The sequence below is a fragment of the Bos taurus genome, chromosome 7, assembly GCF_002263795.3.
Source record: "Bos taurus isolate L1 Dominette 01449 registration number 42190680 breed Hereford chromosome 7, ARS-UCD2.0, whole genome shotgun sequence".
NCBI lineage: Eukaryota > Metazoa > Chordata > Mammalia > Artiodactyla > Bovidae > Bos > Bos taurus.
The window spans coordinates 45,836,627-45,958,522 of record NC_037334.1 but is presented as its reverse complement, the minus strand read 5'-3'; the positions used below and the strand labels follow the sequence as shown (position 1 = coordinate 45,958,522).

Sequence of the window (121,896 nt, the reverse complement as noted above, 5' to 3'; positions counted from 1 at the left end):
GCTTTTATACAATTTAGGAGATTAAAAAAAAAAATCTCCACAAGAGAAAGCAACTCAACAGGCCCTGGTATTAAAACATTTTTCCAGAACAAACAGATAGGCAATTGCATTAAAAGGCAGTTTTCAAATATTTAAATTACACTAAGATTCCTTCCAAATATCTGCCTTGTTCAAACCAATGCAACAAATTCTTATATTGTTAATTGTAGGGCATGGATTTTTGTTTAATGTTGATCGTTTTACTTTCTTCATTATCAAAAATCTTGTAAAGTATTATCAAGCAGCAAAGTAAGTTGCATAAGCTCTCTGCTCAAGGTAGAGGTGCCAATACCCCATGGTAGAGGTGCAAATTGTGAAATCAAAGGGTGCAGTTTAACAGTAAGTAGTGCATGAAGAAACAGTAATAAGTGGCCTAAATACAGAGTTGGACAGAATCAAACCAGTTATAATTGCTCAACTAAAACTAATAAAGGTACATTCAAAATAAAGTTTGAGATTGTAATTGGTATCTAGAATCAAATCTGAATTTCTTGATAAAATATAAATCTGTTCTTTTGAAATTGGAAATGAAACTATCAATTGATAGAGAGCTAGAGACTTATTAACCCCTCCTACTTAGATAAGGAAACAAGTGACAAAGTCTCTTGCACTGAAGTATGTATTTTAACAGCTTTACATGTAATATTCATATATAAAAAACTTTAAGTGCTTTTCTCCAATTTAAAAATCTAAAGAATTCAAAAATAAGGCATTCAATATTTGAAAAAAGTACAGATTTACAAAATGTGTATATTCTGTCATGAAAACTCCACACCAACATTATACACTTGGAAAAAAATACAAACAGGATATATTACAAATTTATGTAAGCAATAACTTAGTTCACACCATGCAATAAAAAGTACATTAATCAAGATACACAAGCTTTTGTAGGTTCTAAACTGAAGGACTTTTTTTCTGCAGAATCCTTAAAACCTGTGGCACTTAAAATTTGTTAGCCTTTCTACTGAGAGGTAAATTATACACAACAATGATGAAAAAGATTAACAGACCAGTTGTCTATTATGAATCATTCCAGCTTTGTTCAACAATGGCCGAAACTCTTTTCTCATATTCTCGTTTGTTTTCCTGATAAAGCTGTGCTGCCTGACTATTGGCTGGACTATTTGGATTCGGTTCATCCAGCAGAGACTAGAAGGAAAGACAAAAGAAAAAACACATATGTAGAGTTATTTTTTATATTAACATGGTCAGATATGGAGCACAAAAGTGATAGAAAACAAATTACTTAAAGAAGAAAGAAATTAGTATGTCTCATGTATTTTCAGATCTAAACACAGTAAGAAGTTTCCTATTGCTACAAACTTCAGTTTTCAAAACAGATAGCTCTCAATTGCCTTAAGACCTCTAATTTCAAAGAAACTGGAAAAGAACAAATATTCTTCAGCATATTTGATTTGGTTAATATACAATGTCTACAAAATAGCTCAGCAACTAACATTTTCCAAAGTTAAACTCTATTATTGTGATAGGTTTGCAAATTCCTGGCAGTAAGTTGGGTAGTATACCTTATTTCCTTTAATCAACAAAACATATACACCTAGCAGCAAGGGAATATATTAATAACAGGAAGGCTGAAAATACTGTTTATGACTCAAATTAAAGCAGAAGTGTGACAGAAAAAACTTGAAGGCCACAAACCAAAATATCACATCTGTTCCTCTCAAATCCATGTAACTAAAATTTGACTCCACCCCAAACCTTCCTCCTGAACTGTCATTCAAGGTCAACTCTGAAATATTCTGCCAGAGTGCTTTGGTTGGAAGTTACATTACTTTCCTTTGAAATAGCCTTTCTTGGATGGGGCAAAATGATGCTTTTCTGCACTGCAGTTTCTTAAGGTCCCTATGTTTTTACTAAACAATTATCTTTCTCTCTCCCAAGATTTTTTCATCTTTCTCCATAACCTCTGGCTATGCTTTCTGCTGCTGCTGCTGCTAAGTCGCTTCAGTCGTGTCCAACTCTGTGCGACCCCATGACAGCAGCCCATCAGGCTCCACCGTCCCTGGGATTTTCCAGGCAAGAACACTGGAGCGAGTTGCCATTTCCTTCTCCAATGCGTGAAAGTGAAAAGTGAAAGTGAAGTCGCTCAGTCGTGTCCAACCCTCAGCGACCCCATGGACTGCAGCCTACCAGGCTCCTCCATCCATGGGATTTTCCAGGCAAGAGTACTGGAGTGGGGTGCCATTGCCTTCTCCGGGCTATACTTTCTAGGCATGAATAATATTTGACTGGTGAGGGAATTTCCTGGTGGTCCAGTGGTTATGACTCTGCACTTGCACCACAGGGGGCACGAGTTCTGTCTTTGGTTGGGGAACTAAGACCCCAAGGCTGCAAGATGCAGCGAAAAATTAAAAAAAAAAAAAAGAACCCCCAAACCAAAGAAACAAAACAAAATCACTTGATCTGTGAGAACAATTTATACTTTAATTTTATCAGGAAAATGATCGTGGATTTGATCCAACATGATCACTAATGAGAAAGCAGATCAGTTGTATGAAAATCCTGAGGAATCTGTATGAGGTCTGCCACTGGTAACCTTAGCGTTGGGAAGGTCAGTTTGCTCACCTGGCCTTTAAACTAATCCTAAAAGAGTCAATTATATGCCACAGAATCTTGAAAAATTAAGATGCATTCTAACATGCTTACCTGAATTGATGTTAAGATAGAAGATACATCGTATGTTGGACTCCATCTATTCTGAAGGATATCTAAACATATGCTACCATCAGCATACACTGCAAAGACAACACTAAAATTGGTTACATGTTAACTTGGTCATATCTAATAATTAAACAGTAATTTTTTTTTTTTTTACCACAAACAGAATGCTTGGTCAGTCAGAAGCCTTGAACATTGGTTAATAACTAAAACTTTCTGTCTCACAGGAAAATCAGTCTCAAACTAAGGACTGTTTACAACATATCTTTTGATGAGGAGGCTGAGTGACAGTTCAATTTTTTCAGCACATAACATATAACAAATCTGTTTAAATTCCACACTTCTAAATATTCCTAAATAAAGCTCTTGGCTGGGGGGCTAATTTTTTGAAATAGCAATTCTACTTTAAAAGTGCACATGCAAAGTTTTATTTACAGCATGTTCTCTATAATACTCTTTACAGAAGTGAAAACCTGGAAATGATTTGTGGTCCACAGTGAGGGGACTGGCTAAGTAACAGTACATTATTAATGGCACATACCAATACTGCTGCCAGAAATGATACACGTCTACCATATGTTAATTAACATAGAATGACATCCCTAATATATTACATTAATAAGTTTCCAATTACTATTATAATTCCATTTCTTATAAAGAATCATTTACAAATACTTTAATTTGAAGTACAGGCAGTCACAGAAACATTTGTAAGACTCAATGCCAAAATGTAGATATCTGTAAATAGTAGGATTATGAAGGATCTTATTTACCTTCACTTGTACTTTGATTTGTTTTTCCAATAAGTATGCATTCCTCTCATAATAAAAATAAGAATCAAGTGATTACTATTTTAAAAGTTTAATATTTGAGAGTGGATTTTTCCCCTTCTTGAATTGGTTATGTGAGAATACAAACAATGAACATAAATTTTTATCCACTTGCCAGATTATGTATATGTACAATAAATTTACAAAAATAGAATCACTGTGTTGACAAAGAATACGTGCATTTGAATGTTACTGATACTATCAAATTGTGGAAAGCTTCACAGAACAAGTCTGATCACTCTACATCGAAACAGGAGGAAGTGAGGCCTTTTTGGGGAGAGGAGGTAAATTACACTTAATACTGTCATTCTTCAGGACTCTATCCTTGGTCTTCTTCCATCTTATACCCTTTACACAACCTCTGGGGGCAACTTTATTCATGGCCTCAATTACTGTCTATGTGCTAGGTATTTCCAATTGTTAGCGTCAGACCAGATTTAACTCTCAGCTTTAAAAGCAGCATAGCCAACTGCATACTGTGTACTCCACAGAACATCAAACATAGCAAGTTCAAAGCAAAAATCATCACCTCTGTAAAACCCATAAAAATGCAAAATGATTTTAAAGTTTTGAAGTAGTAACTATTTTTGAGAAGTAATACAAAAGTAAATTAGAAACCGAACATCCATCAACTGATAAACCAAATGTAGTCTATTCATACAATGGATTATAACTCAGCAATAAAATGAAGTACAGTTACGTGTTACGAGATGAACCTGAAAACTAGGCAGCTGAAAGAAATCAATTACAAAGGATCACATACATTATATGACACATATATGACTCCATTTATATGTAATGTCCAGAATAAGCAAACCTACATAGAGAAAATAAACCAGTGGTTGCCTATGGCTGGGAGGCAAGGGGATAGGGATGGGGAGGGACTGCTAACAGGAATGGGATTTTTTGGGGAGAGTGATAAAAATGTTCTAAAATTGATTATGGTGATGACTGTACAACTCAGTCAAGGTACTAAAAACCACTGAATTGTACAACTTAAATGGGTAAATAGCAAGTATATGAATCTTTTAATAATAAAGATTAAAAAAAAAAAAAGTAAACCAGGAAGTTAACTAAATGAAGTTTTCCACTCATAGTGGGAAAAAAGGGAAACCATGCTATCAATATGGAGGGTTAACAAAAATAAACAAAGGACCTCCCTGGTGATCCAGTGGTTGAGACTCCACCCTCCCTATGCAGGGGGCACAGGTTCCATCCCTGGTTAGGGAACTAAGATCTGACACGCCACACGATCAGCCAAAAAAAAAAGAAAAAGGATATTTCCTTAATTTTACATATAACATGATCTCAATTTTGAACATTTGTTTGTAGTTTTACAGCTAAACTTTAAGCTACAAATTCTTTTTAGTATCTTTCACATTCTGACAAATAAATAGATATTACTTTTAAAGATCAGAAGTTAATAAAACTTCCCTCAAATCAGGAACCTTGGTAAGATTCCAGACTAAAAAGTATGGTTAATACTGACATGGAAGCAACATTGAGAGGTGGGCCCTAATAATGAAAAGCATAGGCAACAGCTAAAAGGATGAAACAACTCTTTCTTCCTCCTATCATTTGCAAAAGCTAATAAAATGCTACTTACCATTTGGATGAAACATTTTGGATAAAAACCTAACAGTTGGCGGCTTATTTGGATATTCTTCAGAAAATTCTATTACTAGTTTAAAAGTACCTAGATAGAAAACAAACCAAAATAATTACAGTAATGACAAGCATAACTTTTCTATCTTGTCACCAATTAATTCCCAACCCCATGCTGGCTTTTGCACAACCACACAAAAATTAATGTTAATTTTGGTTTAGCATATAAAACATACTAAATATATTTCTATTTATGTATTGATAATATACAACACTGGCAAGCATTTGGGGGTACAAGCACTTAACATATACTACTGGTAAGAACATTAACTGTCATATTTTTGGCAGGCAATTTTGCCCTAGTTACCAAACTTTTAAATGCACATTAGAGTAACTACAGTTAATTTACCATAACTTAGAAGGAGGTGCCAAATGATTTTGAGAGGAGCTATATGACAAAGGACTCAGACTGGAGGGTATGACCACTAATGTGAAAAAGTCTTTTTCTGTTCCCAACATTTAAGTCAAGAATCAGTTAAGCATTAGTGTAACTGTCTACTGTTGGTTATAAACCAATATGGTACATTTTGGTCAGCCTAAATCATTATTTGCTGGTCAAGAGACAGGCATTAGAAAAAAAATTATGTATTTGTAACAAAGTCAATCTGTTCAGTGTACAAAGAACTCTCAACTCAAATTACAAATCTATTTAAGCAGACACAGCCACCATTAATATATAGTTTTATGTTTGTCATTCTGGACTCCTTTTGTGTTTATACACTATCCAGAGACGTTTCACTTTGAGGAAATATACCTGAAGGCTCCATAGGCGCTCCAATTACCCACTGTGGGCTTACTCAGTAAGTTGAAGCCTATTCCTAATGAAGTCAATAAAAGTTTAAACCATTCAAGATGTCTCCACAAGCTTCTCTCCTTATTTATCAATTCAATTAAAAAAAAACAAAAACAAAAAAACACACTTTCTCAACCTAAATTCTAAACTCATGACTTCAGTCTACCAAGATCAAAGACATGTATTTAGTAAAATATTTAACACTATTTTCATTGCTCATATATTCAATATATAACCTCTACCTCTTTAAATTTTTTGTTGTTTGGAAATTTGGGATTAGGGAGGCCAAAGATACAAACAAAATCAAAGGTGATATTTAACTCACGTTCTGATATATTAAGAGGTTCTATGAAATTTATAGTTCATTAGCAAAGAGAGCCTTATAACCTAATATATTTTTAATACCTAATGTTATATATATTTTACACTTACTTTTAATTTTCCTTCATTACAAAATGTACAATGTAAACATTTCATGTAAACACAAATAAAAAACAGCTTTAAGCTTGCTTTCTTCATATTTATGGGATCTCTGGACCCCTTTATACTCTTACTCCCAATCACACCAAGCTTCGAATGTGAAGTCACTGAACATGAAGATGGGAAGAGATGCATGCAACAGCACACCATTTTATGGCATTTCCACCAAAAATTAATTTAAAAAAAAATTCCCCTAATTTTTAAACAATCCATTCTCATAATTGGTATAAACTGTCTCCAGCACACCATGTGCTATCACTATTGATATCTGTTGTATTAGAAATGATTACTCAAAGAAATCTTAAAATACTTAACAACTATAAATTCATTACACATTAACCTAAGTAACATTTAATGAAAATAACTATATTTCCTCCACCAAGTTAGTGAGAAGTGTAGCACTGTTCATCTGCAAATCTCTTTAATGATTAGCTTAATAGAAAACAGCTGCATTCTCTCAGCTGCCTCTGCATTCAATCTGTTGCAACATGCTGTTCTGGTTGAGATACATGAAGAAAATCAGGCCTCTTCCATATATGTAAAGGAAAAAGGAAGGAGTATTTTCGTAGCCTTTTCAGATAAAGGTAGATATTCTTTTTTGATATTACATAGAAGAAATGGTAAAGTTTTTAAAGATTAGCTACAACATAAAATTTGAAGCCATATAAACTTTTTGCATCATTTATATTAATGACTAATGCACATTGCATGTATCTTTTATCCATCCATAATTTCCTAACACAATGGCCATTTGGAAAATACCAGTTCACTGAGTTATCTAAATCATCTAAATGTTGCCATATTTCATTTGATATGTATCTATATACACCAGGGCTTCCCTCATAGCTCAGTCAGTCAAGAATCTGCCTGCAATGCAGGAGACCTAGGTTTAATTCCTGGGTCGGGAAGATCCCTTGGAGAAGGAAATGGCAACCCACTCCAGTATTCTTGCTTGGAGAACACCAAGGACAGAGGAGCCTGGCAGGCTACAGTACATGGGGTCACAAGAGTCGGACATGACTTAGTGACTAGAGAGAAAGATATACACCATCAAAAACAAAGTCACAACCGTAATACCATCTACTAATCTCATCAGAGAAAAAAGTATTGGGAAACCATAATTTTATCAGCAGCAACAAATCCTGTCAGTCACTTTCCTCAACTTAATTTAAAATCTTCCCTGGTGGCTCCGATAGTAAAGAATCTGCCTGCAATGTGGGATACCCAGGTTTGATCCCTGGAAAAGGGAATGGCTATCCATTCCAGTTTTCTTGCCTAGAGAATTCCATGGACAGAGGAGCCTGGCGAGCCATAGTCCATGGAGTCACCAAGAGTCAGACATGACTGAGCAACTAACACTTTCACTAAGAATATGGCAACCAAATACATACTCAAATCTAAATAACCAAAGTTTGCCAGTCATTCTTTCAAGTAAAAATGTTCCATGAAAAAAGCAGTAATTCAAGTTGTAACTCAAACAACCGCAGAAACTGCTTTCCCTCCAACCATCAAACTGGTATGCAAGAGAAGTGCTGTATGCATACTTCCAACTTCATCAAGCAGAATATCAGAAAGCAGCATACTCAATGGTCAGAATTTAGCAATATTAGTAATTCCCACTTTTTCATCAAAACATTTTAAAGTGAAACTGACATCTTGTATTAAAAAAATGCAAAAAATACGACTCCAAGCACAGTTTGGTGCCACTGTCTTGGTATGTGCCAAGGCACTAAATTGCTTAGGGCCAGTTTTAGTCACTAATGCTTTTGTACCATCAGTGCTATGCTAATACAACATAAAAGGTAGGAAAAGAAAAGCCTTACTATTGCTATGAAGACAGTTTTGATCACAGGAAACCCCTGAAAAGGTCTCAGGAAACTTAAAGAGCTTGTGGACCACCCTTGAGAATCCTTGGTACAGAGTAAAAAGCAGAACCCCTTGAGTACCTTTCTTCAACTCCTTACCCCTCCCCCACCATCTAGAGGTAACCACTGATAGCAGTATGGTATACAAGCCTTTAAACACACACACACACAGGCATGTATGCTAGTCAGTAAAACTGCGGTATTGTAACATACATTCTACAACTTTTTTGTCTCCTCAGACATACAATCAGATCTACCTTATTCTTTAATAGGTACATAATACTCTACAGTCTAGATATTTAATAATTTGCTTAACCATTTCTCCTACTGAACATTCAGGTTTTCTCCTTAAAAATACTTCTGCAATCATTATTTGTGTAAATAACCTTGATGGGTTAATTCTGGAGCCACTGTGATAAACTAAGACAAATCTATTTAACACATTTTAAAAATTCATGCTGTATTAGGGAAAACTTTAAGTATCTGGTTAAAATCAATTTAATAAGTTCAACTCTAAGTACACATTAGAACAAGTTTTCCATTTTTCTGGCTCTTGGTTAAATACTGAATTTAAGATGCAAAAGATTCTGTAGAATGCTAACTATTTACAGGTGTCAAAAGATAGCTGTTAAGTCAATCTACTGGCAGTTACACACAATTAAGAGCACTGATCAACATATATAAAGTTAAAAATGCATGATAAATACTCCTCTGATGTTTACCTCAGGGACACCTTTAGCATGCTATGAGGTCATTTAAATTTAAAACTATTCTCAATGTAGACCCCACCACGTAGGCCTAGAGTTCAAGAGCCAATACAAAAGTAACAGAAGAACTAGCAATGAAGGTGATCAAGCTGACATGGGAAGAAAGTTCTTTGTAAACTATAAATTCTCAGTAGCATTATTTAGTTTTAATCCGATCTATTAATAGAAAATAGCCTTAACTAGATAGATTGGTGTTATAATTTTCTACTAAAAAGAAGCTTCTTAACACTATAGAAAACATATTGAGAATGACTTACCATCTTCAAAGGGTGTCCCTTCTGGTCTGAAAACAAGAAGATTTATGATTAAAAAAAGTTTTTCTTTCTGCTTTTTCCTGATTTTCAAAGAGTGGAGAGGATAAACTCAAACAAGAGAAAGAGGAGCTCATTCCGATAATTGGTGGATTATTTATTGTTAATATCACCTTAGCCCTGGATTTTTATTTATATACACATAAAAGGGGTTTCCTTGGTGGCTCAGACAGTAAAGAATCTGCCTGCAATGCGGGAGACCCAGGTTGGATACCTGGGTTGGGAAGAGTCCCTGGAGAAGGGAATGGCTAACCACTCCAGTATCCTTGCCTGGAGAATTCCATGGACAGTGGAGCCTGGCGGGCTATAGACCATGGGGTCACAAAGAGTCAGACACAACTGAGCAACTAACAACAACAAACGCAAGACATAAATGGTAACTTTCATTTTCCAAGTTTTCCTTTTAGAATGGTTTCACAAAAAACAAAAGAAACTTGTCATAAATTTAGCACAGAAAAAATTCAGTTCATAAATATCAATCCTTTTGTAAATATATTAACAGAAAAATTCCTATTTTCAATATGTATCAATGAAATGGAAGTCAATACCCTTTAGTTTAAGATAATTATGATACCAAAGTATCCTGCTTTTCAAAAGAGAAATAGCTCTTTGTTCAACCCAACTAAATTTATCTGATGTCACCAAGAATGCCAGTTTCTTTTGTCCACGTCTTTTCATTGTACCATATCCCTATCTCATCTTTCCTAAGCAGCAACCTGAAGTTTACTTTTAAAATTTTTTTTTTAAGTTTGTTTTTTTAATTGCTTTACAAAGCTGGGTTGGTAAGGTTTAATTATTATTTGCAAGGTACATTCAAGATCTCAAAGAAGCATGCTAACGGCCTGATTTAATACGACTTTACTTTCGAAGGGTGAACTACACTCATTTTCCCCACTAATTTTTAATGTAGACTCTTAAAATGGAGTCAATGGCAATTCAGAATTCTGTTTACAGAAGTGTTCCTTTTAAGTTTTAGTGCAAAACCCTAGTATAAAAAGAGCAACAAGAGATTTCCCTGGAGGTCCAGAAGTCAAGAATCCACTTGTCAACGCAGGAGACACAGGTTCGATCCCTGGTCTGGGACGGTCCCACAAGTAGAGGAGCAACTAAGCCCACGGACCACAGCTACTGAACCCGTGCCCTCTAGGGCCCTCATGCCACAACTACTGAGCCCGTGTGCTGCGACTACCGAGCTTGAAGGCCTCGCTCTGCAACAAGAGAAGCCACTGCAATGAGAAGTCAGGGCACTGTAACTAGAGATAGTCCACACACAGCAAAAAATAATAAAGAAAATTAAATTTTTTTAAAGAGTGAAAGAAAATAAAATCCAGCTCAGGAAAACCAAAGAAAGAGCATGAAGAAATAATGCTCTTATGCAAATAAGCCTACATGCAATATATACTATATGTAAAATATAAGACTGCACCTTGAAAGGCTCCATTCAGTTATTTCACATTAAGCTGTGAAACACTTTTTATTTAAATTCTTACTATGGTGGAAGTTATCAATATTTTTGGTTCCTACTCTTTTTACAGTTCTAGTAGAATGCATACTAAGCATTTGCTTGGCACATTTTGTACAAACTAACTTATCATTCTCCTGTAGTCTCAAATGATATTTTTATCAAATAAAACCCATTGATTATAAAATCAAATTTTATATGACTGCCAAAAGTCTTTATCAGAATTTTTTTTAATCTTACAGTTTCTGTAAGATTCCTCATCCCTCAGTTTCCTTTCCTAGCTGTTATACATTCAATTTTCTTAAAAGAATCACCTTACCTACCATTTGTTATTTCTTTCAACTCACCCAAATATAACTGCATTCCACTGCATGATGTTGTTTTCAGATGGTGCGCCACTGACACCCACAGGTGGGTCCTCTTGCAATCTAGAAATCCAGAATAGAAATTTTAAAACTTGAACATTAAGGCCACTAAGAAGGCCAATCAAACATCTTTGAACCATCTACTTTGAGAAACAAACTAAATCCATTTTCTTGCTGTGCTGAGCTGGAATAAACCATACCACTTTAAATGGCTTGGGAGTCATCCCTCTTCAAATATCACCAAGGTTAAGATATCTGTTCAAGAACTACTTTAAACAATAACAACAAAGGAAAAACCTCAAGTGCAAAAAAACACTATTTACTCAACCATCAACTTTGCTACTGTAAACTCTCAAAGGCTGTGTGAGTCCTAACCAAAGCTACTTGGGCAACACGGCCAACAAAAAAACTCTCCCCCAAACAAAATATAAAGACCCCAGCTCAGTGTAAACATTAAATGACTGAAAAACACTTGCATCCAGTTTAATCAGCAAACTAGTTTGGGGGAGTAGAACTACTTTATTCCATTTGCTTTAGTTAGCAGTAGCTTTTAGAGTAAGCAAAGCTCTGGCTAGGTTTTCCCTCAGTCCCTATTTTAAAAGCTCTGCACCAATACTGCATTTTCTCTCTCAGATCATGCGCCCATATACAGAGCTATCTTCCAACACCTGTCACAAATTCTTGCAAACGAAGACCCTTGGAAAACTACCGAAGGTGCCAAGCACACAACTCAGAATTAAGCAGAGAACTGCAATGAAAAACCAGGGTACCAAAGGCCAGGAATCTTGAAATTTTATTATTGGAATTTCACTCATGGTTTCAAGCTGTAGAAACCGAGTTTTGCACCAAAAGGAGTATCTCCTTTTAAAACTGTCATCTCGGGGAAAAAAAAAGTAAACGCGACACTAAATATATATATATATATACACACACATATATACACACATAAATACACCGTCATGTGGTATGATTCTTGGAATTAGCCCCCCCAAAATGGCTTTTAGTCAACCTCAAGCAATACAAGCCATGACGAAGAGAACCCTTGGAAGATACGCTGCGTGTGACATCGCCCACCAAAGATAAAGGCTAAGTTACCAATACACTCAAGGCCAAACTGGGCAAAGCCCGAAACAATGGCCTCCAAGTGCTTCATTTAAAGGTTTACAATGAAGTTGAGAGGTTACTTCCTGATAAGCCAATCCAAGTTTTTACACTGCATTTTTTCTCTTAAGCAGGGCAGGTCTCCCTAGACCACCACCTAAAAATGAGCATGGGAGCGTAACGCTAAGTTTTCTTGGTTATTTTCTTCTTCGTACCTGTAAGCATTCAAAGTAAAACAACTGGGGGGAAAAAAGTCACTTCCTCATCATCAACCCTAACATCTAACAAAACCCTATTTTACAAAGGAGGCTCAGGGAGTATCAGGTTAGCGCCAGCCTCCAGGAAGGCATTTTTCCAGACTTTGGAGGCTATAGATAGGTCTTTATACACTAGGCTACAGAGCTGAGTTCCAGAAAGCATTGGCAGCCGGGTTTGCCAGCCCGAGTCCCAGCCCTCTAAGCCAGTTCTCAAGGTCCTTTCAGGCGGGCGGGGGGGGAGGGGGGGGGGAAGAGTCGGGTTTCGGAGGATGGGTTAACAACCTCCGGCCCTCGCGCATCAGACCCCACCCTCACTGCAGAAAGAATGGGGAGGGAGGCGGGGGTTGGCCCCAACCCTGGCAGTCGGAGAAGACTGCAAGGCCATCGAACAAAGCTGATTGGTGTAGCTAGCGGTGGAAAGGCTTCTGCAAGGGCTCGCTCTTAGGGCAGAGAGAAGAGGCACCGCAGGGTGCAGAGGCGAAGGATGAGATTTGAAAGCTAGGGCGAGGTATCAGGCAACTGGCCGCAGTGGGCAGCAAGGAATCGTAGGACAGACCATAGCCATCTTTTTACTTTTTTGTGGGGGTAGGGTGGTGGTGAGGAAGTATCAAAATTTCTTACGTAGGACAAGTGAACAACCAAGGAGAAGAGAGTGCTAAAACGGGGCTAGAACTGGGCTACCGTCTGTCCCCCTGGGCCCACAGCAGCCCTCTTAGGGTCAAGAGGGGAAGGTGTCCCGGATCCCCACCCTAGCCCCGTAGCTTTGGGGAGGAGTCGTCATTCAGGCGAAAATGAAGGCGCTTACCGCTTGAAATCCCGCATAAGCCTCCTCCGGGCCGGGGTCGACATGCTCCCCAGCAGCCCCGCGGTCAGTCTGAAAGAAAAGAGTCCCGCGCAGCCCCCCCACCCCCCGGCGCGGCGGCCGAATCACTGTGGGTCACCGCCGCCGCCGAGGTTGCACAAACAACCCTGCAATGACGTCTCCCTCCGCCGCCTCCAGATCCCTCCGCCCTCCGCCGGTACCATGCAGTGAGGGGTGGGGGAGAAGGGAACGGGACGTAGGAGAGCTAGTTATGGGAGCCCTTCAGCAGGGACCTTATCCCTTTTGTCTCCTTGAACGAATCGACCAATTATTGTTCCCTATGCTCAGACTGGAGGTTGTGATTAAGAAGGACCGAAACTGAAACACCAACCCGTCTCCCCCTCTTTCACTAGTTTAGGCTCAGCCGGGTGGGGAGAGAGGGACACATCCGGGGCCAGAGATTTCAGGGAAAGGAGGTAGGATGACGTAAGATCACGTGACCGCCGGCGGCGTTGTCAACAATCCACCTCCGAGGGGGAGGGGACGAAGTATCTAGAACCACGTGTCCCTATGACGCCATTAGGACCGATCACGTGAGAGCGTCGCCTGGATTTAACTTTCGGCCAAGTCTTTCAGCCCGGTAGTTAAATTTACAGGCTGAGGGCTGGTATGCACTTTTATGTTTTTTCTCCATTTTGTTCTACGAACAGCTATTGATGAGATTGTGTCGGAAGCAGTAGTTTGTTTTGCTTCTTAAATCTCTAAAGCCCCAAATAATTTGGATTTAAAACTCCCCTCTGGTTGGCTCAATGGCTTATCAAATCTGGCACCTGAGGAAAAGTGAAGGGATGTCCGTTTTCCTCAGCTGAATGCTGAGGCCCATACAAAGCGAAATCCCCTGAAATGCTTCCTTAGGGCCACCAGATATTACAGTATGAACATTGCGGGGTTTCCAGGGTTGGCAATGCTGGGCAGAGATGAAAGAACGATGTGCAGATTGTTTAATGTTTGTTTACAATCCCCACAGGATTGTAAACGGAATTTTGTTTTTCCTTTATGAGTCTGCTCTTATTTGAGGCTTTGTGTCAGAGTCCTTGGATTTGTCTACAGTGGGGTACCGTTGTATTTGTCAAGAAATGCGCGGGTTTGATCATAGTGTGTATAAAGAGAGTGTAGATGACTGGTTGTCAAACCTAAAAGTTTGACTCACATGTGGGGGAGAGATCATGCAGACGTGAATAGGGGTTGTGTATCTAGCCTGAGTAACTTATTTCAGATTTTCAACACTAGTAAGTTAATGGCCTGAAATGTCCCCCACCGGGGCTCGGAGATATTGGCCGTTGGAGTTCTGACATTATTTCTAGTCATTGAGTTCCCTTCCTCTATCACCTCCAATTCTGTTCTTAAAGACGTTTTCGGGCTGAATCCTGAGCTCTTTAAGTCCATTTGGGTGATTCCTCAACCCAAGTTGTTACAGGAAGACAGAATGAGGAATATGGCGTTGGGCATACTTTCATTGAACTAGAAAAGGTTAATTTCCCCTACTTTTCTGGTACCTCTCTTTCTTCAATCTCTGAATTCTTTCTCTTGCTTTTATTAACTGCCTTGGTGATCAAGTTAGCCAGATCTAATACTTGATAGATACCCACTGACAAATGTAATTCTGTAAGTCAAAAAGTGATTTTCTTATTTTCATTTTTTTGCCTTCCTGCCATAGCAATTCTTAGCCTCCCTATAGCTAAGGATGGAGACATACTGTTAGGGTTACCTATAGTGAAATGCTAAATTAAAAAAAAAAAATCTGTCATGTCATTTGTTTAGCAATTATAATTGTTTTGGAAATCTACAGGTCATGGTTTTCCAGAATGAAGTAATGCTTTCGATCAAACCAAGTAAGTTTCATTAAAGTCTGAGAGCTTTATTGTATAAGCAAGAATCATACGTTGTCCTGGTTACCAACCCTGTCATAACCTAGTTGTAGAAAGGATAGTTTTAAGGCTATAATTTTATAGTATAGACTCAGTTGCTCTAGATTGTGAGCTCACTGAGAGCAGGGACTGATTCATGCTTTGATCTTTGACAACATAATAAGTCAACAACAAATATTTAATAAGTGTGCTTTACAAGTCTGAGTTCAGTATAAGATTTACTATAATATTCATAGAAAATATAACATAGTTGAATAACTTTTCAAAAGGAAAGACAATTTTGAATATTTTTATCGTGATAAGCAAAAACCATGACCACCTTTCTTTCCCCTCCGTGTCTCAATATAAGCTGTCGCAACATAGAAACACTTAGGAATGTTTTAAAATACCAATTTCTTTATCCTAACTCATTTAAATCAGGATCTCTGGGGGTGGGGCCTTTTAACTAGCTCTCTAGGTGTGATTTTAATGTGCATGTTGGGGTAAGACCAACTGGACTAGAATTTATTGGATAATAATGACACTTTCTCTTATTCATAAGCAAAGTGAGATCTGGCCTCTTACGCTTTTCTTCTTCTTTTTTTTTTAACAGGAAAATGAAAGCCATAACGAAAACAGCACTGCCTGGGCACTTCCAGTGATATTCCTTTTATTCATTGGAGGCTGTCACTCGATCCGAACCCCATGTCTAGTTCTTAGGCAATTAAGATTTCGGGAGGTGGGGTGCCTTATATGTCACTCTATTTTGTGGTGGAGCCCTTTGAATTATTTGTTTTTCCAAAGAGGGCTTTTACGAGTTTTGACGTGTAGAAAGGGAATTTTTATAAAAGAGGATTACTATGAGTTCAAGAAAAAAATTTTAAGCATATAAGAGGTGTTCAAGAAATGTTCTTATGAATCGTCTTATCCCTGTTTTAAGGATGAATGTCGACAGCTGAGCTCAAACACAGATTATGTAACATTAAGATAACTAGGTAACTTAGAAAACTATAATTTTACAAGACTTCCTTGGAAGTCTCGTTTTACAAGAAGTCTCAACCTGTGACACCAAGCATCCTTTTAGGATCCAGCACAAGCAGCAAGTGTTCTCGGGCTTACGGGCGTCTAAGATGCAGGTCGGATAAACTTCCACCCCGGTTCCCCTTCCCTAGAGGATTTGCAGTCTCTCGAGCTTTTGCCAAAATATGATCCTCCCCTGTCGCGGCTCAGAACCAACCTTATGTAGTGGCCCCAGTTTGATCGACAGCTGCTCGTATTACCGACCTCCACCCGCAGGGAAGTTTCCAGTTAGCCCCCACAGGAACTCGTGTCCGCGCGTTCCCATTTTCCCTTCCAGGTCGGGCCTGGCCGGTTTTCCGGTCTTGCGCAGTAGACCCCAAGCTAGTGACCTGCTGCACCGTTGCTATGGTAGTAGGCAATGGGGAGCTAGCAAGCCAGGTAGGGTGGAAGTCGCTGCGACTGCACTGAGCCAGGCTGGCAGGATCACAGAATGGGCTGAGGCAGCGATGGCTGCCCGGACGAGGTCGACGGTGGGGAAAGGGGCGCGGCACTGGTCTGGGACCCTAAGACTCCTGGTTTGAGGAGCGGGTGGGACCAAGGTTTTCTTGGGTCCCGGGGCCTGATCTGTTGGTGACTGCAGCTTTGCGGAAAACTTAGATTTGATGGGGCTTGACGAGACGTGTGGGGACCCTACCCATGATGAATAGGTGACATGTAGTGAGAGCATCTTAAATCTTGGTGGGAATGATGGAGACAGTAGGAAGTTCCCCTAAGTTCTGGTGGTGGCCGAAGCCACATAAGGACACCTTGCTGCCGAACTGGCAGAATTCCCAGAGACAAACAGGACTCGTGGAAAAGATTCCTAGTTTACCCTTTTCTGTAATTTAAAGTATTAGTTTATTGTGATATTGCATTATCCACCTTGAATAAATAAAGGTATGAATGTTTAATCTTCTCCCCCCCCACCCCATCCTTTCTTTCCATAAAGAAAAAACCGGGCTTCAAAATGGAGATGTATGAAACCCTTGGAAAAGTGGGAGAGGGAAGTTATGGAACAGTCATGAAGTGTAAACATAAGGATACTGGGCAGATAGTGGCCATTAAGATATTTTATGAAAAACCAGAAAAGTCTGTCAACAAAATTGCAATGAGGGAAATAAAGTTTCTAAAGGTTTGCTTCTTTTACCTTAATTGCTCTCTGTAAGTCAAAAAAGAGATTGTTATGAAATAAAAACTTATATAACAAATACTTGAGTTAACATAGGTATTTGGAATAGAAAAACAAGGGTGATAGCTTACCTTATTGTGTACAGTGATACTAGATAAAAGTGCTTGTGTATAATGTAACAGAGACTGCCAAATGTGAAAGAATTATTCGATTATTTAGTTTGATAACACTTAATAAAAATTTCTGTGTTTGTGCCAGATGTTTTGACTATAATGAGGTAAGAGACAGTACCTGCTCTTCAGAACTTTTATTATTTAATCAGAAAGACAAGAGGGCATATAAAAATAACAGTGAATTTTAAGTGATTCACAATAAAAGCCAGTGATTAACACAAAGTCCTACTAGATAGGGAAGATTTCTTGGAGAAGATGGAACTTGAATTGGGCTTTAAAGGGTACATAGGATTTAAGAAAGAGGAAGAGACTACTGTTTCCCAGGTTAGGGGAACAGCTTAAGCTCAGAGAGCCTAAAGCAAGACAAAGGACAAAGAGCAGAGCAGAGTGAACAAAGAGCATTTGCCTGTAGAGTTTCTTATACAGAAGTGGAAAGCAGTGAGATTAGAGAAGTAAATTGGAGGTAGGTTTTAAAGTCTTTTAGGCTGAGAAATCAAAACTTGATTTTTCTGAGAGATTTTGAATTCAGAGTAAAGAAATGGTTAATATTAATCTAGCATTATTTTTTAGAATAGATTGGAGGACTGAGAAATTAAAAATAGGGAGATGTGTTGTGGCCTTAATTCAAGAATCCTGTTAAATGTGAGGGACCATGCTAGAATGCAACAATTGAATGGAAAGTAGTAATATATTACTAAAGAAGACATGAAAGTGTAGAAGGCAACAAAGAGGAGGAATCAAAGGTATCTTTGAGGTTCCGTGATTGCTACTATTGATGGAAATATCAGAGACTCAAAAGAGACATGGTTTGGGAACTAGTTCAGTTTTAGAAATGTTGAATTCAAGGTGACAGGAAATCAGTAAAGATGACCAGTAGGCTTTTAGACATGGGGAACAATATGAGGAGAGATCAGGGGACAAGGTAGAATTTCACGTAGGTATGATAGGTCCACCCAAGGGAAAGACTTAAAGAAGTGTAAAGAAAGGAGCATTAACATTCCTAGGGGATTGGGTACAAAACTAGTGATTTAAAAAAAAAATATATATATATATACATACACATATTTTGTTTATTGGGATTTAGATGCTTTAAGGTTCATAGTCTAGATATTTTATACGTGATGAAAAAAACAGCTTCTCGTTCATTTTTATCTGATACAAAAGTAATATTCTCTTCTTGCTTTGTAAGTCTGTATTAGATATGATGGATCAATTTGCTTTCTAAATAGAAGAAATATATTAGGCATCTGTGGATTGTTGGAACTGCTCTATATCTAGACAATGAAAAGGGAAGTTAAAGTCAGTAGAGATGTTATGATTTTGTCAGAGATACATGTCCTTATCCAGATGACCTAAAACATAATAATAATACTGGAAGGCAACTTTGTGCACCATAAGTGAAATCTGATTAGGAGACCTTTTCCCAGGCAATATCTTTTGCTCTTTTTTTTTTAGCTTTGTTGCATTTAAGCAGATTTTTTTTTCCTTCTTGATTGTTTTGTAAAAATAACTGATATGTGGCAAGAACACAGAGATGAATTTGACAATTTACTATTATAACTATTCAAGCTATTTTGAGATACCCTAACTTTTTTTCCCATTGGTTTATTTCTTGTAGAATTTTTAGTTTAATCAAATCTAATTCCACAAGAGACATTTCTTGGATTAGTTAACATTCTTAGTCTAAAAACAACTGCCATAATGACTTAATTAGAACTAAATTTTTATCTGCTAGAATTTCATTAAATAAGTTAGAGTAATTAGTGGGAATATCTGTAGAAAAGTTTTCCATTTACAAAAGAAAGCAAAAATAACCTGAAAAAGGACAGTGGAGTATTTCTGGGGGTTTCAAGGTTTATCTGAGGAAGTCACTGATCCCTTATCCCTAGATGCTGCTGCTGCTGCTAAGTCGCTTCAGTCATGTCCGACTCTGTGCGACCCCATAGACAGCAGCCCACCAGGCTCCTCTGTCCACGGGATTCTCTAGGCAAGAATAGTGGAATGGGTTGCCATTTCCTTCTCCAGTACCCCTGGATGGATGTTCCTTAATGCTTATTAACTTGCACTCACTCTTCTCTGCTTTAGCCTTTAAAATTACAACTGGACAAGAAAACATTAATTTTCCATAGTTGAAGGATTATATTGTAGTATCCAAAGGCAGTCTTTTTTTTTTCGCTACTGCCAGCATGTTGCTATAGCACTCTGGTACCCCACCAACCAAGGAAATTGGAGCAAAAATAGGAAAGGAATCTGGCATTATATTTTGGCATGTTTTTCTGTTAGTCATGTTTTGAGGACTTTAGTTTGTATATTAATACAGATAACTAGAAAAATTGATATTGTGCCATTGGAATAAAGGCAAACGTTTTTCATACAAGTTAACTTTTTGATGAATCCAACATTGAAAATATACCCCTTAATTTTTAACCAAATGAATAAATATTTTTGGTAATTGAAATTACAATCAATTTGAAAATTGATTGTAATTAAGTCAGTGTGTTAAAAAATAGAATAAGCAGCATAAAATGTTAAACCTCTTTTAGTTTTCTAAGCTGATATATTCCATTATTGACATTTTGAAATTATCTTCAGTGAGTGCTTACCAATGTAAAAACATGTTTCATTGCTTAATAGAATCTTACAATGAGCTAAAATGTACCCACAGATAATTGTATATTTATATAAATTTCCTATGGATATACATTGGTATTTCACATATCTGAAAAGTTTCTAGATATTTTTATATCTTTTTGTTACAGTGTGATGAATTTATAACCTCCACCTGGAACTTACATTTTACTCTTTAGCATTCAGGACCAAACAGCAATTAATTTCTATAAATTCGGATTACATGCTCAGTGGCACTGGAATTCATGCTCATTTGAAATCATAAGGACCTTTTAATCACAGCCAATTTAAAGGATAGGACAATATCTCTTAGCAGAATACAAAGTTACATTTCAGCATGTTAACTCTGAATTATTTTAGTAAGCAACCAAATGTCAACTTAAAGTAAAGCAATATATCTCCCTTTGTTCTATATATATTAACTATGAAATAAATAAACATTAAAAAAAATAGGAATGTAAGTAAATCAACAAATTTTTATTGAAATGCATGGTGGAAAAGAAACAGAATTTTCCTCTTTTTAAAATTATATGAGTCTTATATGTACAAATTATGGTGCATGAGATACTTATTAAAAATCCATTTCTTTTGTTGATAGCAATTTCGTCATGAAAACCTGGTCAATCTGATTGAAGTTTTTAGACAGAAAAAGAAAATTCATTTGGTGTTTGAATTTATTGACCACACAGTTTTAGATGAGTTACAACATTATTGTCACGGATTAGAGAGTAAACGACTTAGAAAATACCTCTTCCAGATTCTTCGAGCAATTGAATATCTTCACAATAATAATGTAAGTGCTTCAAAGTAACCCAAACTATAGGAAAACCATGAATTGTAAGTGCCTTTTAAACATTGTTCTGTTTTTATGAAAGTTGTTAAAATTATTTTTCTGTACAATATCAACATTGTGAAAATGGAAAGAAGGTTGGGGGAATTACTACCTTATAATTCAGTCACAGAACCAAAAAACATATTGAACACACAATAATTGTAAGTATAAAGCAGACCAACTCTGAGATGCTAAGGAGGTATAGAAAAATCAGCAGTCAACTCTGGTGTCTTTTATTAGTGAAAATATATTAAGACATCGAAAGTCAAGCCAGCCCAGATGATGGGAGGTCTGGAAGTAGGAATTGGAAACTAAGCCAGGGGAATGGCAAGAGAATGTGGATGCCTTTAGGGAAAAAAAGGAGAGAAAGTGGCTGAGGAGTAAAGAGCCTTGTCTTTTAAATCAAGAAAGGAAAGAAGATCAACTGTTTTGATTTTTAGTGTTGCCTTTTAACATTGTTTAGTTACTGTTTATTTCAGCAGGTTTTTATGGACATACTTTGTTCCCAACATGAACTCTACTTTCTGTAAAGTTAGACATAGTAAGTGATATTAGGCATAACATCTATATAGCCTAAGCTTTTTCAGATACCTTAATTTCTAATAGTCTGTCTCAGTGCATCTCCTGTTGCAACTTTGTTGTAATGGCATCTAGGACTCAGATTGTAATTTCCTTGCCCAAATGGATTCCTTGCCCAAAGGGGAGGCAGTATAATGTAATATTTAACAGCACACAGTCTTTGGAATCAGACTATGCTAGGTTTTTACCTAGTGGCTTATCTGGAGATAACCACACAACTTGTGTAGCTCACAGTTACATAATGAAAGGTCCCATTACTCTGTGGCCCCAGGAAAATTATCTAACCTTTCTGAGCCTCAGTTTCCTCATCTGTAAAATAATGCTACAGTACCTCACAGATTTTTTTGTAAAGATCAAATTAGGTAATAGCTATGTAGTGTTTAGCACTGTGTCAGGTATATTTTAAGTGCTCAATAAACAGCGCTGATAGGGAGTCAGATATAGTTATCTCTATCCTTATAGTGTCTTGCCTGTAGTAGACTCAAAACATTTCTTGAATAATGGGAGACACCAGTAAAATTAAAGTAAGAATTTTGAACTTAGGTGTTTAAATTCAGGCACATAGGGAAACAACCCAAGGGCTTAACAGACAATTAAGATGTCATTGATACACATATGAATATTACTAAGCCACGGAAAAGAGTGAAACATCACCATTTGCAGCAGCACGGATGGACCTAGTGAATATCAGACTAAGTTAAATCAGACAGAGAAAGATAAATATATCACTTAAATGTGGAATCTAAAAAATAATAGTAATGAATCTATATACAAAACAGAAGCAGATTCACAGACATAGGAAACAGACTTACAGTTACCAAAGGGGAAATGGGAGGGCTAAACTGGGAGTATAGGATTAACAGATACAAACTACTACATGTTGGATACATAAGCAGCAAGGATTTACTTTATAGCACAGGGAAGTATAGTTAATATCTTATAATACCTGTAATGGAAAATAATCTGAAAAATAATGTGTATATAACTGAATCACTTTGCTGTACATCTGAAATTGACACAATATTTTGATTCACCTATAGTTCACTAAAACAAAAATGGCTTAATAGAATCAAAATGGAGTAAAAATGTAAATGATCTTGAAACTAATAAAATGAATCAAAAAATTTCAAGCACATAGAGCTAATAGAACAGAATTATTATCATTGTAATAGGAGTTCTATGCATTGTGGGAGATTTCACTACAAAATAAAGGAGAATCAAACTCACTGTTTGAATCCAAAATGTGATAATTCATATCATATACAAAAAATAACTCTAAATGGATTAATGACCTAAATGTAAGCACCAGAACTATAAAACTCAGAAGAAAACATAGGTGGTAATCTTTGTGGCCATGTGTTAGGCAATAGTTCTTTAGATATGACCTCAAAAGCAAAAGTATTCAAAATAGACAAATTGGACTCCATCAAAATTAAAAACTTTTGTGCATTGAAGGACACCATCAAGAAAGTAAAAAGACAGTTCACAGATGGGAGAAAATATTTGAAAATCAAATATGATAAGCAACTAGTTTCTAGATTATATAAAACACAATTCAACATAAAAAGACAACCCAGTTTAAAAATAGGCAAAGGACTTAGTAGACATTTCTCCAAAGAAGATAAACAAATGGCTAATAGCACATGAAATGATGCTCAATATCTCAAGTCATTATGGTAATGCATATCAAAAATCGCAGTGAGGTACCATTTCACACTCACTAGGCTGGCTGTAATTTAAAAAACAGACAAGAGCGAATGTTGGCAAGGAATTTGAGAAACTGGAACCTTTATACACTGCTGGTGGTAATGTAAAATGGTGCAGCTGCTATGGAAAACAGCTTGGCAGTTCCTCAAAAAGTTAAACAGAATTAGCATATGACCCAGCAATTTTACTCCTAGCTATCTATCCAAGAGAATTGATAGCATATGTTCACATAAAAACCTGCCCAGGAATGTCATATAAGCATTATTCAAAATAGCTGAAAAGTAGAAACAAATATATATTAGCTGATGAATGGATAAACAAAATGAAGTATACCCAATAATGGGATTTATTCAGCCTCAAAAAGGAATAGATTGCTGATGCATCCTACAGAATGAGTGAAACTTGAAAACATGTTGAAAAAAATCAAATGCAAAAAACACGTAAGTATAAATTCCACTTAAATGAAAAATTCAGAAAAGGCATTTTTGTCTCCAGATACGATGGAGTCCAATTTGTCTGGGCTTCCCAGATGGCACTAGTGGTAAAGAATTCGTCTGCCAATGCAGAAGACACAAGAGACCTGGGCTCAGTCCCTGGGTTGTCGGAAAGGTCTCCTGGAGAAGGAAATGGCAACCCACTCCAGTATGCTTGCCTGGGAAATCCCATGGACAGAGGAGCCCGGTGGGCTACAGTCCACAGAGTTGCAGAGTTGCACATGACTGAACATCTTTCTTTGATTGCTTTTGCTTTTGATGTCATATCTAAAGCAAAATAAGTTTATATTTGTTTATTTTTGAAGAAATGTCTATTCAAGTTCTCTGCTCATTTTTAAATTGGGTTATTTGTCTTTCTATTGTCAAGTTGTATTTTCTATATTTTGGATAGTAGATCCTTATCAGATACATGGTTTGCTATTATTTTCTCTTTGGGGTTGCCTTTCTGCTTTCTTAATACTGTTTTTTTCCCACTCTGCTTAGTTTTTTTAAATCATTTCTTTCTCTTTATTGATATCCTTTATTTGGTGAGACATTCTGTTGATACTTTTCTTTAGTTCTTTAGATATGGTTTCCTTTTATCTTGAACATATTTAAGCAATGCAAGAGAAGACTCTACACATGGACATCACCAGATGGCCAACACCGAAATCAGATTGAATATATTCTTTGCAGCCAAAGATGGAGAAGCTGTATACAGTCAGCAAAAACAAGACCTGGGGCTGACTGTGGCTCAGATCATGAGATCTTTAGTGCCAGATTAAGACTTATATTGAAGAAAGTCGGGAAAACCACTAAACCATTCAGGTATGACCTAAATCAAAACCCTTATGATTATACAGTGGAAGTGAGAAATAGATTTAAGGGACTAAATCTGATAGAGTATCTGATGAACTATGGACATGAACAGAGGTTCATGACATTGTACAGGAGACAGGGATCAAGACCATGTCCAAGAAAAATAAATGCAAAAAAGTAAAATGGCTGTCTGAGGAGGCCTTACAAATAGCTGTGAAAAGGAGAGAAGTGAAAAGCAAAGGAGACAAGGAAAGATATACGCATTTGAATGCAGAGTTCCAAACAATAGCAAGGAGAGATAAGAAAGCCTTCCTTAGCGATCAGTGCAAAGAAATGGAGGAAAACAATAAAATGGGAAAGACTAGAGATCTCTTCAAGAAAATTAGAGATATCAAGGGAGCATTTCATGCAAAGATGGGCTCAATAAAGGACAGAAATGGTATGGACCTAACAGAAGCAGAAGATATTAAGAAGAGGTGCCAAGAATATACAGAAGAACTGTACAAAAAAGATCTTCATGACCCAGATAATCATGATGGTGTGATCACTGACCTAGAGCCAGACATCCTGGAATGTGAAGTCAAGTAGGCCTTAGGAAGCATTACTACGAATAAAGCTAGTGGAGGTGATGGAATCCCAGTTGAGCTATTCCAAATCCTAAAAGATGATGCTGTGAAAGTGCTGCACTCAATATGTCAACAAATTTGGAAAACTCAGCAGTGGCCAAAGGACTGGAAAAGGTCAGTTGTCATTCCAATCCCAAAGAAACGCAATGCCAAAGAATGCTCAAACTACCACACAATTGTACTCATCTCACACACTAGTAAAGTAACACTCAAAATTCTCCAAGCCAGGCTTCAGCAACATGAACCATGAACTTCCAGATGTTCAAGCTGGTTTTAGAAAAGGCAGAGGAACCAGAGAACAAATTGCCAGCATCCATTGGATCGTTGAAAAAGCAAGAGAGTTCCAGAAAAACATCTATTTCTGCTTTATTGACTACGCCAAAGCCTTTGACTGTGTGGATCACAATAAACTGTGGAAAATTCTGAAGGAAATGGGAATACCAGACCACCTAACCTGCCTCTTGAGAAACCTGTATGCAGGTCAGAAAGCAACAGTTAGAACTGGACATGGAACAACAGACTAGTTCCAAATAGGAAAAGGAGTACGTCAAGGCTGTATATTGTTACCCTGCTTATTTATCTTATATGCAGAGTATATCATGAGAAATGCTGGACTGGAAGAAGCACAAGCTGGAATCAAGATTGCTGGGAGAAATATCAATAACCTCAGATATGCTGATGAAACCACCCTTATGGCAGAAAGTGAAGAAGAACTAAAGAGCTTCTTGATAAAAGTGAAAGAGGAGAGTGAAAAAGTTGGCTTAAAGCTCAACATTCAGAAAACTAAGATCATGGCATCCAGTCCCATCACTTCATGGCAAGTAGATGGGGAAACAGTGGACAGAGTGGCTGACTTTATTTTTGGGGGCTCCAAAATCACTGCAGATGGTGATTGCAGCCATGAAATTAAAAGATGCTTACTCCTTGGAAGGAAAGTTACAACCAACCTGGACAGCATATTAAAAAGCAGAGACATTATTTTGCCAACAAAGGTCCGTCTAGTCAAGGCTGTGATTTTTCCAGTGGTCATGTATGGATGTGAGAGTTGGACTATAAAGAAAGCTGAGCACAGAAGAATTGATGCTTTTGAACTGTGGTGTTGGAGAAGACTCTTGAGAGTCCCTTGGACTGCAAGGAGATCCAACCAGTCCATCCTAAAGGAGATCAGTCCTGGGTGTTCATTGGTAGGGCTCATGTTGAAGCTGAAACTCCAATGCTTTGGCCACCTGATGCGAAGAGCTGACTCATTGGAAAAGATCCAGATGGTGGGAAAGATTGAGGGCAGGAGAAGGGGACGACAGAGGATGAGATGGTTGAATGGCATCACCGACTCGATGGACATAAGTTTGGGTAAACTCCGGGAGTTGGTGACGGACAGGGAGGCCTGGCATGCTGCAGTTCATGGGGTCACAAAGAGTCGAACATGACTGAGCGACTGAACTGAAAAGAACTGAATAGTCTTTTTCTTGCAGGTTATATCTGGGCTTCTTCAGGCAAAGCTTCTTATTGACTGCTTTTTCCCCTTATGAATGGCCATATATCTTTCTTTGCACACCTTTTTTGGGGAATTTTCTTGGAAATTTTGTAATTTTTTGTTGATAACTGGACATGTAAAATAATACATTGTGGCAATCTGGAGATCAGAATTTCCTATGTCTCAAGGTTTTCAGTTGTAACTGTTTGTTAGTTATTTTCCTGAACTAATTTGTGAAGTCTGTATTGTTTGTCATGTATGACCACTGAAATCTCTGCTCAGTTAGCTTACTGGTCAGCTAATGTTTGAACAGAGATTTCCTTAAATTCTTGAAACTAATAAATCTCTCAGCCATATTTACTGGGTATTTACTGAAGGCTCCTTCTCTCTCTGTGTTGGGGCATTTCTTCAGTGTTTAGGCAGAAAGTTTACAACTTAGCCCTTCTTGCTTGTGTAGAACCTAAATTCCACCAGACTTGAGAGCTTAGGGACAATCTCAGGTCTTTCCTAGTGTGTGCACAGCTGGACATGTACCCTTCATGATTCTCAGTAATATGTTGGAACTTTGCAGATCTTTTATGGACATCTCACTCCCAGCCTCTCTTTTTAATTAAGTATTTTGGTCAGCTTGTTGTTTGTCCTGTTATAGCTCCCTCAGGTGGCTATAATGTTATTTGCTGCTGCTGCTAAGTTGCTTCAGTCATGTCCGTCTCTGTGCGACCCCATAGACGGCAGCCTACCAGGCTCCTCTGTCCCTGGGATTCTCCAGGCAAGAACACTGAAGTGGGTTGCCATTGCCTTCTCCAGTAATGTTATTTAGTAGCTGCTAATTGTTTCTGACAAAGGCCCTTTGCCCTGGGCGAGCTCTGAGTTAGGTCAGTGAAGACAAAACTTCTGGTGGAGTTTTCCAGTAATCTGACAGACATGTTAGATAATGACTGTTACCTGGGAATGGGGCTTTGGAGGAGATCCAACGCTATAGCTAGGAGATACAGCTTCCTCTGGTGGCTACTAGGCTGCTAGTTTTCAGCATGATTTGGGGGTGTTGGTCTACCATGCTACCAGGAACTGGGGAGTGGGGAATAGAAATAGGATAACTCAAGAATACCAGTGGATCATATGGTGAGGTTATGTTTTCACTTTTTGAAGAAACTGGCCTAAGTGGCTATACCATTTTATATCTCCACCAACAATGTATCCGTTTTTCTGTGTCCTCCCAGTATTGTTATTGTCTTTTGATTATCACTATTCCAGTGGATGTGAAGTCGTATCTCTCTCTCTCTTTTTTTTTTTTTTTTGAGCAGTAAAACTGTCTTTATTCACCAATGACATGATCATTTCTGTAGAAAATTTTATGGAATCTACAGTAAAGTTAAAAGAACTAAGCTGTAAGTTTGGGATTTCCCTGGTGGTCCAGTGGTTAAGATTCCATGCTTCCAATGCAGGGGGCACGGGTTCCATTCCTGGTCTGGAAACAAAATCCCACATACCACAACTAGCCAAATAAATAAATAAAAGTATTTTTTAAAAAAAGAACTAAGCTGTAAGTTTATTAAGATTGTAGGATAGAAGATCAATATACCAAAATTATTTGTATTTCTGTGTATTAGCAAACTCAGAAACTGAATTAAAAATACCATTGTAATAACATCAAAAAAGAAAATACTTAGAGAAAATAAGACCTATACACTGAAAACTATTAAACATTGATGAGAAAAATTAGAGAAAATCTACACACATAGAAATACTGTTTATAGAGGTCTCAGTGTGATTGTCAAAGACCAAAGAGGATGTTGTTAAAACAGAATTTTAGAAGTTGGAATTCAGAGAGTGCTTGATTCTCAAAGATAACAAAATTCTGCATGTAGTCAGGGTGTTAACTGTTAAATAGAGTGAACATATTAGGGTGTCAACTGAGTGTATCTTTATGCATGTTTAGAGTACTGAGGAGGAGAGAGCAATGGCACCCCACTCCAGTACTCTTGCCTGGAGAATCCCATGGATGGAGGAGCCTGGAAGGCTGTGGTCCGTGGGGTTGCTGAGGGTCGGACATGACTGAGCAACTTCAGTTTCACTTTTCACTTTCATGCATTGGAGAAGGAAATGGCAACCCACTCCAGTGTTCTTGCCTGGAGAATCCCAAAGATGGGGCATCTGGTGGGCTGCCGTCCATGGGGTTGCAGAGAGTTGGACACGACTGAAGTGACTCAGCAGCAGCAGAGTACTGAGGAGGAGGGTCACGGCTGTGTAGTAGGCAGAATATGTAAAGTGATATTTTAAAGTGCTTTTCCATGTCTACTTTTGCTCATGTTATATTCTCAGATCTTGGTATAGTACCTGGCATGTAGTAGTCACTCAGTAAAAGTTGTGAAAGTAAAGAGGGACTAACAAAGTTTTACAGATGGTGCCTTTAAGCTGATTCATTACCCTAAGATAATTATTTGGCCAATTAGGAGGAAGACTTGAGGCAGAACAAAAGCTAAACCCAAAAGCTTATAGCAATAAGTTATATAAAAAAGGAAAGATCCCAGAATTCTGTCACCAAGATATTTTCACTTGTGCTATGATACTTTGCTGGTGATGAGAGTATGCTTAATGCATTGATAAAGTTTTTAAACGCCTTCTTTGTTTCAGGCACTGTACTGGGCATGGGGGATATAGCCTCAACAAAACAGATACACATCTTACCCTCATGGAACTTACTGTCCAATGGGAATGACAAGTAAATAGGCAAATAATAATAAAGCACGACAAATAACTGTGAAGGAGGAAATGTAGAATAATATGTAAAAGGAACCTCTATTGCAGACATCTCAGCTGAGACATAAGGAAATAGTTGGCGAGGCAGTGTTCTAGGCGGCTGGAACAGCATTAGCAAATGCAAATGATGACACAAACCTGGAAAATTGGGAAACTAATATTCTATAGGCTAGGGAAGAACAGCTGAGAATGTGAGCAGAGGCCAAATCCTGTAAGTCCTTACCAGCCATTTTATGTAGCTTCAGATTTGTCCTATGGCATGGGGAATCCTTGAAGGAGTGACATAATCATACACATGATTTTAAAATAATACTCAGATTTCATTGTGGGCAATGAATGGGAGGGGATCAGAGGGAATTCAGGGAAACCATTTAGTAAGGTAATTTTGATGAGAGAGCTGAGGGACCTTGAACTAGGGAGAGAAGTGGATGGAGAGAATATGGGACCTGAGGGAGAAATATGCCTTGATTTCTGGCTTGAGCCTTGAGGTCAATGTTGGTTCCATTCACTGAGCTAAAGGACTCTTAAGAACAAATGGGTTTTGGGGAGAAGATAGTCCATTTAGTTTTTAATTATCTGAGTTTGTGGGAGTGTGTGGGTCAGCCTTATGGGACTTCTTGCAGGCTTCTTCTTCTTATGGAAACCAAGAGAAATATCTTGGTTAGAGATAGAAATATGGAAATCATTAGTATATAGATAGTCACTAAGGCCTGTAAGAGTAGGTGAGATTGAGATGAAACAGCCATAGGTGGGAAGAAGCCCAAAAGAATATGGTATTCCCATAACCAAGTAAAGAAAGTGCTAAAAAAAAAAAAAAAAAAGTAGATGAGATTGTGCAAGAAACAAGATGCATGAGAAGAGAAGCCTAAGACCAGAACCCTACATTTACAGACAGAGAAAAAGAAACTGCCATTGGAGGAAACTGGTCCCAGAAGTCAGGAATGGAGTGGTTGCCTATATTTTTACACTAAGATGTCTAGTGAGGGCTTCCCTGGTGGCTCAGCTGATAAAGAATTGCCTGCAATGCAGGAAACCTGTGTTCGATCCCTGGGTTACAAAGAGCCCCTGGAGAAGGGAACAGCGGCTACCAGCTCCAGTATTCTGGCCTAGAGAATTCCATGGACTATATATAGTCCATGAGGGTCACAAAGAGTAGGTCACGACTGAGCAATTTTCACTTCACATCTGGCAAGATATGTATTGAGGGGTGTCTGTTGGATGTAGCAACAATGAAGTTGTTGATGACTTTGGCCTGGACACTTTTTAAAATTATTTTTTATTGGAATATAGTTGTTTTGCGAGCTTCCCAGGTGGCACAATTGGTAAAGAATCCACCTACCAATGCAGGAGATGTAAGAGATGCGGGTTTGATCCCTGGGTCAGAAAGATCCCCTGGAGTAGAAAATGGCTCCCCACTCCCATATTCTTGCCTGGAAAGTTCCCTGGACAGAGGAACCTGGTGTCCTACAGTCCATTTGGGTCACAGAGAGTTGGACACAACTAGGGGACTAAGCAAATAGTTGTTTTAAATTGTGTTAGTTTCTGCTGCACAGCAAAGTGAGTCATATATATATATATATTCCCACATTTTTTGATTTCCTTCCCATTTAGGTTTCTGCAGAGCATTGAATAGAGTTGCTAGGGCAGTTTGAATGGGGGAGCAGAAGACAAGATTGCTCACCTTCCACTTGAGCAGTGAATGAGTGATCAGAAAGTGAATAAGTAAAAATAATGTTTTCAAGAAGTTTAGCTATGAAGGAAATGAGACAAGGGGCAGTACCTGAAGTGTGACATGGGGTTAATGGAAAGTTAAACTTTTTCCATTAAGTTCTTTTTTATTACTTTTTCTTTTAGGAATGTGATTTATCTTTTCAGTATTACCTTCATTATTATCTTTTCAAGGGGTTGGGACGATCCCCTGGAGTAGAAAATGGCAACCCACTACAGTATTCTTGCCTGGAAAATACCGTGCACAGAAGAGCTTAGTGAGCTACAGTCAGTGGGGCACAAAGAGTCAGACACAACTGAGTACACACACACAACTATTTATAGTTACATATTTTTGCACTGTGTAGTTAATCCTTTGCATGTGGTAAGAAAATAACTTTACTATCTTAATTAGCTAGATTTTCTCTTAATTGTTGAGAAATGTTCTAGATAATGAAATCTCATTTCAATGTATTACATCTTCTGTTTGTTTTTTAGATCATTCATCGAGATATAAAACCTGAGAATATTTTAGTATCCCAATCAGGAATTACTAAACTCTGTGATTTTGGTTTTGCACGAACGCTAGCAGCTCCTGGAGATGTTTATACAGACTATGTGGCTACACGCTGGTACAGAGCTCCAGAATTAGTATTAAAAGATACCTCTTATGGAAAGTATGTATACTTGGGGATCCTGCCTGGCCTTTCCTAGCCATCTCTTTTTTCCCTCGGTGTTATCTGTCACCTGAACTACTGACAAACTCTGCCTTCTGCATCTGGGCTTGGGAGAGAAAAGGGACACCCCCAAATAGAGCAGAGAGACCCTAGACATCTATCCTGCTGCTGTTGATGTTGCCACACTTGCCCCTTGGAGCTGAGTGGCCCCAGCCCCAGGAAACTTATGCAGAAATCTCTCAGGCTGCCATCCATGCTTGCCTTAAGCTGTGCCCCACCCTTTACAGAGTGGCCTCCTTGCTTCTCTGTAGACTCTAGATTCTGCAGACATTTTAAAATCTACTCTGCCAGAGTTATCACAAGTTTCCTAGTTCCTGAGTATGGCAAAGTCTTTGCAAACACTGACAAATAATAATTTTTAAATTGTACTAGATATTTCAAAAAGTAGAAAGGCCTCAGTCTGTTGTGAATCAGTAAAAATAGTATAGGAAACAACAATCTAATAAACAAATAATGAATCTTGAAGAATGTAAAGACACCATCAAGAGTGTGAGGGTTACAAATTCCTCTGTATCCTCACCAGCACTTGTTATTATCTGACTTTTGGATTCTAGTTATCCTTATAGGTGTAAAGTGGTATCTCCTTATGGGTTTGATTTCCATTTCCTTGATAACTAATGATTTTTGGACTTCATTGTTGATTTTTTTTATGTGCTTATTGACCATTTATATATCTTCCTTGGAGAAATTTCTATTCAGATCCTTAGCCCTTTCTTAAATTGGACTAGCTTTTTATTATTAAATTGTAAGAATTCTTTGTATATCTAGATATAAATTCTTTATCAGATACTTATTTGCAGATATTTTCTCTTATTTAGTTGTCTCTTGATTTTCTTGATGGTGTGTGTCATTTGAGAAACAGAATTTTTAATTTCGATGAAGTTCATTCTGTCTGTTTTTATGCTTTTGGTTTTGCCAAGTCCAAGACTGTGAAAGGCCTCTGTTTTAAGAGGTTTGTAGTTCTAGTTCTTAGATTTATGTCTTCCATCCATTTTGAGTCAATTTTTATAAGTGGTGTAAGATAAGGTTATGGACATAGGTTCAATCACTGGTTGGGTAACTAAGATCCTGCAAGTTGCACAGCATGGCCAAAAAAAAAAAGGGTTTTTAAGAAAAGATGTTTTATATATTTCTCCATGAAAGAGTGATTTATTCTTGTCTGTTTCAGACCTGTGGATATCTGGGCTCTGGGCTGTATGATCATTGAGATGGCCACTGGAAATCCCTATCTTCCTAGCAGCTCTGATTTGGATTTACTTCATAAAATTGTTTTAAAAGTAGGTAGGTATTACTGAAATGTACTGTTAAATGCCTAAATAAGTGTTTTCAGATAAATTCTGCTTGATTTTCAAATTTAGTCTCTCTTTATAAGAATAAGGAAGCATACTGTTTTGATAGATGAAAGTAGATGGATGCTTTGGGCTGATAAAAAAAATGTAGAAAAATTCTGTTTTTGAAAATAATATATTTTTTTGCCTGGATGCAAATAGCTGTACCATGTTGATGGTTGATACTAAGAAAAATAGTAAAATAGGAACCTACTTCAGTTTGTCTGAAAGTTGTTATAAAATTTTGACTTCTACAAATATTTGCTTCTTTCAAAGAGGACTTTTAAATAATAGAATTGATTTTGATTTTGATGCTCTTTTAAAGTGCTTGGAAATAGAAAACCAGTTGTTTACTAAGAAAACTTTTATTAACCACAGTAGATAAGCAGATAGCTAAATATCTTATTCAAAAATATGTTTGATGATAGCTGAATTATTTGATGATCTGCTTTGACTACCCAAACATTTTCATGGTTAGTGTTGCTCATGGAGTTTCAAAGATATATTTCTGATTGAGGAGCTTGAGCAACCTATTTTGTGATGAGAAAGCTATACATAAACATAGAATTACAGGATCATGAGGTAGGTACTTTGAACAACTCTAAAATCTGTGAATCTGGATAAATATTGGTTAAAGATACAGTTCACACCCTTAAAGCATCATACTCTTTTCTGTCATATTTAAAATTCTGGTTATGAGATTAATGGTGAGAGAACTCTAGAGATGATGGGATCAGTTTTGTCGTTTTACAAATGACAAAACCAAGATACAGAAAGGGAAGATTTGCCCAAGGTCACAGAACTAGTTAAGAGCAGAACTAGTGGTAGAACTTAGCTCTTTCCACTCCTATTTATAGTTCTCTACATTCTGCTACTAATCTGTAGCCTTGTTTTTTCTTTACAATATTTTTATTTCTATATAATTTTAGTATTTTAGCTGTTTTGAATAAGACTTTGCTGATAAACACTTGCTAGATAAACCATTTTGATACCCTTATAGAAATACGTAAAACTTTGAATGTAAGCATTATATATTATGTCTTGTATTTTGAAAAAACAAAATGCACCTGTGGTTTTTTATTCTCTACTGCCTATGTCCTATCAACAGATTACTGGGGAACTCACTTTTTTATGCTATATTCAGAAGGTAGTTCCTTATGCTATATTCAGAAGATAGTTTCTTGTTCAACTTTTAAAAATTGAGAGAACTTAATTGTTATTCTTTCTTTTAGTAATTTGATGCAGACCATATAACAATTTGATTATTTTGATTGTAGAATAATATCCCTGTTTTCTTATGTATGTATTTTTTTCTCTTTTCAGGCAATTTGACACCTCACTTGCAGAATATCTTTTCCAAGAGTCCCATTTTTGCTGGGGTGGTCCTTCCTCAAGTTCAACATCCCAAAAGTGCAAGAAAAAAATACCCAAAGCTAAATGGATTGTTGGCTGACATAGTTCATGTATGTTAAGAGATTAAGGACTTATTTCTTGGAAATTTGCATAAATTATAATACAGTTTTAAGATATGACTTTAATGACATTCCAAAAGGATTCATGGAGTAATATTAACTGTTCAAAGTTACTATATTCTTCTGTGTTTATGTCTTTAGTTCAGAGAAGTTAAAAGTCACAGACTGTTAGAACTGAAAGGCCCCTGGGATAATCCGGTCTATTCTTTTTTGTTAATTCCAATTTTATTGATAAACTGGAAATTTTTAAGGATAAACTGGAAAATGTTAAGGACTTACCATGTTGATCAACACCTCTTAACAGCCAGTCTTCCCAGCAGTCTACCCAAGAGATTTCTTCCTTGTACAGTGATATTCTAAGGTATGTCAAGGCATTGGCAGCTATAGTTGTAATGTTGTTTGAGGATATACCAGTGCCAAAATTCAGGTTGAGTTGGAGAAAACAAAAACGTATAGCACTTTTAAATTAGTTTAAAATTTAAATTTTATTTTGAACTGCATAATAAATATACCAGCATACTTAGAATAGAATTCAAGAAGTGAGAGAGCTACTTGCTTCTGTTTATTTTCTCTTCCCAGCCAATTTTCTTTCCCAGGGTCAATTAACTTGTCTTACTTCTAATGTACAGCCCTTAAAAAAAGTGGTAATCTAACTTCAAAGCAAGTATAGCATGGTGTTTATGAGAGGGCGCTCTGAATTCACATGAACTTTCTTTAAAACCCAGCTCTGTTACTAATTAGCTCCATAAACTTGAGCAAGTCAATCTCCATGCCTCAGTTTACTGAGTTATAAAAAACATTAACAATATTTATCTTCTGGAGCTGGAGGATAAAATGAGTTAATGGTAGAAACCTTCTTAGCACAGAGCCTTGAATAAGCTGTCAACAAATGTTGTTAATGTTAACTGTTGTTGCTGTCTTTTAGATAAAACAAAACATGACATGTAACATCTAAAGACTTATCAAAGGAAGAAAGTTGTTTCTTTGGTAACTGTAAAGAACTAGAGTTTATTAAAGGATCAGTTTTTTTTTTGCTACATTTTCCACTTTAATTTCTTTTTTTTCATGTCATAGTTTTGATTTTACAAAGAATACATAATGATCATAACAAAATAGAATACTTGATAGAGAAGTTAACATTTTCCCAACCCCCACAATCCAGGAAAAATTACTGTTGATGTTTTGGTTTATATACTTTTCCCAACCAAATACATGCATAACTGTTTATGCTTTTTAAAAGGTGTCATACTTTATTGTGGTTTAGTCACTAAGTTGTGTTTGACTCTTTTGTGACCCCATGGGCTGTAGCCCTCCAGGCTCCTCTGTCTATGGGATTTCCCAGGCAAGAATACAGGAGTGCATTGCCGTTTCCTTCTTGAGGGGATCTTCCCCACTCAGGGATGGAACCCGCATCTGCTGCATTGGCAGGCAGTTTCTTTACCACTGAGCCACCTGGGAAGCCCTGTCTTACTTTACACACTGCTATGTAACCTGTTTATTTTCACTTAGCATTATAGTTTAAGCATACTGCCATGTCAGTAAATATGGAGCTGTGTCATAATTTTAGTGCTTGCATAGTGTTTCATTGTATGACTATACTATAGTTTATCTTGAAATTTTGGACATTAGGTTTCAGGTTTTTTCCCTTGCTGGTAAAGATGCTACAGTAGACATCTTTTATATGTCTGTATGAACTTGTGGTATTATTTGCTTGGGATAAATTCCTAGAAGTGTGACTGGTAGGCCAAAGGGTTTATACTTGTTAGGACTTTTGGCATACCTAGCTATTTTTCCCTCCAGAAAGATTTTATAGATTTATACCCAAGTAGCATTGGGTATAAATCTCTATTCTCAGTCTAACATTGAATATTATATATTAAAAATATTTGCAACTTAATTAACCAGAAATAAAGTATATTTTTAAAAATTGCGCTTTCTTCATTACAGGGAAGTTGGACATGTTACTGACATTAATTGGTCATTTGTAGTTCTTATTTAAGAATCCTTAAACTATTTGTGATTTAAAGTATACTTTTACATTGACTTGCCAAATAATCATATTAGTGTCCTGTTTTATATGTTCTAAATACTTTTTTCAACTTGAATAATCCAGTGATTTGGAATGCCACATTTATCATAGACAGATTGCTTATACATGCTGAGGTATATTTGTATTTCACTGATTTCTCTCCTTATTCTATTACAAGTACAATTTTGAGTATTATAACATTCAAATACATCTTTTTTTTTTGGTCACACCATGCAGCTTGTGGGATCTTAGTTCCCCAACCAGTGATTGAACCTGGGCCCTGGCAGTGAAAGCGCTGAGTCCTAACCACTGGACCGCCAAAGAATTTCCTAAAATACATCTTTATACCTGGTGTAGAGCATGTATTTTTTTTCATAGATTTAAAAATTTTAAACAATATTATAATGGTATAATTTCTATACAGTAAGCTACATGATTTCAGATGTACAATTTGATGAGTTTTGGTAAATGTATACATACCTGTGAAACCACCACTACAATCAACATACCTAAAATTTCCATCACTTCCCAAAATGTCCTTGCATCCTTTTGTCATCCATTTTTCCCTTCATTCCTGTCCCTAAATAACCACTGATTTATTTTCCACTATAGTTTGTATTTTCTAGAATAGTCTGTAAATGGAATCAAACAGTGTATATACCCTTTTATGTCAGTCTTTTTTAACTCAGCGTTATAGTCTAGAGATTCAGTTCATGTTTTTGTGTGTATCAGTAGTTTATTCCTTTTGATTGCTGAGTAATATTCCATGTATGAACATATCACAATTTTTAAAAAAAATCTGTTTCCCTGTTTTGGGTTGTTTCCTCTTTTTGGCTACTACAAGTAAAATCGCTGTTGACATTCACTTCTAAGTCTTTGTGTAGGTGTGCGTTTTTATTTTGCAAGGGACAACAGCCAGTCTGTTTCTCAAAGTGTCATATTTTACATTTTCCAAACCAGGGCAAACGTTTAACTTCTGTAAATTATACTGTTTACAGAAGGAATATTTATCTGCTTCCAGTTGGCTGTGACCTTTTAGCATTTTTCTTCCTAAGTTTTATTGATGGGTAACTATTAACGTTCTAAAATAAGCACATACTTTTAGCTAGTTTCAGTCTTAAGGATATGACTATTCTCACATCATAAAGACGATAATAGACTTTATGAGTCAATTTTTTTAAATTGTGGTAAAAAAAAAAACCAACCACGTAACATAAGATCTATCCTCTTAACCAAATTTTAAAATGTACAGTATGATATTGTTAACTATATGCAAATTCTTGTATAGCAGATCTCTATAACTTTGTCTGTGAATCAATTTAAACTAGACTTTGTGAAATAATCAGAAGTGTAATGTTATGTGCAATTACTTTATACATTCTGGATTTTAACTATTGTTTCCATTTATGAGATCTTAGACCAATTACTTGAACTCTTTGGGCCTTAGTCTCCTCATCTGTACAATGAAGATAGTAGTAGTACCCACCTTGTAGGGTTGTTGCTGGGATCAGGCAATAGGAAAAGACTAGATAGAGTGTTGTATGACAAACACATAATAAGCATAAATAAAAGTTACCTATTATTAGTATGTTTTGCCTTCTTTTGGAGGAAGAATGAAAATTATCAGGCAAATGGCTTTTATTCAAATTATGTCTTTAATATTTGCATTAATGTATTCTAATTATGATTATTTGATTATATGTAGATTCATTATATACAACTTATTTTCTGATACTCTTACTTCACTGTCTCTTTGTTTTGTGGGGGTTTTTTGGTTCTCAGTTGAAGTAATCCCAAGTGAAGGGAAGCAGAAAATAGCTGTTCTGATAATGGGTTATTGAAGGATTTGGGGGCTTGGATATTTGTGAAATTGTTTTATGCCATATAAAAAGCATTGAATTAGGAATCAGACAATATGAGTTAAAATTCTAGTTTGGCAAATTACTAAACATGCTTCTAGCTCTATAAAATGGAAATAAGTTATGAACTTTCTTCCTTACAGAGCTAGATAAGAGGACCAAAATGAGCTAATTAATTCCTACTAATTCCAGCAGAAATAGACTGACTTCTGTTTTGGCTAGAAATAGGACATTTAACCTGTAGTACTGCTTTACAAGTACAAATTTCTTACGGAAACAAGTGGTCAGAACTCACTGTCAAAAATTCCTGAGGTCTAAATTCTATCTTTTCAAGAACTCTTTTAGCTCTGGGTAATTAATTATACCTGCATTTGTGAAATTTAACATTTACCTTAAGGAGACATGTTACGAATTTGTTTAACATGGAATCTTTTTTCATTTTCTAGGCTTGCTTACAAATTGATCCTGCTGAGAGGATGTCATCTACCGATCTTTTGCATCATGAGTATTTTACTAGAGATGGATTTATTGAAAAGTAAGCATTTTGAGTGAGTGTGGACTTTTTCGTGTTTTGTATTAGGAAATTTTACTACCATGAAAATTGCTACATAGGTTAATGTTACACAAAAGAATTCAGTTTATCAAAAACTTACTGAGTTTTTGTATTAACTAGATATATGGTAGACTTACAGATGTCATGGTGAAAACTCTAATAATAAAAATAGTGCAGTTAACATTTATTACACAGTTACTATGTCCTATACAGTGAGCTAAGCTCTTCACATGCATTTTTCAATTCTTACTATAGGGCAGAGATAACATTAAATAAACCATCAATACTTTTTAGCCTTGTTTCCACTTAGATCCCTGACTCAGAATAGTCCAGTTTTTCCTCTTGATAGCATCTCTGACCTATATATTATAATTAGCATTCATTTCCCAGATGATTTTTTTCCTCTGCTTTACTAATTATCTGTTGCAGTTCCTGTTGTTTTATTCTCCCCACCAAACTGGAAGTTCCCTGAAGACAGGGACCATGGCTCTTAAAGCCTTTCTCTGTCCCACATTGTATCTAAAATATATGCTAACAATGTGGATTCATAAATCAGCCATGCTTCTTTAAAAAAAGAAAACACCATTTTATATTTGGGCTTTGAAAGAAACAGGAAAAGTTTGTTAATTGCAAAATTATTGTTTGCCTTGGAGTATGAGGCAGAAACATAAATATCAATTTAAAATGTGTTGGAGTTAGGATCAGGCATAGGAAAGTCCAGGACCTCCATCGAAAACAGACTGAAGTAGAAAAAATCAAAGAAAAGGGAACTGTTGAGAGTAAGTAGAACCTGAAGCATTTCAAGAATTTTATTCTAAAACAGAAAATGAGAAGATATATTAAAAGTGCCATTGATGAGAAGTATCAGTTATTGAATAAAAGAGTTGCTTCCTGTCAATTCTATATAGACTCATTTGATTTCTCTTGGATATTTAGCTATTGGGATTTTACTATCACAGGGTGAAAGTTCTTGAGTTCCACAAGGCAAGGAAATTTTAACAGAAATGTGCCATTTTCTTATTCAGCCGAACTAATCACACTGGTTTTTTTTTTTTTCCCTTCATCTCACACTTACCCTTTTATTATAATTCTAGGGAAGATTTCATTCATGGTAGAACTTATTCAGTCTCAAACTGATAGCAGTAGCTGCTTCAAGAAGGGAAACTGTGTAGCTCGGGGAAAAGGGTGGAAAAGGAGACTTTTCAGTATAACCTTTTGAGTTTTGAGCCATACAAACTGGACTTTCTATTTAAAAATAAATAACTTTTATAAAAAGCCAAACTAGGACTTCCATAGTGGTCGAGTGGTTAAGAATCTGCCTGCCAGTGCAGGGGACATGGGTTCAACCCCTCGTCCAGGAAGATTCCACATTCCGCAGGGCAACTGAGCCCATGTTCCAGGCCACAACAGCTGAAGCCTGTGTGCCCAAGAGGCCATGCTCCGCAACAAGAGAAGCAACTACAATGAGAGAAGCCCATACACCACAACTAGAGAGTGGCCCCTCTCTACTAGAAGGGCAACTGGAGAAGCAGTGTGCAGCAATGAAGACCCAGTACAGCCAAAAATAAATAAATAAGTATATATTTTTAAGTCAACCTAAAGCCAAAACAATCTCGCTTCAGTATTGATGTATTCTATTATAATTCAAAAATATTTCTCTAGAGTAAGATTTTAGAAACTAGTTCATCTTTAAAGTCCTGTTAAAAGAACAGGATTTAAATGTACTCTTGGGCACACAGGCTTCAGCTGTTGTGGCATGGAACATGGACTCAGTTGCCCTGTTAAAAGAACAGGACTTAAAAGGGACAGAGTGGCCTGAGTCTTCTTTGAAGAGAATAGTACATTTATCAGGATTGAAAGCAGTGTTTTTATTAAGTAAGCTTTACATCACAAAAGAAAACTAATTCATATGTCTATCTTGTGAAAGTTTTATTAATAGTAAATTACCATGGAGAAATTGTTGAAAGATGTATCTTTACCAGGAAACAACCTGTATTAGGTAAATATTGTGCCATCTCTTGGCATGCATTACTGACAACTTGTTTATGCTGTAGCTCAAATGTAAGTTAATTGATTAAAAGGTCTTTTAAAGATAAAACAGTATCTACATAAATAAAATTATTTGATATTGCTTGTTTTATCAGATTCATACCAGAACTGAAAGCTAAATTGCTCCAAGAAGCAAAAGTCAATTCATTCATAAAACCAAAAGAGAATTCTAAAGAAAATGACTTTATGAAAGAAGAAAGAAAAACAATTTATACCAATACACTGCAAAGTACTTCAGTTTGGGGAAAGGTAAAAACTGATCTTATTTTTAGCTAGTATAACTGTATTATAGTTAGTACTCTAGTGATAAAAATAACTGTTCTCCTGACTCAGATTTTGGATGTATCTATTCTAGGAATTGGAAAAAGAGAAAAGGCCCAAGGAGATCAAAGTCAGAGTTACTAAAGTTAAAGGAGGAAAAGGAGATATCTTAGAACCAAAAAAGATAGTGTGTGAAGGTGGACATTGTCAACAGGTTGCAGCTGAAATTGCTCATACTATGTCTCAAGATACAAAACCTGTAATCAGTGAGCCCCCAAACCCTGTCAATCCCAGCACTAACGCTATAGGCATGAAAGACGATCCATGTGCTGGAGGTGGTATGGTAATGCCACCCATCAATCTAACTAGCAGTAACTTGATGGCTTCAAATCCCAATTCAAACCTCTCCCACTCCAATTCAAGGTGAGTTTTAACAGAAAATGAACAGAAGGAAATGGACCTAAGTTTTATAATGTTTTTATATAATGGTATTTCAAAGAAGCAAGTTTGTAATGTCTGTATATAAACTGAATTGGAAGGTGTATTGAAATTATAATCATATAATGGGCCATTACTAAATTCTTCTTAAGAATGCTATAGAAGAAATTAACTTTTCTTGGCTATGCTCTAGGTGTGTGGTTTTTCACTAATGCAGTTTGCAAAAACCTCATTTTGAAAAAAAGGCCCTCAGAAAAATTACTTCCCATTTGAAGAGAAAAATGTAATGTGACCTCACTTTTGGTATTGATGTGCCTTCATATAGCAAAGTAAGCTTTATTTTCCTATTGTAGCAAATTATCTAAATGGAAAAAAGATAGTTGAAAATAATTTTATGTAGTCAGATAGCTTTTCAAGGTCAAATATTTTGGGAGAAAAACATACTGGATCAATTTTAGATTCAACTACCAATACAGATTTGAGACACTGGTACCATGAACCTAATTAATCAAGGGCAGTGTGACGGATGGATGGCAAGAGTCTGTCTAGCAAGGCATCAGGGCCAGTTCTAAATTTAGGGAACTGCTATGGCTCTAGATGGAAAAGGAGGCTCGGTTCAGCATCCTAGAAGATTAGTTCAATCCTAGCAGGCTGGTTTGGGCTGTAAGTTGTGAAGCTTAGGGGTCTGCAGAGGTGGCAAGTGGACATGTCTATACAACAGACTACAGACAGCAAGTGTCAGTCGTTCTTGAGGTAACTCCCAAGCCATGGTTGTAATAACCATAATTATAAACTAGCCTTGGTCAAAAGCTCAGAAATTCATGAACCCAGTAGTTAAGAGATCCAGGTTCAGAACAGATAGAAAGGACCAAGTGGGCCAGCTGGAGTAACCCCACCCACAGCATGGTGTCACCACCACGAGTGAGTTGTTCTCTGCTCTGTTTTTACCTCTTAGAGCAGTTGGTACTTAAGGACTAACAATTGCATTTTGGCACATGTTCAAACAGTGGACTACCATGGTATAACTTATCATTAATTAAGCTAAAACAGAAGTATTTCTGAGGAATTTTAATAACTTCTAATTTGTTTTTAAATAATAGGTTAACTGAAAGAGCCAAAAAGAGACGTACGTCTTCACAATCTATTGGACAAGTTATATCTAACAGGCATGAGGATACAGGTTCCACTCAAGTAAGGCAAGAACCTCATCATTAAATTACGTCCTTTTTCAGCATTATCCTCTCACCCTGTGTCCTTGTCTTTGTCTTTAGGGCTCTAACATTTTTTTTTAATGTGCTTTTATTTTCCCCTTTTACCCTGGAGTGAAAATAGGTCATCATTTCCTTAATGCTTTCACAGTTTTAGTTAATTTCTTATAACTTGATTTGTGTATTCAATGAGTGACTTGGGGGAAAAAAGGTAAGATTTTCCTTTAAAAATCACAAGACTCTTTGATTTTTCACTTCAAAAAATGATTTTAATATCTTACTTTATAGATTAAGAGCAATTGCCAAATAAATACATCTTACTTTTCCCAAGAAAACATAATTGGTGTCATTCATTTCCCATTTTTCACATAGGAAAATAGTTTACTTTATAATTGAAACAGTGTTATTTATAATAATAAGACATTGAAAACAACACATCCATCCAAGAACAAGTGACTGGTTAAATATGTTAGAGTTTATCCACATAATGGGATACTGAGCATTACATTGTGGAAGTATTCATTAACCTAAGAAACTTTCTATCATCTGTTGTAAAATAAGCAAAAACAGGTAGCACAAAAGTTTTTCCAGAATGCTGAGTTTACAAGTAATTTTTTCCTTTGGGTTTTCCCAGTGTCCAGAGCACATCATTTTGTAAATTGAAAAATAAGTTATTAATAAAATGAACCAGAGCAGTTTGTTCAAAATCAGAGTGCAATGAATAGGATAAAAAATTAAAAGTTGAGACTGTGACTCTCATGATCAAGACTATTCTCAGAATATTGAGTAAGCTAAAAAAATTTATGAAATTTTTATTGGAGTTTGATCCGTTTATATGTTTGATGATACTCTCTTCTACGTCTTTTTAGAAAAAATGATTTATCTTCGGCTGTGCTCAGACTTTACCGTTGCACAGATTCTCCTCCAGTTGCAGCGAGCAGGGCCTACTGTCTAGCTGTAGTGCCGGGCTTCTCACTGCAGTGGCTTCTCTTGCCGTGCAGCACGGGCTCTAGAGCGTGTGGGCTCAGTAGTTGCGGCTCTCGGGCTCTAGAGCACAGGCTCAGTGGTTGTGGCGCACCAGCTCAGTTGCTCCGTGGCATGTAGGACTCTCCCAGACCAGGGATTGAACCCTTGTCTTCTGCATTGGCAGGCGGATTCTTTACCACTGAGCCACCAGGGAAAGCCCTCTCTTCTACTTCTTAATTATTAAAATAACCTTGCAAAGACTAATTTTATGCCTATCTTACACCATCCAAAAGGCTGGAATTTGTTGGCTCCTCATCCAGTAAGTAGTTACACACCTTTCTTCAAATTAACTCTTGTTTGTTTGTTTTTTTTAGAGCCAAATGGAGAAGTGTGTGTTTAATGAGCGAACCAGCCAAACTGACCAAATGGCAAATGGAAACAAAAGGAAGCTGAATTTTCCCAGATCTGACAGGAAAGAATTCCATTTCCCAGAATTGCCTTTCATAATACAATCAAAGGAGATGAAAGGAATGGAAGGTACACATTTGTTGCATAGTTTTACAAATCTCCAGATAGAATATTTTAAAAAAACTTTTTTGGTAATATAACTTACATTTATGATTTAGGTAGAAAGAAGTATGTGTGTGTGTGTGTGTGTGCATGCTCAGTCCCTTCAGTCGTGTCTGACTCCGTGTGAAGCTGTGGACTGTAGCCCTCCAGGCTCCATGGGGTTCTCCAGGCAAGAATACTGGAGTGAGTTTCCATGCCCTTCTCCAGGGGATCTTCCTGATCTAGGGATCGAACCCACATCTCTTACATCTCCTGCACTGGCAGACAGGTTCTTTACCACTAGCGCCACCTGGGAAGCCCCAGAATGGACTATATTGCTAGGCAAAATATTTTCATTGATGAAAAAAATTATTTTCCATAGTGAAATAAAGGGTAAGACTTAAAGGAGATAATTTTAAAGAAGGGTTAAGAAAATTTTAAAAATAAAAATTTTATTAGCTCAATTTTGTTGAAATGTTAGAATAGTATTTGAGGAAGATGTTTTTGGTTTAGTATATGACCTAGGGTAATTGCAGTTTCCTCTGTTTTTCTGTGATAACTTGCCCATGTAATAGCCGGAATGATGTATGTGTGCTTCAGCCATTCAAGGATTTAGTCAATTAAGATTTTATAACATGTATTGAGCTCATAAAATGAAACTCATTTTTTTTGCAGTCTTTTCTTTGAAGAACAGTGACACCTTGTGAAAAGATAATATAATAGCAAGAAAATAGTACTTGCACAGCTCAAGAGGAATTATCTGATCCATTTAACAGTAATACTCAGAATTTTAAAAGTAAATGTCTTCTTTATTTAGAGGACAGACTGGTAGACTATTTGTAAAATTATATAACAAATCATTTATGACTGATATTTTATACCATTACAGCTCATGATTTGTTTAGTTCCTTTATAATAAACTGAGAAACTGACTTTAGTGGATATCAGAATTTCCATTTGAAACTCTTGAAAAGGAAAATAAAATTTCAAGGTAAGAGTAACAAGTTCTTATATATATTTTTGCAAAAGTGAAACAGATAAAAGTGTTGAAGAGGGAATCAAAGAGAACGGATTCATCTAAAATACCAACTTTACTTAATGCAGATCAATATCAAGAAAAACAAGAGGTAAAACTTTTTATTGATAGCTTTTACTAAGTAATGATGTTTAGAACATTTGACTTAGTATATAATTTTAGTTATTACTGTTGGAAAGTTAGATAAAATTTCAAAATTCTGTAATCTTTGACCTCTAGAAACAGAACTATATTTTCCTAGAAAATTATAAAGGTTTTAAAAAATGTCTTATTTTTGAGGGTAGTAAATTTGAACCCTCATTTGAATGTTGAGTGATTGAATATATGCTACCCAGAGAAAATAGTATGTGTGTTATGTATACTACTTGGTGGTAGGTAAACCATGCCAGAGGAAAGGAATAGTGGTATAAACATAGGATTATCCTGGCCACAAGAACATATATATTTTGTCTTTAGCCTTTTTCTTCCTATTTTTTCCTCCAATTTATTCCCCCATCTCTGCTCTCTAACTACTGTCCTATTTTCACAAAGATATGCTCTCAGCTAAGTATCAGATAAGCTTGAATTTCATTTGGGGATCTTGAAGCGATCAGTATCTATTATAAATTAATACTTTTTAAAGGTTTTTTTTTTAAGGGAAAGGGATTGTGCTGAGCATCCACTGAATTAAATTATATTAACAGCCTTCTATCCTGTACACCTGTGAGGTCATCAACTTTGTTATCTTGGTTTCTTATTTTCTAAATAAAATTGACTACATTTTTATTTGTGATAAAATTAGCACATACTTATTAAGGAAATTTGAGGAACTTATAAAAATAGAAACCATCATCTGAAACTATGTAAGAAGGTATTTTTAACTAAGTCTATTAATTTCTAAAACATTAGGTAAGAATTATCAGACACTGTTAGATATACTTTCACAGTGACATTTAGGCCTTATTCCTGGCCTTGAACTTGTTGACAACTCCACAATCAGTTTTGCAGAGAAGAAATATTGTCTAGATAGAACAAGAAAGGCATTAATGGTTATTTTTTAGTTTGTTATAAAAAAGAATAAGGTGACTTCAAACGTTTAAACCTGGGTGACTTACTGATGTCACAGCATGTTGAACAGCACACCATTTGCACATTTTTTGAATAATCGGATGAGGTAAGGGTCTTGAGTTTGGGTGGACTAGTAATGTGCTACATGTGTTTGTCCTACCGTGCTGTGAAAGCCCTCAGAACTAAAATTACATTTTAATTCAGGAAGAAAGGAACTCTTAAGACAGTTCTGACATTTTAAAAATACATAATAGGAAGGGAAAATCCCTTTTTGTGCACATGATGTAGAACTCCTGAAAAGATGATCTTTTTAAGAGTAACAGTGAAACAGTTGTAGTTATTAGAAATATCCAGAAGTCATCAATGATAATTATAGTTTATATGTATCAGATTGGCCAAAAAGTTTGTTTAGGTTTTCCATAAGATGGTAAGGAAAAACCCAACCCAACACTAGTCATTCAAATACAGTTCTGACAAGTGACAGAAATTACATATGAGGCTGATTCAAATGCTTTTAATAAATTAATGTCAGAATTAAGAAAATGTCCTAAATTTCAAGTTGATAGGTTGTTAATTTAGAGCGTGAGAGAATATGATATGTTTTTAAAAACTTAAGACAGGGAATGGCAGCTTATTTGTTCTATTCACGGATTTGTTTCTGACTTACTAAATCACATCCAGGCACTTCCCAGTTAATAGTGTAGGCATGTATTCAATAGATTCTATGACCTAGAGAGAAATTCCAATTACTGCTGAGTGAGTTAGGCAAGAAAGAAGAGTCCACAGAAAAGCCTCCTTCAGTTTTGTCTTATGATGATAATAAGGACTCCTTTGCTAAGTAGTCTCCCTGTGCCGTATAAAATAGCTCCCAGGTGCAAAGTACAAGTACTTATCTGTGGCTGTATTTCCTTAGCCAAAGACTCACCATTTCCTCAATTAAGGTCCTGTTTCTATTTACTTTTTAGAATACAGGAAATGCACAAACTGAAAGGAAGAAGAACCTGCCAGATGTAGAGTAGAAAATGCAGCAGCTGAAAATTCAGGGAACCCCAGAATCACACTGTATGGTTAAAAAAATCCTTTTTATTAATATTACATACACAAAAACGTTGACTAGAGAATTCTACAGATAGATCATAAATCCTCTGTAGTTATGTGTAAATTCAACCTAAATTTGTTTTTAAATTTATTAATCTATAAATGTTTCATGTTTTCTTAATTTGAACATTAATTTATAAAAATTGCCTGACTGGTACATCCTAATAAAACTACAGCTTATGTTTGGTCATATGATTTTATTTGATGACCTGTTATCTCAGTCATGTTTGATTACTGGTCATTCTTAGCTTTGGTTCAGAACTTTATAGATAGAAAGATTTCTAAATGTGTAGTAAAGTGAGATTCCGATGTCTGGGAGCACCAGACATTTCTGAGCAAGCAAGTACACTTGATAGCATGAAACATGGGTTTGGTTTTATGCTGGACATTCTGGAGCAGTATTTAATTGAACATATCATGAAACATGTTTAAAATGATGGAAATTGAGCCAAATATTGAAGGAAATCTTTTGGCTTGACCAGCATGTTTATCATTTAGTAGTTTATATAGAATATATTGTTATGTATAATTTAACATAAACATAGTCAAAGTTTTGGCAACATGTATTTATATTCTTATCCCTGGTTCTTACTGGCTTGGTTTCTGATTTTAGGATGGAGATGGCCATTGTAAGGGGAAGAATTTGAAGAGGAACAGACTTTTTTTCTGGTAGTGTCTTCTCTTTTAAATCTTAAAAAATACAAATTAGCAAGTCTTCCCTTTTAATTTTATGTACAACAGAAACATAACATGAGCTGTTACGACAGTAGTTAGTCCACAGTAGCATCATCCAACTTTGTTTTGTTAGCAAACCATTAATAGTTTTCTTCTTTCTTCTAAAAATTCTGTTCATGTGATGTTATGATTTGGAATTATAAAGTCATCTCCTCTCTACGTGCTTTTTTACTTGCCATGATTACTGAGTAGGTAACACATCCTGTCATATGACCCATACTGTATTTCTACTGATCTCTGCCCTCTGCTAGTCATGTAATCTAAGTGTCAGTTCCTCTGCTAGTCATGTAATCTAAGTGTCAGTTTTTTTCTAGACTGCTCTAGCTTCCTGAAGTGAGTTCTTAATGAAATGTCTGACATTTTTAAAAAAAAGTAGTCCATTATATGATTAAAAATATGTTCTGTTAATTAGCTATAAAATATTTATAATACTTATAAAGTATCAAAACTATATCATATTAAATGTTAATTTTTTTTATTCCTTTAAACAACTGCCAGCACTCTTTCAGGTTCCTAGTTCAATCTGATAGTGCCTTTTATGTAGTACAAACTTTTTCTATTTATGTATGACCCAGAAGAGAAACACTACCAAAATTCTTGGTTGTCATATTATTCAAAACACAAAATGAGATTGCTTGGTATTTTACCAAGACTCTGCCTGATTTTGTATTTACCAAATAGACTTGAAAAACAAAGGAAAACATAATTTCTTTATTATGATATTGTGATCTCTTTTCAACTTATTAAAAGGTTCATTAAAATTTGCAGTGAGAGCTGCTAGCGGCCAAGGGAGGGGGACACCCTCTTTAAAAAAAAAAAAAAATTTGCAGTGAGTTCTCTGGTGGTCCAGTGGCTAAGACTCCATGCTCCCAATTCAGGGGGCCCGGGTTTGATCCCTGGTTGAGGAACTAGATCCCAGTTCAGTTCAGTTCAGTCACTCAGTCGTGTCTGACTCTTTGTGACCCCTTGGACTGCAGCATGCCAGGCCTCCCTGTCCATCACCAACTCCCAGAGTTTACTCAAACTTATGTCCATTGAGTCAGTAATGCCATCCAACCATCTCATCCTCTGTCGTCCCCTTCTCCTCCCACCTTCAATCTTTCCCAGCATCAGGGTCTTTTCCAATGAGTCAGTTCTTTGCATCAGGTGGCCAAAGTATTGGAGTTTCAGTTTCAGCATGTCCTTCCAATGAACACCCAGGACTTGACTTCACATTCCAGGATGTCTGGCTCTAGATGAGTGATCACACCATTGTGGTTATCTGGGTCATGAAGATCTTTTTTGTATAGTTCTTCTGTGTATTCTTGCCACCTCTTCTTAATATCTTCTGCTTCTGTTAGGTCCATACCATTTCTGTCCTTTATTGTGCCCATCTTTACATGAAATGTTCCCTTGATATCTCTGATTTTCTTGAGATCTCCAGTCTTTCCCATTCTATTGTTTTCCTCTATTTCTTTGCATTGATCATGGAGGAAGGCTTTCTTATCTCTCCTTGCTGTTCTTTGGAACTCTGCATTCAAATGGGTATATCTTTCCTTTTCTCTTTTGCGTTTTGCTTTTCTTCTTTTCACAGCTATTTGTAAGGCCTCCTCGACAACCATTTTGCCTTTTTGCATTTCTGTCTCCTGGAGTTTGCTAAGATTCATGTTCATTGAGTCATTGTCCCATCCTCTGCTGCCCCCTTCTTCTTTTGCCTTCAGTCTTTCCCAGCATCAGGGTCTTTTCCAATGAGCTGGCTCTGTGCATCAGGTGCCAAATGCTGGAACTTCAGCTTCAGCAACAGACCTTTCAGTGAATATTCAGGGTTGATTCCATTACAGTTGACTGGTTTGATCTCTGCAGTCCAGAGTTCTTTCAAGAGTCTTCTCCAGCACCACAATTCAAAAGCATCGATTCTTTGGCACTCAGCCTTCTTTATGGTCCAACTTTAACATCCGTGGATGACTACTGGAAAAACCATAGCTTTGACTATACAGATTTTTGTCAGCAAAGTGATGTCTCTGTTTTTTAATACACTATCTAGGTTTGTCATAGGTTTCCTTCCAAGGAGAAAGCATCTTTTAATTCCATGGCTACAGTCATCATCCACAGTGATTTTGGAGTCCAGTCCAAAATCCAAATAAATAAAATCTTCCAATCCAAAATAAAATCTGTCACTGCTTCCATTTTCCCCCATCTATCTGCCATGAAGTGGGACCAGATACCATGATCTTAGTTTTTTGAATGTTGAGTTTCAAGCCAGATTTTTCACTCTCCTCTTTCACCTTCATCAAGAGGCTCTTTAGTTCCTCTTCACTTTCTGCCATTATGAGCGGTATCATTTCCATGTCTGAGGTTGTTGATATTTCTCCCGGCAATCCTGACTCCAGCTCGTGATTCATCCAACCCAGCGTTTCACATGATGTACTCTGTATATATGTTAAATAAGCAGGGTGACAATATACAGCCTTGTTGTACTCCTTTCCCAATTTTGAACCATTTTGTTCCATGTCTAGTTCTGACTACTGCTTCTTGTCCCACATACAGGTTTCTCAGGAGACAGGTAAGGTGGTCTGGTACTTTCATCTCTTTTACGAATTACCCATAATTTGTTGTGATCTAAACAAAGGCTTTAGCATAGTCAGTGAAGCGGAAGTAGATGTTTGATCCTTAAAGGATTGTCCTTTTTTTTTTCTTCAGTTCCTACAAAAATGCCTGCTGGGATTTTGACTGGGATTGTGTTAAAGTCTATACATCAATTTGAGGAGAATAGATATTTTAGAAATACTGAATTTTCCAATCCACAAACATGGTATAAGCACTACATTTAGTTAGATCTTTAAATTTTTTCTGTAGTATTTTTTAGCAGTCTTATACATCATTCATTAAATTTACTCCAGTGTTTTGGGTTTTGATGCAATTATAAATGGTATTTTAAAAAATATCTTTTAGTTGGTTGTTGCTAGTAGTACAGAGGTACAATTTGTCTTTCTATATTGATCTTGTGTTTTGAGACCTTGCTGAATTCAAGTTATTCTAGTAGGTTTACTTCATTCCTTCCTTCTTTTCTTTTTTGTCTATTCCTTAGGATTTCCTATATAAACAATTACAACATCTGTAGATAAAGATACTTTTACCTCTTCCTTCCCAGTGTTGCTGTGATGTGTGACAGTGCTGCACAGAGGTGGGGAGAGCGGACATTCTTGCCTTTTTTCCTATACCAGAGAGAAAGCATTCAGCCTTTTCCCATTAAGTATGATGTGAATTGTAGGTTTTATGTAGATAACTTTTATTAGGTTGAAGAAGGTTCCTTCTATTTCTGTTTGTTGAATGTCCTTACCATGAGCAGGTATTAAATTTTATTAAATACTTTTCTTGTATCTTCTGAGATGATTTATGATTTTTCCTCTTTATTTCTGTTAGTATGAATTATATTAATTGATGTTTTAATGCTAAATCAACCCACATTCCTAGGGTTAAAATCCACTTGATCCTTTTTATGTATTGTATTGAATTTGCCTTGTTAATATTTTATTAAGATATTGGCATCTACATTAATGAGGGATTTTAGTCCATTCCTTTTTCTTGTGTTATCTTTGCCTGCCTTTGATATAAATGTTACAGTGCTTCATAAATGAGTTGGAAAGTTTTCCCTCCTCTTTCCTGAAAGAATTTGTGCAAGATTAATTGTACTTTCTCCTTAAATACTTGTTAGAAATCACCAGTGAGGCCAGCAAGACCTAAAGTTTCCTTTGTGGAAAGACTTTAAGATGCAAATTCAATTTCCTCAAATTTATTTAATACATATGGAGCTATCTAGATTTGCTATTTCTCCAGTGTCAGTTTTGGTAGTTTGCCTCTTTCAAGGAATTTATCTATTCCACCAAAGTTGTTGATTTTTATTGGCATAACATTGCTTACCACTTTCCCTTGTTACCATTTAAGAAGTGATGTCCCGCTTATCATTTCTTGTATTGGTAATTCGTGGGGGATTTTTTTAGTAAGTCTACCTAGAGGTTTATCAACTTTCCTAATTTTTTTTTTTTTTTTTGAAGAACCAACTTTTGGTTTTATTTCTATTGTTTGTTTCTTATTTTACTGATTTATGCTCTTCTTTTGGGCTTAATTTGCTCTTTGTGATATTGTGATATAGTAACAAATACAAATTTTAGGTCTTTGTCGCCTTTTCCTGACACAGAGCTCCCAAAACATTTATAATTTCCTGGCTGAGGAGTGAGAGGAGTGTCTTTTGTTATTCATAATAAACCCCTTTCACCCATACCTGAGTTCATGCTAATGAGGTATTTAGGTCTCATATCTTTGCTAATCTTCAGTCTGCTAGTTTATTAATTGCTGAGGGAGGATTATTACAATCTTCAACTGCAATGATGGATTTGTCTGTTTATTCTTTCAGTTCTAGTAGCAGTTGGTTTCTGCATGTTAAGCTTTGTTACCAGATGCATATATATTTAGGGCCATTATATTTCTGGTGAAACTGACCTTATTCTGCTGTCCATTGTGTGAAAACAGTTGTTTTATTTATTTTTTCCAGTTTTATCATTGTTTAAGGTAATGCCAATACCTATTAGTCAATGATACCTGGAACTAGAAATTTAAAGAATTCTGAAAGTGAAGATCTAGTCAAAGTTGTGAATAAGGAATAACCTTTAGAGTCATTACCAAAATTTCTAGCTCTGTCTTATATAAAATGTCCCTGATTGATCATGTGCTCTTTTAGTTTAAGACTATCCCTAAGGATGTGGATATGTGGATAGGAATTTATAATGGCTTGCCTGATCTTTTTGTTGTTGTTATTCAGTTATTGTAACTCATTTATTCTGTGAATTCTTTGCCAATAATATGAAAGTTTGAAGTATGAGGTTTGCCAATGGAACTTCAGCAGTGGACATAGATAGGATGGATAATCTTGGTTGATAATACTTTGTCAAAAGATGTTAGTCAGACAAGTGTGTTTGAGTTGTATTTCTGGCCTGTTTTCATTTTCCATGTGTGAATCTAACTTGTAAATATTTGTTACAAAGCAATTGGTTGAGGTAATGGGCTGCTTCCATCAAAACTGAAAATGTCCCATGGTGGCTAGAACATGAAGACATTAGATGGAGCTCAGAGACGACACAGTACTGATTTCTGTGTTTAATGTCTTTCTATTCCATGCCTGCATCTCTCTCATCAGCTCTGCCCAAGGAGTTGGACAATAGATAATCACTATGAACTTACTTTAATCTCATTGGTTTCTCTTAATTAATAACTTAATGAGTCCTGTAAGCAAAGGGAAAGCGAGGGATATAATAGCTATGTAGTTCAAGTAATCAACAAGCATTTGGTCTCTGTTCTTAGATCTCTTTTCTCTCTACACTCCCTAGGTGAGCTCACCTAGGTGTATGGCCTTAAACATCACTTATGTATTGATGACTCTTAATTCGCTCTCTCTAGACTGGACTTGACTTCTTAACTCCAGATTCAAATTTCCACTTGTCCATTCAGTAGTTCTACTAAAGCATATAATAGATACCTTATGTCCCAAATTAAGGTCTTGATCTCTCCCCCACTCTCGTGTTCCTCTTACCTGCTCCATGTTTCTTCATTTTGGTTAAGGGCAACTCTGTTTCTTCCAGTTGCTCAGTAATCCTTGACTTCTCTCTTCATCTCTATATCTCTAACTTATGCTTTCAGCTCTACCTTTAAAGTATTTCTAAGAAGTGACTGCTTTCCTCCCTCTACTGTTACAACATTTCTTGCCTGGATTTTGTAGTAGTCTTCTGGTACCTGATCTTCCCGCTTTATCACTGTTCCACCTTCAGTTTCTTATCAGCTCAGAGTAAAAGCTGCAGACGTCACAGCAACCTCCAGGACCCTGCACAGCCTGCCTCTTCCTTCTCTCTGATGCTATTCCTCTTCTACTACTTATTTTGTTCCAGGCCCACTGGCTTCCTTGCTGTTCCTGCCTCAGAACCTTTGTTCTTGCTGTTTCCTCTGATGAGAAATATCTTTCCTCAGGTAACGCAAGAGTCCCTCCTTTAACTCCTTCCTGTTGTTCAGAACAACCTCCTTACTGACTTACTCATACATGAAGCTTTCTCTATCAGGTTACTTAAGGTGACAACTTTCCCCATTCTCATTCCTGTTTCCTGCTTGACTTCTTCATGTATCATTCCCTATCTGACAAACTTTATTTATTAATGATCTCCCTCCAATAAACTATGAACTACATGAGAACAGGGAAATTAGTGTTTTGTTTGTTGCTATATTCCCCAGCATAGAATAGTGCCTAGCATATATTGACCCTCAGTAGCGTTTTCTTGCGAATTAATGAATTTATTAACCACCTACATAGTAATCACTTGAAAAAAACCAAAGAATAAACTATGAGATAATTTTATTGATGTGGTAGAATGTGCTCTCTATATCATGTTAATATTCGTTGTCAAGTAGCTGAATGAGTAGCAGTCATTCAGCATGGAGGTTAAAGGTGAAGGAGATGAGGTAAGCTTACAGCTTGTTAGCATTTTAATGGAGGAATTGAAACGTAGGTACTTTTAGAGATAAAACTTGAAGGATGCTTTTTAGGAATGGAATCCAGAGGAATCTCAGATAAGAAAATTTTTTTCTCGAAATTTAGAAAGAGACAAGGAAATTCAGGTAAGACAGGTGAAAGGGTAAAAAGAAATAATGCTCTACAATATATGGGTCAGAATTACGCATATGAGTTACAGTATATGGGTCAGAATTTTAGATTTTCCACCTAAAGTGACCACATTTCTGTTTCTTTAGTAACTACGTATCAGGAGACCTAAGTTAATATACTTAGTGCTTGCCACAGAGTGAGAAATTGTGTGAGTACTGTCTCAGTGTTATGCACGTCTCTCAAGTAACTCTTGGCTTAGAACAAGCAAAGTGATTTCTTTGCTTAATTGCATGGTATTGAAAGTATAAACAAAATGTATAATGTAAAGAGATAAGTAAAACAAAATTTGCTTCAGATTTACTTGCTTTTATTTTTAAATACTTATTTATTTGGCTGTATTAGCTCTTCCTTGGGGCCCACAGGCTCTTGAGTTGCGGCATGCAGGTTTACTTGCCCTGTGGCACATGGGACCTTAGTTCCTCAACCAGGGATCAAACCTGTGTCCCCTGCACTGGAGGGCGGATTCCCATCCACCAGGGAAGTCCCTCAGATTGATTTTCAGACTAACTTTGGGTTAAGATTCTTGCTCTTTACAACTGGTGTTTTATTTAATGGATAGCAGAATAGAGACTACAGGCATCCAATGGTTATTATGTAGTCTCTGTGCCTGGCTTGCCAAAGCATAAAGATGATTCCAAAGTTCTCTTTCAAGTCAGTTAGTCCTAACCTCCTCCAGAGGGAGCCCAATAGCCGTCATTTTCAGGACCAGGAGCTCTTGTCTACCCTGATCTAACAGGACAAGTCATTCAGCTCCGTGTTCGACTGAATCTAGTGTATGAAGATGGGGTCCTAATGAGGCAGTGGTTTTTGCCCTTAAATCAGTTGTTTTTGCTCCCTAGGATGAGAAATGCAAGAAACAATGCATGCTAGGATTTGAGCTTCCTCAGATGAATGACTCCAAAGTCTTAAGACTTTTCAGATCAAACCTGATTATTTATATACATTTCAGGCAGCTTCTCTTGGACGTCTCTGAGTAATTTCTTTGTAGTTACTAATATTACATTTATCAGTATTATTAAACTGTTTAAAGCATCTGATGCCTCATGAAAAACCTTTGTTGTTGTTCAGTCACTAAGTCGTACCTGACTCTTTTCAACCCGATGGACTGCAGCACGCCAGGCTTCCCTGTCCCTCACCATCTCTTGGAGCTTGCTCAAACTCATGTCCATTGAGTTGGTGATGCCATCCAACCATCTCATCCTCTGTCGTTCCCTTCTCCTCCTGCCCCCAATCTTTCCCAGCATCAACCTTAAAAAAGTTCTGCCACCAGTAGTCTCCCTTGATTTGTTGTTTGATGGATTTGAATTTGGAAAAAGGGTTCCTTTAATTACTGTCCTTCAAACAATATCTAGTGGTAACAGAATATTTATTGAAACTATATCTATGAACTCCTGGGGCTTTTCTCTCTTTAAAAATATTTGTTGAAAAGATTAATCTCCAAAATATACAATCTGCTCATGCACCTCAATATTAGAAAAACAACCCAATCAAAAAATGGACAGAAGACCTAAACAGACATTTCTCCAACGAAGAAATACAAATGGGCAAAAAGCACATGAAAAGATGCCCAACATCACTCATTGTTAGAAAAATAATCAAATTGAAACTACAATGAGTTATCACCTCACCGTGGTCAGAATCGCCATTATCAAAAAACTTACAAACAATAAATGCTGGAGAGGATGTGGAGAAAAGGGAGTCCTCCTGCACTGTGGCTAGGAATGTAAACTGATACAGTCACTGTGGGGAACAGTATGGAGACTATTCAAAAAACTAGGAATAAAACTACCGTATGACCCAGAAATCTCATTATTTGGCATATACGGCAAAACCATAATTCAAAAGACACATTGTTCATTGCAACAATATTTATGATAGCCAGGATATGAAAGCAACCTAGATGTCCATTGACAGATAAGTGGATAAAGAAGTTGTGATACATATATAAATGGAATATTACTCAGCCATAAAAAGAAATGAATTTTTAGTCAGTTGTAATGAGGTGGATAAACCTCGAGCCTATATAGAGTGAAGTAAGTCAGAAAGAGAAAAACAAACATTGTATATTAATGCATATATGTGAAATCTAGGGAAATGGTACTAGTAAACCTATTTGCAGGGCCAGAACAGAGGCACAGACGTGGAGAATGGAATGGTGGACATAGCCGGGGAGTGAGAGGGTGGGAAGAGTTGAGAGAGTGGCACTGAAACATATACATTCCCATGTGTAAAACAGATAGCTGGCTGGAAGTGGCTGTGGAACACAGGGAGCTCAAGCTGGTGCTCTGTGATGACCCAGAGGGGTGAGATCGGGAGAGGGGAGAGGTGGCAGGTGGGAGGGAGGCCTAAGAGAGAGGGGATATGTGTATACTTGTAGCTGATTCACATTGTGATACAGCAGAAACCAACATGACACTGTAAAGCAATTACCCTCCAATTAAAAAATTAAAAACATATTTGTTGAACGAATATTCAATTTTTAGTAAGAGCCATATAGTATAATAGAGTCCAGATTATCATCTGATTGCCCAAAATAGAATCAGGACTTTTACACACTTCTTTACTGCAGAATATGTGTGTGGTATTTTGTTGCCTCAGTTTTCCTCAGTTGGAAAATGGAGACAAAAAAGCTTATCTCATAGAGCTATTGTGAGGACTTACTAAGGTAAGGTGTAATACACACAGGGCATATTGAGTTTATACTATACGGATGAAATGTAGTTGTCTTCTTCAAAGACGCAGAATTACAGTTTTGTTTGTTGGCTGGCCTCTCGGTTTGCTGGATCTCAGTTCCCCAACCAGGGATTGAACCCAGGCAGGCTACAGTCACTAGGTCACAGAGAGCCAGACACAACTTAGTGACTGAGCACATACACAGAGCAGTGAAAGTACCAAGTCCTGACCACTGGGCTGCCAGGGGATTTCTAGAATGATGGTCTTTAATCGTAGTTCTTTTGACCAAGTTGTCTGAGTTTATCCTGACTTCATTTACTTTGATAATAAATTGGTCTATAAGTGCCCCTTAGTCTTACTGTGTACCATCTCTGAGATTTATGAGCAGATCTGTACCTTGGTCTCCATTTGTTTAGATATGAAATTGGCATGGATGACAAATACATCCCTGCTTTTAATGTGTAAAAGTGTGAAAAGTCAAAGTGAAGTCGCTCAGTCGTGTCCGCCTCTTTGTGACCCCATGGACTGTAGCCTACCAGGCTCCTCTGTCCATGGGATTTTCCAGGCAAGAATACTGGAGTGGGTTGCTATAAAATGTTACATTAAATACAAGAATAAACATGGCATTTCAAGTTTTAAAAGAGAATTGTGTAATGGATCTCCTTTTGAAGTTAGGAAGAAAGTCAGTCTCTGCTGATTCAGTAGCACTTTTTTAAGAGTTGTGCCATGTCAGGGGAGAGACTAGTGTCATTGTTTAGTCTCTAAGTCATGTCTGACTCTTCTGAGACCCAGTGGACTGTAGCCTGCCAGGCTCCTCTGTCCGTGGGATTTCCCAGGCAAGAGTACTGGAATGAGTTGTTATTTCCTTCTCCAGGGGATCTTCCTGACCCAGGAATCTGCATTGGCAGGCAGATTCTTTACCACTGAGCCACCTGGGGTATTGTATCTGTTCTGTCCTGGGAAAACCAAGTCAAGACCTGCAGTTTCTAGTGTTTCTCCTTTGAGCCTACATTGGATTTTCTCAGAGTGTTTGTGCATTACAAGGGTAGGTAAGTTGATGTTACAAATGTGGCTGTGGTAGGGTGCTGAGTTGATGAGTTACGCGTTAATATAAGGAGATGAAGGTTTTATGAAGCCTGAAGCTTTTAGATTTGAAGGCCCCTCTGAGGAAAAAAACAATACAAATTTTTAATTATGAAATTGTTAGGGCTGTTCTCATGGCCTTGGAAGGCACCTATACAAGGGAGAGGACTTTATTGACTTCTTGGCATATATGCCTCTGCGGATAGGGTTGCCATTACTTGGTTCTGTGGCCACCAAAAGTCACTGAGAAGTGGGAGAGGCAGAGGCAGTCGCAGCTGAATTGGCAGTCAACCAGGTCAGGTTTTGAAATCTATCGAGTATATACTCATGTGATGATTAGAATCCTGGTTCTAGTCCTCTGGCCAAGTGGAGTTGTTATAAGTGGAAGGGTTTACAACAGGTAGCTCAGCAGGTTGCTGCTGTGTGGCACTCATCTCCCTTCATTTGGAAGAAGGAACACAGGATACCATTCCAGTGATAGGACGCACCCTGATATATTTATCACCTTGAAGAATAGACTTCCATTTTTACTGCTTATACCATATATGTAAATAAATTTATATGTTTCACATCCTGCTTTATAATGCTAGTTACCTCTTGATTTTATCTTTGTTCCTTAACACCCTACCCCCAGTACCTTCATATAATTATGTACCTTGATATGTATGGAACAAATCATTTAAATTCAAAATGACCTTGGTAGTTTGGAGACTTGCTGAAGAATCAATGGATGATGTCAAAACTGAGCAGTAAGAATCTGAGACATGGATGTCACAGACCAAGCTTGTCAGAAGAAGTTTTGGGATGGTTGTTAGTGATGTCATGTTGCAGTTCTTCCTTAAAATTTCAGAACACTCACAGTTCCATGTGCTTTTAGGAGCATTTAGTTGAATTTTTTCTCAGGTTTCAGTTTGAGCACATGAATGCCAGAAATAAAAATGAGTTTTCCCAGCTTTCCTTACATATAGTTAGCACTATCAGAGAAATAGTGATAGTAGCAATTTGTATGGAGAAGGCAATGGCACCCCACTCCAGTACTGTTGCCCGGAAAATCCCATGGATGGAGGAGCCTGGTAGGCTGCAGTCCATGGAGTCACTAAGAGTCAGACACGACTGAGCGATTTTACTTTCACTTTCCACTTTCATGCATTGAAGGAAATGGCAACCCACTCCAGTGTTCTTGCCTGGAGAATCCCATGGATGGAGAAGCCTGGTAGGCTGCAGTCCATGGGGTCGCACAGAGTTGGACGTGACTGAAGCGACTTAGCAGCAGCAACAGCAGCAATTTGTATTAATCCAAACAAGTCAAAGATTTTGCTTTATTGCTGTCAAGGCCCTGGGCAACAGGCAGCCCAGGACTGTGATCTCTGAGAGAAGAAAAATTATTGAAACAATCATTGTGATCACATAGGCTTTCTACAATTTCTGGATCACTGAACAGGGAGGTGGTGATTCAGTGAGAGACTGGCACATTTGGTGAGTTTATGAGGTGGGGATATAAGCTTAGGGAGGTCAAGATGGCTGGAGTTGGTAAGGCAGAATACTAGAGAAGGAAAAACTATGTAGAGAAGGAACTTAGAAATCTGCATGGATTCCTCTCCAATATCTGGCTGGGTAGTAATCAGAGAATGTGTGACAATCATGAAAATGCACCTCCTAGAGCTCCAACTGCAGGGAGTGCAAATTACCTTACACCAAAAGAATTACAAGAATTAGCTAGCTTACTGGGAAGATTCAGGAAAATATCCCTGGTATTAGATTTGGGGCATTTAATCAAGGGGACTGGAATATATGCCTAGATAAGCAAGAGTTCACTGACTTGGGGGAAACCTGTCAGGACATGAGATTTAACACTCTAGCAAGGACCTTACGGAATGTAGGAAGCACACTGCTGTGTTTGCTCTTAAAAGCCTGGGAATAACTATGGCCAACACCCAGGGAAGTAGAAGTGCCTGAATTGCCTTTACAGTGAGAAAGGAAGAGAGAAATAGGATAGAGAATAGAATAAATGTATTATATAAGACCAGGAGACAACCAGAGAATAATGTTCCATGGGAGGGCCCAAGGGACACAAGTTCATTAGGAATACCCTGGTGAAAGGAAGTGCAAGTCTTATATACTGAGAACTACAGTGAAGAGACTGATGCTGAGCCCCTGATATGGCATCATTCCTTGAGGAGACTAACTGGCTAATTGGTGGCAAGTCAAATATATTAGGCTGTTTCATCCTTCCCAAACTTACTTAGAGATATAGTGCAGTGTAAATGTTTTCCACTCAATCTTAATTTCATCCCTCTCTCCTTCATAAGTGTCAGCACTGCCTTGCAGTCTTATGACACCCTTAGCTACCCCTGGCTGTCTTCCAATTTTTCCTTATGGGTATTTACTTCCGTAAATCTCTTTCATGTCACATCCTCTTCTTGGCATCTGCTTCTTGCAGTAACCAGACTGACAAGGTGTGCATAGAGGAAATTTACAAAGCCAGCCAAAGAGTATCTGCCAGGGAGCTATAAGCTGAATACTTCTTAGAGATCACACAGAGTTAGGAGAGACTCAAGTTTCTGACAGCCAAGTGCAGGGGGTGGCGGGGAGTAGATGATGAACCTGAGACATATTATTGTAACAGTAAGTTCCTTTAAAAGAGATGCTGAAAGGACACAGACACCAACTAGAAGGAACTCCTAATGGTCAAATCTGAGACAATAGGAACAACAAAACAGCTGAATGCAGAGTTCTAGAGAAAGCCTTCTTAAATGAACAATGCAAAGAAATAGAAAACAATGTAATGGGAAAGACTAGAGATCTCTCCAAGAAAACTAGAGATACCAAGGGAACATTTCATGCAAAGACTGGCTCAGTAAAGGACAGAAACAGCAAGGACCTAACAGAAGCAGAAGAGATTAAGAAGAGGTAGCAAAAATACATAGAACTATACAAAAAAGGTCTCAATGACCCTGATAACCATGATGGTGTGATCACTTACCTAGGCCAGACATCCTGGAGTATGAAGTCAAGTGGGCCTTAGGAAACATCAGTACGAACAAAGCTAGTGGAGGTGATGAAATTCCAGTTGAGCTATTTAAAATCCTAAAAGATGATGCTATTAAAATGCTTCACTCAGTGAAGCAAATTTGAAAAATTCAGCAAATTTGGAAAATTCAGCAATGGCCACAGGACTGTAAAAGATCAGTTTTCATTCCAATCCCAAAGAAAAGCAATGCCAAAGAATGTTAAACTACCGACAGTTGCACTCATCTCACATGCTAGCAAGGTAATCCTCAAAATTCTTCAAGCTATAGGCTTCAACAGTACGTGAACTGAGAACTTCCAGATGTTCAAGCTGGATTTAGAAAAGGCAGAGGAACCAGAGATCAAATTGCCAACATACGTTGGATCATAGAAAAAGCAAGGGAATTCCAAAAATACATCTATTTCTGCTTTATTGACTATGCTAAAGACTTTGTGTGAATCACAACAAACTGTGGAAAATTCTTCAAGAGATGGGAATACCAGATCCCTTTACCTGCCTCCTCAGAAACCTGTATGCAGGTCAAGAAGCAACAGTTTGAACTGGGCATGGAACAACAGACTGGTTCAAAATTGGGAAAGGAGTACGTCAAGGCTGTATATTGTCACCCTGCTTATTTCACTTATATGCAGAGTACATCATGCAAAATACTGGGCTGGATGAATCACAATCTGGAATAAAGATTGCCAGAAGAAATATCAACAACCTCAGATATACAGATGATACCACTTTAATGGCAGAAAGTGAAGAGGAACTAAAGACCCTCCTGATGAGGGTGAAAGAGGAGAGTGAAAAAGCTAGCTTAAAACTCAACATTAAAAAAACTAAGATCGTGGCATCCCATCACTTTGTGGCAAATAGAATGGGAAAAAGTAAGAACAGTGGCAGATTTTATCTTTTTGGGCTCCAAGATCACTGCCGATAGTGACTGCAGCCATGAAATTAAAAGACGCTTGCTCTTTGGAAGAAAAGCTATGACAAATCTAGACAGTGTATTAAAAAGCAGAGACATCACTTTGCCAACAAAGTTCTGTCTAGTCAAAGCTATGGTTTTTCCAGTAGTCATGTATGGATGTGAGAGCTGGACCATAAAGAAGGCTGAGCACTGAAGAATTGATGCTTTTGAACTGTGGTGCTAGAGAAGACTTGGACAGCAAGGAGATCAAACCAGTCAATCCTAAAGGAAGTCAACCTTGAATATTCATTGGAAGGACTGATGCTGAACCTCCAATACTCTGACTACCTGATGTGAAGAGCTGACTCATTGGAAAAGCCCCTGATGCTAGCAAAGATTGAGGGAAGAGGAGAAAGGGGCGACAGAGGATGAGATGGTTGGATGGCATCACAAACTCAATGGACATGAATTTGAGCAAACCCCGGGAGATAGTGAAGGATAGAGAAGCCTGGCCTGCTGCAGTCCACGGGGTCGCAAAGAATAGGACACGACTTAGGGACTGAACAATAACAATGGTCGTATAAATAAAAATGAGTATGATTCTATGAACATATAAATGAATAATTCAAAAAATAAGTAAATAGGGGAGAAGACACAGCTCTTTCTTGCAGTAGAGCTGCATTTAATAAATGTAGAAGGAACGATGGAAAAAGAAAATCATCATTTACCAGCACACTAATAATTGATGCTGGCAAAAATCACTGAAGGGTGCTAAAACTAAACAGGATATTGCATAGTGTCTCCCCATAGATAAATTATTCATTACAAAGGGGAAAGTAATTTTACAGAGGAGTAATCTTAGTAAATTGGTTAAAGTGAACATTTTCAGTAATGGCACAAATTGATATAATTTACCACTTGACAGGATGCAATGAGAAGAACAACATTATTTCTCTGATAGTCCTGCCAAAAATGCATGACCTGAATCTAAACATGAGGAAATATCAGGAAAACAAAATCTGAAGCCCTATAGAAAAACAACTGGCCCGCAGTACTCAAAAGGATCAAGGCCATGGCAGTCAAGGAGAGACGGAAGAACTTTTCCATACCGAAAGAGAAGAAGAGAGATGAAAGCTAAATAAAACATGTGATCCTGGACTAGCATGCTTTGCTATTAAAAACATACTGGAAAAACCTTGAATGAGGACTCTGGATTAACACCATACTATTATATTAGTGTTAATTTCCTACTTTTGATTGTTGTACTGAGGTTGAGTAAGAAAATAACATTTGGCAAAAATTGTCAATTCCAAGTATTGGTGAGGATGTGGAGCAGTAGGGTGTATTATACAATGCTAGTGGGAATGCACATTGGCACAACCACTTTGGAAAATCTGGCATTACATCTACTCAAGTTGCAGATGAGCCTGCACTAACTCAACTGTTCCTCTCCTTGGTGTTTACCCTAGAGAAAGTCTTGCACGTGGACTTCAGGAGTTAAGTAGTATAAGGATGTTTCTAGCAGTGTGGTTTATTGTAGCAAAAGTTGGAAACAAACCAGAAGTCCTTCAACAATAGACTGGATAAACAATGATATATTTAATACACACACACACACACACACACACACACAGAGTCTTTAAGTGACTGAACTACAGCTCCAGTGCATCAGCATCAATAAATCTCACCAACATCTTTCATCAAAAAAGCAAGTCACAGTATGATTCCACATGTGTAAATTAAAAACATGCAAAACTGTATCTTAAAATATACAGTATATGATTAGATTATTTTATTTTATTTTTATTAAAAAAATTTTTTTTAAATTTATTTGGCTGCACCGGGTCTTAGTTGCAGCATGTGGGACCTAATTCCCTGACCAGGGATGGAACCTGTGGCCCACCGCTTTGGGACTACAGGCAGAGTCTTAGCCACCTGACCACTGAGGAACTCCCTAGATTATTTTAAAAGGTGGTACTAACAAACACAAAATTCAGGATAGCAACTCTATCTGCTGGGAATGTGATCAGAGAGTGTACCTGGAACTTCTATGGGACTAGCAATGTTGAGTTTCTTGAGTTACTATACTTCAACAGTGTCTGTTTTATTACTATTCTTTAAATATGCTAGTTACATTTTTGTATTTTTATAATAAAAATATTTTAACCAAAGAAAACAACCCAATTCTTACAAACTGAGATAGAAATTGATATTATTCTTCAAAGTCAGTACAGGAAGTACAGGACTCTTCAGACATCCCTACAGATGATTGTCCACTTTCTATTTCATTTTTTATTTTTAATTTATATGTTTTTATTGTGAAACATTTTAGAAATATAAAGATGCTTAGAGAATAATACAGTAATCACTTATGTGTCCATGACCACATGTAAAACTTAACAAAAAATAGTTGAAGCTCCTTGTGTAACCATCAATTACATTTCCTTTCCTGCATTCCAATAACTATAGTTCTGAAATTTGTATCTGGAATTACCATTCTTATCTTACTGACTTTATGCAGGTACCCTTAAAATCTGTATTGTACTGTTTGGCATGTTTGACATTTTATTAAATGTTATCATCCTGTACATACACTCTTGCAACTTATTTTTCCCCAGTTAAAAAAACAACTTTGTCCATGGCAGGATTCTTTGCATCTAGTTTTAATTTATGTTTCCAATGCTCCAAAATTAAAAAAAAAAAATTTATTATGAGAAGTTTCAAATATATACAAGAGTATATATCCATCTCAGAGAAGGCAATGGTACCCCATTCCAGTACTCTTGCCTGGAAAATCCCATGGACTGAGGAGCCTGGTAGGCTGAAGTCCATGGAGTCGCTAAGGGTCGGACACGACTGAGCGACTTCACTTTCACTTTTCACTTTCATGCATTGGAGAAGGCAATGGCAACCCACTCCGGTGTTCTTGCCTGGAGAATCCCAGGGACGGGGGAGCCTGATGGGCTGCCGTCTATGGAGTCGCACAGAGTCGGACACGACTGAAGCAACTTAGCAGCAGCATATATCCATCTACATCTAAAAGAGTAGATGGAGTATCATTTTGATACATGCACAATGAACCCCTATGTACTCATCACCCAGATTTAACAATTATCAACACATGGTCAGTTATATTTCATTCATTCCCCTACTTATTTCCTCCCCTCTTCTATTATTTTGAAGCAAATACTGACATCAGTATAATTCTTCCCTAAATACTTCAATGTGTATATCTAAAAGCTAAGTCCTCTTTTTATAAAGACATAATTGTCTTTACAACAGTTTTGAAGTTTAATATTATCAATACCCAATCAGTGTTCAAATTCCATATTTCTCCTGTTTTTACATTTTATTTGAATCAGGTCTGTCTTTTACTTTTTTTTTAAACTGCTGGTGGACTACCCTGTGTAAGGCATTAAGTATAAAGTTCTACTGAAAATGTGTGGGGCTGAAGATCTCAGTCTGAGTGAAGAGCAGCTCACTCCCTCCATCAATGGGGTCAGAATCTAGACTTCTTCAGGTGGCTTGTGGAAACCAGCAACCATTTCCACAGAAGCCTGGTTTGTTCATCACTGATAATCATCTAACTCTGTGAGAATGTTGTTTTTTGTTCTTCTTACAGAATGTGTAAAAAGTTCCTGTAACATATCTTTTTTCTTAACACCCCATTAGATGGTTATGCTATTATTCAATATTTACCATGTCAAGTAAAGACATAAATAATACTTTTCTGTTTACTAATAATCCATGCTAAACAAATACTTATTTCCATCATCCTACTATCCTTGTTCTTTCTTGAGACTGAAGAAGGGTGTGGGATGAGATGAGAGTGAGGTGAGAGCCCCTTGAAAGTATTGATCTTAACCGATTGAAACCCATCACGTGCTCTCCGTACACAGGTTGCTTTAATAGAACAAGCAGCCTCCTCTCTCAGACATTTTAAATTTGTATTCACTGTAATTCCAGCTTCTCCTTAGTTGACCTGTCTTACTTTCAGGCTCTCAGCCATCATTTGGGCTATTGAAGTCTAATACGCCCTGCCAAGTCCATGGTGCAGTCTTGAAAGTGTTGCTCTTGTTGTTAGCATAATGGTGCTTATGGGACAATTTAAATATTTTACTCTTTCTGGGGTAAAAATAAAAATTATTTGCAGTGGAAAAATGAGACTGCTGATGCTAGTGATTAGAAGCGTCACTCTGCACACACATGTACACATGTGCACATGCACACACACAAACACGAAAGCAGCCCACTCTCATGAATGTGATTGAATTAAGACAAAGATGAGCTCCTTTGGGGTACTTAGAGGGTGCTAACAAATCTTAAGCCTCAGCTGAACTCTTACATGCCAGATGTCACATGGCAGATGACATACTCAGTTGTGAAGAAAAAAAATACATATATATGTGTGTATGTGTGCTGGAAACATGTTGTTTGACACTGATTAAACTGTGAGACATGTTTTTAACTATTTTGGAATGAACTGTCCTTAAAAACATTTAAACAAGATGCATGTTTGAAATACACTTGACTTTTGAAGATGTTTTCAAAAAACACAAAGCTGCCTATAGTTGAATAAGGCTTCCTTTCCCACAGTTACCCACAGAGCTAGAACTCAGGAGGAAGAGGGAAGAAACCAGCTTAGCTCTGCTCCTGGTCACAGTGCTCAGGCAGCCTGGAGGGGAGGACAGCAGGAGAAAGGGGTGGTGAGCTCCGCCCAGGACGACGAGCCACTCCTCTTTCTTTGGCAGCCCCAAGCAATTATTTCATGAGAAGCCATCTTGATGACATGTGTCCCATTCACATGCCCCAAATATGCTGTCCAGCTGCACTGTTTCCTGTGTGGAAGCATTGTATGAGTAATCTACTGGTATTTGGGTGAAGCAGGAACCTGAGCAGATCTCACTTGAAGTTTCGTTGACCCTGAGAACCTGGCACTGATTTAGAGCATCACTTAGTACAGGTAGGGGATTCTGCAGCAGTTAGGACTGCCAGCTTTCCACAGCCAAAATTCAGTGGTAGTCACTGACCTCACGGTCTTGACAGTCTCTAGGCAGGGTTAGAGGATGCAGCATGGACATGCAGCGTTCACCATCTGCTCTGCCCTCGAATTACAGATACACCAACAATACACATCACAACGACATCAGCAGGAAAAGGAGGGTAGAAGCGCTTCTAGCCCTGTGCCATGTTTTAGATCCAACACTTTGTGCACTTATTGTGGAAAAAGCTTTGGGAACAGAGGAAGTCATAGTTTGATGGCATTGTTTGAATTTGGCAACATCACTGGTACAACTTTTCCTTCAATAGTTTCCTAAATTCAGCTATGTTCACTATATATGTTCTTAAGAGGTAAATTCTGTTTAGTAGTAGGGGAAATGGTCATGATCCTTGGGTTAAAATCTAGGTCATACTTTGAGATTATTCTGTACAAGAGAACCTCAGGAAAAACAGAGTTTCATAATGATAATGAGCCACAGCTTTATTCAACAAACATTGTTTTTGAGTGAATTGTATTGAGTTATCAATGTTTGGTAACTAGAGTGTGAATACTTGTATGGCAAAAAACCAAGTTTTCTTCATCTTTTATTCGCTATGGCAGTTAGTAGATGGCAGAGATTCAGTAAAATAGAGCAGAGTAGCAATGTATCTAAATAATAATAATACTGAGTTGACCAAAATGTTCCTTCAGGGTTTCCATAACATCATACAGAAAAACCCAAAAGAACATCTTGGCCAACCCTGTAGTTAGTATTGAGAAAGAGATTATTAATGATCTGTGGGATCCTAGAGGGAGAGATGAGACTGGGGGAACTAAAAATGCTTCAAGGGGTAGTGTTTTCTGACAGGTAGATGGACCTTAATAGACTGAAATAAGGGCCATGATATATTGGGTATTTAATGTGTGCCAGGCACTGTGCTAAGCATTTTGCATGCATAATCCAACAGAATCTCCAAGCAACCCTATGAGAAAAGCACAATCAACATCCCCATTTTAGTGCTGAAGAAACTTGTGGCTCAGGCAGATTAAGTCATCAAAGTCACATAGCTGCAAGGTGACAGAGTCAGAACTGAATCTAGTCAAACATGAAGGGTATGCTCTTTAACACTGGGCTATATTGTTCTCTATTCTAGGAAGTGAGACAAGTGGTTTAGTGTTTGGGACCACATTCTAAAAGCATTTATTAGTTGATGTGACTGGAGAGTAGAATATGTGGATTGGAGAACAGTGGGAAACAAGGTTGTTCCAATAAGTCAGGACACATCTCAGAGAACTTGAAATGATGCTATCCTAAGGAATTGGGGGTTTTTGGAAGGTGATGGAAACATTCAATGCCTATTATTGAAGTGGCAGGATCAGATACGTGCTTCAGGAAGACAGCTCGGTGTGAAGGGGCAGAATGAGAAGCAGAAAAACCAGTAAGGTGGCTATGGCAGTCGTGGCGCAGGAGTGGCAAGGCGTGCTGTAACACCGAGAATAGGTGGTTTCCTCTTGCAAGTCTAACTGGGGTTGTTTCATTTTAAGAAAAACAAAAACACATCTAAAAATCTAGACTCAAAAGGAACATAATTGAGGAAATAATTATTAGCTTTATAAAATGTGTTCTACTTGTGAGCTTTTAAATAGGATTCAAGAACTGATGCCTTCAAATTGTGGTGTTGGAGAAGGCCCTTGAGAGTCCCTTGGACTGTGAGGAGATCAGTCAATCCTAAAGGAAATCAACCCCAATCAATGAATATTGGAAGGATTGATTGATGCTGAAGCTGAAGCTTCAATACTTTGGCCTCCTGATGCAAAGGGCTGACTCATTGGAAAAGACCCTGATGCTGGGAAAGACTGAGAGCAGGAGAAGGGAACGACAGAGGATGAGATGGTTGGGTGGCATCACTGACTCAATGAACATGAGTTTGAACAAACTCCAGGAGATAGTGAAGGACAGGGAAGCCTGGGGTGCCACAGTCCATGGGGTCACAGTCTGGCATGACTTAGTGACTGAACAACAACAAAACAGAATTTAGGGAATTTTTGCACATCTCTGGGAACTATGTAAACCAGCCTGTATTTCTGTAACATTCTGTGTATATATATTGTCTTTATTTTTGGTTTACTGGCTCTTCGTTGCTTCTCAGGCTTTTCTGTAGTTGTGGAGAGCAGGGGCTTCTCTAGTGGTGGTGCACAGGCTCTCACTGTGGTGGCTTCTCTTGTTTAGAGCACAGGCTCTAGGGCACGTGGGCTTCAGGAGTCGTGGCGCATGGACTCAGTAGTTGCGCTCCCTGGGCTCTAGAGCACAGGCTCAGTAGTTGTGGCGCACGGGCTTAGTTGTACTGTGGCACATGGCATCTTCCCAGACCAAGGATTGAACCTGTGTCCCCTGCATTGGCAGTGAATTCTTTACCACTGAGCCACCAGGGAAGCCCTTGTGTGACATTCTTAAAGGAACATTTGTTGATCAATCATCACAAAGTAATATAGGGAATGTGTATAAGTCTCTTAAAACAAAACCCCCTTTTCTACATGACTCTACTTTCTCTTCTAACCCTTATGAATGCCACTTATATGTCATTACATCTTCAATAAATTCCTGAAATATTTCCAAAGAAATAGAAATCAGTAGAATTAAGCACTGGAAAACTCTCAGACAATTGCTCCTGGACTGTGCTCTGGATCTACAAGTAATTCCCTGGCTTACAATGCTCACTCATATTCCCGAGCTGTGTGTGGAGAACTGAGGCAAGCGAGACACCACGACAGGGACTGAATACACAGACTCTCCCCTTGTCCAAAGGGAATCACTCATGAGAAGGCAGGCTCTCTCATCTTCCTTTCAGAGGGATTTCATCCCGTGATTCTCACCCAGAAATGCAGAATAAACAAATAACAACAATTAGGTTGACTGTGAGATCTCATCACCCACTTTCTGAGGTCTTAACAGCCAACCTAGAAGCATGTCCTGTTGAACCACAGTGATGGAATGACAGTTTCATATCTCTATGGCCGTGGGGATATTTTGCCTGTCTCCACAGGTCAGCATTTTTCATTTGTTCCCTAAAACACGATCACATGGATGCTGTGGAATTATTAATTTCAAATGTGGGAGCAATTATGTTAAAATGAGTTTTTTGTCTTTTAGAGATACATAATGAATATGTATAGATGAAATTATATGATGCTGGGACTTCCCAGGTGGCCCAAAGGCTAAGACTCCATGCTCCCAGTGCAGGGGGGCCGGGTTTGATCTTTGGTCAGGCAACTAGATCCCACTTACTGCAGCTAAGACTTGTCATGCACAACTAAGGATCCTGTATGCTGCAACTAAGACCCAGTGCTGCCAAATAAATATTTTATAATAAAAAATTTTTTAAAAAGGAATTCTACAGTGCCTAGAATTTGCTTCACAATGGCACAGGAGGACTTCCCTCGTGGCTCAATGGGAATGAATCTGCCTGCCAACGCAGGGGACATGGGTTTGATCCCTGATCCGAGAAGATCTCACCTGCCATGGAACACCTAAGTCTTCATGCTCCAACTACTGAGCCTGTGCTCTAGAGCCCAGGAACCACGACTATCGAAACCAAGTGCCCTAGAGCCTGTGCTCCGCAGCAAGAGAAGCCACCCCAGGGAGAAGCCGCACACCGAAACTAGAGAGGAACCCCCACTCGCCACAGCTAGAGAAAAATCGTGCGCAGCAATGAAGACCCAGCACAGCCAAAAGTAAAACAAACAAACAAAATTTTTAAATGGCACAGGATGGAGGGGAATTAGTGTGAGGGGGTGTGCAGACAAAATAATAATGGCCAGGAGTTGATGATTGTTAATGCTGGAGAATGGGTGCATGAGGAATCATTATATTATTCACTATATAAGTTAGTGAATAATTACTATCTTTATAAAAAGCCTACTATTTATATGTTTTAAATTATACATAATTTTAAAATGAGCACTCTTTATGTAGAGGGCAGAATTAGCAATGTTTAGATTTGGGGTTGAGCATTGTAGTGAAAAAGAAATGGTGATGAATTATTTCTAGAAAAATGTGTATGTCCAGTAATTTCTCTTTGTTGTGCATTATACACTATTCTGTCCACCACCTGCCTCTAAGGCTACACTAACTCTACAGAGCTGTGCTTAGTTTCTTATGCATGTACCTGAGTCTTTTATCTTTATTTCTAGAGTTTTTTCACCTCTGGTTTGTCTCTTTCATTGGATTAATAATCTCATCATGGCAGGACATTCCATGTAACCAGCCCCTCACTCCATAGCCCTGAGTGCTATGATTTTCCAAGAATGATAAAATTTTTAAAAGATGGGAGATCAGAGTGTAAGCCAATATTTTTCAAAAGACTTGCAATGGGATGGTTAATTATCTAAATGTTGGTTTATGCATCAGAAACTGCTGAGTTTGCTTCAGTCACCAACACTGATTCTGAAGTTAAGGGGGAGACATACTTTTTCTTCCTGTAAAACAGAAATAGGGCTTTCCTGGTTGCTCAGACAGTAAAGACTTTGCCTGTAATGCAGGAGATGTGGGTTCGATTCCTGGGTCAAGAAGATCCTCTGGAGAAGGGAATGACAACCTGCTCCAGTATTCTTGCCTGGAGAATCCCATGAACAGAGGAGCCTGGTGGGCTACAGTCCATGGGGTTGCAAAGACACGACTGAGCAACTAAGCACACACACAGGAAACAGAAATAATCTAGTCTCAGAATGATTCTGAGAAGGGAGAGGAGGCGGGAAAGGAGGGAAACAGGGGTGGGACTGGCAGCAGTTCTTCTGTTAACCAATGGTTGTCCCGAAATTCATTCCTAAGTGGCGAAAGTGAAAGGAAGTCATTCAGTCATCACTCAGTCGTGTCCTGACTCTTTGCGACCCCATGGACTGTAGCCTACCAGGCTCCTCCCTCCATGGGATTTTCCAGGCAAGAGTACTGGAGTGGGTTGCCATTTCCTTCTCCAGGGGATCTTCCCAACCCAGGGATCGAACCCGGGTCTCCCGCATTGCAGGCAGATGCTTTAACATCTGAGCCACCAGGGAAGCCCTCCTAAGTGGTAGAGACCACAAACCTGTCCCCAGGTGGCTGTGCCCACAACCCTGAGTCTTGTTTCTTATTTGTGTGGCTACAACACGGTTCTGACTCTTCTGAGTAGGTAAAGTTGCTTCCAGAAGTCTTCTGTAGCCACTGTAGCCCCTTTACCTCTTTTTAGCATAGAGTTCTAGAAAATGTTATTGCTGAAAACGGTCAGAGCATCATCATAAAGGTTACCAAAGGCCCTGAACGTGCAGGGCTCACAGCATATGCCAGGTCTCAGTTCCACCAGCCAGCTCCCTACCTCCACCCAGGTCCTAGAGATGCACCTTGGAGGTTTGTTTAGAAAGTTTTAGTCTGATAGGAATCAAGGGATAGATTGAGTACCCCGTTTGAGAACTATAATCTCTAGTTTTGGCTTTCAAAAGGAAGTTCAAAGAAAGTGACTTACCTCTTAAGCAACTGCTAAGATGACGGAGCGAACTGCTGTGAGAAAGTCATGACGTCGTCAGTCTTTTCTGGCCTCCACACAGAAACTGCAACTCTTGGTTAGAAAATAAAGGAGGAAGTGAAGCAGATTTATCATTGCTTAAGGAGCTTGGTATGCAGAGCTAGGATTTCCTAGCTGTTGGCTGAGGCAACAGGGGGATACTTTCTCGTGTGTGTGCTGGGCCCCCGCTGAGAACTGGGGAGCTGCTGGTTACTAGGCTGGACCTGCTTATCTGTGTTCTCCTAGAAGCTCACTGGGTACTACTGTGATCTCCTTTCTTCTATGTCCAACATTGTTCAATACCTCCAGGAAGTTTTCTTTAGTAGAAACCTTTCATAGCAGTTCTGCATGGATAATTGGCAAACATGGTTGTGACACAACAGGTAAGACTGGATGATTCAAAAGTTTCTTCTGCTAAATGGACATTAATATTTTAAGATTCCCCTTCCCTTGGCCCCGTGAGTGGTTAAGAAAGTGAGTAGTGAACAGGCCCACACTCCAGGGCTTCCAGACAGCAGACGGAACAGGTAGTCTGAGCTCCTGGAATCCTAGCCAGGCTCTCAGCTCTCCTTTTTCCTCTAGGAAGAGGTTCTTGTTCAGTTATTAAAAATGAAAAATCCTGCTCCCTAGAGCATCTAGCCACTCTGCAGGGGTGTTACCTGATCTGAAAGGCACCTTGGCCTTCCCTTGATTGCAGACAGCATGCGTCCTGTCTAGACTACACAAGGTCTCCTGCTCTGTCTGTTGCTTGAAGGGCTTTGGAATGAGTTGACGTCCTCATCCTCCTGCCCATGGCTAGTCCAATCTGTGTTTCCTCTTTTATAAAATACTTCATCAGGACCCAAATTAAATCTCCCTTGCCTTAATTTGGGTCCATTTCTTCTTGATTAGTCATCTCAGATGACATTATAATTTCTTGTTTTTAGTGTATTTTATTGAAGTATAGTTGATTTATTTATTTGGGCATACAATGCAGTGTGTGGGAATCTTAGTTCCCCAACCAGAGAACCCACAGCCCCTGCATTGGAAACACAGAGTCTCCTGGAAAGCCGGGTCCCATGGCATCTTTGTTTTGGGGGGTGGGAAGCTGTAAGCTCTGGGAGTGCCCGTTTAATGGAGAGCAGAGAGGCCACGTGCAGTGTGTGTGTGTGGTAGAGTGTCTGCAGCAATCAGGAATGGCAGACTGGAGTGGGCATGGCAGTGTGGATGGGCCTCAAAAATGAAGTGCAAAGTGGAAAAAGTAAGATACGATAAGATCTATATCACAAAGTCAATGATGTAAATTAAAATGCATGCAAACCAGACAACACACACTCCCTTGAACACATACAAGCCAAAAATAGAATTAAAGATATTAAAATGGTTGCATGGGGCTTTCCTGGGGGTCCAGTAGTTAAGACTCTGTTCTTCCACTGTAGAGGGCATGGTTTGATCCTTGGTCGGAATCCTGCATGCCACACAGCAGGGTCAATAAAGAAATATAGCAGTTGCTTGTGGGAAGAACAGGAGTGAGAAATGGGCATAAGAGGAAATAAATGTGTGTATACTTAAAAGTGCAGCCTTGTATGGACCAGTTAAGAGTATAATGTCCTGTGAACTGAAAAGTGTGATTAACACTCAGCACCAAAGGCCTAATAAGTTAAAAAAAAAAAAATGAAATGAAGTGCCCTGAGCCTTGCCAAATCCTCAGTTCTGTTTGGTCTGGTTTCTCATAAATCCTGCATCCACTTTTTGCATCCAGCCAAGGGTGGCAGTGGATGGGTCGGACTGGGCCCTCAGTCATGGGAAAACAGCGTCTTGACTTCTTCAGATATAGGTATAGATCATCCTAGACCAATGCAGTCATAAAGTACCTAGCACTAAAAACTTTCACCATTTAAAAAAACTAACTTGGGGACTTCCCTGGTGGTACAGTGGATAAGAAATCTGCCTGCCAATGCAGGGGCACAGGTTCAATCCCTGATTCCAGGAAGATCCCATATGCCGAGGAGGAATTAAGTACATGTGCCACAACTACTGAGCCCACTTGCCCTAGAGCCCATGCTTGGCAACAAAAGAAGCCACCTCAATGAGAAGCCTGTGCATGGCAATGAAGACCCAGCACAACCAATATATAAATAAATAAATAATATATAATTTTTATTTTTTTGAGATATTTCTTGGTCAACTGTGTGTACAACTTAAACCAAAAAAAAAAAAAAAAGACCTAACATTCTCCAAATTAGCATGTGTTCAATAAGTACTCTGGTGGCTCAGAAGGTAAAGAATCTGCTTGCAGTACAGGAGACCCGGATTTGGTCCTGGGGTCAGAAAGATCCCCTAGAGAAGGGAATGGCTGCCCACTCCAGTATTCTTGCTTGGAGAAACCCATGGACAGAGGAATCTAGTAGGTCACAAAGAGCCAAACATGACTAAGCAACTAACACGTTCACTTTTTTTTCAAGCTTAAGTTAAACTGATCTTTTTTGGGGGTGGGGCGGGGCCAAGCCTCAAGGCTTGTGGGATCTTAGTTCCTTGACCAAGGATCAAACCAGTGCCCTCTGCAGTGAAAGTGCAGGGTTCTAACCACTGAATTGCCAGGGAATTCCCAGGTTGAGTGATCTACCATCCATTCAGACAGCTCTTCCCCATACGACGTCTTATGTGTATTAGAAATGCGCCTCTTCCTGAAGGTACAGCCCCACAGTCAGGCGCAGGTGTGGGAAGTGGAGCTGGGTTACAGTCCCCCTGGCCCTCTCTGTTGTTCAGGGCACAGTCCACACAACTGTAGCACACAGCCCTGTGAACAAATAGACTTCTCTCTGTCTCTCTGCTGCGTTTCTCCACTGTTTGCTGGTCGGTCTAGGAAAGGCAGGCTTGACTGGCCATCCTAATCACCAAGTAGAGCAACATATCTCCCATCCCACATGCTCTTCTGGAACTCTGCCCCTGCCTCTCTAAAGGTGGAGACTGATTTCACGCTCCTCAAGTCTGGGTGAGCTAGTGACTCATTCCAAAAACCAACAGGACACAGCAAAAGTGACACTGATTTCTGGGGTTTAGGTCATAAAAAGTGATACAGCATCCACCCTGTTGGCCGGAACACTTCCTTGCACTCAGAGCCTTCAACTGCTGTGTAAGAAGTCTGACAATGCTGAGGAAAGCCATGCCATGTGGAGAGGCTGAGTGTGGGTGCTGGGGCCAGCGGTCCTAGTTTTTGAGTGCTCCAGGCTCTGACATCAGACATGTGCAAGAACAAGCCTTCGATGCTTCTAGCTCCCACTTGTGAAGTCATCACCAGACTTCGAATCTCCCCAGCTGAGGCCCACACAGCTAAAAGCAGAGAGAAGCCACTGTGATGGTCCCCTTGATGAATTCCTGACACATAGAATTCATGAACACAAATTGGTGGTGGTTTGATGCCACTAAGTTTGGGGTGAGTTGTTACACAGCTGCTGCTGCTGCCGCCGCTAAGTCGCTTCAGTCGCGTCCGACTCTGTGAGACCCCATAGACAGCAGCCCACCAGGCTCCCCCGTCCCTGGGATTCTCCAGGCAAGAGTACTGGAGTGGGGTGCCATTGCCTTCTCTGTGTTACATAGCAGTAGTAACTAAAAGACCCATTATCTTCAACAATCCCAAAGAGTAGAGCAATAAGAAAGGGAAACTGTTATAAATTAAATTTTTTAGAAGTATTAAGTGACGTATCAACAAACACAAATGACATGGTTTGGTTCCTGACTAGAATAAAGCATTACAGGAAGATTCTTAGGAAAATTAGGGTAATAGGACTTTTGACTGGATACCAGATAACAGTAAGGAATTACTGCTTTAAAAAAAAAAAGGAATTGATAAAAAAAGTGTGATACAGTAGTTATTGAAAAAAGTCTTATTTCTTACAGATAAATACAGAAGTATTTAACTATGAAAGTATCTCTGACTTGCTTTAAATTGATTTTAAAATAGAGGTTGGTATTGATGCAACAAGAGTGCCATACGTTGATAATCACTGAAGCCAAGTGATAGGTGTGTGTGTGTATGCAGGCTAAGTTGCTTCAGTTGTGTCTGACTCTGTGTGACCCTATGGACTGTAGCCCCCCTGGACTGTCCAGGGGGTTCTCCAGGCAAGAACGCTAGAGTGGGCTGCCATGCCCTTCTCCAGGGTATCTTCCCCACCCAGGGGTTGAAACTGTGTCTGTCTTGTCTCCTGAATTGACAGGCAGGTTCTTTACCACTAGTGCCACCTGGGAAGCCCCAGGTGATAGGTACATGAGAATTTATTAGATTATTATTTCTCCTCTTGTACATATTTGAAAATTCCCATAAGAAACAGTTCGACAAAAGAGAGGATGTTAGGTCATCTGTCCTAGTCTTCCAGGCTGTGGTTTTGTGCTAACAGATGCCAGTGGTTTAAATAGATTGCTTCTCTTGCAAACATGATCTCTGTGTACTTCTGGAGACCCAGGATCCTACACTCATGTGGAGATCTCAGACAGAGAAGTGGACTAGCAGAGGAAAGCATATTTTTAGGTAAATGTTTATACTCAAATTAGTATAATTTTTGGTGGCTAGAATTCCCCTTAAAGACAAAATTCTCCTCCCTGACAATACCCAGTATTAGGTACACAGAGGGGATCCTGATAAATTGGTGTGACTTAAGAAACCTGATTGTTCAGGATTCATTCATCAGCTTACTCTGAAGGTTAGATAATGTTTGATTTCGAACCTTGAAATGTATCTGTCAGCAGAAAACACGCTGCATGTTGCTATGCAGATGACATTTTTTTGCAAGGTCCTTCTGTTTGCATGTGAGTTCTCTCCTTGAAGGAAGACTATTAACTCATGCTACAGCCTGCTGCTCTCTGCTTGGTTCTGGCTATGCCACTAAGCCCAAAATAGAAAGTTCTTTTTACTGCAGAGCAGGGAAAGAGGTTTAAATTTCTCAATTCAAATAACAAAGGGTAGCACTATCTTGGCATTTCTTGGGAGGGGGTGGGGAGAGATACTGCCTGCTTCATCAAGGAGGAGTCATGTGACGCTGGCAGAGGCCAGGACCAAGAGACAAACACACACTGTGGTAAACTGGGCTCGTTTCCCATCCTGGCCCCCCTCATCCCCTCTGTGCCACTGTGTCACCTCTTTTAGGACATGGGAAAGCAGCTGAGCCACTGGGGATTCAGTCCCAGAAATGTCACTGAAGTTATCAGGCTGGAAACAGTTCTCTGAGCCAAACCCCTTCTCTCTCAGCTTTTAGTGGAATCAGTACCTTGCCACAGAGTTAAACAGTAGGGAGATTTTCTTTTCTTTTCTTCCTGTTAAATGGTCAAAAACTTGATCTCTAGGGTCAGAAAGAGTTTGGGGAAATGGCATTCTTATATATTACTAGAAGGAGGTAGATTGACCCAGCCAACTGGAAAGCAATCTGACAAGACGGATCCATGATATAGCAAAGGATGTAGATCCAGAGGCTCTCTCATCTACAGCTGGAGGCAGTATAAACTGGTTCCACAGACAAACTCTTGTACAAGTACCGCAGGGGACATTTACAGTTATGTTCACAGCAGCAATGTGAACAAGACCTAAATCTTAGCAACAATGTACTTGCCCATGAGCAGGAGAGTGAGTGGTGAACTCTGGTGTATTTATGCACTGGGGTATTTTACACCAGCCAAAATGAACTACAGTGGAATGTAATGATACAGATGGATTTTTTAGCAAAGTAATATTAAGTGGAGAAAAAAGTCCTGAAAGATTACATACAACATGACATCCTTTTTATAAAGCTAGGAACAGGACTTCCGCAGTGGTTAAAAGTCTGCCTGCCAGTGCAGGAGACACGGGTTCAGTCCCTGCTGCGGGAAGACGCTATATGCCACAGGCAACTAAGCCCATGTGCCGCAGCTACCGAAGCCTGCCTGTGCTCTAGAGCCTGTGCGCCACAGTAAGAGAAGCCCGCACACCACAGTTAGAGAGTAGCCCCAGCTCGCTGCAACTAGAGAAAGCCCATGCGCAGCATCCAAGACTGAGCACAGCCAAAAATAAATAAACAAAAATTAAAAAAAAATAAAGCTAAGAACAATTTTTTAAAATTACAAAATACAGTAAACCCAGGTAACACGAACATCTGCAGCAGGATGGTCCTCTTGGTTGGGGAGCACAGGGAAATGAGGGGGAAGGCCTTATGAGTTAAATACTGGTTATTGTTGAAGTCCTAGTTTTTGTTTTGGGTTGTCAATTGACAGGTACTGATTACATTATTAAGATGAATTTACCACCTAAATTAACAAAATCATGCCATCCAGTAACAATTATCATAATGTCACAAACCAAGGGTTGTGGTTAATCCAATTCTGTGTACCTGACATTAGCATAAAACAAAAACAGTTCCAGAAATGTCACTGGAGCTATTAATAATTGGCACAGTTATTCTGTTTCTAAATATTTATCTTAAGGAATAGACAGAGATGCACATAAAAATTTATGAACAAGAATTTATCATTGTATTTATAAATATAAAAATAGGAAACTACCAAACTAAGTGATTCGTTGGATAAATTTGGTTACATCCCTATGCTTGAAAAAAGGTAGTCTTTTCAAAATATTCTAAGAGTATTTAAATATGTGAGAAAATACTATGTATCAGATGAATAAAACAGGTTACAGAACAGACAAATATAAACCCAGTTTTTTAAAATTTCCTGTTGGTATATATATGTACACACACACACACACAGAAAACTGGGAAGATTATACATCAAAATGATTTATTGTTCCCCAGGTGTCACAATTATTTTTTCCTAAACACTTAAGTAGTTCACAAATTTTCTACAGTGATCATTAATTCCTTTACAATCATAATTTTACTATAAAAATGGATTTTAATAATAGTAGCTAATGTAGATGGAATACTTGTCATCTGCTAAGAGCTTTACATGGGCTAATTTATTTAAAGCTTAAAATAACCCTATGAGAATGGCAGTATTATGATCCCTGTCTTACAGATGAAGATACTGAAGTTTAGGGGGTTAAATAACTTGAGGATACAGAGGTTCTAAGAAGTAGTGCCTTGAATCAGGCTTCTAGCGGGCTCTTCAAAGAGTGGGCTTGACAGAAGGATTGTGATCTTCCTGGCAGAGGGATGGCTCCAGCAGAGAGAATGATCTTCCTGAGAACAGCACTGGGAACTAAGCAGTCTGATGTGGACCTGAAATCCATATAGAGAAAAGACCCCAAAGGGTGCCTAAGTCAGAGCCAACACAAGGGAGCCAACTGTTGAACCTGGGGAGGGCAGGCATGGGGGAGCCAGGGCACCCACCCCTGAGGATTTCTGATGAGCCCTTGTGGAAAAGGAGGTCCCACTGATTGGAGAAATGGTTGGAGAGCAGAGATGTTTTGCTCGTGGCTCTGGCCAACTCTGATTCCCACCAGCCACTGCACTAGGATTGGCGTCCAAAGCCTTTGGTAGAGAGGAAGAGGGTGCTCTAGACATGGGACAGGGCCGAGGATTTAGCTGCGGTCTCTTATCATCACTCATGCTTTAAATATAAGCTCTGATGTGATCGTGGCGTCAGAGATAAAATGCCTTTCTCAAACTAAGTCAGCAGGATCTGGTATCCAATTTGGACAAGACAGTGGAAAATAGGCTCAGGGGGAAAAAATCCATTGGCTCCAACACCAACACACAGGAGTTGAAGAATCTGACACCTTAATATTGTAGAATAAACAAATGTAGGCATGTTTTCTTATGTTTTCTCCAAAATATCTAGAATAGATATGATTTAAGAAGGAATGAATTTTTAAAACGAGAGAGAATGGATTTTAACAGTTCTCTGCTGAAGAATTCTGGACTATTTTTTTAACATGTAGCTCAAGCATCAGCTTCATGGAAATACTTACCAAGCTGCCTCAAGCAACAAGGCCATCTCTCTTCTATAAATGTCTAATGAATGACTTGTTTACCTGTCGGACTGTCTTCCCTGCTGGAGCATAGCTCAGTGACCTGTGTTCTACACCTCTCGGTTTTCCTGCTCTCCCTGCGTCTCTTTCTGTCAACTCTCCCCCACATACATTCCTATTCGTGCCATGTGGTAAGTCCTAATTAAGTGTTGCTGTTGGAACAGAGAGCTATAGAGGTCTGGGGTGTGGTCTTCTAGAATTCCCAGAGCTGGGAACCAATCCCCCTTTTGCATCTCTGTTACTGGAGAGCCCTTCCCCAGAAAACACATGAAAAAGAAAATTCCCAACTGTATAGCAGTAAATACACAAACACTCACCAACAACTACACAAATGAATGCATGTAAAACTGGGAAAATCTGAATAAGATAGATACATTTTATGAATATCAATATCCCCATTGTGGGGTAGCTCCTCCCGGCCGCCACCCCAGGCTTCAGCAATACGTGAACCGTGAAATTCCAGATGTTCAAGCTGGTTTTAGAAGAGGCAGAGGAACCAGAGATCAAATTGCCAACATCTGCTGGATCATCGAAAAAGCAAGAGAGTTCCAGAAAAACATCTATTTCTGCTTTATTGACTATGCCAAAGCCTTTGACTGTGTGGATCACAATAAACTGTGGGAAATTCTGAAAGAGATGGGAATACCAGACCACCTGACCTGCCTCTTGAGAAACCTATATGCAGGTCAGGAAGCAACAGTTTAGAACTGGACATGGAACAACAGACTGGTTCCAAATAGGAAAAGGAGTATGTCAAGGCTGTATATTGTCACCCTGCTTATTTAACTTCTGTGCAGAGTACATCATGAGAAATGCTGGACTGGAAGAAGCACAAGGTGGAATCAAGATTGCTGGGAGAAATATCAATAACCTCAGATATGCAGATGACACCACCCTTAGGGCAGAAAGTGAAGAGGAACTAAAGAGCCTCTTGATGAAAGTGAAAGAGGAGAGTGAAAAAGTTGGCTTAAAGCTCAACATTCAGAAAACGAAGATCATGGCATCTGGTCCCATCAGTACATGGGAAATAGATGAGGAAACAGTGGAAACAGTGTCAGACTATTTTTTTGGGCTCCAAAATCACTGCAGATGGTGACTGCAGCCATGAAATTAAAAAATGCTTACTCCTTGGAAGAATAGTTATGACCAACCTAGATAGCATATTGAAAAGCAGAGACATTACTTTGCCAACAAAGGTCCATCTCGTCAAGGCTATGGTTTTTCCAGTGGTCATGTATGGATGTGAGAGTTGGACTGTGAAGAAAGCTGAGCGCCAAAGAATTGATGCTTTTGAACTGTGGTGTTGGAGAAGACTCTTGAGAGTCCCTTGGATTGCAAGGAGATCCAACCAGTCCATTCTAAAGGAGATCAGCCCTGGGATTTCTTTGGAAGGAATGATGCTAAAGCTGAAACTCCAGTACTTTGGCCACCTCATGTGAAGAGTTGACTCATTGGAAAAGACTCTGATGCTGGGAGGGATTGGGGCCAGGAGGAAAAGGGGACAACAGAGGATGAGATGGCTGGATGGCATCACCGACTTGATGGACTGAGTTTGAGTGAACTCCGGGAGATGGTGATGGACAGGGAGGCCTGGCGTGCTGTGATTCATGGGGTCGCAAAGAGTCAGACATGACTGAGCGACTGAACTGAACTGAACTGAACAGTACAAGATGTTACCACTGGGAAACTGGGATCTCTAGTATTTCTTACAACTGCATATGAATCTAAAATTATCAATAAAAATTTTAATTAAAAAAATTCCTATACATTATCCTTTAGGAATTGATGGGGCCCCCTGAATTCACCCACAAATAATTTGAGAACTCGCCAGTATAGTCTAATCTCTACCTTGTTGAATGGGGAAACCAGTAGGAAAGGATGTACTCAGTCATACAGACTGTTGATGGCAGAAGTGGAGATGAGCCCAGCTTTCCTTGCACTTCAGTTGGCTCCTGGGAGGAGGACAGTGCAGTCCACATTGTGTTTTTTACTTGACTTAAAGGCAGGACAAACCAATCTGGGCAACTAATACTCCCTGACATGGGGAATGAGCTGGGCAATTTGTTTGCAGAATAATTTAGTCTTTTTTTCTTCTCATTGCTTTTTAGGCTGCCAGTGCTCAGCCTAAGAATGGAAAGGACTTTATTCCCAAAGAAGATGGCTTGAAAAGGTGTAGCTCAGGGACCAGAAGCCTATTTGACTCTGATTGCCATTTGTTGTTACTATTGAGTTACTAAGTCACGTCTGACTCTGCAACCCCAGAGACTGTAGCCCTCCAGGCTCCTTTGTCCATGGGATTTCCCAGGCAAGAATACTGGAGTGGGTTGCCATTTCCTTCTTCAGGGGATCTTCCTGACCCAGGGATTGACCACATTGGCAGGCGGATTCTTTACCACTGAGCCTCCAAGGAAGCCCCTGACTGCCATAAGAGCAGCCAGACGGTGCCTACGGGTTATCCCAACAGGCTGGAAATGAAGGAACAGTAGAGAAAGAAAGAGAACAAGAGGGTACATCAGAAGGAAGGAGAGCAGAAGGGCATAGTACAAGGAGACAGTGGAGGAGGAGATGGGATGGACGTATTTAGGGAGTAGGATTGATGTGGTGGGTTGAACCACAGGCCACTCCCTGCAGTCTTTAAGGACTCTATTCTTGGAGACAGTTAGGCATTGAAAATGTCAGGTGGTTGAGTGGTCAAGTTCTTCCTTTTGTGAAAATTACTCGTGATCTGATGCTAAAGGCTCTCCAGGAGTTAAGAGTTTGGGTACTTAATACCAGTTATTTTACATTATACAAGTTACTTAATCCCTTTGTGCCTCAGTTTCATCATCTGTAAAAAGAGGATATTATATAATAGTACCTGCCTCATGAGTGGTGCGGAGAAGGCAATGGCACCCCACTCCAGTACTCTTGCCTGGAAAATCCCATGGACGGAGGAGCCTAGTAGGTTGCAGTCCATGGGGTCGCTAGGAGTCCGACATGACTGAGCGACTTCACTTTCACTTTTCACTTTCATGCATTGGAGAAGGAAATGGCAACCCACTCCAGTGTTCTTGCCTGGAGAATCCCAGGGACGGGGGAGCCTGGTGGGCTGCCGTCTATGGGGTCACACAGAGTTGGACACGACTGAAGCGACTTAGCAGCAGCAGCAGCAGCATGAGTGGTGAGGAATAAATTATATAATACATATAAAACATTTAGAAGAGTACCTGACACATAGTAAGTGCTTAATTAATGCTGGCTTTATAATTGTTGGGCTTCCCTGATAGTTCAGTTGATAAACAACCTGCCTGTAATGCAGGAGACCCCGGTTTGATTCCTGGGTTGGGAAGATTCGCTACCCACTCCTGTATTCTTAGAATTCCCTTGTGGCATAGCTGGTAAAGAATCTGCCTGCAATGCAGGAGACCTGGGTTTGATCCCTGGGTTGGGAAGATCCCCTGGAGAAGGGAAAGGTTACCCACTCCAGTTTTATGGCCTGGAGAATTCCATGGACTGTATAGTACATGGGGGCACAAAGAATCGGACACAACTGAACAACTTTCACTTAATAATTGTTACTACAGGACAGCAGTTCATTTCCTCTTGCTTGTTCCTCCAAAGATAGAGACAGCTGATAAGCATCCTTCCTCTAAGAAACAACCATCAACATGCTGGCACTACATTATCCATCAGTTTTCTCTTTTCTGCACACACTGGTCATTCTCCTGTTTGTGGAACCAATTCCACTACCATACACCACAATGAGAACTTAAAGAGGAGCACATAAGTTCATGGTAATCAAGGGGTCTCCTTACCTGGTGTTTAGAGCACAAACACTCTGTAAGGGGAAAGTTTGTTTCTTTCCATCAGACAGGAGAGCAGTATGGTCCTATTCTATTTTTGCAAATTAACTTGAAAGCCCTGTTTAGATGCCTCTATGCTTGCCGTCTATGGGGTTGCACAGAGTCGGACACGACTGAAGCAACTTAGCAGCAGCAGCAGCAGCATGCTTGCAAATCCACTTTCTTTGGGGAATCTGATTTCTAAATTTTGCCTAGCATGAAGCTAGAGCCCTGATGAACTGTTAATCTGGAAAACAAAGAACAAGATTTTTTTACTCTGGCCTCCCGCAAAATGTCCCCCTCCTTGGCAGTGTTTGCAGGAGGCTTTAGGGAACACCTCCCGTGGGCTCACCAATAAGTCCTCTATTCATACATCTCTACTCTGACAAGTGCCAGGTCTCTCTGAGGTTCCACTAGATTCTGGGGCTAGGAACTCCCAATCAAGAGAAATCTAGAGTCCTCAGAGAAGACTCCTCAGAGGACGCAGGGCTTGAGTAGGGTTCATATAGCTACAAGGGGCTATCTGGAGAGCAAGGACAGGCTGAACAAAGAGGTCAAAGTAGGAATGGAATGGATGAGCACAGCATTGGTCTGGGGGAAGAAGGGGTCCACAGAGCTGAGGAGAAGAGCTTTGAGTGAGAGGTAAGGCAGGAAAAAGGCCATATTGAAATACTTTGTGAGAACTTTTGAGAAGGTCACAGGAGAGACAAGACTTCTTTTCACAAGAAAGTGGGGGCCCTTGAGTAGTATTCCAGGGCACAGTGGAATATTTACTAGAACTGTTGGCTACACGTACTTTGGGCTTGCAGTTCCCCTAAAAGGTGCTTTGTCATGTTTACTCAGATAATATGATTTTCTTTTCACAATTATAAAAGCAATGTTTTCATTACAGGAGAATGAAGTAAAAAGAAAATAAAAGGGAGTTCCCTGGTGGTTGAATGGTTAGGACTCTGTGCCTCCACTGCAAGGAGGCCTGGAGCTGCTGGAATGGCCAAAATAAATAAATAAAAAAACAATTCTGCTCACTAGAAGCAACTGCTGTTATTAATACTTCACTGTATATCTTTCTAAAGCCTCTTATAATCAGATATTTATAGTATATATTTAATAAAATTAGGACTAGATCATACATGCTATTTTATAAAGGCACTTTTTTCACTTAAAATATCTTGCAAATAATGTTCTGTCAATAAACATACTTCTATGATAAGATTTTTAATAACTGCAAAGTTGATGACAGTATTCTTCAGGTTTACCCAGCCTTTCAGAGTGATGACATTTTCTTTTCATTTCAGATTTTTTTTTTTTCCCTTTAACAGAAAAAAATATTTTCTCTGTAACTGAGAATGGTATCTGGATGTCATGGACATTCCTGGGGGACATGGTCATTTCTCTTTTTTCTTTAGCCAAACTGCAGTAGCTAAGGAAAATGGCTGATTTATTTCTATGGCAAAGTTCCTGGTCACAAAATTTGGGCCACATCTATCGAATTCTAATTTCAGGTGAAATGGCAATATAAATTTAATTTTGGGGGGAAACCAGGAAGGAGAGGAATAGGGATAGATGCGAAAGCATCATTGCATAGCCTAGGTGCAGAAATCCTTGGGCAGGCCCAGTCAATCAGAGCTTGGCAGGCTTCTCACAGGCAGAGCCACTAAGCTGTTGACTTCCTGGGTCTGTTTTGAGGTTTCTGGGGCATAGAAGGCCTTGCTGCAAAGAGCGTGTTGTCAGATATGGCACCTTTTTCAGGTAGAAGATTCTAGCTGAGAGGAGCATAGGACTGACGAACTGAATTAATTCCTGGATTCATTCCTAAGTGACTTACTCTTTGTACAACAAACTTTCTGATCATTTGCTTGCTGGCAGGGAAAGAGAGAGGATGTAGTTTTTGTTCCATCTCTACTCTCTTTCCTTGGACTTCCTCCCACTTCCTCATTTTCCACAATGGTATTGTGTGGAAAAACCTATAAGACACACAGCTTGCGGGATCTTAGTTTCCAACTAGGGATTGAAGCTGTGCCCCCCACAGTGGAAGCGTAGAGTCCTAAGTACTGGACCACCGGGGAATCCCTATCTGGTGTTTTTGATAGTTATGTTCTGTTTCCAAAGACCAGAATGTATTTCATGGCAGGCATTGAAGGGCTCCAACTGACACTAAAGGATATTTAGAATCAGAGACCACTTAGAAATAATACTTACTGGATATTTATTATATACTTTCTGGTGTATTACGTCTATAATTTCATTTAATTCTCAGGAAAATCCTCTTATTTGGCTATTAAAATGATTCCCACTTTATGGATTAGAAAACTCAGAAAAGTTAGATAGCTTACCTAACCTTACACATTTAGGCAGTTGCAGAACCAGAATTCAAAGCTGATCCATCTGATGCCAGATGCTATTTCTTACCTATACAGCTCAACTTTCTGTCTTAGTAAATTCAGACGTCAGAGAACTGAAAGAAACAACAAAATAAACCTAGCCCAAGGCCAGGAGAAGTACCAACAAATAAAATACGTCTCATTTCTTCTCCATAGGAAGAAAGAAAGAAATGTAGTCGCTCAGTCATGTCCAACTCTTTGCGACCCCGTGGACTGTAGCTTGCCAGGCTCTTCCAGCCATGGGACTTTCCAGGCAAGAATAGTGTAGTGGGTTGCCATTTCCTCTTCCAGGGGATCTTCCCAACCCAGGGATTGAACCCAGGTCTCCTGCATTGCAGGTGGACTCCTTACCATCTGAGTCACCAGGGAAGTTTAATGTCAATTTTTATACCTTGACTAAGAGTGCCTTTTATAAAGCTATTTGCTCAAGGTTATCTTCCTCATACCCTGCCCCTGTCATCAGATGATTTTTATTTGTAGCTATGTTTAGGCAACACTCAGACTCACTGTATACTGAATTTGCCATCTTGGCAAAGATCTTTTTAGCATATTTGCTTTATTCATCCTCTGGTTTTTGCCAAGAAATAAAAAGGACAGTTCTTTTCAGCTTGCTTTTAATTTTTTGTTTCAGGTATTCCTCAGCTCTAGAATTGAGACAGGTCTAATTAGCCAAGATCAGATAAATCAAGCTGAATTTTCAGATCCATTGGCTATTTTCAATTCTACAGAGCAAAAAAAAATTCTTCTAAGAAAATGATATTCTGATTTAGTTCTGTACTGTTTATAATCATATATGCTTTACTTCACTGCTTGAATGCTAATAAGAGCTTCCTAGAATTCATTCCTTAAGATGTTAAGTCATGGCATCTAATTATTTGGCAGGATGTTTTAAGTATATATAATTATATCTTCCCTTTTTGTGGTGGTGGTGAGCCAGGTCATATGCGTCAAGAGAAAATAATACCTACATTAATGCTACCAACAAGGAGCTCACAGCATTTTGGAAAAACCCACTTATTATAATTTTAGCACATATTGGGCACTCAGTACTTTTTAATCTGCCAAACTAACATCACCCCCATCTTTTTAGATAAGAAAAGTCAGGCAAAGGGTAATTATACTGACCTTGCTCCATATTTCAATCTTTAGAGGTCAGTTGTGTGAGTGTGGCTGACACCTTGCACTTGGAAGTATGAAGTTTTAAATCCTGAGCAGTACCTTGGGCAAGTCCCTTCTCTTTTTTGAGTGCCAGTCTGCTTCTTGCCTTATGAGACAGGACCACTTTTCACACAAATACAGGGCAGTGGTGAATAAGATAGCACACTGGGCATGTCTTTATAATTATGGACACCAAGTGATGCTCTTTTTCCCTCCGTTCATTCCACATGATCTTAACTCTTACTCCTCTGTGTTTGAGGATGTTAATTGCAAAACATAGTCAGAAACTGGGAAAGCGAAATTGCAATTTCCAGCTCCGGGGTAGACCAAGTCAGTCAGCTTCGCCAAACAGGCTGTCTTTGGATGAAGAATTTTTAGTCCCATATTGACTGATCTACCCTCCGCGGTCTTCTACAGCCTTGTCTGTCGTCCGGAGGTCGGCCTGACGTTCTCAGGGCTGCTGAGTGAGAGCTCTCCTCCAGCACTTTGCTGCGTGCTTGGGTCAGCTGCTATGGGGGGGTAAGCAGTCTAGAAGACAGGGACTAGGTCCAGCTCTGGCCTTGCCCTTTGAGGTTTAATGTCCTTTAGAAAGCTGTCTCTCAGGTGCTGTGGACACCATAATAGCTCTTCTGCCTATCTGTCCCCAGACCATTCTAGGAAATACTGTTGGGAGAATACATGTGCCACCAGGGTAAGATATTTTGTCTGTCTGGGTGATCCTTCTGTCTCCCAGGCATGGATCTAGCACATAGTTGGCACTCTACGGAGCCAAGTATTTCTGTGAATGCAGGGACAACGAAATGTGAAAACATTTAATAAATCTCAAAGAGATTCATAGCCAGACGGAGGTCCGATCCTAAGGTATCTGAGCTTTCTTTAAAGCGGGGATCTTAGCTGCTTCTAACAGGGTCGCGGGCAGGACGGGTGCGTTCACCTCCTCGCAGCTTTCCCTTGAGAATGAAGGCCAGAGTGGGCGGAGCGTTTACCCACTCTGAGAGAGAGTTTGGGGGGAGCGTTTCTCGTTCCCTGGAATAATTGGAGTCGGAGGGAGACGCACACCTGGGGAGAGACGCTACAAGGGGAGAGGCTTCGCGGTGCGTGCGGAGCCAGGAGTGCTACGAGGCCCCAGCTGTTGGGCCGGAATCTAGGCCTGGGGACAGGTGTGTGCGGGGGGCGGAATCAGGTGCACCGCGCGGCCTTCCCCCAACAGGTACACCCTCCTCCGCCTACGAGTGACCTAATTACAAGGTGCCGACCGCGCCCGGAGGAGGAAGTGGCTACTCCAACCACGCTACCATTCGGCGCCCATTCTTGCCCCCAAGATGCAAGAATTCCACGCAATTTCAGTACTGTTGTATCATGCAGGAACCATGCGGTCGCATTTCTAGTTTCCTTAATTTGACTTTAGTCGCCAGGTGAAAAGCCGAAGGGTATCACCTTAGGGAAGAAGTCTCCAGCTGCAAGGAGCCATCCTCGCACCCCAACCGCGCCTGCGCCATGTTCACGCCCGCGCAGCGCAGGATTTAGTGCTCCAGGATTAGCCTACATCCCAGCAGCAAGCCAGGCCCCTACTCGGTCTCGGACTTCCCTTCCCTCGGCCCCTCCCTGCTAAAGGACCACGCCCTAAAGGCCAAGGTGCCTCAGTAACCAGCGGGCTGCTTTGCGCCTGCGCGTCGAGCCCTACCTCGCGAGTCTGGCGGCGGATCGTGGCTGGCGCTGCAGTTGCGCAGCTCCGGTCCCGGCCCTTCTACCCCTCCGCACCCTGCCGCCTCCTGACGCCGGGCGTGACGTCACCACGCCGGCGGCCGCCATTACAGAGAGCAGAGCTTCGGGGCTAGAGCGAGTGGAGGAGGGCAGCGGCCGGTGGCCGAGCACAGAGGGGCGAGCCAGAGGGCCAGCGCTAGCGCCGAGCAACCGCCAGTACCCTCACAAATACCCCGGGAACCGGCGGCGGCGTGTGCGTGTGGCCCGTGTGCGGGCGGCGGCGCGGGAGGAGCGCGGAGCGGCAGCCGGTTCGGGCGGGTGGCATCATGGACGAGAAGGTGTTCACCAAGGAGCTGGACCAGTGGATCGAGCAGCTGAACGAGTGCAAGCAGCTGTCTGAGTCCCAGGTTAAGAGCCTCTGCGAGAAGGTGAGCTACATCTCGGATGGGGGAGCCGCGGCGGGCAGAGCCTTCTCGAGAAAGAGGGCGCTGTGGGGAGGGTGCAACATGGCGGAGGCCCCGGCCCCCCGAGCCTCCCGGACCCGCGCCCGGCACGGCCCGGAGGCGGCTCCCGGGCGACCCGGCGCCCCCTGCCTCCCGCGCAGGGATTGGTTGTCGCTGCCACGGCCGCCTAAAATGGCGCCGTTCACTCAACTCCGGGGCTTTAGAGCTTCCCGGCCTTGGCGCGGGGAGAGATGGCTGGGGGGAGCTAGACCCTGTGGGTCGGAGTTGGGGAAGGTTTAGGTAAGAGAACTTGGGTTCTATGGGTTGGGAAGGTTTAAGTAAGAGAACTTGGGTTCTATGGGTTGGGAATGGGGCATGGAACTCTTCTCTGAGGTGAGTAAGAGGCTTTTTTTTTTTACTGGTTCTCTGGCCTAATTCTCAGGTCCAGAGCTGTCCAGAGGCTCCCCGAAAGGCAAGCTTGTAGACCAGATCCCAGGTCCTACCTAAAGGCCCCACAGCTTTAAGTACTCTCTCTCTCTTCTGGAGACTTAAGGTGTGTTTTCAAAGAATTTTAAGATGGATCTCGAACCTACGAGTATCAGAGGTGGTAGTTATAGGGAGGAGTGTAACTTCTTTTTCATAGTTGGAAGAAATGGAGAATTTGGTGAGTCATACTCCATAAGGAACTTTGGATTGGAAATCAAGTGTCAGTTTATGATTTATATGCTGACTCAAATTGGGTAGTGTGAAACCCTTCTCTAATCCTAACGTACTTGGCATTTTGCCATTTATTTTTTAAATGAGCACCATGAACTGAAAGAGCAGCAAATATTGTGTCCTAGCTCCTTGTTGGAAAAGTTGTGTATTTGTGACTTTAAATAGTGATAGTAATAATAATATATCTTGATTGAGCTTTTACTGTATTCCAGACATTGTGCTTAGTGTTAAAATAATTTATCTCACAGATGTTGAGATTGGAATGTTGTAGTCTGTTTCAGCAAATGCATTTTAAGTTACCTAATTCCAATTTCTTTTTCCCATGGAGTTGGGGAAACAGGTAGCCTGTTGGATTTAAGTCCTATAATTCAGTTTTCTAAAGTAGAGAAAATGATGAGCTCCACCATGAATGCTTCAGCTTAACCTTCTCAAAATTACCTTTGTAGCATCTCATTTTAGTTTCACAGAATTGTGGAATGTCAGCCTTTCTGGAATAGTGAAGGTAATTATTAGACAGCAATTATGCTGACTTGCGGTTTAATGTGAGTTTGATGTATATGCTCCTAAAACAGGCTGTTTCAGATACTATTCTGTGAGTAATTGCAATTTAAGTGAGTCTAATTCAGATATGTTTATTCCCAAGCTTCGACAGAAACTGCTAGTTGATGAGGTGGCACATCATCTCACTGAGCTGAATTTTAATAGGAACAGTGTAGTCTTCTGTTGCTTCTTGATCCTTAATTCATGTGGATGACATTTGTTTTAAAGGGTTAGAAATAGACTTTTAAGGATCACTTAATGTATAATGTTAGGTCTTAGTGTTTAGGTACTACTGTAAGTGATGATTTTAATGACTTCTAGGGTTGAGTTCTTACTCTGTATAATGACTTTGAGTCAGCAGTTGGCTCGGTGACTAGTCATTTGCGTAGAAAACATTGCAGGAGAGCAAGGATGTAATTAGAAGCCCACTGAAATGTGCGATAGACCTGGACACTAGTCCTCTTTCTGCCACCAAGTAATTGTGTCTGACCTTGAGGCAGCCACTTCACTTGGGCCTCCTGCCTATAAGCTAGAATTAAAACAGATGTCCCAAGGTTCTTGCTAATCTGAGATAGTACGGTTCTATTTTAAATTAGTACTGTATTTAAATACTGAAAACTTACTAGATATCCATGACTGCTTGCTTTTATGAGAAGAATGAAAAATAATCATGCTTGTCCTCAAGGAGACTGAATCTAGTTGGAAATCAGTTGTAGGTGGACCACGAGGTAGAGTGTTCTTGTTGGAGACAACAGAAGATACTACTGGAGTTAACAGTGGGGTGCTGAAGCTTGATCTATTTGGTAAATGGCCATTGTTTCCCACCTTTGTAAAATTTAGATGTGGTGAGATTAATCAATTTATGCTTAATTCTCCATTGCTCATTTACTGCATCAAGATTTTAATTCTTAGAGCCAAAAAAAACGAAAAAATACTTGAAGCTAGATTTCTAAGTCTTGGATCCTTTCAGGGAGATAACCACACAGCTTTCAAAATGTTTTTAACTTGTTAAGTATTCCAAGTCTTAGAGTTCTATTAATCTTTCAAGCTAAGTTAATTTGAAGGCAGTTTTTTAGGTAGACGAGACAAGTTAAAGTACATGACTTACCATCTTTTGTTCAACTCTCTTTAGTGAAAGAGAAAAGTTCTCTTTTCACCATTAATATTTGTATGACTAGTAGTGCATCTAGTGAAGGCTACAGATTTTGAAAACCTTGAAGGAAAAACTTTGATTAGTATTATAGTTTTTTTCTTTTTTCCCTTTTTGTTTTTAAAGAAAAGATACTTGGTGGAGATGGCTAATTCATAATTTCTTTAGTTATGAGAAGAAAAGTGTGTATTTATAAACAAGAGTGAATATGGTTTTTATGCTTTTAACTAGTTAAGATTTTCTCCCCCCAGGATGTGATCTATATCAAAGCCAAGGATGATGTTGTGTGCCTAGTGCTAGTAAACAGTCTTGTTTTGTTCAGCAGTGGTTTCATTTAGGTATGGTTTTTGGCCTTGTGCTTTCATGTCTTACCAAACTTGTGGAGAATGTTGTTTGTATCCAGAGGAGTTCTTTACCTAGGCATGCTATTTTCTATTGCTGTACAAGCACTATAAATAAAATGCAGTATTAGTCTTCCTTCTGGTTGGATGACCTGCAAAATACTTGACCAAGGTTAAATTCCTATATGAAATGGGTAATATATTTTTGTGAGTCTGTGTGTGTGTGTTTAATTTAAAAGGTTGTTTGACTCATTTCCATAAAGGTAATTTGAATATCAAGAACAAGCAGTTGTGGGGCCAGCATGGTACAACATACTGTTTTCATCATACTGTCACGTACACAGTTCTCTTAACAAGCTTATGAAACAGTTATCCTCATAGATAGAAACCACACCTCAGAAAGGTAAAGAGACTTGGCTACAGTGACTGAATTCAGATTGCCTAGTTGTATAGACTTTAAGCCCAGTGTTCTAGTCTTACTGCACAGCCTCCCTCTCTTCTGAGGTAGTGTTAGTAATGAAAGATGCAGATGAATTGAGGCCAGACTGAATTGCAGAATCCTCAGCTGTGTAAAAGAAAGTATAATTTTTGTTCTGATTGCTTGAAAGCTTCCTATTCATGTCACATACTGTTGTCTCACTCTGTCCTGGAGGAGGAAACAGTAATTATTCTTCAATATTGGATGTGGCTAACTGCATTTGCCTCTCAAATAAGATTAGTGAGGTGAAAACCCCAGTTCATTTTCTGTGTATTCTAAGATAGTGTAAATCATGATCCAGAGAACGAGCTCTAAAATATTCTAATAAAGCGTAACTGACATTTATATTGTTCATTACAGCTTGTTAAAATGCCTTTCTTTTTATCCTCATAGCTACCTTGATCAAGGCTGTCTGCCTGGGTGTATTTTGTGATCTTCCAGGCATGAATCAGTAGTGCAGTTGTCTTTGAGTTGACTTAATGAGGAAACACTAAAAAGGTGAACAGATCTTTTTGGACACACAAATTTCCCCCCTCCCCCAACTCTGCCTTTGTTTCTCTGTCAGAATCAAGAGTTCTGTGTCTGCAAATACGGGCAGTAGAACTAAGGTGAAACTCATGCTATAAAAAGAATGACGGGCACTGGAAGAGCACTTGAGATAACTCTTGTTCGGTGTTCTTTTTCCTGGTTTTATTGTAAGTCAGGTTTGTCAGTTACTTGTTGAGGAGTATTTATTTAGTTTTGAGGAGATAAACTTTAAGGAAAACCAGGAGACATTGGGTTTGGATTAATGTATGGTGGAGAGGTGGTCTCTCTTGAGGGTGCTGAGAAGTAGGAGAAGTTACGTTTGGCATAGAATCAACCGCCCTCCTTTTACTATTTTCTTTATATTTAGAGCTGTTTCTCTTATTTGCACCTTTTTTCCTTACCATTTCTCATTATCATCCTTTTGTGAAAAAACCTCAACCTGCAGTCCACTGGACAAGTGAAATTTGAAATAGAATATAACTGTGAAGGGGATTTCAACTTCTGGAGCAAAAGTTGTAGCAGAGACTGAAGTAGAGAGAGGTCTGGTAGCCAGTAAATGGCTGGGGTGAGTGAGGTCTGAAAGGACTGGAAAAAGCAATCTAGGACTGACTGCTTAATTTTTTCACAGTACAAAGTTGCTGTTGCCCATTGATTTATTGGTATTGTGATTTGGAATGGATGAATAAAGCAGTGACAGATATATCTGCATCTGGGTATTTTCTAAACTATACATGACCAGCTGACCAGTCACTCTGGCACACCCTGTCCCCACCTCTGCCTTAGTCATTTAGTTACTACCACCAATGGGAACTTTTACCTTTCTGTTGTCGAGAGGCCTGAAAGAAGATTGACAACCTTTTTTCTAGAGTGCCTCTGAAAGATAAACAGTAGATAACGTAGTCATGCAAAGTGTAGTTCACACAAGTTATGGAGTGTCAGTAATACTGGTAACTGTGACAGTGTACATTTGTCTTTGGAATACATTCAACCAAAAATTTTTATACTCTCCTTATATGTGCTATTTTCACTATTTAAGTTTGTCTAAATAGTGTTGTTGTTGTAGGGATTTGTTATTGCTCTGTAGCAGGGTTTTGGATTAGTCAGGAGATTGAACTTGTAAGCTCCAGATAGGGAAGATTTTAGAATTTTTGTGCTAGTGGCTATCAGGTTAATTGTCTTTCTCTGCTGCCCATCATCTGTAAACTAGCAATGTTGCCTGCTATCTGTTGGGGGGCTTTGACTTCCAATAAAAAAGCTTTTTAGTGGTGAAAGTGAAAGTCACTCCAGTTGTGTCCGACTCTTTGCAATCCCATGGCTTGTACAGTCCATGGAATTCTCCAGGCCAGAATACTGGAGTGGGTAGCCTTCCCCTTCTTCAGGGGATCTTCTCAACCTAGGATCGAACCCAGGTCTCCTGCATTGCAGGCAGATTCTTTACCAGCTGAACCACAAGGGAAGCCCAAGAAGACTGGAGTGGGTAGCCTATCCCTTCTCCAGTGGGTCTTCCCTACCCAGGAATCCAACAGGGGTCTGTCTCCTGCATTGCAGGCGGATTCTTACCAACTGAGCTATGAGGGAAGCCCTTTTAAGTGATGAAAAGAACTTTAAAGGTCCTCAAGGCTAAGTCACCTTTCACAGATGAGAGAAGAGATCAGACTCAGTGAGGATGAATCTCATTCAGGATGGATTCTTGTGAAAAATTTTTAACTGTGTATATAGCAACATTTCTCAGTTTAGTAGATTAACATTTTTTTTCCTACGCAGAAACAATTGGGACTGTTTAATTCATGCACATGGGTATGTTTGTTGGTAGAGATGTAGGCCAGCCTGTTGCAAGTGAGGCATACTGCTTTAAAGAAAAGGTCAGGACTTCCCTGGTGGTCCAGAGACTGGGAATCTGCTTGCCAGTGCAGGGAACACAGGTTCAGTTCCTGATCTGGGAAGATCCCACACGCATGAGGCAACTACTGAGCCCACGTGCCACAACTGCTGAAGTCTGGGCGCCCTAGTGCCTGTGCTACCCAACAAGAGAAGCCACTGCAATAGAAGCTCACACATACCAACAAAGAGTAGTTATTTCTCTAGTTGCTTGGGGCAGCTAGAGAAAGCTCGTGAACGGTCATAAATAAATAATTTAAAATATAAGTTTTTTAATGTTCATTTTGGTCAGAAGTAAGATGGTTATTTGACAGAAACAGATGGGAAAACATCACATATTCTCTTGATAGAATTTTAGGATTCCCCTCATCCCTGATCTTTTTCTTTCCATTAGACCCTAAATCAAAAAGCAAAGTGTGAAAGTGAAAGTTGCTCAGTCGTGTCCAAATCTTTTTGACCCCATGGGCTGTACAGTCCACAGAATTCTCCAGGCCAGAATACTGGAGTGGGTAGCCTTTCCCTTCTCCAGGGGACTTTTGAATACAGAATTTAAATAAAAAATGACTGAAATATTTCATAAAATATTAGCGGCATCTGATCAGTATAATTAATGAAAGACTAAGTTTATGAAGAAAGATTTGGTAGTTAGAGATAATTAATTCAAGATTCATTTGCTTCTAGAGCTTAGTAATATGTCCTACCTTATGTATGACACCAAAATAAAAATCTGGTCACATATTTATCACGAACTTAAAAAACTTTTCTATCCATAAAGGCAGTATGAAGCAAAATGAATGTCTTAGGTTATTGAAAAACTTCATTATTGCAAACTTACTGTGCTTTTTATTTTATATTTTGAAATATCTTTCCATGCCTAACCAGGATACCTAACGTGGTTGTTTGACCCTACAGGCATTTTATTTATTTTTACTTCTTATTTTTTTGGTCACACTGAGCAGTATGCAAAATTCCTTGCAGTAGAAGCATAGAGTCTTAAAAAACTTTTCAGATGTCTTTAATTTTTCACTTAAACTGAGAAGTAAAATGCAAAAATTACTTTTTTGTTTGCTTCTCATGTCTTTATGGCTATATTGGTAGAAGATGTATTCATATTCAACTGATTAAAATATGAAATGTTAAATTTACTTGAACTAGAGTTCTAATGAACACTAGAATTACCAGATTTTTAATAGAAAGATATCTAGTTTGTGTGGACACATTGTATAGGAGAAGAAATACCTGATGCTATATAAACATGGAATAAAAAGTCTGAACTCTAAATGAAAAGTGTCAGTTAAATCAGAAGATAACACTTCATACCTGAAAGAGCTGAGAATGGGTACAATCTTCCCATTTATTACTGCATAACAAGTTGGGCAGTAGTTGGTCCAGTAGTATGTAGAAAACAAAAAATGTTAACACTGTAATGACAATTGAAAATTTCCTGAAAGAAAATGATTCAAATAAATAATAATACATGGATAGATCGTTCAGGAGCATATTATACAACAGTTTACATTGATATAGGAAACTGGATCAGTATTCGGAACTTTAGGACACAGATTGAGATGGTGGCCACTTGTAAACTGGAAGGGAATACAAAGAAATGAAAATAGCTTTTGTTGGTATGGTAAAATTGAGAAGGCCATATTCTTACAGGTTAACCATGTTTTCCTTGATTTAATAATAAAATGCATAAATACATTGCCTGTTTTTTATTTAAAGTGTAAAAATGCATAAATGTGTTGCATAGCTTTTTCTGCTGTGTAAATTACATAGAAATGATATCACTATTGCATATCCTTAAGGAAATTCAGAATGGCTGAAGAATCTCTTGTTCATGTTTTGTTTTATTTGCTTTCCTTGAAAAATATTGGCTTTGTTGATCTATTGATCTGTTTTCAGTCTGATTTGTTTGCAATTTCACACTGTTATGGAGAAGGCAATGGCAACCCACTCTAGTACTCTTGCCTGGAAAATCCCATGGATGGAGGAGCCTGGTAGGCTGCAGTCCATGGCGTCTCTAAGAGTCAGAAATGACTGAGTGACTTCACTTTCACTCTTCACTTTCATGCATTGGAGAAGGAAATGGCAACCCACTCCAGTGTTCTTGCCTGGATGATCCCAGGGACGGGGGAGGCTGGTGGGCTGCCGTCCATGGGGTCGCACAGAGTTGGACACGACTGAAGCGACTTAGCGGCAGTAGCAGTCACATTGTTATGGTGGTTAGGGATAGTCCATATCTAAGAATATAAAACTATAAAAAATATTAAAGTCTATAGGTCACTGACCTTATTACCTGATGGTTTTATAGTAGGTTGAAAATAAAATGAGATTTCTGAATCTGAACTCAGAATGCTGAGAGGATGTTTATAACAAGTTATTGTTTCTGAAGGTTACTGTCCTTTGGGTGAATCTTTAAGTTTTAAAATTTTAGGACATGTAAAAAATTTTAACTTTCCACAGTTACTTGTGATAAGCTCTTATTAAATGGAATAACTTGTTTCAGTTTTGACTTTGTTCTGGGAAGGTACTACCTTGATTTAATTCATATCAATCTGTATCATTTGACTGAATTTCAGTAGGGGTCCAATAAAGCAATATGGTGCTAGTTACACTAATTTTTAGAACTTGATCTTCATTCTTTTTTCAAATATTAATTATATTAGCTGAGACTTTGAAGTCCTTGAGAAGTGTTTTAGGGGAAATAGAAGTTTGGGAGGGGTGTTGCTTTTGCTTCTGTGAATAATTCAGATGACCTGAGGCTTTCAGTTTTGGGAGTTAGAATACCATGAGAGTGAAAAGGTAGTTACTAAATTTTTTTTTAATGTTTAATGTTAATTAAGTTACCTTGAAAGTCTGGTTCTGCCATTTACTTTGAGTATTAAACCAGAGAGTTGAAGTTGTATACCTGTCTTTGAAACTGGTGGTTGGTAGAGGCTTGGACACTAAAGGTGGTGACTCATTAGCGGTCCCTTTGGGTGACCCGTAGAGGGGGCTTCTGTTAGGTGCTTCTGGGATTTATAAGGCCTGACTCCTTGTGATAGCACAGCTTCTCTCAGACATTTCTATGATTAGTTTTCCTGACTGTAGAATAATCTTTAACAAGACGTCTGCAGTCTTTTTTGTTATGCTCTTCTGGGAATTTCATCTTTTTGTGTAGTGATCATCTGAGCGCTGGTAAATTGAGAGAATTTTTTTCTTAAGTGTGTTTTAAACTGGTCCTTTATAAGCTTGACTATTTATAACAATATACTTAATAGTTGGCTGGATTGCATCTGATACATACTACTGATTTCTTCGGGATTTAATTATAATTTTTCTGGTCTAAAATTTGCTGGGAAGGGAGGAGCAAGCTTTGACTTTCCCAGGGTGAGAGTGTTCACTTTATCTTTTACAGTGGCCTTTCCTTTTCGGAGGACAGTGTGGTAGTGTCAACATAAAAATAGTACAAACTGCTGTATATGCTCATAGGTCCACTTCATGGAATCTTCTTTCAGGAAACACGCCTGCATACGGATACAAGGGAGCAGGTACTGGGATATACATTTCAGTACCCACTCCTTGTATCCTAATCCTTCAGGAAGTACTTTTACTTCCAGTGTGAGAAATTGACCTGGTCTGTATGTATATGCATTATGAACTCTGAGGAGGCTGCTTTTCCCTTAATATTGCTTCTAGTTTAAAAATGCAAAGAAAACTATTACGTTTCTGTGGGAATATAATATGTATATAAAGTTTTAAAATGAGACTTCGGAAGGATATACCTCAGAATGCTATGGTTGGTTATTTTTCCCAAGAAAAGTAGAATTCTGGAGAGTGGTCAGAAGGGATATTTAGTTTTATCTGCTAAAATTTTTTTTACAAGAATGTATTACTGTTGGGACTTCCCTGGCAGTCCAGTGGTTAAAGACTTCGCTTTCCAGTGCAGGGGGGTGTGGGTTGGATTCTAGTCAGAAAGCTAGGTTCCCACATGCCTGCTGCTAAGTCACTTCAGTCGCGTCCGACTCTGTGTGACCCCAGAGATGGCAGCCCACCAGGCTCCCCCATCCCTGGGATTCTCCAGGAAAGAACACTGGAGTGGGTTGCCATTTCCTTCTCCAATGCATGAAAGTGAAAAGGAAGTCGCTCAGTCGTGTCTGACTCTTGGTGACCCCATGGACTGCAGCCTACCAGGCTCCTCCATCCCTGGGATTTTCCAGGCAAGAAAATCTGGAGTGGGGTGCCATTGGTATAAAAAAAAAAAAAGACAAACTGAAACATAGAACACAAGCAATATTGTAACAAGTTAAAGACTAAAAAATAAAATTGAAGGTAGATAGTGTTTATCATTGTGATTTATCTAAATTTGAAATACCTAAAAGGAACAAATAGCATTTAGACTTTTCTTTTATGATTTGAATAGAAATTTTGAGTAGATTATAAGGGATTTAAGGCAGTTACAAGCTCAGCTCCATGCTCTCTGATGACCTAGATAGGTAAGATGGGGAGTGGGGTGAGAGGAAGGGGATTTATGTATACATATAGTTGATTCCCTGGTGGCTCAGACAGTAAAGAATCCGCCTGCAGTGCTGGAGACCTGGGTAGATCCCTGGGTTGGGAAGATCCCCTGGAGGGAGGACATGGCCACCCACTCCAGTATTCTTGTCTGGAGAATCACCATGGACAGAGGAGCCTGGCGGGCTACAGTCCAAGGGGTCACAAAGAGTTGAACATAACTGAGTGACTAAGCACAGCACACATAGCTGATTCACTTCACTGTATGACAGGAACTACACAACATTGTAAAGCAATTATACTCCAGTTTAGAAACAGTAATCACAGGAAATAATATTTTTAAAAAGGCAGTCATTAATGACAACTTTTTATCATTCATATAGACTATAATCTTGCAGGTACTCAAGTGTCCAGATGTATTTTAAAATTTAACTTCTGGTGGAAGTAAGTGTGGTAGCATCAAGGCAAGATTTACATGGGTTTAAGTAGAACCTATCATTTCATTCATAGTATGTACTGAGGACCTCCCAGGTGGCTCAGTGGTAAAGAATCCACCTGCAATGCAGGAGACCCAGGTTCAGTCCCTGGGTGGGAAAGATCCCCTGGAGGAGAGCAGGGCAACCCAGTCTAGTATTCTTGTCTCGAAAATCCTATAGACAGAGGAGCCTAGCAGACTTGAGACCATGAGGTTGCCAGGAGTCAGACGCAACTTGGCGACTGAGCACACATGTATATACTAGGTGCTGATAACATTAGGCCCAGTATTAGTTCCAAATAGACTTAGTAATGGAATATTTAATAATAGAATATTCTGCTTTTCAGTAATAATGAACTGGGAAGTTGGAATTACTGTAGAGAGATAGAGTATATGTATTTCTTAAGAAATGCCTCTTTTTGAAACGGAATTTTTTTCTAAATTTAAAAATGTTAGATCAAACTAATTAACATTTCTATGTCAGTGGTTGATAAGTGTCCTGAAATAGTCTCCCCAGAATGTTCAGGGACTTCAAAATAGTTCTTCTTAAGCTTGACTGCACCCAAGAAAGCATAGGGTAAGGAAGGAAGACTTATTTATGCTTGGATCCCACCCACGAAGATTCTGACTTAATTGGGAGAAGTAGTAGTTGGGCATCTGAATATTTTTAAAGGTTTTCTAAGTGATTTTTTAATGTGCTGCTAAGGTTGCGTACCACTTCCTTAAAACCAGTCTGTAGGGGATTTACCTGGTGGTCTAGCAGTTAAAAATACCCCTGCCACTGCAGGGGATGTGGGTTCCCTGGTCCGGGAAAGTTGTACATGCTGCAGGGCAACTAAGCCCATGCTCCAACAAGAGAAGCCACTGCAATGAGATGCCCTCGCACTGCATCAGGAGAGTAGCCCCCACTCACCACAACTGGAGAAAGCCCATGCACAGCAACCCAGTGCAGCAATAAGTAAATCAGTCCTTGACATCCATGGTTGTTGCTCACACTGTAGTGAGCCACAGTGCTCTCCCTGAGAAAGTCTTGTACCTTCTGTAGTAGCTCCCCCAGGTGGATGTGTTCTGCCTTCTTTTACTTGAGAATAAAATCCCTTGTTTGTCAGGCTTCTGTCCTCAACCTAGATACTTGGGCTTTTTTCTTCACAGCTATTACCTGTTGTTTCTTCATTATCCGGAGAACTTGGGTACCATTTTCTAAGCCTGTACTTGTGCCATTGTCCTGGGAGACATTCAGGGCTTTCCCTAAAGACGCCAGTACCTATCTAGTATCTCAAAATAGTTCTTGATCCTCTGAAAATAAGAAATGCCTTCAACATCTGGGGCATTGTTCTAGCGAGGTGCTGTGTGGTCAAGCAGTCCCCAACCTTTTGACATCAGGGACCGGTTTTATGGAGGACTATTTTTCCATAGAGGAGGCTAGTTTGAGGGTGATCCAAGCATGTTACATTTATTGTGCACTTCATTTTTGTTATCATTACATCAGCTCCACCTCAGATCATTAGGCATTAGATCCCAGAGGTTGGGGACCCCTGGTTTAGACAGTGGTGGATAAAGTGAATCTGGTGATAATTTTTAAGCTGTTACTTTGCTTGTTACATGGCAAGTAAATTGGAGGAGGAAGACTAGAAAGAGGGAGATCATTGTGGAGGCTAACAGTAATCCAGGTGAAATGATGGTCATTTGGATCAGGATGTTGACAAAATATGTAGAAGCATACGGATTGAGATATGTTTTGGAAGGAGTCAGGCAAGACTTGTTGGTCGTTTGGTCCCTCAGTACTGGTGGGTGACCTTTAAGCTCTACTCCACCTCAGGTATCCACAGTCATACCTCTACTTCTGAAATCCTAAATTCACTCATCAGATCTTCCGTCTGTTGGATCTTTGTTTTGCTACTACTTTAGACTTGTTTTCAGTCCATATCCATGCTCTGTTCTCCCCCTATATTTCCTACCTGGATGACCAGCTGTCATTGTGGTTTGCCTGGATGCAACTGACGTATTTCCTGGGATTTAGGACTACCAGTGCTAAAATCAGGTGGCTTGTTGCCCTCACCTTAGTCTGCCCTTGTCTGTTTTTCCATACTGTGCTATAACCATGTTAACCTTTCCTGGTTAATTCCTTGGACTTTAATACTGCATCTATTAATTGTAATCATTCCCCAAATCCCCCTCACCAACCCTGGCTTGAGAATGATCTGTCTTACTCACTATACCTCCAGGGACTAGCATGGGGTCTTGCACAAAGTATCACTCATAGTCTAGCAAATGAGTGGTTATCTCCCAGTCAATCCACAGTTTTTAGCATACAGTAACAGGAAGATCCCTTGAGGAAGGGAATGGCAACCCACTCCAGTATTCTTGCCTGTAACATTCCATGGACAGACCATGGGGTTGCAAAGAGTTGGACATGACTGAGAAACTAACACAAGTGATTAATAAATGTGTGTTGGAAATAAATGAAAGAGTTTCTACTGAGTGGAATATTATGTTACTCTTAAAACTAACGTTTGGAACTTCCCTGGTTGTCCAGTGGTTAAAATTCTGCCTGGCAGTGCAGGGGACATAGGTTTGACCCTGGTCCTGGAAGATCCCACATGCTGAGGAGCAATTAAGCCCCTGTGCCACAACTACTGAGCCTACACGTTCTAGGTCCCTCACGCCCCAACTGCCAAGCCTGTGTTCCGCAACAAGAGAAGCCAACACAGTGAGAAGCCCGCACACTGGAATGAAGAGAAAGCCCATGCGTGGCAAGGAAGACCCAGCACAGCCAAAAAGATAATAATTAATCAGCAAGAAATAAAGATAAAAATTGAGTTTCCTGTCTTTTTTTAAAGTAATGTTGGAATTTGTGGTTAATGGGGAAATGCATAGGATGCTAGTTTTCTAAAAGCAGCATAAAAACCATGTATATTGAATAGTCACAGTTGTAAAACAGTAAGTTTGTACTTTGATATTAAGAGGGTAAAAACAAAATACTAAGTTTTAATATCTTCCCCATAATCTTTTTTAAATAAAGTAGGCCTAAGAAACCTCTCCACATAGCCGGAAATCCTAGAGTATATTGTAGTTAGAACTCTAAAGCTGAGGAACTAGGTACCTGAGTGTCTTGTTCCATGTGACTGCTAATAATGATCTCTTTAGCATTTAGTTAGATGTCAACTGGTAGGCCTAAAACTTGGAGTACTGATGGGAAGAATGGGACTGTGCACCTTGATGCATGTTTTTCCTGAGATCAGGGATGAGATAGCTGTTGAATAGATTTTAGGCGTGTCTTGCCTTTTTGTTTTGATGGGGTCATAATTATCTGCTTTTTCATCTTATGCTGAGCCTGCCCTTTAAAGCTGTATTAAGTGCAGCTTGTATCTTAAGTGTAGCTAAACATATCTTTGTTTATGTTGTTTAATGCTAAGTGTCTTGGTTTATTTTTTCCATCTGTAGGCTAAAGAAATCCTGACAAAAGAATCCAATGTGCAAGAAGTTCGATGTCCAGTCACTGTCTGTGGAGATGTGCATGGGCAATTTCATGATCTCATGGAACTGTTTAGAATTGGTGGCAAATCACCAGATACAAATTACTTGTTTATGGGCGATTATGTTGACAGAGGATATTATTCAGTGGAAACAGTTACTCTGCTTGTAGCTCTTAAGGTAATTTCAATTTTATATTTGAGCATTTTGAACTGGATATGACAGCCCTCTTAAATGTCCTTTTTCCCCTCCAGCAGTGATTTGTGGTCTTCTCTATCTGCATGTTAGATTTTAGAATAAATCTCCACATTTAGGAATCTAGATATTCAGGTTTTGGACTTAATAAATCATGTCTATATCTTCATTCTGAATGTGAGGGAATGGTACAGAATATAAAAATGAGTTATTTTCTAAGGAAAAGAATGCCTCAGATGATTTAAAAATGCTAGAGGGCTGGTTAAATAGAAGTTTTATTTAATAAATTGGAGTTAGAACAGGTAATATAATTAACCTTTCTAGATATTTTTGAAGCATATTCACTAACAGAGCAGCACATTTCCAATATTGGCATGTTTATATCCTCTGACTCAACAACCATGTAACTAAATTGTACTGAGGAAGAAGTTTTAAGAGGAAAGAAGCTTTGCCTATATGAAAACGTAAATTGTAGCATTATCTTTAATTCAGAGAAGGAATTGATATAAATAACAGTAAGTGAATATCTAAAGTATGGCTTATCTCAGTGGAATAGTTTGCAGCTGTTAGACATGACATGATAATCTAGTACAATAGAAATGATAGAGAAATCAAGCTGTTTTATACCAGTTGTAGCTTTGGGAAATATACAGAGATTTGAAGGTAAAACACAAAATGGTAGAAAATATTTTAGGATAACCTTTCGCTTAAATTATTAGACTTTTCTTTTGGGTAGATAATTTTTATTAATATGTAAAAATGGTATGATGACTGACAGCATTTTCTAGTACTGGAGAAGCACTGAGATGTAGTTTTGGCAAAAACTGAATTTTGAGCAATTGACAGAAATGGTAGTGTTGATGAAGCAACTAGTCTGAATCATGTCAAGTGCTGCAAAACATTTTCCGAGGTCATTATATTCTGTATCTGTAAATTGAAGGAGTGGAATTAAATGATGGAAAGTTTCTGCAGTGACTGTAGATGGTATGAAAGCAATCTTGCAAGCTAACCTATACTTAAAGCCCAGGATGAGTCCTAATGCTCAGAGGAAGAATAAATACACTGCCTTTTAAGAATTCATGTTTGGGTCTTCTCTGGTGGCTCACTGGTAAAGAATCTGCTTGCCAGTGGTGCAGGGGACACAGATTTGATCCCTGGTCCATGAAGATCCTGTGTGCTGCGGGACAGCTTTCTCGGTGTGCCAAAAGTACTGAGTCAGTGCCCTAGAGCCTGTGAGCCACAACTCCTGAAGTCCGAGCACCCTAGATCCCATTCTCTGCAACAAGAGAAACTGCTGTAATGAGAAACCCATGGGCCTAGAGAGTAGTTCCTGCTCGCTGCAACTGGAGAAGGCCTGTGTGTGCAGCAACAAGACCCAGTGCAGCCATAAATAAATAAAAGAATTTTTAATAGTAAACACCATTATGTTCATTATGTTCATAAGATAACATAACCATCAGTTACGAACTGAATTTGCCACTACCACCTCTTCCCCAAATTCATGCTGCATCCTAACTCCCAGTACCTCAGAATACCTAGCTGTATTGGAGATGGGACCTTTGAAGAGGTAATTAAGGTAAAATGAGATCATATGGGTCACCCCTAATCCAGTATGACTGGTGTCCTTGTAAGAGGAGATAGAGCACAAAAACAGTGGAAAGAAACGTGGAGAAGATGGCCATTTCCTAGCCATGGAAGAGAGACCTCAGAAGAAACCAGCCCTGCTGACACCTTGATCTTGGACTTCTAGCCTCTAGAATTGTGAGGAAATAAATTTCTGTTGCTTAAATTCAGACTTAAATTGAAGAAAGTAGGGAAAACCACTAGACCATTCAGGTATGACCTAAATCAAATCCCTTATGATTATACAGTGGAAGTGAGAAATAGATTTAAGGGACTAGATCTGATAGAGTGCCTGATGAACTATGGACAGAGGTTCATGACATTGTACAGGAGACAGGGATCAAGACCATCCCCATGGAAAAGAAATGCGAAAAAGCAAAATGGCTGTCTGGGGAGGCGTTACAAATAACTGTGAAAAGAAGAGATGTGAAAAGGAAAGATACAAGCATCTGAATGCAGAATTCCAAAGAAGAGCAAGGAGAGATAAAGTCTTCCTCAGTGATCAGTGCAAAGAAATAGAGGAAAACAACAGAATGGAAAAGACTAGAGATCTCTTCAAGAAAATTAGATACCAAGGGAACATTTCATGCAAAGATGGGCTCGATAAAGGACAGAAATGGTATGGACCTAACAGAAGCAGAAGATATTAAGAAGAGATGGCAAGAGTACACAGAAGAACTGTACAAAAAAGATCTTCACGACCCAGATACTCAATGATGGTGTGATCACTGACCTACAGCCAGACATCCTGGAGTGTGAAGTCAAGTGCGCCCTAGAAAGCATCACTACGAACAAAGCTAGTGGAGGTGATGGAATTCCAGTTGAGCTATTCCAAATCCTGAAAGATGATGCTGTGAAAGTGCTGCACTCAATATGCCAGCAAATTTGGAAAACTCAGCAGTGGCCACAGGACTGGAAAAGGTCAGTTTTCATTCCAATCCCAAAGAAAGGCAATGCCAAAGAATGCTCAAACTACTGCACAGTTGCACTCATCTCACACGTTAGTAAAGTAATGCTCAAAATTCTCCAAGCCAGGCTTCAGCAGTACGTGAACCGTGAAATTCCAGATGTTCAAGCTGGTTTTAGAAAAGGCAGAGGAACCAGAGATCAAATTGCCAAAATCTGGATCATTGAAAAAGCAAGAGAGTTCCAGAAAAAACATCTATTTCTGCTTTATTGACTATGCCAAAGCCTTTGACTGTATGGATCACAATAAACTGTGGAAAATTCTGAAAGAGATGGGAATACCAGACCACCTGACCTGCCTCTTGAGAAATCTGTATGCAGGTCAGGAAGCAACAGTTAGAACTGGACATGGAACAACAGACTGGTTCCAAATAGGAAAAGGAGTATGTCAAGGCTGCATATCGTTACCCTGCTTATTTCACTTCTATGAAGAGTACATCATGAGAAATGCTGGGCTGGCAGAAGCACAGGCTGGAATCAAGATTGCTGGGAGAAATATCAATAACCTCAGATATGCAGATGACACCACCCTTATGGCAGAAAGTGAAGAGGAACTAAAGAGCCTCTTGATGAAAGTGAAAGAGGAGACTGAAAAAGTTGACTTAAAGCTCAACAATTCAGAAAACTAAGATCATGGCATCTGGTCCCATCAGTTCATGGGAAATAGAAGGGGAAACAGTGTCAGACTATTTTTTTGGGCTCCAAAATCACTGCAGATGGTGACTGCAGCCATGAAATTAAAAGACGCTTACTCCTTGGAAGGAAAGTTATGACCAACCTAGATAATATATTCAGAGAAGGCAATGGCACCCCACTCCAGTACTCTTGCCTGGAAAATCCCATGGACAGAGGAGCCTGGTAGGCTGCAGTCCATGGGGTCGCTGAGGGCACGACTGAACGACTTCACTTTCACTTTTCACTTTTCACTTTCATGCATTGGAGAAGGAAATGGCAACCCACTCCAGTGTTCTTGCCTGGAGAATCCCAGGGACGGGGGAGCCTGGTGGGCTGCCGTCTATGGGGTTGCACAGAGTCAGACACGAATGAAGCGACTTAGCAGCAGTAGCAGATAACATATTAAAAAGCAGAGACATTACTTTGCCAACAAAGGTCCGTCTAGTCAAGGCTACGGTTTTTCCAGTGATCACGTATCGATGTGAGAGTTGGACTGTGAAGAAAGCTGAGTACCGAAGAATTGGTGCTTTTGAACTGTGGTGTTGGAGAAGACTTGAGAGTCCCTTGGACTGCAAGGAGATCCAACCAGTCCATCCTAAAGGAGATCGTTCCTGGGTGTTCATTGGAAGGACTGTTGCTGAAGCTGAGACTCCCAATACTTTGGCCACCTCGTGCGAAGAGTTGACTCATTGGAAAAGACTCTAATGCTGGGAGGGATTGGGGGCAGGAGGAAAAGGGGACGACAGAGGATGAGATGGCTGGATGGAATCACCGACTTGATGGACGTGAGTCTGAGTGAACTCCGGGAGTTGGTGATGGACAGGGAGGCTTGGCGTGCTGCGATTCCCGGGGTCGCAAAGAGTCAGACACGACTGAGCAACTGAACTGAACTAAGCTTTCTAATCTCTGTTATCTTGTATGGTAGTCCTAGCAGACTTAATACAGGGGAAAGGAAACTTCAGCAAATAATGCTGGAACTGTTGGGTATCCGTATGCAAAAAGGTAACTTAAGCTCCTCATACTCTACAGATGGGTCAAAATTAATGAGAGGTCTCAATCTGAATTACTAAAACTGAAACTTCTGAAATAATACATAGGAGAAAATTAGTTTTGTATCCTTGGGTTTGACAAAGATGATTTAGGTATGCTACCAAAAGCACAATCCATTAAAATGCCAATAAATTAGACTTCCATCAAATTGATTTTTTGTTCTTCAAGAGACACCACTAAAAAAAATTTGTATTCATATATATTTTTAAAACCTAACTCAATAAGAGAACAAATAATTTTTAAGTGGACAAAATATTTGAATAGATGTTTCACCCATGAAGGTGTATGAATGGTCATTAAGTACATGAAAAGATGGTCAAACCTTAGTTATCAGGGAAATGCAAATTAAAGTCAAAATTAGGGCCAGGGACTTCCCTGGTGGTCCAGGGGGTACGACTGCTCCCAGTAAAGGGGTTTCAGGTTCAGTCCCTGATTGGGGAACTGAGATCCCACAGGCCATGTGTGGCACAGCCCGAAATAAATAAGACCCTTTAGAATAGTTTTCATGGGTAAGGCTAGTCATACCAAGTATTAATTTGTTGAAGATACATTAGAACCATAGGAATCCACCCAAGAGAATTGAGAGCGTATATGCATACAAAAATTTCTTACATGGCAGTAGGATCATAGAAACATTGACAATAGCCTTAAACTGCAAACAGTCCAAATGTTCAGCCAGCTGATGAATAAAAAGCCAAAACAGTGTAGTCATATAATGGAATGCTGTGCAGCAGTAAGAGACAAACCACTAATCAATATACAGATGAGTCTCAAAAATACTCTGCTAAGTTAAAGAAGCCAAACACAAAAAAAACTACATTTTGCATGGTTTCATTTGTATGAAATTTCTAGAGAAAGCAAATCTCAAGAGAGTATTAATAGTTGCCGAGAGTGGGAATTGGAAATGATTGCAAACAGGCATGAGGGATCTTTGGGTTAATGGAAAGGTTCTAGAACTGGATTGTAATGGTTGTATAACTAATAAAAAAAAAACTCATGGATGGAGCTTTGCAGCTGATGATTATGCTTGACATAAAGTCGGTGGTAGTGAGATGGGGTTGGCAGATATCCCGTGGGATAAATATCTGTAGGTGTGATTTCACTTTTGTGTGATGTGGGAGTGTGAGATATTTTTTCCAATAAAATTGAAATTCTGTATTTTCCTGTAGAATGTTTGCTGGGTTGTTAACTTGGTTTTGGAAGGAGCCAGCTGTTCATGTTTTCCATTTTTTTGTTTCAGGTTCGTTACCGTGAACGTATCACCATTCTTCGAGGAAATCATGAGAGCAGACAGATCACACAAGTATATGGTTTCTACGATGAGTGTTTAAGGAAATACGGAAATGCAAATGTTTGGAAGTATTTTACAGACCTTTTTGACTATCTTCCTCTCACTGCCTTGGTGGATGGGCAGGTATGTAAGTCTTCTTAAAGCTTATGTTGCCAGTTATTTTCAGACTTCTGCTTTCTTAACATTTAGGCGCCAGTAACTTATTTTTCCATCCTCATGTCCTTCTGGGCCCTTATTTTGTGAGTGGCACTGAACCACGGAGTAGGGTGGGAGATATAGCCCATCCATCCTCTTAGGCTGTTTCTGGATGTGTTGGGGAGATGTAATTAACTATTTTCTGGTCCCAGTAGACAAGTGCACAGAGAAATTTCAAGAAAATTCTATGAGAAGGAAAATAATAGTCTATGATGAGGGTAAAGTCAAGATCTGATTGGAGTTTGGGTGCAATAGGGATGGTTTATCATCAGTCAGAAAAAGTATATTCCATAGTTAACAGTGGGATGAAAGAAAGATCCTGCAGAAACAAGCCCAGTTCTGGGAGAACACAGAAACACCAAGGGGCTGAGTGATGTGGGCTACTGTTTGCAGCTTAGTGTGTAGTGTTTATTTTAAATGAAGGTAATGTTGGAAACCATTCTTTTCAGATCTTCTGTCTACATGGTGGCCTCTCACCATCCATAGATACACTGGATCACATCAGAGCACTTGATCGCCTACAAGAAGTTCCTCATGAGGTATTACTCTTTTTGATAATAAAATTTTTTCTTTTCAGAAAACTTTAGAAAGAGGAACTGTTCTTAATTGTAACTTAGTTCATTTTATGTATTTTCTTGTTAATTCTCAAAAATCATCCCATGTGGTGTGAGCACTCTCATTGACCCTATTCTTCAGAAGCTAACATTAAGAAACCTGCCAAGATCATGACAGCTCTGGGACTGGGTTTAGGACCGAGGTGATGACTGTTTTCAGAGCATCTACTTTAATTACTAAACTATACTATTAATTAGTTAGGGCTTGTTGCTGTTGGAACTCATTGGTGTAGGCCGTGCTTCTTAAAGACATCTGGAAATAGTTTCTTACTTATTTGACACAGATACTTTACTATCTGCAAAACCTTTTACTGGTTTTGGCAAACACCGTTCAACAAGTGACTTAGTAGGGTGCTTCTGATTAAATTACTAAGATCACATATTAACCAGTTTTCCAAGAGGTAGTCTAAAACTTAACTTGCTTTTTAGGGTCCAATGTGTGACTTGCTGTGGTCAGATCCAGATGACCGTGGAGGTTGGGGTATATCTCCTCGAGGAGCTGGTTACACCTTTGGGCAGGATATTTCTGAGACATTTAATCATGCCAATGGCCTCACGTTGGTGTCTAGAGCTCATCAGCTGGTGATGGAGGTACGTTTGTTCTTTGACATTGACTTGCTTTTTAAATAAACTTAAGATCTTAGGAAATTTTAAATTATATGGTATTAGTGAGAATATGCATGTATTTTTCTGATTATACCGTTCTGAGTGTACCATTATAGCCTGAGCCTTTTTGATGGAGGTACACTAGAATTAAAATCCCAAGCTTTTGGGGCTTCCCTGGTGATCCAGTGGTTAAGAATCTACTTTGCAATGCAAGGAACACCAATTTGATCCCTGGACCAGGAAGATCCCACATGGGGCAGAGCTAACAAAGCATTTCAGCTGCGACTACTAAAGCCAGAGCGCCTAGAGCCTGTGCTCCAGAACAAGGGGAGCCGCTGCAGTGAGAGCCTGCGTACCACAGCAGAGAGTGGTCCCAACCTGCAATGACTGAGCAGTGCTTGGGAGTTAAGGCTGGGAAAGTAAGGTGGAGGAGATGGAAATACACCACTTTTTAATCTCAATTTTATTACATATATTTAACATGCATATATATGGAGGAGAGTTTGGCAAGAAATACACCCAAAATGTTTAAGTGATCCTTTGGATGGTAGGATTACAGGTGATTTAAAAGAAGAAACTAAAGGGAAAGGGGCTAAATTCTTAGCGTAAAACATTGATTAAGCATACTTATAAAATTAAGATTCAATTTAGATTAATACTGACACAGCTCTGTGATTATCCATAAAGTCTGACTTTGCTTGGGATAGGGAAAGAAATTTGTGAACAGTACTTTAAAAGTTACTCATACGTTCAGGTGAACTTTGGGGGGATGAGGTTGGGGTTCCTAGAGTCATCTCTCCTTCGTATCTGGGCAGTTCAAGTAATGCCTGTAATGAGGACAGAATCAATAAGGTTCTGGTCTCCAGGAGTGTGTATCTGCCTGTACAAGGAATGGCCATATACTCATTCTTATATCATGTTTAGGGCCTTTATAATAAGAAATGTGAGAGAAGTAGTTTATCCTTTTGAGATTGGTGGTTTTGTTTTTTTGTTGTTGTTTTTAGGACTTCTTGAGTTCTGCATAGGGAGTTCCTGGTGGTCTAGTGGTTAGGATTCAGTGTTTTTGCTGCTGTGGCCTGGGTTCATTCCCTGAATGGGGAACTGAGATCCCACAAGCTGTGCAGCATGGCCAGAAGGTGGGGAGGGGTCATTCTGCAGAGTATAGGAAATTATTAAATCATCCAAAAACAAAGCAGTACTTTTTAAAAAACCTTTTGGGGAAAAGGGCAGATCTATTTTCCTTCTTGAAGGGAGTCACCTTTAGTTGTGTAAATAAAGGAGTAAAATAGAGTTGTTGTTGTTTTTCCTGTTCTTTTTCCTTGTAGGGATATAACTGGTGCCATGACCGAAATGTAGTAACGATTTTCAGTGCTCCAAACTATTGTTATCGTTGTGGTAACCAAGCTGCAATCATGGAACTTGATGATACTCTAAAATACTCTTTGTAAGTATTCACACCTGAGTAGTTGGTTACCATTACTTGAATATTAGTTTTAATGGGAGGTTTAATAGTTCAAGAGTTTATGCTAAATCCAGATTCCAAACAGATTTTTAGGTTTCCTTTGAAATACATCAACAGAAACCTAGACCTTAATATGAATTATTAGGATCTTAACTTTTAAACCTATACTTTTATTGTAGAGTAGATAAATCCTGAGGATGAAATGATTATATATACAGTAGGCTCTTTAAAATTTGTTCAGTAGAATCTTTTCAAATGGTCTCAGAAGGAACCACAATGTATAGAAGCATATCCTCTGGCTGATGTTGCCTTGGCTCTTTTGAGGAGGCATACAGCTAGAAAACGCATGTAAAACGCATGATAAAGCTATAATTAGGGTCCTATTATGCAAGTCATTGGATAGAAAAAAGTGTAAAAATGTGCATAAGAATGAAATGTACAGCATGTGGAATACAGTCAAATAATACAGTAATAACTTTGGTGACAGGTGGTGGTTAGACTTACATAGGTGACTCTTGCTGTAATTAATGTATAGAAATTTCAAAACAACATGTTATACTGCCGCTGCTGCTGCTGCTAAGTCGCTTCAGTCGTGTCCAACCCTGTGCAACCCCATAGACGGCAGCCCACCAGGCTCCCCCGTCCTTGGGATTCTCCAGGAAGAAGGCTGTATGGGTTGCCATTTCCTTCTCCAATGAATGAAAGTGAAAAGTGAAAGGGAAGTCGTTCAGTCGTGTCCAACTCTTAGCGACCCCATGGACTGCAGCCTACCAGGCTCCTCTGTCCATGGGATTTTCCAGGCAAGAGTACTGGAGTGGGTTGCCATTGCCTTTTCTACTATGTTGTACATCTGGAACTAAAACCGAGACTAATATTGATATAAATTATCAGTACATTGATGTCTTAGAGCAAATATGTCTTTGTTTTTCAGCTTGCAGTTTGACCCAGCACCTCGCAGAGGCGAGCCACATGTTACTCGTCGTACCCCAGACTACTTCCTGTAATGAAATTTTAAACTTGTACAGTATTGCCATGAACCATATATTGACCTAATGGATATGGGAAGAGCAACAGTAACTCCACAAGTGTCAGAGAATAGTTAACATTCAAAAAAACTTGTTTTCACACGGACCAAAAAGATGTGCCATATAAAAATACAAAGCCTGTCATCAACAGCCGTGACCACTTTAGAATGAACCAGTTCATTGCATGCTGAAGCGACATTGTTGGTCAAGAAACCAGTTTCTGGCATAGCGCTATTTGTAGTTACTTTGCTTTCTCTGAGAGACTGCAGATAAGATGTAAACATTAACACCTCGTGAATACAATTTAACTTCCATTTAGCTATAGCTTTACTCAGCATGACTGTAGATAAGAATAGCAGCAAACAATCATTGGAGCTTAATGAACATTTTTAAAAATAAGTACCAAGGCCTCCCCTCTACTTGTGAGTTTTAAAATCGTTTTTGTTTATTTTCAGGGATACCGTTTAATTTAATTGTATGATTTGTCTGCACTCAGTTTATTTTCCCTTCTCAAATCTCAGCCTCATGTTGTTCTTTGTTACTGTCAGAACCTGGTGAGTTGTTTTGAATGGAACTGTTTTTTTTTCTCCCTGCTGTAAGATGATGTTACTGCACAAGAGCACTGCAGTGTTTTTCATAATAAACTTGTGAACTAAGAGATGAAAAAGTCAAATTTTAATTGTATCAATGGGCAAGACTGGTGCTGTTTATTTAAAAGATACATCAATTGATAAATTTTAGAATCTGTAGAATTCTAGGAAAAAATAAAAATCAAGGCCACAACATAATCTCTCTCGTAACTCCTTGACATTCTTTAAATGAATTGCAGGACTTGTAGTCCAGATAGTATGATTTGTCAGATTGCCCACATGCTCTTTGTGGATTCTTCCTGCATATTGTCTGCAAGAAAGGAAGTGAAATCTGTGTTCTCCTTCAGTAAGACCTGATTGTAAAACCATATGAATCAAGATACAACATGTTCACATTTTGTTGAAAGCATGTTTTCAGGTAGAGCTTAACAAACTAATGTGTCTACTTATCAGTCACTGCAGTTTCTGGTAGTAAATATTGCTGTGTAAAATGGACATTTTAAGACAATTGAGAGATTGGTAAGTTTTTAACAAATACTTGTACATTGCTTGTCACATGACCTTACAGTTAAATTGTCTCCGATAAGATATAGCTCTTAAAATATTTTCCTCTATTAATTTTAAGTTCTTTAAATGATACTAAATCAAATGAAAAACTATTACTGGATCATGGTTTAGTGTTATGCACATTCACCCAAGGATAAAAATGGCATTTGAAATGAAGTGGCAGCGATAAACACATAATGAGTTCCCCCCCCAGCCTGTCTTTTATCCTTTGAATAGTATTAGGAAGTTGAAATAGATACTAATACTTGATTGTTTTAAGCTACCAGGATAAATAAACTTCAGGACACTTAATTGTGTAGGTGTAGTAATAAAAGTTTTGCTTTGTACTGTGGTGAATTTGGAACTGATGAGGAAATTTCTCTAAGATCCTTGAAGAAAATACACACATACACAGTATATTTTTTTAAGTGGTCCATTCTCTTCTCTGTTCTAATTGACAATATTTTTGGTAGCTCGTGGAGTTGATTGTCCAGAAGACCTTAGTTTTTCCATGTCTCCGTTTCATTTTGTTCTTAAATGCTTTCATGAGAAATACATCCTTCTCTCTCTCTGTCTCTCTTTTAATCATTTTATGCCTTTTATTTCTGACTGGACAAATAGTTTATTAATGTGCAGTACTGATGATCCAGTGTCCAAGTGATCTAGATACAAGCAGTGGTTTTACAAGTCCTGTGGTTAAAATTTACTCCAAAGGAACTCAACGTCTTGTAATTGAGTTTTTATTGTCATCCAGGTACAAATTCTCTAAAGTAAACTTTGTGGTTAACAGAAAAGGGCTTATGGGGACTTCCTGGAGGTAAAGTGATTAAGACTCCAAGCTTCCACTACAGGGGTTTAGGGGATCGATCCCTGCTGGAGCAGTTAAGATCCCACCATCCTTTCTGTGTGGCTCAAAAAACCCTACCTGATTATGAACTGGATAAAGAAAATGCATTGTTAAAACGTTGTAAATCAATAATACTTCAGTTTTAAAAAGTTTTTAAAAAATAAAATGCATTGTTAAGTATAGTAAATTTCCTTTAAAGAAATATAATTGCTGTTGGTGATTTCTCAGTAACGGATTAAAATACGATTTTCAGTTTTACAAAGCTGCTTGTTCAAAAAAGGGAGTGTGTGTCTTGAGTATTCTAGACTGAAGAATTGGAGAAATTTGCTTTGGAACTTACTTTGTAAGGGTGAAATGAATCAATAAAATGATGTACTCATTTCTTAGGTTGAATATCCTAAGCAGACACGGTGACTTTTTCTTGATTGCAGTAGGTGTGTTTTGAATGGAAGTGTAGTATGTCAATATTGGATAATTTTTCAGAAAGATCTTCCTGTGGCTTAATAAGGGAAGGATGTTTTTTCCTATTGTTCTTAACATTGATGCCCATAGAGATTTTATATCTAGATTTAAGAGCCACTGCTCAGTTTTCCAACTACAAATTGAAGAATACTGGATTTTGTGGTGATTGATGGTGATCATGGGTTTTAGTAAATAATTAAAATATACCATGTGACTGTTCTTTCAGTAGTGACTTAACCTGTCCTGTGTGCTAAGTAGTCCTTCATTTTCAACTGTAATGTGTCCCTAGGGATGGACCTTAAAATTGAGTAATAGGCTTGTTTGTTACGAGGTAGATTGTGTTCTCAAGAGCTAAGATGTTTTTTCATTAAAGCCTTAATCTCTTCTCACATGTTCTTTGATGTATTACTAGCTTTCATGAACTTTTTTTTGGCCACACCACACTACCACACATGTGAGATCTTAATTCCCAGATCAGAGATGGAGCAGACAAGAGTAATGGGAGGAGAAGCTATATGGTGTATTTGGCCTTGAGTAGTCTTTGTTTCTTGGAAGGAAAGTTATGACCAACCTAGATAGCATATTAAAAAGCAGAGACATTACTTTGCCAACAAAGGTCCGTCTAGTCAAGGCTATGGTTTTTCCATAGCCTAGTCATGTATGGATGTGAGAGTTGGACTGTGAAGAAAGCTGAGTGCCGAAGAATTGATGCTTTTGAACTGTGGTGTTCAATACTCCTCAGACTCCCATAGACTGCAAGGAGATCCAACCAGTCCATCCTAAAGGAGATCATTCCTGGGTGTTCTTTGGAAGGAATGATGCTAAAGCTGAAACTCCAGTACTTTGGCCACCTCATGCAAAAAGTTGACTCATTGGAAAAGACTCTGGTGCTGGGAGGGATTAGGGCCAGGAGGAAAAGGGGATGACAGAGGATGAGATGGCTGGATGGCATCACCGACTTGATGGACGTGAGTTTGAGTGAACTCCGGTAGTTGGTGATGGACAGGGAGGCCTGGCATGCTGCAATTCATGGGGTCGCAAAGAGTTGGACATGACTGAGCGACTGAACTGAATCTTTGTTTCCTGGAATCAGATGGAAAAGAATAATCTCTGTTGTATAGTTACAAAGTTGTGCCTGACTCTGCAGCCTCATGGACTGTGGCTTGCCAGGCTTCCCTGTTCTTCACTATCTCCTGGAGTTGGTGGTGCCAGCCAACCATCTTTTCTGTTACCCCCTTTTCCTCCTGCCCTCAATCTTTCCCAGCATCATGGTCTTTTCCAGTGAGTTGGCTCTTCGTATCATGTGGTCAAAGTATTAGAGCTTCAGTATCAGTCCTTCCAATGAATATTCAGGGTTCCTTGGTCCAAATAAAACGACCTCTTTAATTTTCATTCTTCTAATGATATGTGACTGAAAGTAGACCATGAAGACAATAAGCCCTAGCTCACCACTCCCTCCCTGTAGCCACACCAGAGCCGATTGTCCAGAAAAGGGCTAGAAAGATAGGACAATCAAGGACATATCAAGATATTTTTAATAGTGGTATAATAGCTTTCATGTCCTCTGCAAAGCTCAGGGTGATAGGAAATATGGTTACGGCCTCTGGTACCACAGCAGGATATTTTATCCTTGGCTGAGTTTTATTTCTTTAGATTAAAGTATGGTTGATTTACAATATTGCATTAGTTTTAAGTGTTGGGTTTCCTTAAAGCAGAAGCTTTTTTTCTGACTGTGCTGTCAGGCATGTGGGATCTTACTTCCCAACCAGGGATCAAACCTATGCCCCTTGCATTGGAAGTGTGGAGTCTTAACCACTGGGAGTCAGGAAGGTCTCTAAAGCAGGATCTTAATGATTGCACTGTAGGTCATTTGTAGTGTTTTTCCAGCTTTTCCTCAGATGCTAGGGAAAATACCCAACACCAGAAATTAGAATCCAGGATGGCTAGATGACTTGAGTGAGGATATTTGTTTAAGCCACCTTTTAGAAGCACATTGACATTTCTGCTTTCATCTTGAGTGGTAGATAGCCTACAACATTAGGTGTGTTTGAATGCAGAAGGAGTGATTTGTGGCTTCTGAAGTACATGAATTTGATACTGCAATCCTAAAAGCAGTTGCTGATGTTCTAAACTAGGTTAGTTCTGGTGGTGTCGTCATTTGTGAATGAGGAGAGGGGAGTGCTGAAATGACCATTACTGTGAAGGGGTTAATTGAATTCAGAATGGTCAGGAGAGCATTAAGCATTGGACGTTCAGGTCTTGAAATGGCAGAAATAGCTAATAGTGAATAATGTCAAATATTGAGCATTTCCCATCTGCCAGACATTTTACATGGATTATTTTATTGAGTTGTCTTAACAGTTTAAAAGGGGTGGGAAGGTGAAGGTGTTTTGGCAGTGTTACCCAATTCCTTGAATTTCAGAAGGCATTAGAATGTGCTTTCCTTTGCTGAGATTTGTATTCAGTGGCCTTTAGGTAAGAGCTACACAGCTTTTGGCTCTAGGTATGTGCCTGATCCTGCTTCAGATAAGCCACATAATGCAGTAGGCCCTTTGGGAAGCATGGTCGAGGAGGTTTTTACACTGGCCCTCTTGAGTGTTGGCGCGAGTCAAGTATACTGGTCACTGCACTACTGAACTTCTGAAGCTTGTGTAATAACTTCACTGTGTGTCTAAAGGACATTTATATGAGTTAGATTCTGAGAATTGACTCTGATTAAGAAAAATTATTTTTCACTTTTGCTATCTACCACCATAGCCTTGTTATTCCTGAAGATAAAGGAACATTCACAGGGGACTTAGATTGACAAATGTATTAAAGACAAAAAGGAAAACCTATGATTTATTTTAAGGAGGTATGTGTGGAATCGGATATCCCATCCTCCAGTTTTGTTTTTTTTTTTTTTTTTTTGAGAGAGAGAAAATATGGGTTCACAGCAAAATTGAGATGGGACAGAGGTTTCCCATATGTCCTCTACCCCAACATATGCATAACCTCCCCTACTGTGAACATCCCCTATCAGAGTGGTAAATTTGTTAAAGTTGATGAACCTACATTGACATAATCTCCTGGAATTTACAGTTTACATTAGGGTCCATCCAGTCTTAGTGTACATTCTCTGGTTTTGAAACCATTCACCTCAGATTGGAAGCTGAACCCATGTGCTGGGACTCAAGCCCAGCCAAAATCCACAACCAAGATCACACATCTAGTTTCAGGACTTAATTACGCTTTGGTTCTTGATGTCTCATGCCAGAAAGAATTCAGTGAGAAAGTGATAGGAAGTGGATTTATATAGAGAAACACTCCACAGAGCGTGGGTCATCTCAGAAGCTGAGAGTGGCCTCGAAATGTGATGAGGTTAGCTTTTATGGGCTGGGAAATTTCATAGAGAAATCTGCATGCAGGTCAAGAAGCAACGGTTAGAATTGGACATGGAACAACACATTGGTTCCAAATCAGGAAAGGAGTACGTCAAGGCTGTATATTGTCACCCTGCTTATTTAACTTATATGCAGAGTCCATCATGTGAAATGCAGGGCTGGATAAAGCACAAGCTGGAGTCAAGATTGCTGGGAGAAATATCAATAACCTCAGATAGGTAGATGACACCACCCTTATGGCAGAAAGCAAAGAAGAACTAAAGAGCCTCTTGATGAAAGTGAAAGGAGAATAAAAATTTGGCTTAAAACTCAACATTCAGAAAACTAAGATCGTGACATCCGGTCCCATCACTTTATGGCAAATAGATGGGGAAACAGTGGAAACAGACTTTATTTTGGGAGGCTCCAAAATCGCTGCAGATGGTGACTGCAGCCATGAAATTAAGACACTTGCTCCTTGGAAGAAAAGCTATGACCAACCTAGACAGCATATTAAAAAGCAGAGACATCACTTTGCCAACAAAGGACCATCTACAAAGCTATGGTTTTTCCAGTGGTCATGTATGGATGGGAAAGCTGGGACTATAAAGAAAGCTCAGTGCCAAAGAATTGATGCTTTTGAACTGTGGTGTTGGAGAAGACTCTTGAAAGTCCCTTGTACAGCAAGGAGATCCAAACAGTCCATCCTAAAGGAAATTAGTCCTGAGTATTCATTGTAAGGACTGAAGCTGAAGCTCCAATACTTTAGCCACCTGATTCCAAGAAGTGACTCATAGGAAAAGACTTTGATGCTGGGAAAGATTGAAGGTAGGAGGAGGAGAGGACAGGATGAGATGGTTGGATCGCTCGTTGGAAAAGACCCTGATGCTGGGAAAGATTGAAGGTGGGAGGAGAAGGAGAGGACAGGATGAGATGGTTGGATGGCATCCATGGACATGAGTTTGAGTAAACTCTGGGAGTTGGTGATGGACAGGGAAGTCTGGTGTGCTGCAGTCCATGGGGTCACAAAAAGTCAGACACCAATGTGCAACTGAACTGAATTTCACAGGCTAATGAGTTGGAGAATTATTTCAACTCTTTTGGAGAAGGGACAAACTTCCAGGAATTGGACCACTGCCTACTTTTTGGTTGATGGTTGGCCTTGTTCTGATCAGTTTATATTCTGTCCTTGGGCTGTGTCATTCATTCAAAGGTTGTGCCCTCCTACCCTTTCCTTCCTATTTTGGTTTTGGACATGTATGACTTAACATGGCTTCCTTGGTATCTCAGCTTGTGCAGAATCCACCTGCAATGAAGGATTCTGTCCAATAAA

The 121,896-nt window shown here is 39.1% G+C and overlaps 3 protein-coding genes, 1 long non-coding RNA gene and 1 other non-coding gene across 14 annotated transcripts; 2 read left to right on the top strand and 3 right to left on the bottom strand.

Annotated features, from left to right (window-relative positions):
* Positions 1–930: 930 nt before the first annotated feature.
* Positions 931–13,549, bottom strand: UBE2B (ubiquitin conjugating enzyme E2 B). Its single transcript, NM_001037459.2, is given in 6 exon segments — positions 931–1,191; positions 2,710–2,798; positions 5,158–5,247; positions 9,379–9,404; positions 11,242–11,322; positions 13,423–13,549. Coding segments are annotated over 6 exon segments (459 nt in total). The 5' UTR covers positions 13,467–13,549; the 3' UTR covers positions 931–1,062.
* Positions 13,550–13,675: 126 nt separating this feature from the next.
* CDKL3 (cyclin dependent kinase like 3) lies at positions 13,676–64,640 on the top strand. Of its 10 annotated transcripts, XR_003035397.2 has the most exons (17): positions 13,676–14,086; positions 15,269–15,311; positions 15,940–16,784; positions 17,335–17,517; positions 20,914–21,108; positions 31,791–31,969; positions 33,198–33,310; positions 34,681–34,820; positions 39,164–39,252; positions 41,415–41,568; positions 41,675–42,003; positions 43,119–43,209; positions 44,567–44,729; positions 45,771–45,868; positions 47,790–47,886; positions 48,536–48,591; positions 63,947–64,640. XR_003035397.2 is itself a non-coding variant. In XM_024994563.2 (16 exons), the coding sequence occupies exons 3-16, from the start codon at positions 16,752–16,754 to the stop codon at positions 63,954–63,956; spliced, it is 1,833 nt and encodes a 610-aa protein (XP_024850331.1). In that variant the 5' UTR covers positions 13,676–14,086; positions 15,269–15,311; positions 15,940–16,751; the 3' UTR covers positions 63,957–64,639. The 10 variants fall into 10 exon arrangements, 9 of the variants coding, with proteins under 9 accessions (XP_024850331.1, XP_059744346.1, XP_059744344.1 ...); XM_024994563.2 differs by lacking the exon at positions 47,790–47,886 and having other exon boundaries at positions 63,947–64,639; XM_059888363.1 differs by lacking the exons at positions 47,790–47,886; positions 63,947–64,640 and adding an exon at positions 56,182–56,374 and having other exon boundaries at positions 15,940–16,065.
* A 4,055-nt stretch (positions 64,641–68,695) lies between these two features.
* Positions 68,696–68,756, bottom strand: MIR2285DI (microRNA mir-2285di). The gene has a single exon (NR_162415.1). It is a non-coding gene; the product is annotated as a microRNA mir-2285di (primary transcript).
* An 11,504-nt stretch (positions 68,757–80,260) lies between these two features.
* Positions 80,261–90,551, bottom strand: LOC112447418 (uncharacterized). Its single transcript, XR_003035613.2, has 2 exons — positions 88,797–90,551; positions 80,261–80,717 (listed from the first exon to the last, which is right to left on the bottom strand). It is a non-coding gene; the product is annotated as an uncharacterized lncRNA (long non-coding RNA).
* A 182-nt stretch (positions 90,552–90,733) lies between these two features.
* PPP2CA (protein phosphatase 2 catalytic subunit alpha) lies at positions 90,734–115,505 on the top strand. Its single transcript, NM_181031.2, is given in 7 exon segments — positions 90,734–90,961; positions 105,025–105,234; positions 110,804–110,977; positions 111,499–111,588; positions 112,093–112,254; positions 113,595–113,713; positions 114,663–115,505. Coding segments are annotated over 7 exon segments (930 nt in total). The 5' UTR covers positions 90,734–90,859; the 3' UTR covers positions 114,736–115,505.
* The last annotated feature ends 6,391 nt before the right edge of the window (positions 115,506–121,896 follow it).

What these genes read in the sequence shown, in the direction of transcription:
- CDKL3 (XM_059888359.1), top strand. Translation starts at nt 16,752, where the DNA reads ATGGTAGTAGGCAATGGGGAGCTAGCAAGCCAG. An exon ending in GTACTTCAGTTTGGGGAAAG is followed by an intron (nt 41,569 to 41,674) that starts GTAAAAACTGAT and finishes TATCTATTCTAG; the next exon opens with GAATTGGAAAAAGAGAAAAG. An exon ending in CTCTCCCACTCCAATTCAAG is followed by an intron (nt 42,004 to 43,118) that starts GTGAGTTTTAAC and finishes TTTAAATAATAG; the next exon opens with GTTAACTGAAAGAGCCAAAA.